The sequence below is a fragment of the Lolium perenne genome, chromosome 7 (assembly GCF_019359855.2).
Source record: "Lolium perenne isolate Kyuss_39 chromosome 7, Kyuss_2.0, whole genome shotgun sequence".
NCBI classification, from domain to species: Eukaryota; Viridiplantae; Streptophyta; class Magnoliopsida; order Poales; family Poaceae; genus Lolium; species Lolium perenne.
In genome coordinates, this window is record NC_067250.2 from 252,121,776 (window position 1) to 252,265,954 (window position 144,179).

At 46.7% G+C, this 144,179-nt stretch overlaps 5 protein-coding genes, 4 long non-coding RNA genes and 2 pseudogenes across 9 annotated transcripts; 5 read left to right on the forward strand and 6 right to left on the reverse strand.

The window, feature by feature from the left end:
• Positions 1–6,988: 6,988 nt before the first annotated feature.
• LOC127313327 (uncharacterized) lies at positions 6,989–11,503 on the reverse strand. Its single transcript, XR_007858893.2, has 6 exons — positions 11,024–11,503; positions 10,865–10,926; positions 9,804–9,902; positions 9,212–9,260; positions 7,484–8,614; positions 6,989–7,379 (listed from the first exon to the last, which is right to left on the reverse strand). It is a non-coding gene; the product is annotated as an uncharacterized lncRNA (long non-coding RNA).
• Positions 11,504–13,237: 1,734 nt separating this feature from the next.
• LOC127317999 (uncharacterized) lies at positions 13,238–22,104 on the reverse strand (annotated as a pseudogene).
• Positions 22,105–38,262: 16,158 nt separating this feature from the next.
• On the forward strand, positions 38,263–56,546 carry LOC139833903 (uncharacterized; annotated as a pseudogene).
• A 2,081-nt stretch (positions 56,547–58,627) lies between these two features.
• On the forward strand, positions 58,628–61,128 carry LOC127313328 (uncharacterized). Its single transcript, XR_007858894.2, has 3 exons — positions 58,628–59,662; positions 60,182–60,241; positions 60,722–61,128. It is a non-coding gene; the product is annotated as an uncharacterized lncRNA (long non-coding RNA).
• A 7,985-nt stretch (positions 61,129–69,113) lies between these two features.
• On the reverse strand, positions 69,114–71,355 carry LOC139833904 (uncharacterized). Its single transcript, XM_071824273.1, has 3 exons — positions 69,829–71,355; positions 69,611–69,706; positions 69,114–69,271 (listed from the first exon to the last, which is right to left on the reverse strand). Exons 1-3 carry the CDS (start codon positions 71,306–71,308, stop codon positions 69,114–69,116), a joined length of 1,734 nt encoding a protein of 577 aa, XP_071680374.1. The 5' UTR covers positions 71,309–71,355.
• A 2,319-nt stretch (positions 71,356–73,674) lies between these two features.
• Positions 73,675–75,257, forward strand: LOC139833905 (uncharacterized). Its single transcript, XM_071824275.1, has 2 exons — positions 73,675–73,840; positions 74,164–75,257. The coding sequence occupies exons 1-2, from the start codon at positions 73,675–73,677 to the stop codon at positions 75,255–75,257; spliced, it is 1,260 nt and encodes a 419-aa protein (XP_071680376.1).
• A 1,947-nt stretch (positions 75,258–77,204) lies between these two features.
• Positions 77,205–83,381, reverse strand: LOC127313324 (protein RMD5 homolog). The gene is made up of 2 exons (XM_051343863.2): positions 83,243–83,381; positions 77,205–78,588 (listed from the first exon to the last, which is right to left on the reverse strand). Exon 2 carries the CDS (start codon positions 78,551–78,553, stop codon positions 77,393–77,395), a length of 1,161 nt encoding a protein of 386 aa, XP_051199823.1. The 5' UTR covers positions 78,554–78,588; positions 83,243–83,381; the 3' UTR covers positions 77,205–77,392.
• Positions 83,382–87,593: 4,212 nt separating this feature from the next.
• On the reverse strand, positions 87,594–95,536 carry LOC127313329 (ABC transporter A family member 8). The gene is made up of 18 exons (XM_051343867.2): positions 95,290–95,536; positions 94,475–94,856; positions 94,202–94,278; positions 93,952–94,096; positions 93,613–93,732; positions 93,390–93,517; positions 93,113–93,277; positions 92,813–92,975; positions 92,607–92,732; positions 92,428–92,511; positions 91,827–92,197; positions 90,291–90,491; positions 89,863–89,972; positions 89,677–89,761; positions 89,347–89,475; positions 89,164–89,269; positions 88,977–89,065; positions 87,594–88,885 (listed from the first exon to the last, which is right to left on the reverse strand). The coding sequence occupies exons 1-18, from the start codon at positions 95,392–95,394 to the stop codon at positions 88,511–88,513; spliced, it is 2,961 nt and encodes a 986-aa protein (XP_051199827.1). The 5' UTR covers positions 95,395–95,536; the 3' UTR covers positions 87,594–88,510.
• A 25,024-nt stretch (positions 95,537–120,560) lies between these two features.
• Positions 120,561–123,369, forward strand: LOC127313331 (uncharacterized). Its single transcript, XM_051343868.2, has 6 exons — positions 120,561–120,736; positions 120,823–120,940; positions 121,799–122,156; positions 122,373–122,829; positions 122,919–122,962; positions 123,071–123,369. Exons 1-6 carry the CDS (start codon positions 120,712–120,714, stop codon positions 123,122–123,124), a joined length of 1,056 nt encoding a protein of 351 aa, XP_051199828.1. The 5' UTR covers positions 120,561–120,711; the 3' UTR covers positions 123,125–123,369.
• Positions 123,370–125,077: 1,708 nt separating this feature from the next.
• LOC127311907 (uncharacterized) lies at positions 125,078–126,783 on the reverse strand. The gene is made up of 2 exons (XR_007858000.2): positions 126,233–126,783; positions 125,078–125,350 (listed from the first exon to the last, which is right to left on the reverse strand). It is a non-coding gene; the product is annotated as an uncharacterized lncRNA (long non-coding RNA).
• Positions 126,784–129,841: 3,058 nt separating this feature from the next.
• Positions 129,842–134,072, forward strand: LOC127313332 (uncharacterized). The gene is made up of 4 exons (XR_007858895.2): positions 129,842–130,306; positions 131,660–132,541; positions 132,625–132,735; positions 133,454–134,072. It is a non-coding gene; the product is annotated as an uncharacterized lncRNA (long non-coding RNA).
• The last annotated feature ends 10,107 nt before the right edge of the window (positions 134,073–144,179 follow it).

Below are 144,179 nucleotides of genomic sequence, written 5' to 3' on the forward strand. Positions count from 1 at the left end.
TATGAAGACGCATTTCTCCGCTTTGGGTTCTAGCTTGTCCGGTTGTAACTTTTTTACATAGGCTTCGCAACCCCAAACTTTTAGGAACGACAGCTTAGGTTTCTTATTAAACCATAATTCATACGGTGTCGTTTCAACGGATTTTGATGGTGCTCTATTTAAAGTGAATGCGGCTGTCTCTAATGCATAACTCCAAAATGATAACGGCAAATCAGTAAGAGACATCATAGAACGAACCATATCTAAGAGAGTTCGATTACGACGTTCGGACACACCGTTTCGTTGTGGTGTTCCCGGCGGTGTTAATTGTGAAAGTATTCCGCATTTCTTTAAATGCATGCCAAACTCATAACTCAGATATTCACCTCCGCGATCAGATCGTAGAAATTTAATCTTCTTGTTACGTTGATTTTCTACTTCACTTTGGAATTCCTTAAACTTCTCGAAAGTTTCGGATTTATGTTTCATGAAATAGATATACCCATATCTACTCAGATCATCTGTGAAGGTTAGAACATAACGATAACCACCGCGCGATGCTACACTCATTGGTCCGCACACATCGGTATGTATGATTTCCAATAAGTCAGTAGCTCGCTCCATAATACCAGAGAATGGAGTCTTAGTCATTTTTCCCATTAGACATGCTTCGCATCTATCAAGTGACTCAAAGTCAAGTGATTCAAGTAATCCATCAGTATGGAGTTTCTTCATGCGTTTCACTCCAATATGACCAAGACGACAGTGCCACATATAAGTAGAATTATCATTTAAATTAATTCGCTTAGCATCAATGTTATGTATATGTGTATCACTACTATCGAGATCTAACAGAAATAAGCCATTCTTTTCAGGTGCTCGACCATAAAAGATATTATTCATAAAAATAGAACAACCATTATTCTCAGACTTGAATGAATAACCGTCTTGCATTAAACAAGATCCAGATATAATGTTCATGCTCAACGCGGGTACAAAATAACAATTATTGAGGCTTAAAACTAATCCCGAAGGTAGATGTAGAGGAAGTGTGCCGACAGCGATCACATCGACTTTGGATCCATTTCCAACGCACATCGTCACTTCATCCTTTAGTAGTCTTCGTTTATTCTTTAGTTCCTGTTTCGAGTTACAAATATGAGCAACCGAACCAGTATCAAATACCCAGGTACTAGTACGAGAACCAGTAAGATAAACATCTATAACATGTATATCAGATATACCTTCTTTCTTCTTCTTGACAAGGCAGCTCTTCAGATCCGCCAAATACTTGGAGCAATTACGCTTCCAGTGTCCCTTCTCCTTGCAGTAATAACACTCAGCATCAGGCTTAGGGCCAGTCTTAGGTTTCACAGGAGGCGTGGCAGCTTTCTTGCCACCCTTCTTGAATTTTCCCTTAGACTTGCCCTGTTTCTTGAAACTGGTGGTCTTGTTGACCATCAACACTTGGTGCTCTTTCTTGATCTCAATCTCAGTAGATTTCAGCATGGAGAAGAGTTCAGGTAACTCTTTGTTCATGTTCTGCATATTGTAGTTCATCACAAAGTTCTTGTAACTAGGTGGCAGTGATTGAAGGACACGATTAATCCCCAGACGGTTAGGAATCACTATTCCCAAATCACTGAGTTTCTTCGCATGCCCGGTCATGGCGAGCATGTGCTCACTAACGGAGCTGCCTTCTTCCATCATGCAACTGAAGAAGTGTTTCGATGCTTCATAGCATTCCACGGCCGCATCAGTTTCAAAGATAGTTTTCAACTCATTGATTAACTCATGTGGATCATGGTGCTCAAAACGTTTTTGAAGATCGGCTTCCAGACTGCACAGGATGGCACACTGAACTTGAGAGTACCGAGTTTTCCGAGTCGCGTAAACATTCTTTACTTCATCGGTTTCAGTTTCTGCAGGAGGGTCACCTAGCGGTGCATCAAGCACATATTGCAGATTTCCGCCATTGAGGAAGATCCTCACATGACGGAACCAGTCGGTGAAGTTGCTACCGTTGCTCTTAAGCTTTTCTTTCTCTAGGAACTGGTTAAAATTGATTGGGGACGCCATATCTACAACATATATTTGCAATAGTTTAGACTAATGTTTATGACAAATTAAGTTCAAATTTTAATTCAACATAATTAAAAACTAGGTGAACTCCCACTCAAAACAATATCCCTCGCATTGTCTTAGTGATCACACGAACCAAATCCACCACACCAAGTCCGATCATCACGAGACAAGATGTAATTTCAATGGCGAACACTCAAATTGTTCATCATATCAATCATATGATTCATGCTCTACATTTCGGTATCACGTGTTCCGAGACCATGTATGTACATGCTAGGCTCGTCAAGGCCACCTTACTATCCGCATGTGCAAAACTGGCTTGCACCCGTTGTATGCACTTGTTGAGTCTATCACACCCGATCATCACGAGATGCTTCGAAACGACAAGTCTTGGCAATGGTGCTACTAAGGATGAACACTTTATTATCTTGATATTTTAGTGAGAGGGATCATCTTATAATGCTACCGTCGCGATCTAAGCAAAATAAGATGCATAAAGGATTAACATCACATGCAGTTCATATGTGATATGATATGGCCCTTTTGTCTTTGCGCCTTTGATCTTCATCTCCAAAGCACGGACATGATCTTCATCATCAACGGGCATGATCTCCATCATCGTCGGCGAAGCACCAAGGTCAATGGCGCCGTCTTCATGATTGTCCTCCATGTAGCAACTATTACAACTACTTTGAAATACTACTCAACATGAAATTTAAAGACAACCATAAGGCTCCTGCTGGTTGCCACAATACAATAATGATCATCTCATACATAGTCATCATCACATTATGGCCATATCACATCACCAAACCCTGCAAAAACAAGTTAGACGTTCTCTAATTTGGTTTGCATATTTTACGTGGTTTAGGGTTTTCGAGTGAGATCCAATCTACCTACGAACATGAACCACAACGGTGATACTAGTGTTGTCAATAGAAGAGTAAATTGAATCTTCACTATAGTAGGAGAGACAGACACCCGCAAAGCCACTTATGCAATACAAGTTGCATGTCGAGCGTGGAGCAAATCTCATGAACGCGGTCATGTAAAGTTAGCCCGAGCCGCTTCATCCCACTATGCCACAAAGATGCAAAGTACTCAAACTAAAGACAACATAAGCATCAACGCCCACAAAACCATTGTGTTCTACTCGTGCAACCATCTATGCATAGACACGGCTCTGATACCACTGTAGGATAACGTTGCATAGAAAACAAAAAAATTCCTACCGCGAGAACGCAATCCAAGCCAAGATGCAATCTAGAAGACGGGAGCAACGAGGAGATCATCGAGACTCACCCTTGAAGATTTCCAAAGCCTACAAGATAAGGCTCTTGTTGCTGCGGTAGACGATCACTTGCCGCTTGCAAAAGCGCGTAGAAGATCTTGATCACGGCGCCACGATCGGGCAGCACCTCCGTACTCGGTCACACGTTCGGTGTTGATGAAGACGACGTCCTTCTCCCCGTTCCAGCGGGCAGCGGAAGTAGTAGCTCCTCCTTGAATCCGGCAGCACGACGGCGTGGTGGCGGTGGCGATGGAGAACTCCGGCGGAGCTTCACTAAGCGTTGCGGGAGAGGTGGAGGAGATGGGGCGGCTAGGGTTTGGGAGAGGGGGGCGCCGGCCACTATAGGGTGCGGCCACCTTGTGGTGTTGGGGTGGCCAGCCCCCTCCCCTTGTCCCTCATTATATAGGTGGAACACCCAAGAGTTGGTCTACAAGTCTTCGAATAAGACCCCAAACCAAAACCTTTCATATGACATGAAACCTACCAAAGGTGGGATTCCCACTTGAGGTGGGATTCCCACCTTTCCTTGGGAGGGGGTGGCCGGCCACCTTTGGTGGAGTCCACCTGGGACTCCACCCTCTAGGGTTGTCCGGCCATGGTGGTGGAGTCCCTCCGGGACTCCGCCTTCCAAAGTGATTTCTTCCGGACTTTTCTAGAACCTTCTAGAACCTTCCATAAATGCACCGGATCATTCAAACTTATAAAATGACTTCCTATATATGAATCTTATTCTCCGGACCATTCCGGAACTCCTCATGATGTCCGGGATCCCATCCGAGACTTCGAACAATACTTCGAACTCCATTCCATATTCAAGTTCTACTATTACAACATCAAACCTTAAGTGTGTCACCCTACGGATCGCGAACTATGTAGACATGGTTGAGATCTCTCTCCGACCAATAACCAATAGCGGGATCTGGAGATCCATAATGGCTCCCACATATTCAACGATGACTTAGTGATCGAATGAACCATTCACATACGATACCAATTCCCTTTGTCACGCGATATTTTACTTGTCCGAGATTTGATCATCGGTATCAATCTATACCTTGTTCAACCTCGTCTCCTGACAAGTACTCTTTACTCGTACCGTGGTATGTGGTCTCTTATGAACTTATTCATATGCTTGCAAGACATTAGACGACATTCCACCGAGAGGGCCCAGAGTATATCTATCCGTCATCGGGATGGACAAATCCCACTGTTGATCTATATGCCTCAACTCATACTTTCCGGATACTTAATCCCACCTTTATAACCACCCATTTACGCAGTGGCGTTTGATGTAATCAAAGTACCTTTCCGGTATAAGTGATTTACATGATCTCATGGTTATAAGGACTAGGTAACTATGTATCGAAAGCTTATAGCAAATAACTTAATGACGTGATCTTATGCTACGCTTAATTGGGTGTGTCCATTACATCATTCGTATAATGATATAACCTTGTTATTAATAACATCCAATGTTCATGATTATGAAACTAATCATCTATTAATCAACAAGCTAGTTAAGAGGCTTACTAGGGACTCATTGTTGTTTACATAACACACATGTATCAATGTTTCCTTTAATACAATTATAGCATGGTATATAAACATTTATCATAAACATAAAGATATATAATAACCACTTTTATTATTGCCTCTTGGGCATATCTCCAACACGTACTCGGTCACACGTACGGTGTTGATGAAGACGACGTCCTCCTCCCCGTTCTAGCGGGCAGCGGAAGTTGTAGATCCTCCTCGGAATCCCAGCAACACGACGGCGTGGTGGCGGTGGTGGTGGAGAACTCCGGCAGGGCTTCGCCGTAAGCTATGCGGGAGAGGTGAGAGGAGGGTGGCGGCTAGGGTTTGGGAGAGGGCAGCCGGCCTTGGTGCCTTAGGTGGTGCGGCCAAGCTAGGGTTGAAGTGGCCGGCCCCCTCTCTCTCTCCCTCATTATATAGGTGGAACCCCAAGGGGTAGCCCTAGAATCTGAATAAGAGTCCAACTCTCAAACCTTCCAAAGGGCCAAACCTAGGGGGAGTGGGACTCCCCCTTTCCTTCTTACTTGGCCGGCCAAGGGTGGTGGAGTCCACCATGGACTCCACCCTCCCACTTGGTTGGCAAGTTAGGGTTTGGTTGAGTCCAACTGGGACTCCACCTTCCATAGTGATTTATCCGGATAATTCTAGAAACCACCTTCCATAAATACACCGGATCATTTCCAAACTTGGAAAGTGACTTCCTATATATATGAATCTTATTATCCGGACCATTCCGGACCTCCTCGTGATGTCTTGGATCCCATCCGAGACTCCGAACAAAACTTCGAACTCCATTCCATATTCCATATCTACTCAAACGACATCAAACCTTAAGTGTGTCACCCTACGGTTCGTGAACTATGCAGACATGGTTGAGACCTCTCTCCGACCAATAACCAATAGCGGGATCTAGAGATCCATAATGGCTCCCACATATTCAACGATGACTTAGTGATCGATTGAACCATTCACATACGATACCGATTCCCTTTGTCACGTGATATTTTACTTGTCCGAGGTTTGATCATCGGTATCTCTATACCTCGTTCAACCTCGTCTCCTGACAAGTACTCTTTACTCGTACCGTGGTATGTGGTCTCTTATGAACCATTCATATGCTTGCAAGCTAATTAGACGACATTCCACCGAGAGGGCCCAGAGTATATCTATCCGTCATCGGGATGGACAAATCCCACTGTTGATCCATATGCCTCAACTCATACTTTCCGAATACCTAATCCCATCTTTATAACCACCCATTTACGCAGTGGCGTTTGATGTAATCAAAGTACCCTTCCGGCAAAAGTGATTTACATGATCTCATGGTCGAAAGGACTAGGTAACTATGTATCGAAAGCTTATAGCAAATGAACTTAATGACGTGATCTTTATGCTACGCTTAATTGGGTATGTCCATTACATCATTCACATAATGACATAACCTTGTTATTAATAACATCCAATGTTCATGATCACGAAACCATGATCATCTATTAATCAACAAGCTAGTTATACAAGAGGCTTAGTAGGGACTCCTTGTTGTTTACATAACACACATGCATCAATGTTTCGGTTAATACAATTATAGCATGGTATGCAAACATTATCATAAACACAAAGATATATTATAATAACCATTTTATTATTGCCTCTTGGGCATATCTCCAACAATTCGTAATAGCTCTTATATGCTTGAACAGAGGAGTACAAAACAATGTCCGTCAATAGGTTGAAGACGGAGAGGATCATGCAAATAAGTGCAAATACTGAAGAATTTTATTTACACCAACCGTACCCACTGTTTCCACAACTTTCGTGAGACTTCTTTGTAGAAACAAGCCCGTATATCTAGAATTATTAGGATGTATTTTTATTACTAAAAGCATCAAACATACTTTTTGCTAAGATGAGCAATCACGAAATAATGTTCAATATCATATATTGCTGCACCTTTTTACTAAACCAGTGTGTTAATGTCATGTTGCTAATACATATGCGGCAGCCTGAGATCAAATAAAACTAAAAAATATTATCATGAGAAAGAAATGGAGGCACAAATAAACATGAGGAAGATTAGCATATAGCAAGTCCAATACTAATTTATAAAAGGATGCCCATAATTATTGTAGATAGACAATTTTCAGTATGATTTTAGGACTATAATACTGTGTCAGTTTCTATAATTCATCGATTCACACAAACAAAAAAAATATTCCGATTCTCATGCTCCAACCATAGGTAGGAGACGTGATAAGACATCCATACATGATGACTAAAAACAATTGCTGATTCTGAGCACTGAGCTTACAACAGATAGATGATCAGCTCGCAAGACATAGATTATCATTTCGACCAAACACTTCTCACTGCCACTATAACTTCTCTAGCGTGTATTGTCACACCATTGAGCGCTCATTCTCCTCGGTTGGGATCATGCGAAGTGGTGGTTAACTGTTCCATCATCTTCTTCTCTTTTGGCGGATAGTAGCTGCAGAAAAAAAACCCGGCTTTTTTAGGAAAGACACCTAAACATTTACCATCTGGTGAGGGCTAAGAAGCGAGATCATGGCTTGGTTTTAGGGCATCACTTACCAGCGCAGCAAGCATACTCCAGCCGCATACGCGATATTTCCCCCATGAAGTCGGTCATCATCAAAGCATGAAATGTTTGTTTCATGGACAGGGAATCCGGCTCGTAGGGATGCCCAAGAGTCGCCATGTAGGCCACGGTTCCAGCATATCTTTCAGCCCTCGACCTACACGTGTCTGCCGACGCTAAGAAGGATATCATTCCGATGCACTCACTTCAAACCGTTGGCTGCATGACAAATGGAAACATGTAACAAAAATGTCAATATGGGAACATGTAACAAATCTAGAGCTTTTTTCTTGGACAACTAATGCACGCCCAAAACAATGGAGAAATCTTCAACAATAACTGAATCGTCTTGAGAAATCTTAGAACATAGACAGTAGTGTTCAGTGACTACCATAGAATGTCAGGATCATTAGAAGAGAGGATTTTAGAAATGGAAATCTTAGGCTGTTAGCATGAAAGCGAATACCCAGTCAAATAGCAAGGAAATTCAGAATCAGTTCAAGCTTACAAGATTATTGAAGATAATTATCTGTGGGAGAGAAACTGATCTAGACCTAGAGTAATGAGGACTGCAAGGAGGCGAATGACTATGACGACACAACTAACTGCAGAATATACAAAAATAGTGGAATCCATGAAAACCCAAGTTACATGTCTATGAGAGGATAAGAGCTCTTGGTACAAAAGATCTAGTGAGCTGAGAATTATGAGCTTTTCCTTGTACTGTTGTTGTCCATTACTCTACATTCATCTCCAACTGAACAAAAATATCAGTATGGAAACATGTGCCTAATCTAGAGCTATTTTCCAACTAATGCGACCCAGTTTGGACAAAACAAAATTTTAGTTGAGGTTGCAGAAACAAAAAATTTTTATAGCTATTGGTATGCGCTTTGAACATTTGACAACACTGTAACTGGAGCAAACATATCAAAAGTGCTATGCGCAAAACAAAGCTGGAATTATTACAAATACCAAAGGGAAGTAGAAACAACAGATTCAATGGTTCTCAAAGCAGCTATTAAGATGGGTGAAGGTATATGATATTGTTACTATTAACTGTATCGCATGTCCAAAGAAATGTGGATTCTGAAGCTCATCAATGGTGTTGAAAACTTGATATGCTACAAAAGAAGTATGTAACTTGTAAGAATTGGAAACTCAAACACTACCTTTGAACCATATATTTGTGTACTTCTGTAACAAGAAACAGAAATAATGTGCATAATTATAAGATATGGTCATAGTAGAAACACTACCTATAGCATGTTATCACGGGATCTGATGCTAAAATAAGCAGAGGTTAGCACATGTTTGCCATATTGTATTCTTACAATTTATTAGTGAGGTACTACAGAAGTGCGCTATTAGTTGCTCATTCAGGATCATTTCGGTACTACAGGAAAGGGGCATGTTAGGGATGAGGATATCTTTTAGGAGTGGTTTTCTTCTCCTCTCGTTCGTGGTGGCGAAAGCATAGGTGTTTTTGAAATAATGGTTGAAGAAAATGGTATCGTAAAGGACATGTATATATTATCAAGAAGTTTCAGTTCGGAGTCTTAAAGGAAAAAATGGAAAACACTAATTCATAAGCTTGTCTGCAACATGTCTATTTGGTAGAACAAAAATGTCAAATATCAAAGACTTTTGTTGGAAGAATACACATCGGAAGTGAACAGTTCCTAATGATAGAAAAATGTGGTCTGTTTTTGGAGAGTAACCTGTATATTGGCTCAGATAGGGTGATCAAAGGCAGCTTTAGATAGTAACCTACCAACAGAGAAATAATAATTAGTGAAAAGGAACTCAAACCGAGTTGAAAAGCAAAAAAAAAAATTGAAAAAGGTATGTGAAGGAAAGATGGTTCTCAAGAGAACCTACTCTACAGAGAGTACTTTCAGAAACTATTCTTAAGTCGGGAGTCTTAAGTCGGGAGTTGCTTTCTTTTATCTCCTAATGGCAGCACGTCAATAAAAAATAGAGCAAGCATGATGTTTCAGTTTTCACAGCACTAAAGTTAATGTTTACTTAAACTGAACCATGTTGGCTGAGTTACCAATGCAAATTGATTGATTGAAACTGTTAAGCAACCACATAATTTACGGATGAACAGCAGTTTTCAGAGGAAGCAATTACAAATCATCAGGAATTTCAAACATAAAAAATGGGGTATGTTTGGAGTGTAACCTGTATTGGCTCAAAGTGTGTAATAATAAACAACAACTTTGGATTACAATCTAGCAACAGAGAAAAATAGTGAAAAAGCACTCAAACAGAAAATAAAAACCAAGAAACATTTGAACAAAAAACTACCTGTAGTGTTGGTTATTAACAGAGCACCTCCTAGTCTCCTAACCCAACGTATCCTATAGGAACTCGGTATGAAATGCTGGATTGACTTGAGATATAAACCTGCACATATTACAGGGGAAAATCATGAGTTACATCATAATTTGTACATATCAACTTAGGGGGCATTCCCCCATATTATTTCAGATAGCAAGCAAACATTACTGTCATTCCCAATAACATTCAGTGGCAAACATTATGTCAGTCTGTTTCTGAATATAAGCAACAAGTTCGTTCAGAGATCCACAGCACACAGTCACACAGATAATAAACAACATACAGTGAGTAGATCCATTTATGAAGATAAGCGATACATGGATCCATTTACGTAAGAAGGATTGAGTTGGTCGCTACCATGATAAAGATCCAACTTGTGGACCATATGAAGTTATTGCATTACTGAATTCGTGTGGACCTGAACCTAATTCGCTTCACCAGAATGAAAAATGGGGAAGCTCAGAATAAGTGAAGCCGGAAACTTTGAATATAAATGGTGACGAAGTAGCTTAGGACATGACAGTCTGGGGTATCAATAAGTTTGTTCAGATTCAGAGAGTAGCAACGCCTATAATCAAGTTGCTTATTACACGTAGCTAGATCAGCAAGCTTGTTTTGAGCATCTTGACACATCACTCAAAGTGTGCTCAGCCTGGATGCAGAATACGATGGGAAAAAAGATCATGGAATCTCTATATGTTACAGGGAATTACTAAGATATGAAGGCACCTGCTTGCGCATAATCAGCGCAGGAAGAGTACACAAAACAGACTCCTGGGCAAAATAGATATGAAGAATTTTCACATGACGTTGAACTTGGTACTGAGAACTACCGACACAGCAAGCAAAGGAATCCATATGTGAACCAGTATGCAAATACAGAGAGAGTGAGACCATATAATAAGCTACTATAAAATCAATGAATTGCAGTGAGACTACAATCAACAGATGGGGAATGTGCAAGTAAATAGATGACAACATGAACAACCCGGTCGATCCTATCAGCACACAAAGCCAAAAGTTCGAACCTTTTGGACGCAGGTGGTGTTGGTGCTCGTTTCTTGCTTTCCAGGCCCGATAGCTCCGATTTCTATAGGGAAAAAATGTGAATGATTAGACGAAGACTGATAAATAGCAGCAAAATTAAAGACTCGATGGGCTACAGGCAGAACACTCTTGCGGCCTACAGCGTGCAGAAGTTGGACTTGTAGGCGGCGTGCGTGCTGCAGGAACACGTACACGCCGCCACCGTGAAGCCCGGGCGCGGCAAGGAGGTAGTATTCAATCGTCCGGTCCGATGGCTCCTGGTGCCGGACTTGAGGCAGGAGAAAGATGAGAAAAGTTGAGGTAATCGAAGTGCGGCAGTAGTATAAATTGGAGGGCCTGCATGTTTGTATTGGTGGAGGAGGTAACCAGCACGAGCACGAGCGCAGATGGGAGGCGCCGCGTATAGGGATGGGCCAGGAGACAAGGGGAAACGGGGAAGACGGCATCGGCGGCGCAACGCGCGTGATGTTGAGGGAGCGGGATGGGGGACGGGAGCCGGGCGGCGCGTCGACGGCGAGGCAAGGAATCAATCTGGGCGGATTTTCTTTTCCTTTTGGCTGTGCGGGAGGAGGAGGTGAACTGGAAGACAACGCGTGGGGTGACGTGCGCATTCGTTCAGTCATGGTTTGCTCGTTTTTTTACCGAGGGTTGTGGGATGGTTTGCTCGTTTTTTTTAGCGAGGGCTGCGGGATGCGGTGGTGGTATTGGACGTACCTACCAACCATCCCACCACCTCTGGCCATTTAATATAGTAGAGACTAGACCAGTGCTAAGAGTTGATGTCCGACCAACATCGTCAGAAGCCAGTTATTGTCCTCACGGAAGGAGTTATCAGGAGATCGAGGAGAAAATTTCTTTGTTACTAGGGGCAATGGCAGTAGTACCAGACACATGAGTAGTTCTTGGGAATTTTGTAGTAGCTACAAGTATCTTAATTCTCGCGTATTTGATGTTAGAGTTTTGCAGATTACATGATTTCTTTGTATTGCATCCGTGAAATTCCACGGGTTTTTTTTTCTAACATTAGCATGATGAATTGTTATGGAATTCTCTCAAAGAGGATATAAGCTCCCTGGACGCAAAATTCATGCTCATTGATCATTGAATCTCAACCCCTTTCTTATATCCTCCTTGAAATCCAAACATTCTCGCAACGACTGACTGATTTAGGGAATAATCCATGAAAAATCTCAACCCCTTTCTTATATCCTCCTTGATAGCCTTCACAGGCTTTTCAGGTTTGCAGACAAAAAACAGAGTAAACCATACTGTAGATAACTTGCCGTTGATCGTAAAATAGCCCCATAAAATGTGCCCCGTAGGGTTAGGTGTTTCTTTGGCTGGTGTCTCATAACAAACTACTAACACGGGATAATCTGGAGAAAAGGCAAACTATTCAAGATAAAACTTGCTTTGCAATGAAAATGAAAGTGTTGAACATTTGTTTTTTTCCTGTGATATTTTAAGAACCGTGTGGGCAGAGATGTCTGTCATTCTTCAAAAAGAGATTGGTATAAGCTTTGAAAGTGTGGCTAGGTTATGGTGAGCAATAAAAAGAATGTGATAGCTAATATGGTTGTTGCTGCTATTATGATGTCATCATGGAAACACGGAAATGACATGTTTGTTAGGCCGATGTGTGTGGTCTGGGATGCAGGTTTTGTGGATGGGAGTGGTGAAGCTGCTGAAGCGATGGCATCGTCTCTGTATCGGAGTTTCATGAAAGAGTGCGTGAAGAAACTAGAGCTGAAGATGGTGGAAGTTCCAGCAATTTCAAGAACCTGAAGAGGCGCAAAACAACGCTGATGGTTGGGCCTAGGACGCCAGAGGTGTTGGCTCCTCGCTCGATGATGGGTGTGCAAATGTCTGCCAAGTGATCGAGAGGGAAAAGGGAGAAAAGCCTGGAGTTAAATGTATGTGGATCAAAAACCTATCCTGCTTTAAATATTTGTTTAAGTTCTGTTGCCTGTAGGGGTGGTTCAAAACTAGTGTCTCTGGTTCCTGTTTATTTGAACAAGCTTTAGCTGAGGTCTATAATAAGTACTGAGAATTCTGTAATAGCCTTTTCGTTTTCTAAATGGAAATGGAAAGGGGCGGGGGCCTGTTGATCTAAAATAGCCCCTGAAAAACTCCATAAAGTAAAAACACATATATATATATAAGCTAAAGCCAACACATATATTAGCTGAAGCTAACTCTACTGTGCCATGGGCTCAAATTTGTGTGATTTCAATTGGTAAAATCCCCTTGACAGCAGCACACCATGAACATGCAGTATTTAAAACGGCATGCTAAGCCATGAAACTTATTTCTGTGTTCAGTAGACATTTTAGCAACAGACTAGGATTTGCTACTGTACAGATTAACATCCAGAATTCAATAAAGATACAACACTATATTACAGGAAAGTTATTGGATGGGTTGAACAGAAAACATGAAGAAACCACTTGTATAACCGATTTTGAACTGGAAAAGATGAAACAATCTAGAAACGAAGCTGCTTGCACTGCGAAGCTAGCGCCTCAGAGGAGCAGTAAGGGCACTTGAAAGTTCTGGAGCTGCTCTTTGATAGCTTCATGATCGATTGCTTTGATACAGCGTGTCCACAGGGCATCAGCATCGGAGGGTTCTCGTCACTTGACTGCTCTCTCAGCACTGGGCATACAAACACAGAGTGGTACTGGAATTCTGGTCCAATGTCTATGGGGACTGGAAGCTGTTTCATGGCTTGCCACTCCTGCTTTTTGGCAGCCATTACCATGGTTAGCTTCAACAAGGTCGGCAATCCTTGAAAACCAGCTGATATAGCTACATTAAGTGGGCTGTCGCTGGACTGTCCCAAGATGCTGCAGAACTGATGGATTAGCTCCTCAGATAGCTTCTCCCATTGCGTCGATGCATGAACTCAGCATATCGGGACTGATCAAGCCGGTCCCAGATAAGGCAAGCCATCAGCCTCGGGATCTCCGCCTCGTTCATGAAGGCAAAGGGCCCCAGGTGAGTCCTTGCATATTGTAAAGCCTCGTCTTTACTTCCTTTATTAGTAAGTATCTCAACAAACTGAAGCGAATGGAGCTTCAGCTCAAGCATTGAGCTATTCTGCAACAGCTGATAATGGTTCTTGGCAGCCCAACTGAGTGCAGGCTCAAGGTTTCTTGCTTGCATCGCTTCAAGCATTCCATACATCTCTTGAAACGATGATTTCAGGTAAGACCCATCTGACTCACCACACTCATGGACAAAGGAGTCTCCGGGATCAAAGAGGCCCTGGCGGTAGAAATGATTTGCTATTATGTTGTTTATTGTGGAAGCCTCAAAATCCACATTTCTATATGCCTTCGATATATCTGGATTAAAAGACTTCTCAAGGAGCTTGAGATATTTGCTCAAAGCAACATTCAATTCCTTTTGACAGCCTTCGAGCAGGTTCAATGGCACCACTTCTCATGCAGGTGGTGGTTGCATATAAACCTCCTCAAGCAATTCACCATTAAGAAATGCATTCTTAACATCAAGATGGTACACAGACCAATGGCGAGCAGAGGCCACATCAAGAAGAGTCCGAACATTGGTCATGTGGGCGACAAGAGCAAAAGTCTCATCATAGTCATGACCATGCTCCTGCTGAAAACCTCTAGCAACGAGTCGAGCTTTCTATCGTTCAAGAGTACCACCAGAGCGGGTCTTAACCTTATAGACCCACTTATAAGTGATAGGACGAACACGGGGACGAAGAGGAACGAGCTCCCATGTGCCAGTGCACTCAAGCGCAACAATCTCCTCAGCTATAGCGAGCTACCATTCAGGATGAACAACAGCCTCACGATAAGTAGCCGGCTCTAGGATAGCCGATACACTATAGCTAGTAGGATTATAGAAATCAGGAGAAGGACGAGGCCGAGTACAAGTACGAAGAGAATAAGTCGGCTGAGACGGTGCACTAGAAGTAGAGGGTGCATCAGATGACTCGGTCACAACACGTGGACGACGAGTATAATGAAAAGGAAAAGTAGGATGATAAGGAGCAACAGGAGGAGATTCCGGTGAAGTGGGTGAAGACGAACGGCGTCGGAGGAGATGAAGGAGACGGAGGTGTCGGAGGAAACGGGGGAGAAGAAGGCATAGGAGACGCCGGAGGTGACGACACAAGGGGAGGAGAAGGAGAAGAGACATGCGGGACCGGGGGAATAGAGTCGGGAAAAATAAGAAAAGAGAGATCCTCCACAATAGAGGTCGATGAGGTCGAACATGGATAGAAAGGACGATACTCATCAAAAGTCATGTCCCGAGAAATGCCCATCCGACGAGCCACCGGATCCCAACAGCGATAACCCTTATGTTCATCACTATATCCCAGGAAAACACACTCAACAGACTGAGCGGATAGTTTGGTGCATTCACGAGGAGCAAGAAGAACATAACAAATGCAAGCAAACAGAAGAAGCACGGAGTAGTTAGGAGAGCGATCATAGAGTCGCTCTAGAGAAATGCCCCCTTGAAGGGCGGCAGACGGCTGGATGTTAATGAAATAGGCTAAGGTGGAGACAGCCTCAGCCCAAAAATGAGGCGGAAGAGAGGAAGTGATCATCATCCCACGAGCAATCTCAAGAAGATGTGCTTACGCTCAGCAACGCCATTCTGGGCATGCGCACCAGGACAAGAGAACTGAACGAGAGTGCCCTGCTCAACAAGAACATCACACAAATTCTTGGAGATATACTCACCAGCAGAATCAACACGAAACACGCGAATCGGTGTAGAGAACTGAGTGAGAACCATGGCTGCAAAACGCTTATAAAAGGAAAGCACTTCACTACGAGAAGACATGAAATACAGCTAAGTGTAACGAGGAAAATCATCTATAAAAAATGATATAATATCGATGGCCCCCTTTCGAAGCGAAAGGAGCCGGTCCCCAAACATCCGAGTGGACTAAATCGAAAGGTCGTTGAGATACAAACACACTAGTAGGGTAGGGTAACTGAATCTGTTTACCTAGCGTACAACCCTGACAATCCACAGGGGCGTTGCCGGAGACAGACCCCAAAACACCACGATGAACTAGAGATGAGAGACGAGAACCACATAAATGGCCAAGACGATGATGCCACTGCTGAAAAGAGCTGGTGGATGCGACAACATGGGCCGAAGAGCTGGCGGTGGCGGCAGCAGAAGGAGGACGCAACCAATCAAGCTCCCAGAGGCCATCATGGCGTAGGGGGCCAGCACCAAGTAGAGTGCCTGTGCAACGATCCTGAACAGAACAGGAATCAAAGTCGAGAGTAACCCTACAACGAGAGTCGACAATCTGACTACCAGAGAAGAGCTCCATGGTGAGTCGAGGAATATGAGCAACACAAGGAACATGAAAAGCGGAACTACTAAGTGTGCCTCGTCTAGCAACTGGGAGGGCTGAACCATCAGCAGTAATAACAGAAACAGAAGACTCGATGGGGCGAACAGAGCTCAAGGCGGAAGAATCGTAAGTCATATGAAAAGATGCTCTAGTATAAGAATCCAAGAGATTGTACGTGAATGAGAAGAAGGTAGTCTCTCTGTGCCAGAAAAACCAGTAGCAGAACCAGCACAACCTGTCGGCGAAGAGTCCCAAGTAGCAAGCAGGCATCGGAGTTTCTCAATCTCACGTGTGGTGAAAGGCGTAACTGAAGAGGTCGACGTAGAGCGGTCACAAGTGCATGCACAAGCCACGGGAGGAGTCAACGAGAGGCGGCCAGAACCGTGTGCAGAAGCCGCTAGAGTCGACGTAGAGCAGCGAGTCGACATAGACGGAGTCGACATAAAGCGGCCACAACCGCGAGTAGAAGCCGCAAGAGTCGACGTAGAGCGGCGAGTCGACATAGACAGAGTCGACATAAAACGGCCACAACCGCGAGTAGAAGCCACGAGAGTCGGCGTAGAGCGGCGAGGCGACGTAGGCAAAGTCGACGGAGAACTGCTAGAACCACGTGTAGAGCCACGAGAGGTGTCGATGTCGAGTGGCGAGGCACCATAGCCAAAGGCGGCAAGGAATGGCTGCAACAATGCTCAGAGGCCGCAAGAGTCGAGGTAGAGCGGCACACGGAGGCCGTCGAAGACGAAGCACCAAGTACCGATGGAGGGCACATGTGCGAGATAGGTCGAGTCGGCGTAGACGGAGTCGACGGAAGTTAGCCACAACCGTGTGAAGAAGTCGCGAAACTCGACGAAGAGCGGCTAGCCGACGAAAACGGAGTCAACGAACGAGCACCAATTACCGAGGGAAGGCACGTGTGGTGTTCCTACTCTTGATTAACTGAATAAGGGTGGTTGGATACAAGGTTTTCCTCAGCGTCACGCTGGGATGTTCAGAATCAGCGAATGCGTCGCGAGGAGGAGGAAGGGAAAAGTTCCAACAGGAACGATAATAATTAGATTACAACTCAATGAATGGTTCTTCTTGTTGGCTCCAGCTATTACTACTGTCCCTCATCTCATGTCTGGGGTTTCACTGGGCTTGGGCCTTCGCTGCACGATGGGCTTCGCGTATCCGTTGGCGTTCGTCCGTGCGTCGCTTGCTCTTGATGGCGTCGACCAGTAGTTGGGTCGTGACAATACCCCCTCCTGGAGTACCAGCTTGCCCCCAAGCTGGTGCATGCGGGAATGCCTGAACGACGGCGTAGAGCGACTCCCAGGTGCGACAGTTGTTTGGGTATCCTCCCCACTGGATCAATACTTGTGGAGTATTCTTCCCTCCCTTCCTGATGAATCTTTCTGCTACCACTGCCTGAGGTTGCACTGCCACATGATCAACAAGTTGTGCAACTGGAAGTGTTTCACTTACCTCATCTGTGGGCTTCACCGCTTTTTTCAATTGAGACACATGCACCACGGGGTGGATTTTGGATGATTCAGGCAAATCCAACTTGTATGACACTTTGCCCACTGTTTGCAGTATCTTGAAAGGACCAAAGAACTTAAATCCAAGTTTCTGACACGGACGTTGAGCAATTGATGTTTGCACATACGGTTGTAGGCGCAAATACACCCAGTCCCCGATCTGAAATTGGCGTTCCACTCGCTTTTTATCTGCCTGAGATTTCATTCGTTGTTGAGCACGAGCTAGGTGTTGTTTGATGACTGGAATCATGGTCGCTCTTTCCTTCAACCATTCATCAAGTTCCTTGTTGCATGTGGCCTCAGCTTGTTGGAACCCAAAGGGCCTTGGCTTGCGCCCATACAGCACCTCAAATGGTGTGCGCCCTAGAGCCGAATGCAGTGAGGTGTTGTACCAATATTCTGCTTGTGATAGCCACCGAGACCATTGTTTTGGGTTGGCATGCACAAAACAACGTAGATAATTCTCCAAGCACTGGTTCAGACGTTCCGTCTGTCCGTCAGTTTGAGGGTGGTAAGAGGAGCTCATGTTGAGTGTTGTGTCTGCCAGCCGAAACAGAGTTTGCCAAAACTGGCTGGTGAACACCTTGTCACGGTCAGATATCAACACCTTGGGTAAGCTGTGCAAGCGGTACACATTGTCCATGTACAGTTGCGCTACAGAAGCAGCCGTGAAGGGGTGTTTCAATGGAATGAAGTGGCCAAATTTTGTAAATTTATCTACCACCACCAAGATTGTGTCAAACCTATTGGTCATTGGCAACCCTTCAATAAAATCGAGGCCCACTGTGTGCCAAGCTTCAGGAGGAATAGGCAATGGTTGCAGTTTCCCAGGGTACCCAGTGTGCTCACCTTTGGCCTGTTGACATATGGCACACTGTCTCACATACTGCAATATTGCTTGTTTCATTCCAGGCCAAGCGAACATCTGCTTCACTCTATGGTAAGTCACACGAAATCCAGAGTGTCCTCCCAGCCCACTGCTATGCAAGGCCTTGAGTATGGCTTGATGAGCTTCTTTGTTACCTCCCAGCCAAATTTTCCCATTCTTGCGTATCACCCCGTCGGTCAGCGAGAACCCTTGATCATTGGGATTGTGGAGGCTCAGCTCACTCAGTAACTGTTTTGTTTTGTCATCCTGCAAATAACCTTCCACAATGATCTCCATCCATCTAGGTTTGACACTAGACACTGCATATATGTGTTGAGGACGCCTTGACAGAGAATCTGCAGCTGTGTTAGTGCTTCCCTTTTTGTATATAATTTTGTACTGCAAGCCAAGCAACTTGAAGAAGGCCTTCTGCTGGATGGTTGTGTTGAACTTGTGATCCCCTAGGTGGATTAGACTCCTCTGATCTGTGTATATGATGAATGGTCGATGCACCAGATATGTTTTCCATTTATCAATGGCCAGCAGAATCGCTAGGCACTCCTTATCATAGATCGATAGGGCCTGGTTCTTTGGTCCTAGTGCTTTGCTGAAAAAGGCCAGCGGGTGCCCTCGTTGCATCAACACGGCACCCACTCCAGTGGCGCAAGCATCCGTTTCCAAGATGAACTCCTCTGTAAAATCTGGTAACGCCAATACCGGGGCTTGCACTAGCGATCGCTTCAATGATTGGAAGGCATCTTGCACTTGTGGTGACCAAACAAATGGCACATTCTTGCGCAACAAATTAGTTAGAGGTCTGCTGATTACGCCAAACTGTCGTATGAACTTGCGATAGTATCCCGCTAATCCCAGAAATCCACGCAGCTGCTTCAGGTTGGCAGGTTGCGGCCAATGTTCAACTGCTGCAATTTTTGCTGGATCCGTGGACACGCCAGCACCGCTGATGATGTGACCCAGGTACTCGAGGGAACGTTGAGCGAATGTACACTTACTGCGCTTCAGGTATAGCTGGTTCTGTTGGAGCAACTGGAAAACATGAGCTAAATGCTTGACGTGCTCGTGCAGAGTCTTGCTGTATATCAACACATCATCAACGAACACCAGTACGAACTTGCGAATTACATGTGCAAAGATTGTATTCATAGCAGATTGAAATGTCGCTGGTGCCGATGTCAAGCCAAACGGCATGACCCTGAACTCGTAGTGGCCGCTATGAGTTTTGAAAGCCGTTTTCTTCTCATCGTGCTCTACCATACGAATCTGATGATACCCCGATCGCAGGTCCAACTTCGTGAAGAAAACTGAGCCAGCTAATTCATCCAAGAGTTCATCAACAACTGGCATAGGATATCTATCCTTAACCGTGACAGCATTCAATTGTCTATAATCAACACAGAAACGCCATGTCCCATCCTTCTTCTTGACTAGCAGCACCGGGGATGCAAATGGACTCTGGCTAGGTTTGATTATGCCTTGCTTGATCATCTCTTTAATTTGGCGCTCGATCTCGTCTTTTTGCTGAGGCGAGTATCTGTATGGCTTCACGTTGATTGGTTGGGCCCCTGCCATGAGTGTGATTTGATGATCAAAGGGTCTATGTGGTGGCAGCCCTTGAGGAGTGGTGAAACACGTTTCATGTTCATGCAGAACTGCTTCAATTTCGTATGGAATCTCTGACATAGTCGTGTGTTCAGTTACCGGGCAGAGACGGACAATTTGGGCTAGAGCACGCTGGTCTATGAGCTGATGCAATTCTGGTGCAGAAATTTGCTCACAACTAGTTACCCTGTCCTTCCATCCTTTCAAAGTGATTCGTTTTCCATCGTGTCGGAATCGCAATGATTTCTTTGGCCAATCAATCCACATTTTGCCGCAGGCGTGTAACCAATCCATGCCCAATATCATGTCGTAGCAAGGAATTGGAAACACGCGGAATGTACCAACAAATTTGTTGCTCTGACACTCCCACTTGAGATCGGACACAGCAGTAGTGATCCGCGATGTGGCACCATTTGCTACCTGCACCGTTACTGGAGATACCTGGACAGTAGGCAAACCCAATTGCTCCACTGTGTCACTGCTAATGAAGCTCCCGCAGCTGCCCGAGTCGATGAGTAGAAGGACTTGTTTGCCATTGACAAATCCTTGCAAACGAATGCTTTTCTTTGATGCTATACCCGCCAAGGCACATTGTGAAATCTGCATCAGAGACTCGTCGCTACTGCCCTCCTTGTGACTGCCATTATCACTGTCTGAGCTGCTACCATTCAATATCTCCATGAGCTCTTCTACTACATGGAGAGGCACGCTTTTGCTGCACCGATGCCCTGGTTGGAATTTGTCGCCACACTTGAAACATTCCCCACGGGCTCGCCTCTGAGATTTGAGTGTTTGTAGTTTCTCATCCCATGGATTTTTAGTTGATTTTTCTTCGGTTCTCTTGTTTTCTTCAGGTGTTTGTCCTAGCATACCTTTCCCTGGGAACCCTGTTCTGTTATAACGGTTCCTGTGCTCACTGTGTGATCTATTGTACTGATGTGGCTTGTCCTCGTCCAACAATTCTTCTTGTGTCTCTGCTAGTGACAAGGCGGCATCAACTGTCCTTGGTTTGTGCAACCGAATAGCCCTTCTGATATCAGTCCTGAGCCCATTGACAAACTTTGTAACAAAGTATGCTTCATCATAGTGTTTGTTATGCACTAAGATCTGATGCCTGATGGCTTCAAATTTTTGATAGTATTTTTCTACAGTATGTGTCTGCTTGCAACGCTCCAAAGCTTCCAGATACTTGTGATGCTTATCTCTGCCGAATTTGGTATGTATCGCCACACATAGCTCTTCCCATCCATCAACATCGTGTTCAGCTTCATATGTCTGCAGCCACAGGGCTGCATTACCCACAAAGTGCATTGTAGCGAAGCTTGCCCAGGTATCATGATCCACTGAGTAAAGTGCAAAATACTTCTCACACACCTTCTTCCACCACTTGGGATTGTCTCCATCAAATTTGGGGAATTCTGTTTTTGGTGGCCTCGCTCTATAATTGCCTCCACGTGAACTTGGATATCCACTGTCATCAAAAGCACTGGCTTGATTTCCCAAATTAAAGTTGACTGGTGTATGAGGATACTCACGTCTGTTGTTGTGCCCTGGCAGTACAATCTTCAGGTTACTGTTGACTCTGCCTTGTTCTTGCTCATCAGTCTCTGCCGCAGGTGTGCGTACGTCCTCTCCTGGAGCATGATCTGCTTCTAGAATCGCCAAACGATGCCCAACCGAGTCGAGTGTTGACTGGATCCCTTTGATGGATTCATCAACTTGGGGCACCCATGATCCCAATTGCTTCAGAGTGTCGTTGATGGCCTTGAGAGTCGTCGCTGATTCAGCGCACTGCTTCTGCAGCTCCTCTCCTTGCTTCTTCAGCGTTGCCAAATCAGCTTGCGCCGACTGCATCATCGCTGCTTCTCCCCACACCCCCGCACCGGGAACGAGTGTTAGCCGCCGCCGCCGCAGGATCTTGCCGCCTATGATACACGGATCCACCGCCAGGCCGGGATTCTACCACTCACGGAGTGTTCGTGAGCAACTGCCCGCCACCGTGAGATCTGTATCCGAATGGTCTACCGCCACCAACGCCGCCGCAGGACCCGAAATTTTCGGATCTCGCCTTTGGACCTCTCTCTCTCTCTTTTTTTTTTTTTTTTTTTTTTTTTGGCCACAGATCCGAGAATTTTGTGGCTCTGATACCAAATGTGGTGTTCCTACTCTTGATTAACTGAATAAGGGTGGTTGGATACAAGGTTTTCCTCAGCGTCACGCTGGGATGTTCAGAATCAGCGACTGCGTCGCGAGAAGGAGGAAGGGAAAAGTTCCAACAGGAACGATAATAATTAGATTACAACTCAATGAATGGTTCTTCTTGTTGGCTCCAGCTATTACTACTGTCCCTCATCTCATGTCTGGGGTTTCACTGGGCTTGGGCCTTCGCTGCACGATGGGCTTCGCGTATCCGTTGGCGTTCGTCCGTGCGTCGCTTGCTCTTGATGGCGTCGACCAGTAGTTGGGTCGTGACAGCACGCTGGCAAGACAGGAGCAGCGGAAGAAACACCATCAAAATACATGCCGGAAGATGTAGACTTTCTTTTTTTTGGTTTTTTTTTTGCTGGATCGGGTCAACTCCCGATCAGATCGAACACAGGCACGAAGCGCTCTGGGACGAAGTGCTCGACACGGGCTGGAACTGCCGGGAACGGGAGGGTTGAGAGGACGCAGCAGCCGGTGAGGAGGCGACGGCCGGCGGAGGCGGCAGCCGGGACTGGCAGGGGAGGCAGCCGGAAAGAGGACGAGGTGGAGCGGCTGGGAGGTGGGGCGGTGGCCGGCGAGGAGGCGGCGGCTGGCAACGAGGCTGACAGCTGGGACGAGCCGAGGCGGCGGCCGGCGGCTGTCAGCTGGGATGAGCCGAGGCGACGGCCGTGAGGAGAGAGATGGCCGGGACGAGCCACGGGAGGACGAGTTGCAGCGTTCCAAAAAAATTAGCCTAACCCTAATTTCGCCATAATACCATGTTAGAGAATATGCAACTTGTATTTCGCGGGCCAAGGGTCACAATATATAGTACATGTACAGGTGACAAATATACAAGAAAACCCGCTAACTACTGAGGAAAATACAAAATATAAATATCTCTCTAACACATACCATTTGAAACGGGTAGCATCGTTATGGAAATTTTCCAGAGCTTATTCTTCAATCAAGTTGCTCTACCACTGGTCAAGTCATGTGCATTCTTCTGCAGGCAACTTGCTCTGCCGTCAGGTTAATGGAGTGGGTACGAAGGCTTACAGTCCAGTGACCTTTCACTCTGTTAAGTCCCAAAAAATATGTAACCACTTAGCTTCAAAATGGTTTAGAATAATAAAATAACAGTCCAATAGTTTTATGGGTCCCAGTTTTGTCTTTAGGGAAACTTGCTATATGAAAGATTTAGCAACCTATCAAATCTCAACAAGCTAGCTTCTCCCGCCCCTCGAGAGCAATGTGTTTATTATTCTCCAAGATGGAGCTTAGAGCATTTCCACCGGCGGCCTCCAAATAGGCGCCGGCAGGGGCGCCGGCACTGCCGTATGGAGGGCGTCGGCAGAGCATCCTCTATTTGGGGATGCTGCTCCCACACCGGCGCCTTAGACCGGCGGCCCCGATAGATTTAGAAAGTTAAATTCAAATTTTGAAAACGATATTCATACGAAGTTTGAACGAAATTTGTACAAATTTAACGCGAATTCAAACTAAAAAAACTTAAAAAAAACATCTAGCGGCGCTGGGAGTCGAAGGTGCTGAAGTCCAGGTCATCGCCGTCGTTGCTGGATGGCCCGAAGGACCAGCTGTCGTCCTCGTCGGCCTTCTCCTCCTTTGGCGCCGACAGCTCCGATGGTCCAGCGAGGTCGACGTAGTTGGCGCCGTGGTCCCTGGCGGACCACACCGCCGCCTGCCGCGGGTCCAGCGTAATTGAAAGTGCATGGAGCCCCCATGTGTGGTTTTGGTAATTAATGACAATCCCTATGGACTAATGTTTGCATTGAGTTATATTTGTAGGAGTTGTCCATATGCATTTCTTGAACCATTTGTTGGCTTCAAGGTTGCAATAAGAAGAAATTGATGAAGGATATCAAGTGTCAAGTATGTCTTGAAGATGAAGATGAAGTGAGCCCTCAAGTTACTTCAAGACATCAATATGATGAAGAATGAAGAATGAAGTGCAAGTTCAAGATGAGCCAACTCGAAGAGTTCATAAGCTTGAAGCTGGCCATGGAGAAATGAAGTGCAAGTTCAAGATGAGCCATCTCGAAGAGATCCTTTGCTTGAGTCTTGCCATCCATATGGTGATCATGGATATGTGAAGATGCGCCGAAGAAGAAGCTCTCCCATGGTGGATTATGCGGGAGCAATCCACATGGTGGTCATGGTTATGTGAAGATGTGCCGAAGAAGAAGCTCTCCCATGGTGGATTATGGGGGAGCAATCCACAAGACTTCGTCAAGCAAGCACAAGCAAGAAAGGCGTTCCATCTTGTTGAGGTCAAGATCATCGTCATCGAGCTCAAGTGGAATGCGCAAGTATAAGGTTTGCTCTTGATAGGGTTTCTTTCTCACCGGTCTCATAGTGTAGTTGGAGACCGGTTTATAGTTTAGTTGCCGTACTATCAAGAGGGCTCTCGAGTGAGTAACTCGATCGTATCGTTCGGAGAGAGCTCAAACCGTTGCATCCTTGCATCATCTTTCTTGGTTGTTATTTGGATCTTACCCATGTGATGTTTTAGAGCTTGTGCTTATTCTCATGACAAGCTCATAGATCACTTGTTGCGTTTTCGAGTTTGGTGTTTTTCTCGGTTTCTCATGTTGAGGTATTGCACCTCTAAAAATAATAGAAAATCACCCCCACTGTTTTCCATATTTCCTCAAAATTGTTGGGTAGCTCTTGTCGTCCTCTTTCCAACAAAATTGGTTTCGCTTAAATCTGAGTTTCCTAACTCAACTTATTGCATTTTCGAGGTTGGAGGTTTTACCGGTTTGTCTTTTGCTCCTGGCGGAAGTTCCGGCCTCTTCTGGCGGAAGTTCCGCGCAGATGCTTCTCTCAGCAGATCTCAGCGCCCCTCACGTTGAAGCTCGTCGTTCGCTGGCCGGAAGTTCCGGTGCTATTGGCCGGAAGTTCCGGTCAGCGGAACTTCCGCCCAACTTCCGGGCAAGTTCCGGAAACATCGTTTTTACTCGCAGTTAGTTCCAGTATGGTTTTCGCGCTTTTCCGAAAGAAGGCCGGAACTTGGCCGGAACTTCCGGTCACCGGAAGTTCCGCCCACACTCAGTCCATCAGCTGCTCAGGTGCGAAGGGATCCAGCCGGAACTTTCGGCCCCTGTGGCCGGAACTTCCGGTGTTACTCTGAATCGTGCATAACGGTCAGATCTGGAGCCCCTTCTCATATAAATACCTTTCTTCCCCATTGGAACAGGGTGCCTCTCTGACTCTCTCTCTCCTCCATTGTTGAACTGGAGAAGCTTGCTCTATCTCTCAATCCCTCCATGATTCTTGCCCCCATTTGAGGGAAAAGAGGGAGGAGATCTAGATCTACATCTTGACCAATCAAATCCCTCTGTTTGTGAGTGGAATTCACTAGATCTAGATCTTGGAGAAATTTGGTGTTCCTCCTCCTATTTGTTCTTCCTCTCTTATTCCCCCGATAGCTTTTGTAGCTTTGTTGGAATTTGAGAGAGAAGGACTTGAGCATCTTTGTGGTGTTCTTGCCATTGCATTTGGTGCATCGGTTTGAGTTCTCCACGGTGATTCGTGGTGGTGAAAGCAAGAAGGTTGTTACTCTTGGGTTCTTGGAACCCTAGACGGATTCTAGGCCTTTGTGGCGATTTGTTGGGAGCCTCCAATTAAGTTGTGGATGTGTGCCCCAATCTTTGTGTAAGGCCCGGTTTCCGCCTCGAAGGAAATCCCTTAGTGGAACCGTGACCTAGGGCTTTGTGGCGAGGGTCACCGGAGATTTAGGTGAGGCGCCTTCGTGGCGTTCGGTGTGTGGTGTGAGTACCGCATCTTGGGGTGAGGCCTTTGTGGCGTTGGTGTGCATCGAGCAACCACACCTCAAGGTGAGCCTCTTGTGGCGTTCGGGAGCACTAAGCAACCGCACCTCTCCACCGGAGATTAGCACTCGCAAGAGTGTGAACTCCGGGATAAATCATCGTCTCCCGCGTGCCTCGGTTATCTCTATACCCGAGCTCTTTACTTATGCACTTTACCTTGTGATAGCCTTCGTGCTTGAAGTTATATATATCTTGCTATCACATACTTGCTTGTATTGCTTAGCATAAGTTGTTGGTGCACATAGATGAACTCTTGCTTAGAATAAGTTGTTGGTGCACATAGGTGAACCATAGTATATAGGCTTTGGGCTTGACAAAGTAAACGCTAGTTTTATTCCGCATTTGTTAAGCCCATCTCGTAAAAGTTTTTAAATCGCCTATTCACCCCCCCCCCCCTCTAGGCGACATCCGTGTCCTTTCAGTAATGTGCCGGTAGTCTTCGTCGACGGAGCGGCCGACCATGAACTGTAGGGCGGGGAACTCCCCGTCATCGCCGTCGCCACGGAGGGCCGCCTGCGCCTCGGCCTCCTTCTCCCACCATTTCTTCTTCGCCGGTGGAAGTGATGGCGAGGCCGCGGCATCCTCCTCCTTGACGCGGGGGCGGCGGCCCAACCCCGTGGTCCGACGGGCCGGAGCAGAGGACGCGTGCCTCGCCTCGTCACGGATGACGATGCTTCCGGAAGGAGGCGCGGGCGCGGCCGAGCACGTGCGCGCGAAGGCAGACAACGATCCGGTGCGCGAGCTTTCGAACGCCGTGGTCCTTTCCGGCGCCCTTTGCAGTGTCGGAGCCGGCGCCATACACACCGCCTGCGGGAAGTACACCGGGTCCCGTTGCATGTCGCCGCGGACGCGCTGGCGGAAGCCGTACTGGCGGAGCGTATTGTCGACATCGTGGCCGTACCACCAGGCACGGCGGCCGACGGTGTTGAAGCGGCCGCTCGAGCGGTTGGCCGTCCGCGCGAGCTCAACGGGGCGCAGTGCCCAGGACGGTTGGCCTGGTCAGGTCAATGGAGTGGGTACGGAGGCTTAGAGCATCTCCAGCCGCGTCCCCCAAAGCGTCCCCCAAAGCAATTTGGGGCGCGCCGGACCAAAAAAGCGTTCCAGCCGCGTCCCCCAAAGACCATTTTTGTCCGGCGTGCCCCGATACGGTGTCCGGCGCCCCGAGCCCGTCCCACAGGGGATGCTCCGGGCACGCCGGACACAACGAAAAGCGAGGCGGGGAGTGGCGGGGCCGACCCGTCAGCGGCACAGTTAATTTTAACCTAACCGTCGCCTACCTCGCGACGGAAGTTATACGCGCGCAGTGACACACGGCGGCATCTTTGCCTTAATGGCGACGGAGGGGCAGGCGAGACGTCTCGTCGGTGCTGCGCAGCCTCCACGCGTCGCCGGCGTTTGCACGCCACCTCCCGTTCCCGCACGATCTTCCCGCCTCTTCTCGCCTGTTCCCGCGCTTTCTTCCCGACGCCGACGTCTATAAAAGGTCTCCCGCCTCAATGGTAGCCACCACATAGTAGGGATACGTAGCATAGAAAACAAAAAATTTCCTACCGCGAGAACACAATCCAAGCCAAGATGCAATCTAGAAGATGGGAGCAACGAGGGGATGAACGAGACTAACCCTTGAAGATTTCCAAAGCCTACAAGAGAAGGCTCTCGTTGCTGCGGTAGACGATCACTTGCCGCTTTCAAAAGCGCGTAGAAGATCTTGACGGTGCCACAATCGGGCAGCACCTCCGTACTCGGTCACACGTTTGGTGTTGATGAAGACGACGTCCTTCTCCCCATTCCAGCGGGCAGCGGAAGTAGTAGATCCTCATCGGAATCCCGACACCATGACGGCGTGGTGGCGGTGGTGGTGGAGAACTCCAGCAAGGCTTCGCCTAAGCGTATGCGGGAGAAGTGGTGGAGGAGGAGAGGCTAGGGTTTGGGAGAGGGGGTGGCTAGGGCGCCGGCCATGGGCAGCCCTAGGTGGTGCGGCCAAGAGTGGGCAGCCCCCTCCCTCTCCTCCTCATTATATAGGTGGAAATCCCCAAGTGTTGGTATCCAAGTCTTCGAATAAGACCCGAAACCAAAACCTTCCATAGGGACAAAACCTACCCAAGGGGGGAATCCCACTCAAGGTGGGACTCCCACCCCTTCCTTGGGGGGTTGGCCGGCCACCCTTGGGGAGTCCACCTTGGACTCCTCCCCTTTAGGGTTGGCTGGCCATACAAGGTGGAGTCCCTCCGGGACTCCACTTTCCATGGTGATTTCTTCCGGACTTTTCTAGAACCTTCTAGAACCTGCCATAAATGCACCGGATCATTTCCAAACTTGGAATATGACTTCCTATATATGAATCTTATTCTCCGGACCATTCCGGACCTCCTCGTGATGTCCTGGATCCCATCCGAGACTCCGAACAAAACTTCGAACTCCATTCCTTATTCCATATCTACTTAAACGACATCAAACCTTAAGTGTGTCACCCTATGGTTCGTGAACTATGTAGACATGGTTGAGACCTCTCTCCGACCAATAACCAATAGCGGGATCTGGAGATCCATAATGGCTCCCACATATTCAACGATGACTTAGTGATCGAATGAACCATTCACATACGATACCGATTCCCTTTGTCACGCGATATTTTACTTGTCCGAGGTTTGATCATCGGTATCTCTATACCTTGTTCAACCTCATCTCCTGACAAGTACTCTTTACTCGTACCGTGGTATGTGGTCTCTTATGAACCATTCATATGCTTGCAAGCTATTTAGACGACATTCCACCGAGAGGGCCCAGAGTATATCTATCCGTCATCGGGATGGACAAATCCCACTGTTGATCCATATGCCTCAACTCATACTTTCCGGATACTTAATCCCACCTTTATAACCACCCATTTACGCAGTGGCGTTTGATGTAATCAAAGTACCTTTCCGGTATAAGTGATTTACATGATCTCATGGTCAAAAGGACTAGGTAACTATGTATCGAAAGCTTATAGCAAATAACTTAATGACGTGATCTTATGCTACGCTTAATTGGGTGTGTCCATTACATCATTCACATAATGACATAACCTTGTTATTAATAACATCCAATGTTCATGATCATGAAACTATGATCATCTATTAATGAACAAGCTAGTTATACAAGAGGCTTACTAGGGACTCCTTGTTGTTCACATAACACACATGTATCAATGTTTCGGTTAATACAATTATAGCATGGTATGTAAACATTATCATAAACACAAAGATATATTATAATAACCATTTTATTATTGCCTCTTGGGCATATCTCCAACAGTCTCCCACTTGCACTAGAGTCAATAATCTAGTTTACATATGTAAAGATATTACACCTTGGCCTTCCGGTGTTTTATCATGTTTTGCTCACGGGAGAAGTTTTAGTCAACGGATCTGACATGCTCAGAAACGTATGTATTTTGCAATTCATTTGCGTCTCAACGCATCACTCATTTTCTAAATGAGTCCGCATTAAATATGTTTGGTCTTCTGGTGGAACCTTAATTCTGCGGTCTGAAATATGTCACTAATATTGTCATACACAATATAGTTTCAAAGTTCTGACACTATCGGAACTACACCAAGCTCAAAGAACCTCTTGACTTAACATCCTCAGTCATTGTCAAAACAATGACATATTCTGCCTTCGTTTGTAGAATCCGTCACAACATTTAGAACTCATCTAAATCTAGCATAGACAAATTCTAGCTCATTGTGCTACCTTTTAAACAACACTTAGCCTAATTTGAGATTGAAATTTTATTTTTATATGTGACCAAACTAATATCGGTGCAACACCTTACAGCGATTTGTTTGTCATTACTCATACAAAACTATATATCCTTGGTTCTTCTAAAGTACTCAGGGATATTCTTACTGTTTATCCAATGATCATCACATGAATCATTCTGGTATATGCTCCTAACCATTTAGAGCATAGGACATCTGATATTGTACATATTATTCGTGATCTAAAATCACTCATGTGTTTTTACTCATTGAGTGTCAAATACACTCAAGTCTTGTAAAACCTTCACATGAAAAGAACACCTTCTTTATATTGAACTACTTCAATATTCATTCTATGTATTTTTTAACTAAAACTTTTATGTGTTTCAATCCATCTTCATAGATCTTGACACTAAATATGTTTCAGTTCATATCCTTTCATTGAAGTTTAATTCTCAATGAAACCTTTTTAATCAATTATATAATTACATTATTTATAATCAACGATATGTCACCTACATAAAGTATTACAAATATGTCTCAGCGCTCCCACTTAATTTCTTGCAAATGCAAGCCTCTTCATCATCTCTGATGAAATCATAACTCTTTGATCATTTCATCCGGTGAAGATTCCAACTCCGCAATACTCACTTCATCCAATTGAAGTTTGTATTCCTATCTAGTATTCTACGGACTAGCAAAACTCTTGGTTGTATCTTGTATACACCTTTAATACACACTTCTGTTAAGTAATATATTTTGCCATCCTACTAACAGATCTCATAAAAGAAATATGTAGTGATTACTAGAATAATCCATATAGACTATTGCTACGGAAGATCTAATCTTATCGTAGTCAACTCTTTGAACTTTGTCGTAAACAACTTTTCGACAAGCCTAGCTTCTTTAAGGACATTTCATCCAAGTCTATCAATTTCATAGATTTATTTACTTCCAAAAAGTATTCATCTATCTTGGATTTCATGGCGTATAGCTATTTTAACGGAGTCAGGGCCCATCATAACTTCTTTGTTTGTAGTTGATTTATCATTGTTCAAAATCAATCCTTTGTTCACAAATCATTTATTTGATCACAAAGTAAACCATACCTACAAGGTTCAATATGTACTTCGATCTCCATGACTAAAACACTTTGTAGTCATGAGAGCTATGATCATCGTGACCGCTTCCGGAACCAATTCCAATGCTGCGCTACTCTGATCATTATGCTCAGGTTCATAAACCTTATCAAGTTCTATTGTCCTCCCACTCAAATACTTCGCTAGAAAACAATTTCTTGGAAATAAGCAAGTAACATTAACAAACACTTTTGTCTTTTACTTTATAGTAAAAAGAATTCCCAATCAATTCTTTGGGATAACCAACAAAGACATTCATCCGATTTTGGTTGTAAACTTATTTATCTTATGCTATGCATACCCAAATTTAAGAAAGGACTATTAGGGTTCATACCCATGCCATAACTCGTATGGTGTCATTTCAACGGATCATGATGATGCTCTATTCAGTGTAAAAACGGTAGTCTCTAAAGCATAATCCACAAAAATATAATGGCTTCATTTTGTTTTATCTCATCATTAATCCAACAAGGTTTGGATACGTCTCTCGGATACTTCATCATCACTATGATACTCCAAGAAATGTGAGTTGTAGAACAACTTCATAACTCTCTTAGATGTTCGCTAAAACTCGTAATTCAAATATTTCCACTATGATCTAATCATAGATATTTGACTTTTCTATTACGATGATTTCCACTTCATGCTGAAATTTATTTGAATCTATTCAAATGTTTCAAACTTCTTCCTTATCGAATATATCCACATATATATACTCAATTCATTGTTGGAAGTTTTCATGAAGTAGAAGAATCTCCCGCACACAACTATGCCCAGTGAACCACATATATCATCATGTATGTTTCCACTAAGTTAGTTTCCCGTTCAACTCTTGGCCTATGAACGGTATTTCAGTCATTCTCTTTAGAAAAGATTTGCAAGTGCCAAAAGATTCAAAAATCGAATGACTCTAAAATTCCATTTGCATGGAGTTCCTTCATGCGTTCCTTTCTAACATGACCTAAATGGCGGTTCCACAAATAAGTGGAATTCAAATCATTTGCCTTATGGCATTTTAGCGTCAGTGTTATGTATGTGTGTTTCACCATTAAGATTTATAATAACTTATCTATCGTACATGGAGTAATGTCATAATTTGAACAACTCATTGTTTTTATTTGACCAGAGCATAATAACAATTATTAAGTTCTTTATTATAAATTCTAAGGGCTAGATAGAATGCCAACGACGAACATAATAACACTTTATTTTTGTTCCAGACGTGCATTCCTATCATATTCCTTGTCAGTCACTTAGGCCATTGTATTCTTGTATTGCGTTGTTTTGTATGACACTTCATACCAACCAATATGGTACAAATACCCAAGAATTTCATTGTGTGACCAAACAAGGAATACATCCATAACATGTATATCATTTATATACACCTGAGCTAGACTTTCTAGTCTTTTCTTTTCTTTCTGCCAAAATATCTTTTGTAGTTTCTCTTTTAGCTTTCCTCATTATTCAGAAAAACACTTTAACATCATTAACTTCTAGGTTTGTTGGTCAAATACCAATAACCTTGAGGTTCTTACTTTGAAGTTGATCATCATATGACAAATGTTTCAGATTTCACTATTAGTAACTTTGTAATATGATGAACAATTTCACTCATAATTTTATCCATCATATCATGACGACTTTTCCGAGACCATGTCTGTACATGCTAGGCCCGTAAAGTTTAACCTCAGTATTCGCATGTGCAAATCTGGCTTGCACCCGTTGTATGCACACGTAGAATCTATACCTTAGTATCCGGAACGACGAGTCTTTAGCAACGGTGCATACTAAGGACGATCACTTCATGGATATGCGAATATCGTTAGTGCCCCAATAGTTGGAGGATTGGGACGCCTTGCGTCTTCAACCTTCGTACATTCCTATAAAACTTATGAGTTTATGTAGTCTCACTATATTATATTCTATCATCTTGCAATAGGGTCTTAGATATCACATATATCTCATACCTTGCTTATTTCTGAAAACTAAATTTTCAGCTCCTTACTTTTTCAAACAGATTTGAACTTCAAGTTTCATGGAGACAAGATAACTTTAGGTACTAATTGAAATCATAGCTCTTTGAATCAACAATGTGAGGTTTACTAAAAGTTTGCAATAGGACTTAATCATTTCTTGATTCTTTAACAATACGGTACCAGTCCGTAAAGTTTCTTGTCAGATTTTAACAGTATTTCTATCTCAATTACAAGACTAGCGCTTGGTAGAAAAACGGATGCCAATACTACAAATTAATTCAAAATACTACTTAGACTATGTTTATGATAATTAGTTCATGTTTTAATCTAATTACTAATGAACTCCCACTTAATACAACATCCCTCATAGTTGTTAAGTGGTACACGATCCAAATCCACTACACCAAAACCGATCATCACGTGAGATGATGTAGCTTCAATGGTGAACATCAACATGTTGATCATATCATCCATATGACTCGTGTTCAACCTTTCGGTTTCCGTTGTCCCAAGGCCATGTCTGTACATGCTAGGCTCGTCAAGCAAACCCAAGTATTTCGCGTGTGCAGCATGGCTTACACCCGTTGTATGTGAACGTTGAGTCTATCACATCCGATCATCACGAGATGCTTCGAAACGACGAACTATATCAACGGTGTATACGAGGGGAGAACACTTTATTATCTTGATATTAATGTGAGGGATCATCTTATAATGCTACCGTCGCGTTCTAAGCAAAATAAGATGCATAAAGGATTAACATCACATGCAATTCATATGTGATATGATATGGCCCTTTAGTCTTTGCGCCTTTGATCTTCATCTCCAAAGCATGGACATGATCTCCATCATCAACGGGCATGATCTCCATCATCGTCGGCGTAGCGTCAAGGTCCATGGCACCGTCTTCATGGTTGTTTACCGCATGTAGCAACTATTACAACTACTTTGAAATAATACTCAACATGAAATATAAAGACAACCATAAGGCTCCTGCCGGTTGCCACAATACAATAATGATCATCTCATACATATTCATCATCACATCATGGCCATATCACATCACCAAACCCTGCAAAAACAAGTTAGACGCCTCTAATTGGTTTGCATATTTTACGTGGTTTAGGGTTTTCGAGTAAGATCTAATCTACCTACGAACATGAACCACAACGGTGATACTAGTGTTGTCAATAGAAGAGTAAATTGAATCTTCACTATAGTAGGAGAGACAGACACCCGCAAAGCCACTTATGCAATACAAGTTGCATGTCGAGCGTGGAGCAAATCTCATGAACGCGGTCATGTAAAGTTAGCCCGAGCCGCTTCATCCCACTATGCCACAAAGATGCAAAGTACTCAAACTAAAGACAACATAAGCATCAACGCCCACAAAACCATTGTGTTCTACTCGTGCAACCATCTATGCATAGACACGGCTCTGATACCACTGTAGGGATACATAGCATAGAAAACAAAAAAATTCCTACCGCGAGAACGCAATCCAAGCCAAGATGCAATCTAGAAGATGGGAGCAACGAGGGGATGAACGAGACTAACCCTTGAAGATTTCCAAAGCCTACAAGAGAAGGCTCTCGTTGCTGCGGTAGACGATCACTTGCCGCTTTCAAAAGCGCGTAGAAGATCTTGACGGTGCCACAATCGGGCAGCACCTCCGTACTCGGTCACACGTTCGGTGTTGATGAAGACGACGTCCTTCTCCCTGTTCCAGCGGGCAGCGGAAGTAGTAGATCCTCCTCGGAATCCCGACAGCACGACGGCGTGGTGGCGGTGGTGGTGGAGAACTCCAGCAAGGCTTCGCCTAAGCGTATGCGGGAGAAGTGGTGGAGGAGGAGAGGCTAGGGTTTGGGAGATGGGGTGGCTAGGGCGCCGGCCATGGGAAGCCCTAGGTGGTGCGGCCAAGAGTGGGCAGCCCCCTCCCTCTCCTCCTCATTATATAGGTGGAAATCCCCAAGTGTTGGTATCCAAGTCTTCGAATAAGACCCGAAACCAAAACCTTCCATAGGGACAAAACCTACCCAAGGGGGGAATCCCACTCAAGGTGGGACTCCCACCCCTTCCTTGAGGGGTTGGCCGGCCACCCTTGGGGAGTCCACCTTGGACTCCTCCCCTTTAGGGTTGGCTGGCCATACAAGGTGGAGTCCCTCCGGGACTCCACTTTCCATGGTGATTTCTTCTGGACTTTTCTAGAACCTTCTAGAACCTGCCATAAATGCACCGGATCATTTCCAAACTTGGAATATGACTTCCTATATATGAATCTTATTCTCCGGACCATTCCGGACCTCCTCGTGATGTCCTGGATCCCATCCGAGACTCCGAACAAAACTTCGAACTCCATTCCTTATTCCATATCTACTTAAACGACATCAAACCTTAAGTGTGTCACCCTACGGTTCGTGAACTATGTAGACATGGTTGAGACCTCTCTCTGACCAATAACCAATAGCGGGATCTGGAGATCCATAATGGCTCCCACATATTCAACGATGACTTAGTGATCGAATGAACCATTCACATACGATACCGATTCCCTTTGTCACGCGATATTTTACTTGTCCGAGGTTTGATCATCGGTATCTCTATACCTTGTTCAACCTCGTCTCCTGACAAGTACTCTTTACTCGTACCGTGGTATGTGGTCTCTTATGAACCATTCATATGCTTGCAAGCTATTTAGACGACATTCCACCGAGAGGGCCCAGAGTATATCTATCCGTCATCGGGATGGACAAATCCCACTGTTGATCCATATGCCTCAACTCATACTTTCCGGATACTTAATCCCACCTTTATAACCACCCATTTACGCAGTGGCGTTTGATGTAATCAAAGTACCTTTCTGGTATAAGTGATTTACATGATCTCATGGTCAAAAGGACTAGGTAACTATGTATCGAAAGCTTATAGCAAATAACTTAATGACGTGATCTTATGCTACGCTTAATTGGGTGTGTCCATTACATCATTCACATAATGACATAACCTTGTTATTAATAACATCCAATGTTCATGATCATGAAACTATGATCATCTATTAATGAACAAGCTAGTTATACAAGAGGCTTACTAGGGACTCCTTGTTGTTCACATAACACACATGTATCAATGTTTCGGTTAATACAATTATAGCATGGTATGTAAACATTATCATAAACACAAAGATATATTATAATAACCATTTTATTATTGCCTCTTGGGCATATCTCCAACACACACCCCGCTGGCAACAAACACAGCCCTCGTCGCTCCACCGCCATCTCCGCCACCACCAGTGGCAATGGCGAACCGCCCCGGCGCTGGCCACTTCCCTCCACCGCCGTCTCCTCCACTTGCAGTCCCGGAATCGCAGGTCGACACCGACCCCGCGGCCCGGGAAGAGCGGTGGCGTGCACACCGTCAGCAGCGGCGGGAGGCAATGGAGCAGCATGCCCGCCAGCACCGTGAGGCGGCGCAGGCGGCGGATCTAGCGGCATTCTGCGCCCATGGCCCCGCTGCTGACGAGGCCGCGGCGGCAGCAGCGTGGCACGAGCAGCAGTGCGACACCGTTGCGGCGTTCGACGCCTCGACGGTAGAAGAGGCGCGACGGCGCCGGTGCCGGGAGGAGATGGAGCAGCGGTGGGATGACGAGCGCCGGCGCCAGCGCGTTGAGCGGGATGCGCTGTACCGTGAACGGCGGGAGGCAATCGAGCGCCGGCGCCAGGAGTCGATCGAGCGCCGGCGGCAGCTGGCGGCGGAGGAGCGTCAGCAGCGGGAGGCGGCGCTGACGGCGATATGGGGGAGGCGGGCGGACCAGTTGGCGGCAGAGGCCGACGTGTTGGCGGCGGCGATGCTGGAGGCGCCAACAGATGTGGAGGAGGAGGCGCCAATGGAGGAGGAGGAGGCCGAGGCGGAGGAGACCGAGGTGGAGGACGATGACGACGACGAGTTCGAGTGGTCCGACGACGACGGGCCGCACCCGGACGAGACGGCCGATCAGCAACGCGCGCTCGTCGAGTCCTTCGAGTCGGAGAAGAAGCTCCGGGGACGACGCCCGTGCCCGCGAAGAGGCGCAGATTCGTCGCGCCGTCGAGCTCCCCCTCCAGGCGGCGCAGCAGGGGAGGGCGGAGGAGGACGCGCGGCGGGAGCGGAGCCGTCTGGCCACCGCCGAACGCAAGGAGAGGAGGCGCGCGCTGGAGGAGCTGCGGCGTAGGGGAGGCGACGACGGGGCGGGGCCGTCGAACGCACCGCCGGGCGGTCAGTAGTTTAGGTTTAGATGAAATCTAGCCGTTTTCATTCAAACTTTGTAATATATAATCAAAATTGAATGAAAACCTTTATTTTCGTGCACCAATATTCATTTGGGGGAGGCGTTTGGGGGACGCGGCTCGGGAGTGACGTCCCCCAAACGCGGCATGAACAAAACACGTCCCCCAAACGCTCGATCCGGCGCGGTTTGGGGACGCTTTGGGGGACGCGACTGAAGATGCTCTTAGAGTCCAGTGACCTTTCACTCTATTAGTCTGTTAAGTCCCAAAAAATGTGTAACCACTTAGCTTCAAAATGGTTTAGAATAATAAAATAACATTCCAATAGTTTATGGGTCCTGGTTTTGTCCTTAGGGAACCTTGCTATATGAAAGATTTAGCAACCTATCAAATCTCAACAAGCTAGCTTCTCCCACACCTCGAGAGCAATGTGTTTATTATTCTCCAAGATGGAGCTTAGCGTTCGTTCACACTCTACCCCAGGTAACTACTCTCCTACTGCCCCTGCTGTTGGTGGCTGGTCAGGTCAATGCAATGTAGTGTTGACATGCATTTTCACACACTACTTCATATTGCACAAGTGTAGGCTCCAACAGCTACTTCCAAGTTACAACTAAATTATGTCGTCAGCAAATGGTTTTAGTGAATACTAGCAGATCTGGTATCCAGAAGCTCATGATTCTCCCCGTTCCCACCATATTGGTCATTGAACAGCAAGTCTTGGTGCTATTTAGAGTGGTTACCGACCGTGACAATCCACAGTTGAGTACTTAAGCATCCTCTTGCAAACAAGAGTTTTCACCTTCATACTCCCATAGTCCATAGCTGTATAAGACAAGTTGACGACAATGAACACTTTGGATGTCTTGTTTCCAGGCGTTGTTTGGTATCTTTACCTCTTTAACTTCTTTTGCAGCCTACCACTAGCCACCTGCGATGAAACTGAAGATGATAGACAAGCACTTCTTTGCTTTAAGTCCCAGCTCACAGCTCCAGCAGGAATTTTAGCTTCATGGAGCAACACGTCCTTGGACGTCTGCAGCTGGCATGGCATCACCTGCAGCACGCTGTGTTGTGGGTATACTTTATGGGTATATCAACGGCATGGCCTAGATCCGGCAAGGCCGGGTGGCCCATAGTTGGTGGTGAGGCATGTGGCCCATCAGGTGGCCCAGTTGCTGTAGATCATGAAGGATGAAGTCCAGCCCAGGAACGAGGAGCCGGATCCTAACCGACCTACGAAGGAGGCCGGATCCGTGAAGGCCCATGAAGTATCCGGATCCAGCGTGACCTAGAAGGAAGGCGGATCCTTGGCGTACACGGCAAGGCTTTGTACCGTAGTTAGGCAACTTGTATTCCGGCTAGGACTCTCCGTGTAAACCCTAGATCCGTGCGCCTTTATAAGCCGGATCCCGGGAGCCCTAGAGGCACAACCACAACTCATTGTAACAACGCGAAAGCGCCCAGATAATTCCAGACAAGCAGCAGTAGGCCCTGTCATCGTGCAGGTGTTCCGAAGCTGGGTAACTCGCGTACCACCGTCCCGAGAGCACTCCGCCCTATGGCCCCTACTTCTTCTCCCCCTCGTGAGGATCCCTCCTCCGGGGTACCGTCGATTAGGCAACGACAGATGGCGCCCACCGTGGGGCCTGTGGCGTCTGGAGGCCGGAACCGGGAGGGTTCCGCCATGGGAAGCTACGACGACACCATCGCTGTGGGGCGCGTCCTTTACGCCGGGAATCTGCCGATCGTCCCTCCGGATGAGTGCTGGATTCCGGCTAGGACAAACCCCGTCAAGCTCTCCATCGTCCCAATTGGCGGCATACACATCTTCATCGGGGAAACCATCGATTCCGACGGAAACCCACTGGTAAGTAACGCAGACGCGACCGCCGCAGAGCTGGACGCTGTCGCGAAGATCCGATCTGAGATGCAGGAGCTTCCCAAGGAAGATTCCGCCTCGGATCTGGAAATTTCAAAGCCCACCCAATCCGCCCCTGTGCAGGAAACAATGGTGGAAGACCAATGCAGATCCGTCTGGGTCTCCCAGATGTTAGAAAAGCAGAGGTGCCACTTCGTACACTTCTTGGCCCATACCGCCGGAACCGCCCCTCAAGAAGCCGGAGCTGGTCCTGAGCAGGTAGAGGCACCGGAAAACGGCGCAGATCCGGATCAGGCTCAGCCTGTCGGAAAAAGCGAAGCTCCGGTTGAAGAGTCGATTTTGGGCAATCTGAGCCCAATTTCCGGAGATACCTCCTCCATGGAGTCTGATGACTTCGTTCGCAAGATAAGGGAATACGGATACAGTGATCAGCCCGAAGTCGACTCCGCCCAGCCTAAGCAGGTTCTCGCAACGATAGCAGCGCAGGGACAAACTGGATCTGAAGAGCCAACCAGCCAATCTGACCCTCAACCATCCCAACAAGGATCTCCAATGTCTCGGGTGCGACCCCACAGGGATCCTTCCTCGGAGGAAATCCTGTCAGCAGAAGAGATGGTCGCGCGAGCAGTCCTTAACACACCTATAACCCCGGGCGACGCCGCAGATCTGGAGGCCCTAGAGGCTACTAGAAAGGAAATGCTTGCCACAGCCAAGAAGCTCGCCGGTACCGAAGCCGCGTTAAGGGAAGAGAGGGCAGAAGCTGCAGGATTGGCGGAAAACTTCGACAGACAGGACCGCGAGATCGCTGCCACACTCGAGCAAGTCAAGAGCATGAGGGCTGAGTGGGAAGTAAAAATGATCTATGCGCAGGCGGAGGCCGATCGAATTGTTAGAGAAGCAATTCCGCCTCGCAGGATACCCTTCAACACGCCCGCAGAGCACCAGCCGCTGGAAACCCCAAAGGACAACATGCAAAAAGCTGCGGAATTGCTGAAGAAGAAGGACGAAGAGGTTGATATCAACTATCTCCGCACACTTGTCGCTTCAAAGGCAATGCAGCAAAGCAAGGCGGATACTTCGCGCAGTTGGAATCCAATCCGGATAACCGTGTATCTACCGCGCAGAAGGACGCCGCGCTGATCGGCATCCCGACGATCAATCACACACCGGATCCTCGGAGAGCATAAGACGGAAAGCCAGGGAACACCCAAATCCGATCCCCGTACCATCAAAGACGCCACCGTCAGATCCAAGAAAGGGAAAGGATGCTATGTACTCTGGACGAGACAAATACCGCAACCCCTCTCCTCCGCCCAACGGTTACCCGCGACCCCCTCGCCGCCGTAGTCCAGCCAGAAACACCAGGCCCCCAGGGCATGGTGGGATTGTTATCCGCGACAACGTGCTGCCAAGAAACAGAAAATAGGAGCGCTCGCCGGAACCTCGCCGGAACCAGAACAATGTTCATGAGCCCGAGCCCAGAAGGAGTCGGAATGAGGACCGTGGTCCAGAACCTCGCCGGAACCGCGATCCAGAACCGCCTCGGAGCCATGCCCCCCAGCCGCGCCGGAGCCGTGACCCGGAACCGCATCGGAACGACCAGGGCAGCCAACGCCAGGGCGAAGGCAGCCACAGGAGCCGGAGCCAGCACCTGGAAGGCCGAGGAGAGTCAGAAGGCGGAAGCAAGAAATCGCACCGCCCACCTCGCAGGTCTCCCTCACCACCACCTAGCGGTGGAGGCGGAGGTGGAGGCGGAGGCAACGGTCGAAGATCTCGCTCTCGCTCAAAGTCTCCTCGCCACGGCTCACGCGACGCACGGGATCGCCTCAACGAATACAGAACCGACTACATTGGTCCGAAGTGCTTTGGCAGGATGATTCGAGAGGAACCAAAGCCAAGGATGAACCTCAAGCTACCCGGAAACCTGAAGCATTATGATGGCACCGAAAGGCCGGATACCTGGATTGAGGATTACTACAATGCTGTAACCTTCGCCGGAGGAACCCCTAACATCGCCTGCCGCATGCTTCAGTTGTACCTTGTAGGTACAGCCCGGATCTGGCTCAGCGACCTCGAGAAGAATTCCATCTTTTGCTGGTTCGACCTGAAGAACGCTTTCGAGAAACACTTCAGGGGCACCTACAAGAGACCTGCCACAACAAGCGACCTGCAGGCATGTATCCAGAAGAAGGGCGAAACATCGAGGAATTTCCTCACCCGATGGTTGGCATGCAGAAACGAGTGCGAGAACGTCGACAACCGCACAGCAATGCACACCTTCATTGGGGGCTTGCAGCGAGGAGGATTGCTACGGCACAAGCTAACTTGCATGGTCAATGCAAATCAACTGACGTTGGACGACATGATCACCATCGCCAGCGATCACACTGCCGCCGATGACGACGCAGGCGGTGATCTCGCAGCCACAGCAATCCCCTTGCATCAGCAAAAGAAGAACCGTGACAACGGTAGCAACAGCAGCCATAAGCGCAAGAACCCTGATGACCAGAAGAGTGGCGGATCCGAGATGATCGCCATGGCGTTTCAACGCGGAGGTTCAGGAGGCGGCAGAGGACGCGGACGCGGAGGCGGAGCCGGCAGGGGTCAGCAGCATACCTCCGAGGTCACAGCTGGCGGATCCCGCGCCCCGCAAACCTATGAGGAATACAGAGACATGCCCTGCCTGGCCCATCTGGATCCGGCTACGGGGAAGTCCACTCACACCAACCGCAACTGCAAGTGGGTCAATGATCTAAAGAACGACCCGGAGGCAGGATACAAGCGCGCCCGGAAGCACCGCCCACGCGGCAAAGGTGGCAAGGGCAAGAACAAGGACAAAGAAGATGATATTTCCAAGGCGATGGATGAGGATGATAACTCGCCGGATCCCAAGGCAGGATCCGCAGGAAAATCCAACCCATTCGATAAAAAGAGCGTGGGGGCTTACCACACTTTCCTCGGAACCCCAACAGTCCGCGCTACCAAGTCAGCTACCCGGATCCTGAACGCCACAGTTCCGGCTGTGCCGCAGATGTCGTGGTCGGAAGTCCCGTGCACATTTGACAGGGAGGATCACCCTGCCGTTGTGCCAAAAGAATGCTACGCCTTGGTTGTAAGTCCCCGCATAGACGGGTATGACTTCTCCAAGTGCCTCATGGATGGTGGGGCCAGTCTGAACATCATGTACCTGGAGACCCTAGAGCGGATGAACCTCACCAAGGAACAGCTCAAACACAGCAACACTGAGTTTCATGGCGTGGTTCCGGGTAAGAAGGCGAATTCCCTCGGCAGCATAACACTTCCCGTGGCTTTTGGCGATGTTCATAATTTCCGCCAAGAGAAGATCACGTTTGAAGTTGTGCCCTTCAAGAGCTCCTACCACGTCATCTTCGGCAGGCCCACCTACCACAAGTTCCACGCAAGAGCGTGCTACATCTACAACAAGCTCAAGATTCCGGGTCCTAAAGGTATGATTACCGTATCCGGAGACTACAAAAAGGCTCATGAGTGCGAGTTAGGCGAAGCCGCCTTCGCAGAGTCTGTGATATCTGGAGAAGAGCTGAAAGGCTACAGAGCCGCGGTGGATCCGACTGAGAAGCATACCACCAAGAAGCAGATCTCCCAGCACAAAACCACCATCAAGGCCGCGATAGAAACCAAGAAGCACGACCTCATCCCAGGCGACTCTTCCAAGCAGGTTTCGGTCGGAGCCAACATGGACCCCAAATAGGAAGACGCGCTCGTCGAGTTCCTCCGCGCTAACATGGATATCTTCGCATGGCAACCTTCTGACATGTCCGGAGTACCTAGGGAACTCGCCGAGCACTACCTCAACATAAATCCGGGGGCCAAACCGGTGAAGCAAGCTATGCGACGCTTTGGAGACAAGAAGCGCCGCGCCATAGGAATGGAACTAGCAAAGTTACTAGAAGCAGGTTTTGTAATAGAAGTTATCCACACCGATTGGGTCGCGAATCCCGTCCTTGTACCCAAAAAAGACACTGAAATACTAAGAATGTGCATCGATTACTCTGGCTTGAACAAGCATTGCCCGAAGGATCCGTTCCCCTTGCCGCGCATTGACCAAGTCATTGATTCGACGGCGGGGGCGGAACTTCTGTGTTTTCTTGATGCGTATTCCGGGTATCATCAGATCCGGATGAAGGAATCCGACCAAAAGGCGACTTCATTCATTACCCCGTTTGGCACTTACTGCTATGTTACCATGCCTTTCGGTTTGAAAAATGCAGGTGCCACCTACCAACGAACGATGCAGCGGTGCCTGAAGGACCAAATCGGCCGGAACGTGCACGCTTACGTCGACGACATCGCGGTCATGACCCGGAAAGGATCCGACTTGATCAGCGACCTCACAGAAACCTTCGACAACCTCCGCAGGTACAAGATGATGTTGAATCCGCTGAAGTGCGTTTTTGGCGTGCCAGCCGGAAAACTCCTTGGCTTCATAGTCTCTCACAGAGGCATTGAGGTTAACCCGGAAAAGATCAAGGCAATCCTGTGCATCAAACGGCCAACTTGTCTCAAAGATGTGCAACGACTAACTGGTTGCGTCGCAGCAATCAGTAGGTTTGTTAGCCGTCTTGGCGAGAAGGCGCTACCTCTGTACAAGCTACTGAAGAAAACAGACAAATTCGTCTGGGACGACGCAGCTGACGCAGCTCTTCGAGGGTTGAAGGAAATACTCACCTCCCCACCTATCTTGGCGGCTCCAGCAGAGTCAGAGCCAATGCTCCTTTATCTGGCAGCTACCAACAAAGTCATCAGCCTCGTCATCGTGGTGGAGCGAAAGGAAGAAGGTCATGAATATGACGTCCAAAGACCTGTCTACTACATTAGCGAGGTGCTGACGGAGTCAAAACAAAGATACCCTCACTTTCAGAAGCTAGCCTATGGAGTGTTCCTGGGCAGCCGGAAGCTGAGGCATTACTTCCAAGAGCATCCGATGTGATCGTGAGCAAGGCTCCGCTATCAACAATTCTCAACAACGCTGACGCAATAGGACGTACGGCTAAATGGGGCATTGAACTATCCGCCTTCGACATCGCTTACAAGCCTGTGGACTGCGGTTAAATCCCAAGTCTTGGCAGATTTCGTCGCAGATTGGACAGAAGCTCCGGATGCAAGTCTGGAGCCGGAACCAGAAACATGGGTCATGCACTTCGATGGATCCAAGCAGCATCAAGGCTCAGGAGCCGGAGTCACCCTGAAATCCCCTACCGGAGAAGAACTGCAGTACGTGCTGCAGATCCACTTCGAAGCTACAAATAACATGGCGGAATACGAGGCTCTACTACACGGCCTACGCATCGCTAAGGAAATTGGGATCAAGCACATCATATGCTGTGGAGATTCCGACCTGGTGGCACAACAAGTAGCCGGAACCTGGAACGCCAGAAACTCCGTCATGGCGGCCTACAGAGACGAAGTTGATGAGATCGCCAAGTGCTTCCTCGGATACGAAGTCAAGTACGTCAGGAGAGACGATAATACAGCGGCAGACATGCTATCCAAGCTCGGATCCGGCAGGAAGCAAATTCCGCCCGGTATTTTCCTGGAGCATCTCCGGATACCCTCGGTTAAGGGCGCTAACCCGGAAAATCCAGAGGTGGCAGTATCTCCGGCTAGGGAGGTGATGGCTATCATTCCGGCTTGGACACAGCCTTTCCTGGACTACCTCATCGATCAGAAGTTGCCAGAGGACGAGGTCCTCGCACGACAGATCGTCAGACAAGCGAGAACCTACACAATTGTTGATGGACAGCTCTACAAACGAAGTGCAGCGGGGGTGTTTCTCAAATGCGTCTCCAATCAAGATGGCATTGAAATCCTCAGAGAGATCCACGCAGGGGATTGCGGGCATCACGCCGCTCCCAGATCCCTCGTTGCCAAAGCTTTCCGGCTAGGATTCTACTGGCTCACAGCTAAAGAAGATGCTGATAAGCTGGTAAAAACCTGCCGAGGTTGTCAGTACTACGCTACTCAACCAAACGCTCCAGCCCAAGAGCTGAAGACCATACCTATCACCTGGCCATTTGCGGTCTGGGGACTTGATATGGTTGGTAAGTTAAAAAGATCATCTCCTGGCGGTTTTGAGTACCTCCTGGTCGCTGTTGACAAGTTCAGCAAATGGATCGAGGCTAAGCCAGTGAGAAAAGCCGATGGTGCTACAGCACTAAAATTCGTCTGCAGCCTCGTGATGAGATTCGGCATCCCACACTATAATCACGTATAATGGCACAAACTTCGCCCAAGGAGAGTTGAGGGATTATTGTGACACAATGGGAATTCGATCGGACCTTGCATCCGTGGCTCATCCACAATCTAACGGTCAGGTTGAAAGGGCTAACGGTCTAATATTATCAGGAATTAAGCCGCGCCTTGAAGAACCACTGCGACGAGCAGCTGGAGCTTGGGCTGACGAGCTGGAAGCTGTTTTGTGGAGTTTACGAACTACCCCTAACAGATCGACAGGGTTCACCCCATTTTTTCCTGGTATACGGATCCGAAGCCGTGCTTCCCTCCGACATCATCCACGATTCACCGCGAGTTTCCGCCTACAATGAAGAAACAGCTGACGAGGCCAGACAGCTATCTGTGGACCTGATCGAGGAAGCTCGGAACCTAGCTGACCAGCGCTCCACCATCTACCAGCAGAAGCTCCGACGCTATCACAGTCGTCGAGTTCGGAATCGCTCCTTCATGGCAGGAGACCTGGTCCTCCGCCTTCGACAGGTGAAAGACCATAAGCTGCAAACTCCATGGGAAGGACCCTTCGTCGTTAGCAAAGTGCTCCATAACGGGTCGTACTACCTTGTTGATTTCCGCGAGCTGGGGGATAGACCTGCTAACTGGCACCGGAAACGCAAGCGTGAGGATCCGGATGACATCTACGATGAAACAGATCGCCCTTGGAACATCGCACAGCTACGTCCTTTCTACACTTAGCATATATTTTCCGAGTTATAAACTCTGTAATACTTATACATGATCAATGAAATAAAGCTTATGGTTCACTCTTTGAGTCTTTTACCTCCTTTACTTGTTCATTTTAGATCGTGTATGTTTTTCCGACTAAAACCGCAGAGCTGGATATTTCCGCCTAGGCGTGTATGAAAGTTGTGATTTCCAAAACCGTCTTTTAAGACGTAAGCTTAAGTTTTCTGATTAAGTTGTTATCTGTTGCGAACTCGTGGATTCCTAGTAGCGATTTCCGGCACCTATGCTTGGGGGCTTGTTTCCGCGGTTATGGACGGACTGCCATTGGGCTTCGTCGCCGCCGGCGAGCATTTCCGGCTAAGGTTTTCCGGCTCGCGGAAGGTCAAGCGAGTAAGCCGGAAAACAATGAAGTCAGCACTTGCTTTCCGACATAAAACGAAACATGCAAATAATTCAAAAGGATAGCAGGATAAGTTTTCCGCCCATGCATAATTGTTTCGCCCCTAGATACTTAAGAATTTAAAGTTATATTACAAACCCTCGCTGGGGCCAAAATGATGCATTGTTTCTCCCGCAGGAATAAAAGTTTTCACTCCCCCTTGGCCGGAGAAGTCTTGCCCTCTGAGTCTTTCTTCTCGGGGTCTTCGGCCGGAGAAGACACGTCTTCATCACTTTCTTCTTCTTCAGAAGCAGCAGTGCTGGTCTTGGGTTCCTCTTGGGGAGCGTCCTTGGAGCTGGTCCAGGTGTATTGGGTCCCGGATTCCGCAGGTCGTGCCTTCGCGGCGAGCTTTTTCTGAAGTTCCTCTTCCAAGGGCTCGTCGGCGGGAAGAACGACCTTGTCGTAGAATTCATCATGCCGGATCCTGCGCGCGATACGGGTGTCGTAGCCGCTCACTGCATCCAGCAGCGCGCTGACATCCGCATCCGGAGGAACGCCCGTGGTCACTTGATCAAGATCAAGACCCGGATTATGTACTAGGCACATGGTCAAGGCCATTGCAGCTGCGCCTCGGGCTGATGATGCTTGCAGATCCGTCACCAGCTCCGGCAGAACATCCATTTTCCCAACAAGCTTGCGAACGTTGCATGTGCGACTCCTCTTGATGGATAAGTTATAGCATATCTTGCGGGAGGCGGAGATGAGATCTTTGCAATCATCGCCTGCAAGTTGAAGAAGGTCATCCGGGGGAACAAATTCCGGCGCTGCTCCGGATATCCAAGCGGCTCTGCGTAAAGATAATCGGGATATAAGTATGCGGTTTGAGCGCAAAGTAAAAAGTCGGAGAAAACATTTGGGCAAGGTTTCAAGATCGTACCCAAGATGTTCTCGTTGAGCATGTCCCAGTGATGCTCCGCGGTCTCCATATATTTCCGGAGACCATTGAGCTCTTTCGCTGCCTCTTAATGGTTTCTTGTCAAGATTTTTCTTCAACAACAGCTCGCCCTTTTCCCCGATATGTTCGGAGTTTTTCTCCGCTACTGCTTCTCGGCCTGCTCCCTCTTTAGTTCCGCCTCCTTTAATTTCGTTTCCAAATCTTGGTACGAGGAGCGCAGGTTCTCAAGTTCAGATGAGGCTGTAGCAAGGGAAGAGGATGCGCCTATAATAAACATAAGTTAACAACAAAGTTCTAAGTCGGAATATGACTAGTGACGAAGAAGGCGGAAACCAACCTTGGGCGTCCGCCAGTTGCTTGGTCAGTTCTGCATTCTCATCCTTCAGAGTCCGGATATTTTCCGCCTGATTCAGAGTAACGCGGCGCTGAAGCGCAATGTTCTTGTGCAGCTCATAGTGCAGCGCCTGCTGTTCCTGTAAAACATAGACAGAGCAGGAGTAAAAATTCCGCCTGTAAAGTGGTTTTCTCCAAAGCATCATTGCCGGAACGTTTCCGCCATAATGCTTGGGGGCTACTGATCCAATTTAATAATCTCCCGGAAGTAATCTTTCTCTAAGCATCTAAGCGCTAACTACTTTTTGAGTTTCCGCCTACATGCTTGGGGGCTACCGGGAGTACCTTTTGCTTGCAAATGAGCTGGTCGAAGAACCGGCCGACGTTCTTCTTGAAGTCTTGGATTTCCGATGTCCTGAGTCGTTTCCCCCAGGCGTTGTTCAGCATGGCGTTGAGCAGGTCTTGTTCAAGTTCCCACTTCTCCGCCTCGGACAGCTTGTTGAAAAACTTGGTGGCATACGCCTTGGGGGTGGAAGTGGTGTCAGCCGGATCTCCAAAGTTCTTCGGAAAAACGACCATGTCGCCAGCGCCCTCTCCAGCCTTCTCGGAAGAAGTGACTTCAGCCTCTCCTTGGCCTTGTGTTTCCGCGTCTTCTTGGGCAGGGCCCTTGGCCTTAGGATCTTCTCCGCCCGCATGCTCGCTGCTAACCGGAATTATTTCCGGTGGAGTATTTGCGGCAGGAGGGGGAGATGGATCAGCCTGAGGGGGAGATGGTTGAGGAGTTGGGTGGGAGGCACTCGGTGGAACTGGAGTAGAAGGACCAACAGCCGGAGATTTTTTCATATATTTCGTGATGGGCTCCTGGCTGGTGGTCCGTGTGGCAGTGGTATTCGGATTCCTGCAAACAAGTGAAAGGGTTTAGACAAAAGATATTTTTGCCAAGATAAAGTTGCATCATGTTCGGAAACTTACGGGGCGCCGGGGATGATGGGGCGCGTGCGCTGGCCAGCCGTTGAGAGAATCCTTAGGCGCGCACGCTCCGCTTTCCTTGAGTCTAGCGGAGGTGGTTTTGTTGTCTTGGGCTTCTTGGCGGAGGCCTCGCCGCTAGTTCCGGCTTCAGTGCCGGAAGCCTTGGCGCGGGGACGCTTTGTAGGTCGAGGGGCCGCCTTGCGGGGCGCCTGTTCCTCTTCCTCCTCGTCGTCTTCCGGAGCCTCCTCCGCCGCGTCGCCACTGACGGGGACACGAAGAATGGTGCGGAAGTTTTCCTCCGCCAAAGTGTTGAGCTGGAAGGAAATGAACAAGAGTTAGAGATAACATCAAAAAGCTTGCGAAGTTTGAAGCAACGAAAAGAACAAAGCTTACCGGAGGACATTGGTCGTTCGTGTATATATCCTTGATCAGTTCCGGGACCTGTTGGCCCCTCGGAATCTTCACCAGCGTCTTGAACCTTCTCTTCAGAGAGTCAGCCGGAAGATCGTGGCGTGTAACCCGGAGAAGATCGTCCGCCCCGGTATAAGCGCACATCAGGCGCGCGTTGTAGCGTAGAGGCTGGATTCTCCGGGAGAACCAGCTAAGAGTGAGCTGGGCTCCGGTCAGTCCGTCGTGGACTAGCCAGGAGATTCTCCGCGCAGCCTTCTCCAGGATAGGGTGCAGGCGAGCGAAGGGACGAAGCTCCAGCTTGCAAGCTCTTCCGGAGGTTCGTTGACAAACTGGGGCAGACCTTCATGAACATCCGGAACTGAAGCATTCTTCTCATAGAACCATCCGGCGTTCCAGTACCGGACGGATTCGTGCGAATCGTGAGGAGGGTACATGCGGCTAGGGCGGAGCATAAATGTCATGCTTCCGCAGTTCACCATTGCTTTGTCCTTGGTTTCTTTCTTCACCCGGAAAAAGAACTGCCATAACTTGACGTCTGGCCGGATCCCAAGGTGTCCTTCGCAGAGTCACGAAGTTGGACAGGAGAAGGTAAGAGTTTGGGCAGATGTTGTGGGGCTGGAGCCCATATGTGTTGAGGACGGAGAGGAAAAATTCCGAACAGGGAAGTGAAAGTCCGCGTTCCACCCAAGCTTTGGTCATGACAATTTCTCCGGCTTCAGGCTTGGGGGCGTCGGAGTCGCGCGTGAAACTCCAATGTGAGGAGATCATGCCCTCGTTCTGGAGCTCTCTAAGCTCCACATCGGTAGTTGCGCAAGGCCACCACTGACCCCGCTCTCCTTCGCGGATCCGGGCTTTGGACGCCCTCTTGTTTTCCGCCTCCTGCACTTTTGCTGCCATCCGAGCTTGTCCCTCGAGTTCTTCTTGGAGCTCTTGAAGGGAAGGGATCCGGCCTGGAGCGGTGCTGGAAGATGCGGAAAAAGGTTGAGCTAGTCTAATGTCGGAAACATATGGTGGCAGGAATGATATGGGATCCGGGCATATGGGTTCTATTTGGTTGGGATCAGGGCTACTCGGAGAGCTACCAGTACAATGCGAAGAATCGAGTGGCATGCTTCCGGCTGCACCCATACAAAGTGTTTGAGTACCCGGATCACCTAAGTCTATCTTCTACACTAAGTCTAAGTCTATCTTCTACGAGGCCGGCGCACTTACCGCTAATGGCGCGGTGGCTCGACGGAGCTCCGGTGAAGATGGGGTCGCCGGACTTGAAGAAAACCGACCCGCGAGACCACGAATCGGCGGCGGAGGGAAATTCCCGTTCAACCGCAGGAATCTTGGCGCGAGCGGGGTCTTGGTTTGGCGGCGCGTGAAGCTCACCGTGGCGAAGATCACCGGAATCGAGATCCGTCGGGCGGCGCGGCGCGAGGAGGAAGACGAAGTGGTGAGGAGAGGTGAAAGAATGAATTTTTACCGGGTTTATAGGCCGCGCGCGGAGATTCGGGATCCGGATCCGACGGTGGAAACGGAACGGTCGCACCGTTGGATGGATGACACGTGTTTTAGGTCAAGTGCGGTAAAACGACGTGGAGGTAATTTAACCATGCACTCCCGAAATTTCCGGCTAAAGATTCGCATCTGCGAAAATTTAGCGCGGGAAATGAGGAAGTTGTGCGCGGGAAAAGTGGACTTTCCGTTGTTGTGCATGATCTGAAGATGAAGGATTTCCGGAGGAGTGAACCCGGAATCAAGTAAGAAGTTTTGAAGCTCTTCAAGATTCTCTTCGTTTCCGAGCTGTATGGAGTTGGAGGAATGATGAATCTTGGAGAACTTCGGGGGCTACTGTTGTGGGTATACTTTATGGGTATATCAACGGCATGGCCTAGATCCGGCAAGCCTGGGTGGCCCATAGTTGGTGGTGAGGCATGTGGCCCATCAGGCGGCCCAGTTGCTGTAGATCATGAAAGGATGAAGTCCAGCCCAGGAACGAGGAGCCGGATCCTAACCGACCTACGAAGGAGGCCGGATCCGTGAAGGCCCATGAAGTATCCGGATCCAGCGTGACCTAGAAGGAAGGCGGATCCTTGGCGTACACGGCAAGGCCTTGTACCGTAGTTAGGCAACTTGTATTCCGGCTAGGACTCTCCGTGTAAACCCTAGATCCGTGCGCCTTTATAAGCCGGATCCCGGGAGCCCTAGAGGCATAACCACAACTCATTGTAACAACGCGAAAGCGCCCAGATAATTCCAGACAAGCAGCAGTAGGCCCTGTCATCGTGCAGGTGTTCCGAAGCTGGGTAACTCGCGTACCACCGTCCCGAGAGCACTCCGCCCTATGGCCCCTACTTCTTCTCCCCCTCGTGAGGATCCCTCCTCCGGGGTACCGTCGATTAGGCAACGTCACGCTGTCTCCTCGCCGTGTGATTGCACTGGACCTGGATTCAGAAGGCATCTCCGGCTCCATACCGGTTTGCATCGCCAACCTGACCTCTCTCACAAGGCTGCAGCTCTCAAATAATAGCTTCCATGGTGAAATACCTTCTGGGCTTGGCGTCCTGAGCCGGCTCAGCAAATTCAACCTCAGCATGAATGCTTTGGAAGGTAACATCCCATGTGAAGTCTATGCATGTTCCCAGCTTCAAATCCTGGATTTGAGGAGCAATTCCCTCCACGGCCGGATCCCCCCTAACCTAGGTCGATGCAAGCATCTTCAAGAGATTAATCTTAGCAATAACAATATAGAAGGAGCCATCCCTTCTTCTTTTGGAAACCTTCCTGAGCTACGCATGCTCGTTCTCAATAGCAACAGGCTTATCGGCAACATACCGCCGTCTTTGGGCAGTAGCGGTTTTCTCAAACATCTTGATCTTGGGGTGAATGCTCTAACAGGCGTCATCCCAGAATCCCTAGCAAACAGTTCATCCCTCCAAGTACTTTGGCTCATGAGCAATAATCTTACTGGAGAACTACCAAAGGCTCTCTTCAACACAACGTCTCTTCTTGACATTTCCCTCCACCAGAACAACCTTGTTGGTTCCATTCCTTCTGTTACTGCCACCTCTCCCTCTATTCAATACCTCGATTTAAGGAATAACCATATTTCAGGAAAAATACCTTCCTCGATAGGAAACCTTTCCTCCCTCATTGATCTTCGTCTTACGGAGAATAATTTATATGGGAGCATACCAGACAGCTTAGGTCAAATTCCGACACTACAGATACTGGCTATGAGTATGAACAGCTTATCTGGGCCAGTTCCACCATCTCTCTTCAACATGTCATCCCTGACATTTCTTGCCATAGGAAACAACTCTCTTGTTGGAAGCTTACCGTCCAACATTGGTTACACACTCCCAAATATTCAGGCACTAATCCTCTCAACAAACAAGTTTGATGGCCCAATCCCAGATTCTCTTGCTAAAGCATACAACCTTCGTATGCTCTACCTGTATAACAACAGCCTAACTGGGTACATACCCTTCTTTGGGTCATTGCCAAACTTAGAGGAGCTTGATTTGGCATACAACAAGTTAGATGCAGGGAACTGGGGATTTGTCTCTTCACTCACAAATTGTTCTATGTTGACCAAACTGATGCTCGATGGGAATAATCTCCAAGGGAATTTACCAAGTTCTATCGGGAAACTTTCTGGTAGTCTTGAATGGTTATGGCTAAGGGAAAACAACATTTCTGGGCCTATACCACAAGAAATTGGCAATCTTACGAGCCTCAGCAGTGTATACATGGATTACAATCTTATCACTGGTGATATACCACCAACAATTGGGAATTTGCACAACTTGGTCTTTCTATCCTTCGCACAAAACAGACTGTCAGGGAAAATCCCAGAAACTATTGGAAATCTAGTTCAGCTAAGTTCTCTGAAATTGGATGGGAACAGCATTACTGGTAGTATACCTGCAAGCATAGGACGCTGTAATAAACTCTCAAAACTGAACCTTGCTTACAACTCACTAGATGGCAGTATACCAGGTAAAATCTTCCAGATTTCTTCTCTTTCTCAAGAGTTGGACTTGTCATACAATTACTTGTCTGGAGGAGTGTGGAAGTAGGCGGTCTCATTAATCTGAACAAATTTAACATATCTAATAACAGGTTGACTGGCGACATCCCATCCACTCTTGGCCAGTGTGCAGTTCTGGAGTATCTTGAGAGGCAAAGCAACTTCATTGTTGGAAGCATCCCAGAAGCTTTTGTCAACTAGTCAGCATAAAAATTCCAGAGTTCTTCACATCCTTGATTACCCTGCAAGATTTCAATTTTTCTTTCAACAATTTTGATGGAGAAGTTCCGAGAGGTGGTGTTTTTGACAATGGTGGTGCACTATCAATTGAAGGGAATGATGATTTGTGCACTAGTAGCATTACCACAGATGGTATACCTTTTTGTTCCACACCAGTTGGCAGGAAAGAGAAACACAATTCATTGGCTCTGGTCCTAGGGATAGTCATGTCAACCTCTGCTCCTGTTATATTAATTTTTTTATGTGTTGCAATAATTTATTGGAGGAAGAGAATGCAGAAAAAAAACACATTTGCAAGAATCCAATGAGCACATGAAGAAGCTATCATATGAAGACATTGTGAGGGCAACGGACAGGTTCTCTCCAGCAAACCTAATTGGATCAGGATCATTTGGAGTGGTTTATAAGGGCAGTTTGAATCGTCCAGATGATCAAGTTGCCATCAAGATTTTTAACCTTAACATTTATGGAGCAGGTAGGAGCTTTGTTGCAGAGTGTGATGCCCTAAGAAATCCCCGTCATCGAAATCTTGTAAAGATCATCACTTCATGCTCTTCTGTGGATTCTACTGGGAAAGATTCAAGGCCCTAATTTTTCAATACATGCCTAATGGAAACCTAGAAATGTGGCTGCATCCGGAAAAAGCCCTTGAGCATGGTGGAAGACATATTTTGACTTTCAGCCAAAGGATAAATTTGTTTGGATGTAGCATTTGCTTTGGATTATCTCCATAACCAGTGTGCCTCTCCACTAATACACTGCGACTTGAAGCCAAGCAATATTCTTTTGGATCTTGACATGATTGCCTATGTCACCGACTTTGTCCTGGCAAGGCTTATGTTCACTACACGGAGCGCACATCAAGAGCGTTCAGCAAGTTTGGCCTGCCTTAAAGGATCCATCGGGTACATCCAACCAGGTGAGATTAAGCATATGTGCAGTATGTTGGTTATGTTTTCTTTATAAACTTGTAAAAATACCGCAGATTATCTAATAATTTCATGTCTATTTAAATGTGATTGCAGAGTATGGCATGAGCGAGGGGATATCAACCAAAGGCGACGCTTACAGTTTCGGTGTGCTTCTACAGATGATGACAGGGTGCAGTCCAACCGATGAGAAATTCAGCGATGGTGGGACTCTTCGTGAGCTCGTCGATAAAATGTGGTTCATCACTCCCTCGAGGGTCCAGCTGCCCCACCATAGCCGACGTCTGGCCTCGTTGTTGTCCACGGGAGGCGGCCCGTCCCCCTTGTACCTGGCGAGTTCCATATCCCGGCGATTGGCGAAGAAGGAGTCCCAAGTTGTGGCGTTGTCGGGATCCCAACGGGGATCCATGCGCTGCTCGGGGGTGAGCTCGACGTAGTAGTGGTGAGTGATGGCTGCACGCCGAGCTGCACCTTGGGGGCCGGGGGAGACCGGCACGCCTCCGGCGCTCAGACGCCAGCCCGGGGGGCATATGAACCCCGGCGGGCAGGGGTAGTTTGATGCGGTGAGCGCCTCCACCTCCGCGTGCGTGAGGGCAAGATCACCGGACGCCATGGGTGAGATGCGTGGGAGAAATCTGTAAAATTAGGATGAGATGTGGCCCTTTCACCGCTTCCCAGCTTTATATAGCGGCGACAATGGCGGGAAGCGGTGGAAAGGCGGGAAGATATAGGAGGGAACCGGTGGAACTGGCTGGAAGATGTAGGCAGGACACATCTCGCTGCCAAGGCTGGCCCGCGGCGATTTTCCAGCCGTCGGCGCCCCCGCTAGGCTCCCTTTTTACTGGGTTCGACCTGGGGGAAGATATAGGAGGCCTTTTGGGGGGGGGGGGGGAGTGGAGATGCTCTTAGAGTAGGCCTCTCTTGCTCCAAAACATCCCCCCATAGAGCGTCCGGACATGGGACGAGTTTCGACCGAGATCCTCGGAATCATGCATGTGGCCTCGCACATGGGTGTGGTATGAAGCAAGGATTTCGCAGGATGGTACAGGTAGCAACAGAAGCTCATGTATGTATTTTTTCGAAAATGGGCATTTTATTACTTGCGCAATATACCCGGCCTCTGCATAACTAAGATGCACACAGCCGCACAAAGATCCGTTACAAATCCACAAATGGTGTTCAAAGATATAACAGAGTTCATAGAGCAATAAAAAGACTAGCTAGGAGGATCTAGCCGGAAGTCACGCTGCCACCCATGTTGGCAGAAAATATCCCTCCCTGTATCCTCCAATCGTGAAGACACCTCCGTAAAGAGGTCCCGGTGCTCCAGTCGCTGCAGAGGTATCCATGAACGAAGCATAGCAGTGCACCGGTAGATGATCTGTAGAAAAGAAGAAGAGATGTTATTGAAAATCTTGTCATTTCTACACAGCCATAGCGACCAAATTATTGCAATCGCTCCCATCCTAATAAGACGTTTAAACCTAACATCCACGCCATTGAGCCAGTTACCAAATAAATTGGCAACATTACGAGGTGGGTATAAGGTAGACCCTATTTGGACAGCTGACCATATAGACCTAGCAAACTTACATTGGAAGAATAAGTGTTTAATAGTCTCGTCCTGATGACAGAAGACACACTTTTTACTTCCATGCCAGTTGCGTTTGGCAAGATTATCTTTAGTAAGAATAACCCCCGACGAAGATACCAAGCAAAGATTTTTGTTCTCTGTGGTATCTTCATCTTCCAGATTTTTGAATTATTATCGACCGGTAACACAGGTTGAATGAGAGCATTGTACATTGAAGCCACCGAGAATGAACCATTCCCGGTAAGATTCCATCGAAATACATCAGGTCCCTGCGTCAATTGAATTGACTCAAGACGCTGTAACAATTCTTGCCACGAGGTTTGTTTGGGACCGATGAGACTTCTTCTAAAATCCACATTTGGTGGGAAAGTTTCCAACACCATGTATGTATGTATGTATAGAAGAAAAACAAAATGTGCTATCTCATGGCTTTTCCTTCTTGAATTCAGTTGCAGACAGTAGTGTTTCGTCTCAATCGACCCAGATCCTCAGAGCATCTCCACTCGTGCCCCCGTCGAGGCCCCCGGCGAGCGTTTTTTCCATCCGGACGGCGTAATTCGGCCCAGTCGCGCCCCCGGTTCCTCATTTTCGTCCGGATTTGGCCCTTAATCCATCCGGCGAGCCCACGCCACCCCCGGCCCCCCGGGGAGCGCTCGGGGACTCCGGACGAAACGAAAGCGCGCGAAACGTTCCCGCGCGTCTGGTGGCCCCAACTTGTCGGCGAGAGACACCGATCGTCGTCCTCATCGCATCGTCTTCCGCGCGCTGTAAAAGCCTGCCGCCGGTCAGCATTCGCCGGACGCGTAGCTTCCACGCGGCGAGTTAATGCCGTCGCCTCGGTTTCATGCGCGCCTACCGCTATTTATCGCCGAACTACCCCGGCTGCCCCGCATTCACCTCCTCGCTCGTCTTCCCCCAAATCATCCCCGAACTCGAAGGAAGCAGCAATGGCGAACGACGGTGCGGCCAACAACGGCTTCGGCCGCCGCTCTCTCCACCAATGGGAGGGGCGACTCCTGCACGCGGCGGGCTACCCTGCGCCGCCGGACTTCCGCGCGCCGGGAGGCTGGAGGCTGAGCGCAGGCGGCGTGCCGATCCCGCCGCCGCCAACGGGTGGCGGCGCACTCGAAACGGCGATCGAGGAGGTGCTCGCCACTCTCAGTGACGAGCAGCGCGCGGATCCGCGCTTCTTCCCCGACAACCACGAAGCGTGGATCGCGTTCTTCCGGCGAAGGTATGAACGCGAACTCGCCGCTTACGACGGCCCTCCTCCTCCTCCGGCAAGGAACAACGCCGCCGGCCGCCGCCGATGGTGGAGCGCGCCCAACCGCACCCTCGAGAATGTGCTCGCGCACATCGAGGACGGGAACTCCCCTGCCCTGGGGATGCCGCCGCCGGTGGCGGCTACCGTGTCGCGCCGGCACGGTAGTTCCTGGATACCGAGGAGGATGGCGCCGTCCTCCTCGTCGTCGGGATCGAGATCGGCGTCTAGGTCCGGCGGGTCGACGCCGGCCACCGTCAAGAAGGAGTGGCCATCTCCGGCCACCGTGAAGAAGGAGCCGGCGTCTCCACCGCCGACCAGAGGGCGCAGCAGCGGCGCGCTCGTCATCCGCGACCAGCCCTCCTCGCCGCAACGCGGGCGGAAGAGGAAGACGGCGAAGAATCAGGCCGCCGCGGCCGCCGCCAACCAGCTCGCCGAGGAGGAGGCGAGGCGTGCGGAGGACGCCGCGGTGGCGGAGGCGATCGCCAGGTCGCTGAAGGACCTGGTGCCCGCCGACAACACCCTCCCCATCGACGCCGCGCTGGAGTGGTCCAGCGCGGCCCCGGGAGCGCCAGGAGGAGGAGCAGCAGCGGCGGATGTTGGATCTGGCCGCCGCGCGACAACTCGCCGCCCGCGCCGCCGCACCGTCGTCGTCCGCGCGGAACGCCGCGCCCAGGGAGGTGATCAAGCTCGAGGAGAGCAGCGACGACGACATCTACCGGCCGTCGCCTCCACGCGCCGGCGACGATGGCCAGGGCACGAGCCGCTGGTACGAGGCGCCGCCGCCCCAGGACGACGCCGGCTCCAGCGACGACGACGACGACGGCGGCGACTACACGACCTTCTACCGCCATTTCGGCATGTAGGAGTTTTAGTATTAGTTAGCCCATCGCCGAATTCAAATATATGTACGAATTCGGCCTATTTATGTACGAACTCGCCTCTATATGTTAAATATCATTAAATTTCGCTTATGTTTGAACGAATTCGCCTATTTTGTCTGAATTCGTCGTATTGCGTTGCATCCATCCTGGGCTCGCGGCTGGGAAAATGGGCCTCCCCACGCCAAATCTTCCTCCAATCCGGACGAAAATTTCGCCGGATTTAGGCGTGGGGAGCCCAAACGAGTGGGGATGCTCTCAGAACCATGCATGTGGCCTCACACGTGGGTGTGGCATAAAGCAGGGATTTGGCAGGATCGTAGGTAGAAACACAAGTTCATGTATGTAAAGAAGAAGAGCAAAATGTCTATCTCATTGAGTGCGGTTTTTCTAACGGATCCGGTAACTACCGGTGTCCATCTGCCCGTGCGTTGGTTGGTTGCGATGCGTGCTGGCCGAAGCGGTATACTGATTTTTTATTGAGTATTGCCCTGACACAAGCTGCGCTACTGATACAATACGTATCTACTGGTGGCCCTTAGAGCTGCTTCTTCTCCGGCTTGCTCTCTCTCCCATGATTTATCTCCTGTACTGGATCGAGATCCACTAAATAAGCAGCGGCGAGGCGGCGCGGCGAGGCAGTTGGCGAGGCTTCGACGAGGTGGCGATCAGGGACGGCGTCCTCCATACAGACTTTGTCGGCCAGAACGGTGGTGCCGTACAAGAGCACCACCTCCTAGCGCAGCTACTCACCGGCGTGTGTTGACTTTGGTCTCCTCCGCTGATTCCCCTTCGTCGCCGCTGCGTTACGCTCCAGCCCTAGCCGCTGATTGGAACGCCGGCGTGGCTTCGGCTACCCTTATGCATCGATTGCACGGCTCCCCGGTTAGATTTCCCGTCGAACTACACCTAATCCTGGACTCCCAGGTCACCATGGCGCTCCTGATTCGGGTCTCCTTCTGCACAACTTCCCCGTGGACGTCCCCCAGCTCATGGCTGTTGTATCTTTGTGTGTGGTTGCCGGATGTGTGTTTGGAGGAGCTCTGTCTCCTCAGATTTAGGGGAGTTTCTGGCCACTCATATTACAAGAAGTCACTGCATCACCTCCAATTTTATTTTTCTTGGTACATCGTATCCAATTTCTGCTACTAGCCTACTACAATACTGTTGTAGATTTCCCTTTATTTTGTTGTTTGATTTCCTTGCAGTAGATTCAATTGTTTTGTCTTATCCGGTAGCAATCTTTCATCCCACATCCTGTAGTAGTCTGTTTCTGATTTCTTTGATATACACATTCAGTTGATCTGCTCCTAATAGAACAGTGCACTGAATTTCTGGTGTGGATCAGCAGGTTATGAAATATTGATGGCAGGATTAGTACGCTAGACAAGTGATGATATACTGTTGGCATCTTCTCTTCCGTATGCTACTTCCAGGTAAAGTTGTTTGTACATTTTGAAGCCTGCTATTTATGTGGGAAAAGATCAAATAACTATTTATGTGGGAAAGAGGCCGGATGTGAATATTCCCTCCTTACTTTTGATGTCAAATAACTATTTATGTGCGAGATAGTGCATGGATCAGGATATATACAAGTACATTGCATCAAAATGAAAATAAAACTGCAAAGTAACAGGGACCATTCTCTTATTCAATCTACTAGCAAAGAATCTAGGGGGGGGGGGGGGGGTATTACATAATCACTTGGAGTACCTGACTGACATATATCTGTTGAGTGCATTAGTTCAGACAAAGAGAGGTTAAGGGTGTGGGCCAGGTAATCACTAGGTGTCAAAATCAAGAGCAATGAGGTGAACATTATCAGTTTCTCAATCTACTTGTGAAGATATAGGTTGCAGTCATTTGACCAAAATCACTTGAAGGACCTCGCTGAAAAAAAAATTGTTAGCGGAAACAGATGTACTGCCCATCAATACATTCTTTACAATTTGCAGATGACCTTCTAGACGAGAGCCACCGGAGGACGACGAAGCAGCGGCCGCCACCATGCTCAGGTGCAGAATAGGTTTCGGATTCGTTTCTCGATCTGGTGACTATTTTGTTTCAATCGTCTGATGGGGATGTATAACTGGATAGTGATTTTGATTTTGCCTATTTTTGGTGGTTCAATCTGAATTTTACTCTCCAATATGGTGTCAAATTTTCAGTTATATTTCTTTCTGATTTTTTTTGTAATGCCTTGATTCAGAAATCCTTATCAAAATCCAACAGAAAAAATTCCCGGATTGAGAAATTATTTTGGTCGAGGTTAATCCATGATATAATATTGTCATCTGTGATATTTGCCATATTTCTTTGGTACCAAGATATTACTGGATATTGAACCCATACTTCGACCAAATTATAACCATTGCAGGTAGATTTGAGTTGCTTACAAAATTTTGAACATATTTTATGAAGAATCTGACACAAACCAAAACTATATTGTAAAAAGAAATATAACTGAAATATGTGGTGAATCATATTTGTGTCAGATTCGAGTGCTCACCCTGGGCTACGGCCAGGACGGCCGCGCCGTGCATGAGCAAGGGATCGCTCACGAGTTTGGACCTGCAGCGCAGCGCCTCGGCCTCCTCGTCGAGAGCCGCCGGAGGAAGACGAGCCGAGGCGGCCGCCGCCACCTTGTTCATGTGCGGGCTAGGTTTGGGATTCGCTTCCCTGATGTAGGAATTGTTTTCTCTCAATTTGATGAGGATGCAGATCTGAAGATTGATATAGGTGTTTGCTATTTCTTGTCCGATCTGAAAGTCAGTCGTCTATCCCGTGTGATTTCTAAATCATCCAATTCTCTCTAGTTTAATTTTTCTCCTACTTTTTTTTATAATGGCCCAGATTGAGAAATTCTTGTTAAAATCCATCAAAAAAATCCAGATTTGAAGAATATTCTGGTGGTGGTTTGTCCATATGAACGGTGCTTTTGTTGATATTATATTGTAAACAAATGTATCAAATATCAATGGCGTATGCTATACTTTGTTGATATAATCCTGGCTCCTGTTTGGTATCTGCAACTAAAAAAATGTTCCGTGGAACATAATTTGCTTGTTTGGTACGACCCTTGTATGAAATGTCAGATCCCTTTTATACCAAAATGTTATTGAACCCATACTTGAAACATCTCTGTTCCTTTTATGGAATTAGCTCAAAGATATATAAAAAATTGTTTTTATAAATGTACTGAAAAAATTCTGAAAACAAAGCAAAATAATTGAAACACATGTGAATCGTAAATAATTTTTTAATGGAAAGCTTGGAAAATCATGTATAACCCTTATATGCAATATGTCATATCTCTTCTATACCAAAATGTTAGTGAAACCATACTTGAAACATCTCTTGTTCATTTTATGGAATTAGCTCAAAAATAGAAATATTTTAATTGTATTTTGTTATTAATGACATATATGGATAGTAAAGGATTTCTCAAATGGTGTCGTAAGATCACTAGTAGTGGCGCACCCCTCTAGTGGTGCTCCACTGCTATATAGCAGTGGCGCACCAAAAACAGGTGCTCCACTACTATGAAAATACTAGTGGCGCACCACAACAACCATGCGCCATTGCTATATTTATTTTATGATTCAGCTCCACCCCAGACTTAGCAGTGGCGCACCTAATATAAGGATGTGTCAAGGGTGGCGCACCTATAAGTTAGTAGTGGCGCACTAGATAGTGCGCCACTGTTACTTGAGTTAGCAATGGCGCATGAGTGGTGCGCCACTACTAACTGTTAGCAGTGGCGTGATAGTAGTGGCGCACCACTAGTGCGCCACTGATGACAAAAAGTGGTGCGCCACTGATAGCATGTTTTCTAGTAGTGAACTATAATATATGTGAATCATATTTGTGTGAAAAAGAAATAAAACAGGAATATGTGCGAAAAAAGGAGCATATTTTCTTAAAAATTATCATGACCTAAAACTTTTATGAAAACAATGTAAGATGATTGGAGTATATGGTAATAATATATGGAACTTCTATGAACTTACGAAAATAGGAAATTGTGACATGATATTTCGTAGGAAGATTTTGTCATTTATTTTAAAACTGATACAATATTTGAAACATGGTAAATGTGGCATATGTAGTTTGTACCAACTTGATATTAAAAAAAGTCTCACATTTTAATATTATATACCATAATTTGTTCATATCATAATGCTATCCATAATCAAAATAGTTGATGTCCGAAACCTAGTTGGATTGTACTAGGTATGAAAAAAATTATATAAATGTGAGTAATATATGTAAAATTTCTTTGATTCCAAGATGTTACAGAATCTGATTTGAGTAGCTCACAAATTTTGAAGATATTTTGATTTTTTTCTGAAACAAACTTACACTGTTCTGGAAATAAAGAAATATAACTGGAATATGTGTAAATCTTATAGGGAGCTTCTATAAAGTTGTTTTAAAATTTACAAAGCATAACTTCAAATTTGTATTGAAAATAGTTAAAATATATTTCACCCTCAAATGTTGTGGTGGAGGCGGAGATCAATAATTAAAGAGAGAGAGTATGGAAAGCACATATGGGTAATAATGCAGACACATCCACGTTGGTGGGCTCCACAGACATGCAGTAAATCAAGATACAAGGATTTCAGGAAAAATACCCATGTGATACTAGATGATGTGGCGGTAGTTGATTGGTGGGTGAGACTCCGGTAACTACCGGTTCCGTTAGAATTCACTTTCCTGTCAGCGGATTTTCTAACGGAACCGGTAACTACCTGTGTCCAATCGACCGTTCGTTCTTTCGTTGAGATGCGGACAGCTTTCCCCAATTCCGTATTTGTTATGTCGTATTGTCTGGAAGATACCTTTCCCCTGGTCGGATACAGAAACATACCGTACGATTTAAGTGGGCACAGACCGTGGTAATGGAGTCACGGCGGAGCTGTTCTTGTCTTCATAGATCTCAGGGGTGTCGACACAGAATCGGATCTGAATCGTCTTCACCGCAGTGCGACTCTCCCTTCCTCCTGGCGGCGGCGTCGAATCAAGGTGGAGTCCCTTCCCTTTGAATCGCTGTGGCAAAGGTAAGATTCGATCCTAGCAACTAACCTTCTATTCTTCCTATGAACAACCTTTCGATTCGCGGGGGATCCCCTTTGATTCGCGTTGCTGCGACTATATTGGAAGAACTATGTGTTGCGAATGTAATTTCGAGTTTGCCGGTGATTGTAAGGAATCGAGGATGATGATGCTGACCGACCCCTATCAATCTCTTGTTTGCTGTAATTGGTTCATAATTGGTATGACCCAATTTTTGGTATTGTATGAAATATATATCATAAATCTTTGATAAGAAAAAGTTAACGAAACCATAGTTGGAAAATATCTTCTTAATTTTATTCTAATTAGCTCACAAAAATTGGAAACCATTTGATTCTATTTTTAGAAATGAATTGAAACTAATTTGATATCAAGACATTACTGAACCCATACTGAGAAAAATATAATGATAGTTTGATTTGAGTTGCTCGCAAAAATTTGGAGCTATTTTAAGCATACTTTTTTTTTTGAAAGAAAGGGGGCAAAAGCTTTGCCCCATTCATTGAATAAGAAAGAGTTATGGTTTGTTACAAGCCGAGTACAAACTCGGAAAACAAAAGATCACTCTCGCGGCATGATAGAACCCAAGTGTGTAGCACCCGCCGCGCTCCAAATTTTAAGCATACTGAAACTATTTTGAAAAGGAAACTGGAATATGTGTGAATCATATCCGTGTGAAGAAATAAAAAAAACTAGAATATTTGTGAAAAAAAGAGCTGAACATCTACAAATTTTCTTAAAAATTATACAAAACATGATTTCTAATTAGTATATGAAAACACTGGGATGGATTTCACTCAGACCTGGGACTAGCTAGCTGTGGTGGAGTAATAACCGAAGAGAGAGTGCATGAAAAGCATCCGTTGAGTTTGCCGACACAACGATGTGGGTAGGGTCCACAGAATAGCAGTAAGTGAAGATACACCATTTACTGAAGGAATACCGATCCTGGGGTAGAGCAGGTTGCACGAATCACGATATATTCTATGGTTGATTTTGGTCCGGTAGTTACCGGCTCCGTCAGAATTGTCTTTCCGCTATCTCATTGGCTTTTCCTATTTGAGTTCAGTTGCAGACTGGCAGACAGTAGTGGTTTCGTCTTGATTGCCTCTTTCTTTTTACAGGTGCTTAGTAATTTGTACAAGCGCAATCCAAGCTAAGTACGAGTAGCTAACCATCGGTTGCCCAATCAAATTCATAGACCTGCGTAGGATAGGATAATCTGGAGTTGATGAACATGCTATGATAGCCTAAAGATGAACTGCATAACTACAATCTATGAAGGGAATTCTTCGATTCTGGGTCGGTCAATTTTCCTATCCTACCCAGGTCTATGAATTTCTCTATCAATTCCATTACCTTATCCTTACCCATGAGGTTCCTACATTTGATGCTAAATTGAGCTAGGAGTTGTTTCCGGGCATACACAAAAAAGGGTTTATTATACGGGTTAATTATTGGTTTGCCACTACACCCCGCGCAACACTCAGTTTTGCCACTAGAGCAGAATGGTGCTCAGTTTTGCCACTAGTCTGTGTGCAACGACTCGTTCCGTGAGTCTGCCGTTTCATTCAGGTCAACGTCCTTGACTCGGCTGTTTCAGGTGGGACCAGGCGGAGACGCATTTGAAAAGAGGACCGGCTGTTTCAGGTGGGACCAGGCGGAAACGCATTTGAAAAGAGGACCGTTGCTGGCCGTTTCATGTGGGACCCACAAGGCAACCGTTGGAGCTCAACCCCATTTAAAATCCCTGATCGCGCGGCGGAGCTCGCAGCGGTGAGAAGAAATCGACGGGGTTGGAGACGGCCCCTCGCAGAGGTGCGGCGCGGGCGACTGAGAGGGCCTTGTTGACGGGGAGCGCCGCCGACGGCGGGAGCTGCGGAGGGCGCAGCCGTCTGCCAGACGCACCTCACCGTTCAGATCCCGCGCCACCTCTATCCATGTCTTCTTCTAGCTCCCGTGCCACCTCTCGGTTCGAGCTTCCGGTGCGCATGGAGATGCCGATCCTCCTCTGTCCGCGGTGCCGGGCGCCCGTTGATCGGAGGATTTCGCGCACACCGAAGAACACCAATCGTCCGTTCTACGTGTGCAGCAGCGAGAAAGGGGTAAGAATAGTGGAAATTTCAGTATTTTGTGCATAGTTTGTGCTCAATGTGGTTGATCTCTTTCGTGTGCTTGCAGATCAAATGCTTCTTCGTTTGGGTCGATGTTTTGCTCCAGACGCTGATGAATCAGCTGCTAGATGAGCACGAAGAATGGTTGCCCATGTTGCCACAGACGACACGGGTCGCCGCGATAGCTAGTGCAGAAGAGACGCAGCGGATCACGCATTGACAGAGAGGTAGCTTTTGAGCTAAGGTGGATGAACCAGAAGATTAGAGAGCTCGAAGATCAATCAAAAATTTGGAATTACATTTGTGCATTTGTAGGTGGTATTGTCATCGCACTAGGTTTAATGTTGACATTGTATGGAAAGGCATGAATTTGTGATGAATTTGTAAGCTTCAAATTGTATGAACTTGTAAGCTTGAATTTGCAAGCTTGAAATAAATAAATCTGATCAAAATTCGATAGTGGCAAAGATTTGGCTTTGGGCAGATGAGAAGGGTGTTTAAAAAAACGGTGAAAAATGAAATAACAAAAAAGGGTGCGGCTAGGACTCGAACCCAAGACCGTTTTGTTTGGTAGCGTGAAGGATTGCTCTGGTAACCAGTGGGGTGGATGAACAGATATTGAAAAGCAAAAGGAAGAAATCTAGCTATAGTTAGTTCTAGTTCGTGACTTGCTTTTTTTTGACAGAATTCGTGACTTGGTTTATGGTGTAAGGACGCATATGTTTGTTCTTTGTGTTTATGCACGCTGCTTAACCAAAAAAAGGGTGCGTCTTTGTTATTTCAAGCATTACGTGTTTGTGGTTTAGGTTGGAAAAATAATCAAACAAAAAAAGGTGCATCTTTCTTTTTTTGCGAGGGAAAAAAGGGTGCATTTATCTGATTTCAAGCATTGCGTGTTTGTGATTTTTTGTTTCATACTTATATGGGTACCCTACTTATATTACATCAAATTTCATACTTGGATCCATGTTTGTGATTTCATAATTCATACACCCTTGATATATTACATCGAAATCATAGAAAACTAAGATATATGAGATGCAAATATTGGTAGCCAGATCATCACGCAAAATAACTTAGATAAATTCGATACATAAGATGCTTAGTTCCACCATTACACGGAAATAACTTAGATAGATAGATGGGTACCCTAGATAGATAGATAGATAGATAGATAGATAGATAGATAGATAGATAGATGGGTACCCTAGATAGATAAGTTCAGTGACACACGACTTGACACGACTCGACACGGAACCACATAGAAAATGAAAACGTAAAGCTAAAAAAACATGACGAGCTTGACGAGAACACATCTTGGCCGCACCACCTGCCGCAGCACCTGCGCCGCACCACCGTCTTCACCAGCGTCTTCACTTGTAGTACGGGAGGCAGTGCATAGGTTTCCCGGAGAAGAAGATGGCGTCGCAATCGGTGAAGACGTTGTAGGTGGTGAAGAAGATTGACTCGCAGCCGCACCAGAAGACCTCACCGAGGAGGGCGTACGCGTCAAATCGGTTGGCGAAGGTGATCGTGAGCAGCTTGAGGGCGACGCCTTCACGAGACTCATTGACGTAGTACATGACGGGCGAGCCCGGTGGGAGGTGGGAGAAGCCCTCGTCGAGGAACTCTCGAGTGAGCTCGATCTCGCTCCTCCACCTCGACTTTGCCCACACACGGAGCGTGTTGTCGACGAGGACGTCCGCCGGATAGAGTAGCTCCGGCCTGGTGCGCGGACGGCGGAAGGTCGGTCCCGTGTACTGCATCTTCGGAGAGGCAGAGAGGCTCGGTTGAGTGCGTGGTGCTTTGGAGATGGAGAGGAAGAGAGGCTCGCTCGGTTGGTGTGTGGGAGAGGGAAGAGAGGCCCCTTATAAAGAGGTTGGCTCATAATTCGGGTTCCTAATGATGAATTAACGTGTGTCTAGCCGTCTTCCAAAAATAATTATTGGTTTTGACGCGATCGACGATGGGACGGCCTGAGACGATGGCAAAACTGATGCGGCTGCATCGCTGCGAGAGCTGAGACGATGGCAACGCTGAGACGCTGCGTCGATGCATTAAAAGGCGTCGGCGAGTGCGTGGAAAGGGTTGTTGGCGTGGCGCCTGCATGGCGCATGCATGGCGCATGCATCGCAGGCCTAGACACGCGGGACGGCCCAACGGACCAACGGAGATTTCAGTGTTCTTATAGCCCACCGCAGAAAAGAGAAAGGAACCAATCATGTTGAAGAACGATGGTGTCCACGGATCGGCCCCGAAACGTTCTAGAAGGCTAGATCGGACGGCTGGCGTTACCGCAGTGAACGGTCCACAATGCAAAACAGAGCAACCCACGGATCGGTCCGGTTTCCTTCTAGAAGAACACGGTTAGCTGGTCAAAGTTAGGCTTTGACTAAATTTGAAATGAGCATAAAAAATTCAAAAAAAATCAAAAAAATGGAAAACCTTCTCACATAGACTTCTTATGTCATATACTACCCATTATAGTTGATAAACATGGTCTACATGCTGTTCAACAAAAAAACCATGTGTCTAATGTGATATCTCGAACACTGGGGTACAAGTTCGAGGGTGAAGACAAGAGATTTAGGGTTTGGAACATGAAAAGTTTCAAAAACCTCACCAAAGCTTCATTTTGTAGTGAATAACAAGGATCCATGCTTAGTTTTACAATTCCATGTTTCAAACTTGATAAAATGATGGTCAAAGTTAGGTTTGACTAAATTTGAAATGACCATAAAAAATTCAAAAAAATCAAAAAAATGGAAAACCTTCTCACATAGACTTCTTATGTCATATACTACCCATTATAGTTGATAAACATGGTCTACATGCTGTTCAACCAAAAAACCATGTGTCTAATGTGATATCTCAAACACTGGGGTACAAGTTCGAGGGTGAAGACAAGAGGTTTAGGGTTTGGAACATGAAAAGTATCAAAAACCTCACCAAAGCTTCATTTTGTAGTGAATAACAAGGATCCATGCTTAGTTTTACAATTCCATGTTTCAAACTTGATAAAATGATGGTCAAAGTTAGGCTTTGACTAAATTTGAAATGACCATAAAAAATTCAAAAAAAATCAAAAAAATGGAAAACCTTCTCACATAGACTTCTTATGTCATATACTACCCATTCTAGTTGATAAACATGGTCTACATGTTGTTCAACAAAAAAACCATGCGTCTAATGTGATATCTCAAACACTGGGGTACAAGTTCGAGGGTGAAGACAAGAGGTTTAGGGTTTGGAACATGAAAAGTTTCAAAAACCTCACCAAAGCTTCATTTTGGAGTGAATAACAAGGATCCATGCTTAGTTTTACAATTCCATGTTTCAAACTTGATAAAATGATGGTCAAAGTTAGGTTTGACTAAATTTGAAATGACCATAAAAAATTCAAAAAAAATCAAATAAATGGAAAAACCTTCTCACATACTCTTCTTACATGGAATAGATGTGTAGTGAACTTATTTGGCCAATTTAGACAAGATCAAAAAAAACTTGCTTAGAAATGAGGCCATTTACCCTACCTTTGGAGCTCTTTTTTAGCACATTTTGACATGAGTTCCTCAAAACATGTAATCTCATCACTCCAACATCATTCAAACATAGTTCAAACATGTACTCTAATCATTCCAACAGCATTCAAACACAAATACAACATTATTCATGAACTTTAGTTGGTTCCCACTCAATCATCTACAAAGTGTTGCGGCTTCTTCTTGGTCCTTGCGCTTCTTGCCACTACTTTGCTCCTTGTGATCCTTGTGCTCATTGCTTCTTTTCTTCTCCTCTTGGTTGTCGGCACCTTAACTACCTCAGAGCTCACTGCCACAACTTTGTTCGAACCTACAACAGAGCTGTACAAAACAAAGGGCGGTAAGATTGTGTCAAGTGATAAATGTACACTAGTATTGGAAAGATTTACATACCAAGTAGAACTCACAACCACAGAAGGTTGGACACCAACATTTGGAGCCTCAATTTTCTCCTCAATTGGATCATCAATTGGATCATCATTTCCATTATCAATTGGATCATCATTTTGATAATTTTGTGGCTCATCAACCGGATCATCAATTGGATCATCAATTTGATCATTTTGTGGCTCATCAATTGGATCATCAATTTGATCATTTTGTGGCTCATCAATTTGATCATTTTGTGGCTCATCAATTGGATCATCACTTGGATCATCACTTATAGCCTCCACTGCATCCTCATTTTGATCATCATTTTGCTCATCATTTGAAACATCAAAACACTCTCCGAACGCTGGATCTACTGCGTTATCACAAAGATTTTAGCGAAATGACCAGACCCACCACACCTTGTGCACTTACGTCTCCTCGGTCCAAGTCCAGCTCCTTCGCTGCGAGGTCTTATTCTACTTTTCCTCGGTCTACCTGCTCTCTTCAGAACTGGAGGGCAAAGCTTAAAACCAGGGTCCACTGGATCCCATTGTTGTTTTCCCTCCAAAGCAGGTAAGGCATGTGCATATGTGGCTTTGAACTTTGCAACAGAGTAGTAATCATGCACATACTGTTGTATGTTACCTGCTTGACCTGACAGAGTAGTGATGAAAAACAAGGCATGAATGCATGGCAACCCAGTTATCTGCCATTGCCTACAACTGCAAGTTCTAGCTTCTAAATCCACTGGATATCTCCATTCCCTCTTCTCTTTATCCAAAAATGATACCTCTGCCGTCGTAGCTGAGCAACGAGTCATGTCCATTTCCAAGCCTCTTGTTTTCTGCTTCAATTCATTCATCACGGAAGGGATTATAATGTGTCCCATGAATTTTGCCTCGGCTATTCCTGCTCGAACAAGAAATTTCTGCACGTATTCTACCCTTATCTTGTCAAGCAAATCCGCCAAATAAAGACCCTTTAGTTTTCGGATCGTTGAGTTGAAAGACTCTGCAAGATTATTATGCACATAGTCAACTTTGCTCACTTCACTGAATTGGCTTCTGGCCCATAACTTGGAGTGGTGTGTTTCCAAGTATTCCTTCACTTTGTCATTTTTGTATAACTGCCTCATGTGATAGTTGTGCTTCTTCACACTGCAAGTCAAAGATGCTGGCCATAAATTGTCGGCATACACCTTTCCTTTGAATTTCTTCCCAAAATTTGCAGCAAGGTGACGCATGCATTCCCTATGCTCTACTCCAGGGAACACATTGTCCACGGCTACTTCTAAACCCTTGCAAGCATCTGTATGAATTACCAACCCATTGGGATGTGCAATAGCCCGGCGCAGATTCTGCAAAAACCAAGTCCAGCTCTCCTCAGACTCTGCCTCTATCACGCCATAAGCAACTGGAAATACAAAATTGTGTCCATCAACTGCACAAGCTGCTACTAACTGTCCTTTAAACCTCCCTGTGAGAAAAGTAGCATCAATAGCCAAATAGGGCCTGCAGCCTTCCAAAAAAACCCGGCGACAAGCCTCAAAGCAGACAAAAACCCTTCTAAAGCACTCTTTGGTCATTGTCATTCCCCTCAACGTGTACTCCACGGTGTGGTGATCAATATCTACAATACTACCTGGGCTGGTCTTCTCCACTTCACCCTTAAATGAATACAACAGTTTAAAACTTTCCTGCCAATTACCATAAATAGAATCCATAGCATGTTGTTTTCCATTGAAAACCCTCATGTATGGTACCTCTATCTTGAACTTTTCTTTGAGCTTCTTCTGCAACTCCTTTGTACCCACTTGATGGTCTTCTGTCACCCACCGTTTTACTTCTTCAGCCACCCATCTTGACTTGGCTCTACTGATTGTTTCCTTCCTCAGGGTTGATTCCAGGCATGTGTGCCTAAAAGGGTTCACTTTGACTTGAACATTCGTGCTATTTCGCATTTTAGACGCGTGCATCCTCCATGGACAATCTTCAGTCGGACAGTGCACTCTGTAACGTACTCTGTCGCTCTTGTCAGCTTCAAATGTACGCTCTGCCCTGATGCAGTATGTCACAAGTGCATTTCTACACTCACTCATGGATGCAAAGATGGTACCTTCTTCCATCTGAGAGTTTGCAGGGTCCCATTCAATAGCTGGAAGGTCTTCGTCCTCAACCTCCTCATCATCAATCACAAAAGCCTCATTGTCACACTCATCTCGGTTTTCAGCCCGACATGGCCGTCGTAAATTCTGCACAACATCAGAATATAGCCTCTCTTCATCATCGATGTATTCAGGCTCCACTTCTCTTGGGACCCTACTGCCGGTGCCCATGTTTGACGAGCCACCACGTCGCCGTGCACTAACTGAAGCTCCCCTAACTGAACTGTTCTGGCTAGAGCTGCCATTACGACGACATGAATCTGTCCGAGAAGTTCCAACTGCCGGCACAACCACATCATTTTGCAGCCTCACATGAAATTGCTCTTTCTCCTTATGCTTAGCAAACATGGTAGCGAGCTCTTCATCATTACTAACTTTCACCCAATCAATTCCCCCATCGTAGTATTTGAATTCCACTTCATCATGCATACCCAAAGGATATGGGCCGCAAATTACCTCGCCAAATTGTCTAAAACTCCAATTACAATCCATTGGCAACCGATAATCAAACCCTCCTTGGAATTTCTTTTGATCCTTTGCATCCACAATGAATCGCTCCCTTCTAATGTTCACCAAGAAAGCAAACCGCAATTCCATCCTAATCAACCAAAAACAGAGAGGCAATGAGCACACCAAAAGCAAAATCAAACGCGAAACCCTCCTTGGAATTTCTTTTGATCCTTTGCATCCACAATGAATCGCTCCCTTCTAATGTTCACCAAGAAAGCAAACCGCAATTCCATCCTAATCAACCAAAAACAGAGAGGCAATGAGCACACCAAAAGCAAAATCAAACGCAATGAGCACTCCATGTCAAATCGACTATTGCACTACACAAGAAAGCTCAATACGAACAAGGCTTACCCCTCGGGAACCCAATCGTGGACGCGGCGGGTCTCCGGCCCCACGCCTGCCTCGCCAAGGTCGTCGCCGCCACTAGCCATTGCGTCGAGCAGGTGGAGGGCGCAGTGGCGGAACGAGCGACTACGTCGCAAGGGGGTGGGGGCAGAGCAGGTGCTCCTGGAGGCGGTGGAGAAGGTGTCCACGCGGGACGGCCGCGCGGCGGCGCGCAGTGGTGGCGTCGCAGGTCGTGGCGGCGCAGGTGGTGGCGTCGCAGGTGGTGGCGGCGCAGGTGGTGCCGGCAGGGGCGCGGATCGGTGTGTTGCTGTGTGGCGGGAGCAGGGGTAGTTCGGTCTTCACCTATTTGTCATTGCGCGGTCCTACCTGTAAGATCTGGCCCCACTTTTAGTAACGGCAAGAGACGGAAACGTTTGAAGCCTGGCCGTTTGGCCTCGACAGAGCAGCTGCGCCAGAAGCGGTGGCAAAACTGAGCACCATTCTGCTCTAGTAGCAAAACTGAGTCATGCGCGGGGTGTAGTGGCAAACCAATAATTAACCCTTATTATACATCCCAATGGTTTTGCGCACGAAAATCGTGGAGAAGAAGGCCCTAGATCAATCAGATAGACATGGCAGAAGCGTGTACCTGGCCGTCGCGGCACCCTAGCTGCGCCGCCACCTTCATCCCGAACGCCGGCGCCGGCGCCGGCGCCGCCCATTGGGCCCTGCCACCATACGGCCATCTATCCTCGCCAGCCATCGTACGGTGACGCTGCCCTTTTTCCTCTCGGACTGCGCCGCCGCCTTTCCCCCCTACAGGCAGGCGCCGCTAGCTGTTCTTTTTTCCTCTCGGACCCCGCCGCGGCTTCCCTCCGGCGGGCTGAGCAGGCGGCGCGTCTCGGCCGGAGATAGTTCCGGTATCGTATTGAAATCAAAGATCTCGCATTAACTGCTCCTGTCAGAAGTCGGGCTGCAACCGGTTTGCAAAGCTACCACCTTCCTTTTCCGGTTAATCACGGTGACCTCTGTTTGTGTTAATCCGCGCCTGACGTCGAATCAAAAGCTAATTTTTCTGGAGCAGTACTCGCCACCTTGCAGCGGCATCATCATTTGTTTAGAGCTAATGCAAGATTATGGCGCTTAATCGGCCTACTACTGGCCTACTGCCTAGCAGCTATGGGGGCGCCGCCGCGTCCGGCAGAGACGAACACGAGTCCGCGTCCGCCTCCCGGGATTCTATATATGCCCACCCGCCGCCCCGCCGGAGAGCCGCAACAAGCTAACGCGATCTCATCGGAGCAGCAGAGGGAAGAAGCGCGCGCCGTCGATCACCAGCAATGCCGCCCCGCAAGGTCGACGTGAGGTTCATCGAGAACGCGCGGTCGCGCGCCGCCAGGTACGCCAAGAGGTCCAAGGGCCTCCAGAACATAGTTGCCAGAAATTTGGATCGCCTGGGTCGAGAAACGGGATCGAGGGTCGTGGATCGCCACCCCGGCGAACGAGGTTCGGCAAGGGGTATAGATCTCCGGAACGGTGATTCGGAACGTGGATCGTGATCCAAATAAATTGGGGTCGATGGCCCGTACGATATACGCCAGGAGTCCAGGGGTCAGCCCACTTGTTAATCATCTCATCGTCTGCCATACTCTCTACGATGGGCTGTGCGTGCGAAACAAATCCCCATTGTTCTCTTCGGTGATCCCTGCTGAACAGGGCAGGGGCGGAGGCCAGTTGCGGCGTGCGACCTTCCGGCCGGCCGCCGGCGTATCCTTCGGTGGCGACGGGATTCCTGTACTCCGTACATTTTTTCATGCAATTTTGATTAGGTTCAGCACCCATCGATCTGGAACGCGACCACGACCCGGTCACCGACCCACGTCGACCCACGTTCGTTCCCGACCCCCGAACTGGATCGAGCGACCCTGGTTCGCGGAACGCGGCATCGACCCCGATCCTGGCTACTATGCTCCAGAAGAAGGCGTCGGAGCTCTCCACGCTCTGCGGCGTCCCCGTCGCGCTCGTCTGCGCCCCCGCACCCGCCGCCGGCGCCGCCGCCGGGGCTCCGCTCGTGTGGGAGTCGGAGGAGGGCGTCCTCGAGCGGTACCGCGCCGCCGCCGTCCCGCCGGATGCCCGCGCGCGGCACACGCACCGGAGCTACCTCGAGGCCGAGCTGGGCAAGGAGAGGGCCAAGCTCGCCAGGGCGCGGCCCGGCGCGCTGCCCGACTGGGACCAGGCGCTCAACGACATGGCGCCCGACGAGGCGCGGGAGGTGCTCGAGGCCATCGACACTGCGCTGCAGGCCGCGCGCGACAGGATGGCGGCTCTGGGCTTGCCCGCCGACGACCGGCTCGCGCTCGAACTGGTCGCAGCGCCCGATGATGATGATGATGCTTCCGACGACGCCGACTACGCGCCGCAGCACCTCGCGCTGGACATGGGCACGGGCTACGCGGGCTACCAGACGCACACGAGGCCGTGCCACGGCGGGAGCAACGACCACGGCGGCCAACTCGAGCAGTTCCTGATGCAGCCGGAGCACGACCTCGAGTGCGTCGGCGGCGGCAGCTCCTACGTGGGCCCCGTCGACGGCACGGAGGCGCCGGGCGGCTACGGCGACAATGCTGGCTACACCTCGTGGAACGCGCCCATGCCGGTTGGGTACTACCCCTACTTCGCCGACGGCGCTCTGGCCCCTGAGCACTACTCCTCCGCCCAGGACCTCACCGGCGGGGACTACGCCGACACGCTGCCGCTCGAGCACACCATGGGCATGGACGAGAACTTCGCTTACCCCCACATGGACAACACCTACGCGGCGCATTGGCATACCCAGGACTTCCAGCGCTCCCACACCGGCACCGGTACCGGCCAGTATCCCGGGACACGCGGCTCCGGCCAAGCCTTCCATTATCTCTACTAGACCAGCGCTGAGAGTTGATGTCCGACCAACATCGTCAGAAGCCAGTTCTTGTCCTCACGGAAGGAGTTATCAGGAGATCGATGAGGAAATTTCTTTGTTACTAGGGGCAATGGCAGTAGTAGTAGTACCAGATGTTAGAGTTTTGCAGATTACATGATTTCTTTGTATTGCATCCGTGAAATTCCACGGTCTTTTTTCTAACATTAGGGCATCTCCAACCGGGCGACCCAAACGGACGTCCATTTTATCCGTTTGGGTCGTCCGCCGGACGCGCGGATGGCATTCGGACGCCGGTTTCGGGTAGTGCTCCCCAACGCGCAAATGACCCAAATATACTAGTACTAGTACTAGTACTAGTTCCAGTTCCAAGTGTGGCCGGAGCCTTTGCCGTGGCCCGACGGAGTCGTCCACGAAGCGTCCCTCGGCGTCGATGAGCGCCTGCGCGTTGACGGCGCCGGCCCTGAAGCGCGCGTAGTCGAGCAGCGGGCGAGGTGGGCGGCGGCGGGGCAGCCACCGCAGCGAGGCGGCGGCGGCCACGGAGAGCGGGCGGCGTCGGGGCAGCGGGGCCGGGCTCCGCGCCAGGCGAGACGCGCGGCGGCCACGGCGGAGTGGGCAGCGGCCGGGGCCGGGCAGGACGCACTCTGCGCCGTCGCTCCGATGCGTGTCGACCTCCGTCGCGCCGGCGGCGACCAGACGCGCAGCGCGTCCCGCCGCTTCTCCGCCGGTTCTCCGTCTAGCCGTGGCGACCGGGACGCGCAGCCACGCGCCCCGCGCTCTGCGCCGCGTGCGGCCGGCGTTGTTCTGGAACGACGTGTCGGCGGCGGCGGCAGAGAGCGCGGCGCGGCGGTAGCGAGGGCGCGGGCGCAGCGAGCGCGCGCGGCGGCGCAGTGTGGCGCGGCGGCGAGGCAGCGCGGCGGCGGCGCGGCCGGGCAGCGCGGCGGGCAGGGCTCGCGGCGGCGAGCAGAGCGCGCGGTCGAGGCCGTCGCGGGCAAGGGCGGCGAGGTGTCGAGAACGGCGAGGCGAGGCCGTCACGGCGGCCGTGGGCGGCGCGGGCGACTGGCACGGGCGGCGACGGAAATGGAGGAGAGGGGCGGCGCGGAGGGGCTCCTGGCCGGAGGGATCGCCGCAGGAGAGCTCTCGTGGCTGGAGATAGAGGAGAGAGAGAGAAGGCACATGGATGTGTGGCTGCAAGTGGGGTTCATCCGGACACAGACGGACAGAAAGGGACACGCGAGGACACGCGCGGACGTCCGTGGCCACGCAAAAGCTTCCCAATTTTGCGCCAGCTTTGGGTCGAGACGGACAATAATTGCTAGCTTTTTGGGTATGGGTATCCCCGTTGGATGCAGTTTTTACCCAAACGGACGCGCGGGCTGTCCGTTTTGCGTTTTGCGTCCCCGCGTTGGAGATGCCCTTAGACCTTGATGAATTGTTATGGAATTCTCTCAAAGAGGATATAAAGCTCCCTGGACGCAAAATTCATGCTCATTAATCATTGAATCTCAACCCCTTTATCCACCTTGAATCCAAACATTCTCGCAAAGACTGACTGATTTATTTAGGGAATAATCCATGAACAATCTCAACCCCTTTCTTATATCCTCATTGGTTGAAAACTAGTGCTTCTGGTTCCTGTTTATTTGAACATGCTTTAGCTGAGGTCTGTAATAAGTACTGAAAATGCTGTGATTGTCTTTTCGTTTTCTAAATGGAAAGGGTCGGAGGCCTGTTGATCTAAAATAGCCCCAGAAAAACTCCATAAAGTAACACATATATATAAGCTAAAGCCAACACATATTAGCTGAAGCTAACTCTACTGTACCATGGGCTCAAACTTGTGTGATTTCAATTGATAAATTCCCTTGACAGCGGCACTGTGCTGCCAAGTACCAACTGTAACACCAACACACCAATGAACATGCAGGATTTAAAACAACATGCTAAGCCATGAAACTTATTTTTGTGTTCAGTCGATATTTTAGCAACAGACTGGGATTTGCTACTGTACAGATTAACATCCAGAATTCAATAAAGATACAAGACTATATTACAGGAAAGTTATTGGATGGGTTGAACAGAAAACATAAAGAAACCACTTGTATAACAGATTTTGATCTGGAAAAGATGAAACAAATCTAGAAACGAAGCTGCTTGCACTGCGAAGCTACTGCCTCAGAGGGGCAGTAAGGGCACTTGAAAGTTCTGGAGCTGCTCTTTGATAGCTTCATGATCGATTGCTTCGATACAGCGTGTCCACAGGGCATCAGCATCGGAGGGTTCTCGTCACTTGACTGCTCTCTCAGCACTGGGCATACAAACACAGAGTGGTACTGAAACTCTGGTCCAATGTCTATGGGGACTGGAAGCTGCTTCATGGCCTGCCACTCCTGTTTTTTGGCAGCCATTACCATGGTTAGCTTCAACAAGGTCGGCAGTCCTTGAAAACCAGCTGATAAAGCTACATTAAGTGGGCTGTCACTGGACTGTCCCAAGATGCTGCAGAACTGATGGATTAGCTCCTCAGATAGCTTCTCCCATTGCGTCGATGACACGAACTCGGCATATGGGGACTGATCAAGCCGGTCCCAGATAAGGCAAGCCATCAGCCTCGGGATCTCCGCCTCGGTCATGAAGGCAAAGGGCCCCAGGTGAGTCCTTGCATATTGTAAAGCCTCATCTTTACTTCCTTTATTAGTAAGTATCTCAACAAACTGAAGCGAATGGAGCTTCAGCTCAAGCATTGAGCTATTCTGCAACAGCTGATCATGGTTCTTGGCAGCCCAACTGAGTGCAGGCTCAAGGTTTCTTGCTTGCATCGCTTCAAGCATTCTATACATCTCTTCAAACGCTGATTTCAGGTAAGACCCATCTGACTCACCACACTCATGGACAAAGGAGTCTCCAAGATCAAAGAGGCCCTGGCGGTAGAAATGATTTGCTATTATGTTGTTTATTGTGGAAGCCTCAAAATCCACATTTCTATATGCCTTTGATATATCTGGATTAAAAGACTTCTCAAGGAGCTTCAGATATTTGCTCAATGCAACATTCAATTCCTTTTGGCAGCCTTCGAGCTGGTTCAATGGCGCCACTTCGTTCAGCTTGGCCTTCAGTTCTGCAAGGATGTCCGAATGGTCACAACTGTCCATGGAATCTGTATTCATCATCTGCATCTTTGATATTGCCTGAGTAACTTCATTCACTATTTGATCAATAGCTTCCTGAACTTTGGTAGAAGATAAGGTACGCTTTTCGACAACTCGGTCAAAGGCCTCTCTTAGACTGTCAATCTCCATTGTAGTGCACCAAACTAAGCAGCACAATTTTGGCACTGCGTGCAAATGTCAAAAATCATAATTCGTTTAGAAAACTACAATGAAGCAAAAAATAAATGGAAGACATAACAAATGTCTAGCTGCTGACAATTCAGAATGTAGAAACTAAAGCGTATAATTAATATTCCTCGTTCCAAATTAGTTGACCCAGCTTTTTTCCAAAATGAACGAATCTATACTCTGAAATGAATCTAGATACAAGCCTAGTCAACTAATTTGGAATAGAGGGAATACTTCAGTATGGTGAATAAACCTATTGTGATCAAGAATGTATGAGATAAAGTAAACAATCTTTGCCACTAAAACATTAAAGATAGTATTCAACATCGAAATTTCTCCTCACGTTGCCACTAAAACATGAAAGAAAGTATTCAACATTAAAATTTCTCCTCATCGTGTACTACACTAAAACTCAAGACGTTAGCCAAACACTAGCAGTGCTCATAGTATCTTAGGAGCTCATAGGCAAAACAAATAGTGCTATTCTGCAATGACAGTGACACCTATAAAACAAGTTGTCAAAACGATCACACATTCTCCTTAAGCTGCACCAATAAAGCAAATAGAAGGCAACACCATGTTACCATTGTAACCTTTCTCTCTCAGTTCATAACCGCTGACTGTCAGAGCAGCCTGCAAATTTTTTTTACCATAAATCATCGTTTAAAACTTGTTCACACTAAGTCAGTGGGTTTCAAATCATTTAGCTAAGGTGCCCTCTGCATAAGATACGTATGTATTGGCTCTCAAGGACATGATGGCAAACACAATTTTTCATAGATAAAGAAGAATTTTATTGCTCTCTGACTGCCACACAGCCAAAATAGGTTATTAAAGCGAGAGAGGTCCAATTTACCCCCCTAAACTTGTCTCAAAGTTCAGCTTACAACCCTCAACTTTAATTTGGTTCAACTTTCAACCCTGAATTCTAAAAACGGTTCAGAATCACCCCTCGCATTGTATTAAGCTGGTTTTTCGTGTACCGTGTATGTCATGTTGATGAGTTGGCACAGTATATAGGAAGAAAACCCGCTAACTGGCGAGAAAAACCGGTTGAAAACATGTCAAAAAAGGGTAGAAGGTCCAATTCCGAACGGTTTATAGAATTCAGGGTTGAAGATTGAACCAAAGTAAAGTTGAGGGTTGTAATCTGAACTTTGAGACGAGTTTAGGGGGGTAAATTGGACTTCTCTCTATTAGAGCAAGTCCAGCAGTACCCCTATATTTCTCCCCCTATATCTTTCTGTAGGGGACTCCCCTAAAATGACTCCTCCCCTATATTTTAGCTATCTCCAGCAGCACCCGTATATAATCTTTCCTATATCACATTTACCTATATTTTAACAATACTTTGTAACCAACTTTGTAGTGGTTATTTCTTCAAGCGCTATAATTCGAGGGAATAATTCATACAACACAAGAAATAATTCATAATAAATGTACCAAAACAAAAAAAGAAGTACCAAACAGGGAATGTTTTAACAGTGCAAAATTAGCAGAACTGGGGCTGGGACATAAAAAGCAGGGTACAATTTATTCAACATAAGCAGTAGAAAAATTAGCGAAATTGCAGTCAACTTCACTCGATTTCCCCATCCATTGGACAACAATTTGACAACAGTAGAAAAATTGCAATGAGTGGCTTTAGCAGACAGCACCCGGCAGAATTGCTACCGCTCATTGTTCCCCTGCCAAGAAAAAAATGGGTACACCTGTGGACATTTATGTTGTCTGAGTTCACACATTTGCACACAGATCGGAGGTGAGGTCAAAATCGATATGTTCTACGTGCCCCCTCCCCAACTCGCTCTGACCGCGCGCCCTGGCCCGGCCGCATCGCCACCTAACCTAGTGTCACGCCGTCCCCTCTCATGCCGTCGGGTCTAGGTGACTTGGCCCCCTCTACCGGCCATCCCCGCCCCTCCCATGCCCAATCTTCTTCTTTCTCTCCCGGCTCACCATGGCAGTGCCACCCAAACCCCTCCCCTCTCCTGGCAAATCTTCTTCCTCTCCCTGATTCCCGTTAGGTGTGGAATTTCGAGCTCGAATTTGAGCGAAATAGAAGAAAAAACAGAGGCAGAAGAACCTGGACGAGCGCGTGGTGGCGAGAGGACTTTTCTGGGGGCGTCGGTAGGAGAGCTGCTGTAGACTTCTTTTCCCCTCTCTCTCTCCCCTATGTTTTCTATCAGGGGTGCTATCGGGGCCCTGCTCGACCTGCTCTTACAAGTTCTAGGGTGTGTCTGTTTCGGCTGCAGCTCCACAGCTGCAGCTGCCACGGCAGCTGCGAAAATGGCTAGTTGGGGGTGAAAGGTTGGACTCCAACCGTTGGAGTTGTCTGATGTCTATTTGTTTCATCTGCTGGTGCAACTGAAGCTGCAACTAAAACGTGGTGAAATGACCTGAATGTCCATGTAGTTCCGTTGGTCGGGGTTTAAGTGTTGACTATGTTGTTATAAGTGAAAACAACATTATTGGGAGCTGTTTTTGCCGCAACTGAGCATTTTTTCACTAGATTTAACTAGAATTACATTATAATAATATATGTATTTTATCCATGCATTAAAAATCATAGACACGAAATATAGATGGAAGGACGGCTGGACTTTTTGAATAATTAACATCAATTATTCAGCACCAGTAAAATAGAGCAAGCACTACATAACAACAATCGTGCATTCTGCATAGTTCCAGCCATGAAAGCTAACAAGCACAAAATTACCAAATCAGTTGTTAGTAGCACTCGTGAGTCATTATTAATGCAAACCGAACATTGTTTGGGAAAGGGGGCCACACGCATGGAAATCAGCACAGTGGTGGTGGCTTCGTGACCTGATGGTGGCCTTCCGTGAGCCACACGCACTCCTATGCTTGCTACGGGGCGAGATGGCTCCAGCAAGCGGAACAGGCTCGAGGGTGGGGCCCTGTTCCCCCACGGCGGCGGAGGTTGGGCGGGGCGGCCGGTCGGGGTAGCAGTGGGGAACATAGGCTAACCCAAGAAAATTTTAAAGCCCGGGCAAACAAACTTAGTGTGCTAATTATTTTGTCAAATACATATGATATAGGGGTGAAAATAGGCTTGCCGGCCGGCCGGAAGCCTGGGCGGCTGCCCGGGCAAAAGTGATGCTAGATCCACCTATGGCGGGAAACGCTAACGCGTGGAGCTGTTCTGGTGAAGAGGTCTGTTCGGTGGGGTGGAAGGAGAAGAAAAGAACATAACGGTTCGGTGGCATTTGGTATGTATTATGTAAATTGCTGGGAGGGTAATTCGGCAAAAAGTTCGTTTGGAGCCGGGAGCCGCTGGAAGAAGCACCGATTTCTCATCTTCCAGCTCGTAGTGTATATTTCAGCAGCGGTTCACTCAAGCGGCTGCATGGAGCTAGCCCAAAAACTGTTGTTTGTTTGGGCTCCAGCTTCCACAGCCCAGAAGCTGTTGGAGCAGCTGCTGGCAGCCCAAACAAACACACCTTAGAGTGGTAAAACTCACCTAACAACTCGGCCAAGCATTGTGCATCAAATAAAAAAATTCACATGGACCTTAGAACACCAAGATAAATGTGCTCTCATAATGAGACTGACGAACACAACAAACTAAGCCATCTGAATAGAATAACACTGTGGTGACTGCATGTACACCACCTCACACAGCTCATCATCAAGAACAGCATTCTTCACGTCGAGCTGAGAAGTATACCAGGAACAAAACAAGGTCATGGCAGCAAGAGCGCGAACAAAAAAAGACCGGTCTTTGTCACGGCCATGCTCCTGCTGAAGCCCCATGCCACAAGGCAAAGCTTTTTAGCACTCAGGAGAATGATCAGAGCGGGCCATAACCAAGAAGACCAGTTTGCAAGTGATGGGGACAGAAACATGGAGGAAGAGGACGAAGAGCACTAATTAGATTCCTTTTGTGCTTCGCCATTCAAAAGTAATGACACTAGCTTAACACCAATGTGGTCTTGTAATTGTAGCCATTCAAAGCGCGTAGTTCGTTGAACAAAAATAAAGTCTACTTCACCGGTTATCTAGTGCAGAACACGACACGATACTCTCAGCCACCATATCAGATCGGCCACCCAAGCCTAATTTACAAAGAGGACGCGCGGCGCGGGAGAACAGGACCAATACCAAAGAAGACCCAACTCAAGATTCATCTGCCATGATATCCACAACGAGGGCACACATGTAAGATTTAACAGCCGGTGGCCGGTTTCGCCCTTACTACAGGTTAGTGATCCGTGGGGAGTCGAGTTGTGACACGCAATCAGCAAGTGCCCAGGAGTTCGATCCGAAACAAGGACTCTGTACTAAACCTCGGTATCAAAGAAACGATTTTGCAGTGCCGAGCCTGACATCGAGCATGGGCTTCTTGTTGAATCCCCCAGTTTTTTTTTTACAAAATACTCCCACCAGGCAACGGAGAATTCCGCAACAACAGACTGGATGGAATTGGTAGGGAGAAGGGTATGGACGAGAGCAAACGACAGGCCGGAGCAATCCAAGCAGAAGAGTAATCCAAGCATGTTAGGGTTCGCCGCCAGCAGAAGAGTAGATCAGGGGTGGATCTAGATATGATTTACCGCGCACGCACAAAATCTGCGGGCCACCGTGGGTTCTACGGTCAATGGATGGTGAAAACTGAAAAGCTCGTACCTTAGAAACCAATCTCCGAGTTTGCAGACAGGGGTGGAGACAGAGCGGGCGTGATGTCGTCGCGATGGGAGGCAGCGCGGGAACGGCGGTGGCGTCGGCGTCGGCGCGCACGACAGGCGGAGGAGGGGCTGAGGCGTCGCGAGTGGGGATGGCTGGGTGAGGCGTCGACGGTGACATCTAAACTACGGCACGGCGGCACAACGGTGGTAGTAGTGTATAAAGGAGAGATTTTTTTAGAGCCGCATTGGGTCAGCTTTGGTTGGGTAGGTCTCAGGGACTTGCGAGAGAGGAAGAGGAAGGAAAGCTACGGCACGGTTGGCGTCTATAAGGGTGTCAAGTGGGATCCCACTTTTGTCCCACTTATAGTATAATTTGACTTTTTTAGTATAAATTTTGACATCAAAATTTGAACTACATAGTACAAAATGACATCCCACTGGGATCCCGGTATGGGATTTTGAGCGTGGATGAAGATTAGATATTTTGACTCTAAAGAAAAAAAACATATTATTAGTGATTTAATAAAAAAACCTACTAATACAGCAGTATTATGATTCTTTTTATTTTTTAGAATAATTTTGTGTACTCTATTTTTCATTTTTAAGAAACTTTTTAAATCCATTTTAAGTGAAACTATATGCAGACATATAAAAGGGTACTAAGGTAATATCGAATTGAACGACACGATCATCTCCTCTTTTATTGGCTTTGGACCTAGCATAAAGGGCGTAAAACATCAAACCAATAATTTTTGTCACATTCGATGTGTGTCCTGTAAGGCTACATTCACTAGTAACCAAGCAATCGTCCCCGAGATGTAGATGTTCAGGGCATCTCCAGCGGCGCGACGCAAACGGTCGATGAGCGACCGTTTTCGTCCGCCGTGACCGGAAATGCGTCTGGGGTATGTTCCAGCGGGGCGACGCAAAGTGACCGGGCCGTCCGCGGAGACGCAAACCTGGCCCAAATATGCGCCAGGTTTGCGTCGCGGCGGACGCTCGGAGCGACCGCCGAGCGTCCTCCATTTCTTACCCGGTCCCGCATGTCAGGGATAGCGAAATCGACCGCTTCGATTTGCTTCTTGTTCCCCTTCTTTCCTGCCCTAGTGCGACGGCACCACCCCCACCTCCAGCGCCGCCGTACGGCCGTAGCGCCGCAGTAGTTGGCGTCGGCTCCGTTCTTGCCGCGCGGGAGAGCAGGAGCGTGCTCCGCCGCGTACCTGCCAGCTGTTTTCGGGCGAAACGCTCCCGGTTGCGCCGCCCTTCCGCGCCGCCCACGACCTGTTCGGTCAATTGCGCCGGTAGGTTTCTACTCGTGTTTTCGGCGCTATTGTGCGCGGCCATTGATCCGCAGTTTGTACCCACGCATATGGACATGTGGCAGATGTTGGACAAGTTCCGCGCGGAGGTCATCGACTCCTCTTCCGATGAGGAGTCCGATGAGTCGACGCAGACATTGGCAACTACTGCGGCCTCCATGATCCACGAGTTCACCTCTAACCCGGGGCCGCAGCACCGGGGCTCTGTGAAGGGGCGCTCCAAAAACCTGCCGCGCAACAGAGTGGAAGGGCAGGCCTGCCTCCACAAGGACTACTTCCACCTCACCAATCCGATCTTCCCGGAAAAATATTTTCGGCGCCGATACAGGATGTCAAGGGACCTGTTCTTGGTCATTCTACGGGGCGTCAGAAACTACGACCCCTACTTTCAATGTAGGCGCGATGCAACGGGTGCGCTAGGCTTCACCTCCTACCAAAAATGCTCCGCGGCTATTCGCATGCTCTCATATGGAATGCCTGCGGATATATTCGATGAGTATCTTCGAATGGGTGAGAGCACCTGTCTTGAGGCCATGTACAGTTTTTGCCGAGCCGTGATTGCCGTGTTCGGAGAGTATTACTGTAGGGAGCCAACTATTGAGGATACAAGGCGCCTCCTGTCTATCAAAGAGTCTAGAGGCTTCCCAGGAATGATTGGCAGCATAGATTGCATGCACTGGCAGTGGAAAAACTGTCCATTTGGATGGCAGGGTGCGTACAGCGGGCATGAGGAAGGAAGAACTATCATTCTTCAAGCTGTCATATCTCAAGATTTATGGATTTGGCATTCATTCTTTGGCATGGCCGGTTCCAACAATGACATCAATGTGTTGCACCGATCACCGGTTTTCAACCGGCTCATGCAAGGCAAAGCTCCCTGGGTGAGCTATGAGATCAATGGAAATGCATATGACAAGCCATATTATCTTGCTGATGGCATCTACCCTGACTGGGCCACATTGGTGAAGACTGTCCGTAATCCAAACTCCGAGAAGACGAGAAGGTTTGTGAAGATGCAAGAGGCTTGCATGAAAGATGTGGAGCGCGGGTTTGGTGTGCTCCAAGCTCGGTGGGCAATTGTTCGTCACCCGGCAAGAACATGGTCGCTGAAGACCATGCATGAGGTGATGACATGCTGCGTGATCATGCACAACATGATCGTTGAGAACGAGCGTCCTGATGGCCGCAATGAGAACCAATGGGATTTCCAAGGTGAGCTGGTTGCGCCACTTCCTGGAGCTTCATCTTGGCAGGACTATCTACATAGGAATGTAGAAGTCACTGACGAAAACGTCTCCAAACAGCTGCAAACGGATCTCATTGAGCATCAATGGACATTGGCTGGCTATGCAGATCATGCCTAAAGGAGTACTATCTTATTTGCATGCAAACTTTTTAAAATTTAAATGTAATAACTATGACTTCGTTGAATATTATTTTGTTGTTTCGAAACTTCATATTTCATGCAAACGCGGAAATGCGTCGCGCCGCTGGAGCCACCCCAAGGTGCAAACGGACGCGCGGACAAAAACGGTCAGTCTCGCGTCCGCCGCGCGACGCAAACGGACATTTCGGACGTCCGAAATGCGTCGCGCCGCTGGAGATGCCCTCATGCAAGTAATGTAGTCAAAGAGTCGCTCATGTTATAGTAAATAAAAATTGCCACCAATCTCAAGTCTACTTTAGGCATGTAATTTTGTATGCGCCGTGGTCCCTAAAAAAACTTAGGTTAGTGGAACCAACTTATCGCAATATTAGCGTACATGACACCATTGTTACCTCTCTCAAAACCTCCCGGGTCAAGTGCCCTTGCGGAAACTTCGCCCTGTATAAGAAGGTATATATACTCTCTATAGTGGTTGTTTTGTCAATTTTCATCAACCTCGGCTTCACCATAGGTGTCATTAATGCCACCATTTCTGTTGCTTTGAGCTCATCACATTCGACTATTGTTACTAGAACTCTGCGAGTCTCCGTTACCTCTGTCCCGGTTTACAGGGCCTATGCGTATCCCAAGATCGTTAATTTAACTAATATAATATAATATTTATGCTATAAAAATTATACCATTAAATATTATAACATCTAAGCTTTCTAATGATATATATTTTGTAGTATATATTTTGTGTTACATTAGTTAAATTCGCGATCTAGGGATACGCGTAGGACCTGTAAACCGGGACGGAGGTAGTAGTTTTCCCGATAAAACATCAATGTCGCATTTCAACACGGAAAAGGGTACATCAAAATACTTTCCCTATCTACCTCTGGCTTTCCAGTTTCGATGTTAATCATGTTACTTGAGGGATATCCATATAAAATTCACCATGGAACTCTACCCGGTAAGTTAAGTTTTCGGTAGAAGTCATCTAAATGCCAAACACAGGACTAACAGAATTGCAAGTGCTCCAATGGATTGTATTGCTGTAAGAAGCATTTCCTTTTAGAGGAATAGTCTCATGTCTATTTTCACACTATTTTGTTTGTCTTATGTGTTTTTCTAATAGAGCTGGGGGTTTAATGCAAGTTCATTAACTTTGTTTTGCGGCTACGAGCAATGGAATCAATGATCGATACGTTACTCATGTATTCAAACATACTACCTCCGTCCCAAGGAATAAGGCGCACGCGTATTCCAAGACGAACTTTGACCATAAAAATTGAGCAACAAAATCTTGGTTATATTATATGTAGTTAGTATCGTTGGATTCGTATTGAAAAGCACTTTCTAATGATGTTAATTTTATATAAATAATCTTTATATGTTTAAAGTAATACTTAGTCGAACGAAAAGCACGTAAAACGAGAACACCTTATTCCTTGAATCGGAGGTAGTATGTAACTAGTTTGAATCTAATGATAGAGTGAAAAAATCCCGCATAAGTCAAACTGAAGTGCAGACACAAATAATTTAACTTCTGAAGCTATGGTACATGGGAGCGAATGATGCCAATACGTTTGTTATCTAGTGATGGACCAAGAAGTACACATGAAAGCAACAACACAACAACAGACAAAATAATGCCAACAGAAGGAAAAGAAAATATGTACTAGTATTAAATAAAGAATAAAAGCTGGTGTTAGGTCCATTTTCTGATTGTACAGATAAGCATATACATGTTGAACATAATAATAATCATACACATACAACTACCTAAAAGGGGGGCAAGTAAATACAAGCCGAGCAAATCATTGGCTTCACAAAAAGAATTTCTACCTAGTGGACAGGGAAACATCACAAGTAGGATCTTGCGCCAGGCTAAGAGAGTTGGTCACTCCTAGCTCTAATGTTCCTTTCATCGCCAAGGTTGGAAAAAAGCAAATATGTTTTCTTAGGTACCGCTTCGCACCAGCCGCCAGGAAAGCGATCTAAAAGGCGATCGGGATCTCCGCCTCCTGCCGGCGGCGCCTCCGGGCCGCCCGCCTCCGTGGCCTCAGAGCCATGGTCGCGTGGTGGTTCCCGGTCCCTGCCGGCGGGAGGGCTCCATCCTCACGGTTTTTTTTGTGTTTTGCTAGGTTTTGCGTCTTCTTTGGAGAGATCAGGCGGCGGCTGCTCTTTGAAGATGGAATAAGGTTCCCCCCACCCAGCCTCCGCTCCAACGACGTCCCTAGCGTTGTTGGAGGGGGTGTGGAGGTTTGTCTCTGGTGGATCTCGTCAGATCTGGCCAGTGTGTGTCTGCGGTGGATCCGGTTGGATCTGATCGTCGTTCGTCTCCGTTTGTGTGTCAGAAAATTAGAGGCTTCCGATCTATGCATCTCTTCATCGGCGGCGGTTCTTGTGTCTTTGGTGCGCTGGTCCTCTGTGGCCGTAGCACGACGACTTCCCGACTGTCTTCTACAACAAGATTCGCCCGGCTCTGATCATGGAGGGGTGATGGCAGCGGCGCGCCTTCGGCTCGCTCTAGTGTCTGTAGTCGTCGCTAGGTGGTCTTCGGACCTAGATGTAATTCTTATTGCCTCTGGTGTTCTTTGTATCGCCTTGATTGTTGATGAATAGATTGGATGTTTTCTTCGCAAAAAAAAAAAAAAGAGAGTTGGTCACTCGACTGCGCCCCTGTGGCGACTTTGACAAACACATCTTCCATGGTGGTGTCTGCGAGGCCCCATGCTTGCACTTCAACTCTCTTCTTGAAATTCTCCACAGCCATGAAGACATCTGCAATCCTAACTTCTTGCTTTGACAGCTCATATTTCTGTGTTCCTGACAAATGATATACCTTTCTTGCATTCAGTGAGAGCTTCAGTACCAAATTCTCAACCTCGTGTTCGTACTCTGAGGATGTCGTCATCGTCAAGACATAATAGCCTCCATATCTAGCTCTGAGCTGCAATATGGATTTCCGATTACTTGATGTAAACAGCAATGTCACGATGGATCTTAAATTATGGAGGGGAGGTTGCAACATGATCATGTACCTCTTGAGGCCTTCCTATGCATTGGAGCCTTCCATCTACCATAATACACAGCCGATCGCAGAGAGCTTCGGCTTCTTCCATGGAATGGGCTGTAGACATGCCAAAGAGAATCAGTGCTCTAATGCTACCATGGAAGATGAAACTATGGGCAAACACAAGTGAACAATGGTTATAGGTTGAAGGTTACTCGTAAGTATGATTGCTCTATCTTGCTTTGCTTGCTTCACTGCACTCCAGAGACTCTTCCTCGAGGCTGGATCCAGTCCAGTACTGGGCTCATCCATGTACACTACCTGAGGTGCATTTATGAAAGTACAAGCATGAATTTATAGGTGGCTGAAGAAATAAAAGATGATGTTGAAAGCTATACTTTAGCGTGTCCAATCAGTGAGATTGCGACACTAAGACGCCTTTTCATGCCACCGCTGTACTTCCTAACTTGCTTATCAGCAGCACCACCAAGAAGTAAATTTACACTTCTTAAAGATTCTTCAACAGCCTATAAATCAGTGTCATTCCAGTAAGTTTTCTGTTCAGGTTTTTATGGAACTCCATAGAACAAATAGGTTTATCTTACATAACTTACTAGGTGAATACAAACATAGTAGAGAAAGTTAAGAATTATATGCAGATCATTTCTTGGATTCACCTTAGATATTATGCTAGTGAGCTATGAAATTAGTGAACCGGTACAACTTACAAGGTCCAAAGTAGAGCCATTGAGACTCTTCAGGCGACCATAAAACTGGAGATGTTCTCTGCCAGTCAGCATCTCCCAAAGCATACTGCATCCCAAAACAGAGACAACATAATGTCAAAATGAGAAGGCATTTTCATGAAATTGACCACTTAGAAATTATTTATAACAAAGAGGTACATATCCTACTCATTCTGTGGGCAAACCCCCATGCTGTTGTAGATGTTATCCATGTCAGTATGTATGCTGAAATCCTGTACAAATGCATTCCCTGATGTTGGCTTTGTGAATCCAATCATCTGTCAAGCATCAGCAAGAAAAATGAAAGTTACAATTGGATTAAGTCATCCCAATTAACCAACGATACTACTTAATTCGGAACATTGAGGAGTTCATTTAGTGATTTAGTAATTTGATCCTGAAGAAAGCTGGTTAAATTAACCCACAATAAACATGAGTATATAGAAGATCACCAAAAAAAAAATCAGTATGGATAGGATTATAAATTATATGTGTAAAGGAAAATGAATATTTTTTAACAGAAAGGAGTGTTTCACATTGTAACAGAGCTTGGAACTTTAGATATAGCATATCAAATAAGAGATCTGGTGACAAACCATGCTAATAAAAGAGCTCTTTCCAGCTCCATTAGGACCAAGAATACCCAAACACTCTCCGTATGGTAAAGCAAGTGATAGACCTCGAACAGCATGCTTATCAGGGTTGCCATCCTTTCCATGATATACTTTCTTGAGATCGTCACATATAACAGCATAGCCACTGTACTGTTGCTGTAGTACTTGATCAACAGTCTTCCTCTGTGATTCCACCATGCCAAAGTAATATGTCAGAAACATATAAAGTAGCAGGTGACATCTTATATGCATGTTTATTCATACTTAAAAGGTAATACTTTGCCATACAAACAAATTTCACTAATTGTAAAAATACTTCAGAATGATATATGTATGAATTTGTGAAGGATTTGGATACAGCCAGATTTGATCTTAGGTTAACATGTTAGTGCAGAGCCGCTCCATGTTATCTCTCTTTTTTAAATGGTTGATTCATGTATCGACCCTATGCGACCCATGATGTAAACTTTTGTAAGACATACTTTTCAATAATGCAATAAACGCCGCATGCATCAATTGATGCAGAGGCTGGGGCTGCGGTTTCCATTTCGGAAAAAAAAATGTATGAATTTGGAGGGAACCTGCAGTTTTGTGGCACGGGTTCAAAGAGAGATGTGAAAATGTGTATCTCTTTGAAAATTGGGATAGGTGTACTCCCTCCGTCCTTAAATAAGTGGACATCTAGCTCTAAACTTTGTCCACAAAAGAGTGTACTCCTATCTTCCCAATGCATTTTAATTGCTTCTCTCTCATCGCACGGAAATCAAACCCAATAATATTGAGCATATGTTCTCCTTGTTTTCTACATGCACTTAGCTCATTGGGGGTGAAAGTATTAAAGATGAGAGATGCATCTTCCCAATGCATTTTACACTCCACTTCATAATTTGTCTTGAAAACCCCGCATGTACACATATTTGTGGACAGAGGGAGTAAGTGGCTTTTGAACAGCTCTGGGGTTTTCTCTAAGCTAATCAAATGAGAAGCCCCTTCAAGAAGTTATGGTCTATAAAAGTACTTTTTTTAATCAAGGTTTTTGTGTGGTTGCTGTTTAGGAATAGCAATTTGACTAGTGATAACGTACTTAAAAGAGGGTGGTAGGTACTGAGAAATGTTTATTATGTAATGAGAAAGAGTCAGTTGATCATTTGCTTCTATCTTAATAGTGCGGACGTAAGTTGTTTATTGGTGTGGTTTTGAGCTGTCTTTTTTCTGGTAAAACACAAAAGAGCTTTGCTTTTCATTTTATTTGAGCTGTTGTTGGTGATGTTAGAGCAAAGTTTCACTATGAATCTCTGATATGTTTCCAGAACCTGAATGTACTGTTTTATCAGTTTCATGCAAATGAAATTGGGGAAAGTGCCCCTACATTAGAAAAAGAAGGTAATTGTTATAGTTCAGTAGAAAAATAATGGAACCTTACAGGTAATTCCAAAATTTGAAACTACACATAGACCAAGTGAAAGGTGGAAAATTGAACTATGTGCAGGAGCGATGAACTGTAACATAATAACTTACTTCTTCGATAATGTCTAGCTTCTCCATTTCTACATGAACATCATTAGCAGGCCTATCGGCTACTTCGTTAACAGCTATCTTTCTCCAAGTGGGATTCTTCCTTAGAAGACGTTTGACTATAGAAATGGGACTTGGTCTGTGTCCAACTGCAGCAGCATGGTCAAAATAATATGCAACAGGAAGCAAAACCAACCACTCGACAATAATAATGATCAGCACATTCCTCATTCCATTTGAATCATCACTTAGATCACTCCATCGCATGCCAGGATTTCCTGTTTCCGAAGCCCTGATGGCATATTGGCTAAGCTCATATAATCCTCGGTATAAAGAAAATGCAGGTATTATCTCCAGAACTGTAATCCAATGTGCTGCAGTAACACAAGAAAATATTACACAATAATTTCATCCTGGTTTACCACAAGATCATGAAACTGGAATAGACAAGACTGGGTCCAAAAATGGATGGTATATATTTCATCAAAAAAATGGTATTTACTTGCTAAGGCATGGATAAAACTATAAAAAATCTATTAACAAGTTAATTTCAACTTTCAATAAGTAGAAACCTAAAAAATATTTCAATAATCACTGAACTTACATGGAAATTTTCCACCTTCAATAAAATTGCGAATAAGAGATCCTGCCATTAACCCTGATCCAAATATGTACAAGTATGCAATTGCTGGTATAAATAAGATAAGAATCAGAAACATCACACATTTTTCAGCACTGAACAATAGGATGCACACGGAAATAAAATGGCACAGTTTTTTATACCTTGAGCAGTATTAACTTTTGAAAAGAATGCTGCAGCTAGGAAGGATAATACAATCTGCAGGTTAATGAAACTGAAGAGGAAAACAAACTGGATACTGTAGTCGTTCTCCTTGAAAAAACTTAGACCTTCAAAGTAACAACTCATTAGATAAATGACTTGATAACTACTATTTTGTTCAAACAGCCATAGTCGGATAACTTGTTACCTATGACGGATCCAAAAATGACAAATAACAAAAGATACACTGTAGACAAAGTAAGGAAGTAGGCGTAGTAGATAATCCAGTAAGGGCCGTTCCCAAGCCCGTGCATTTTCATCATTGTTCGGAGCTTTTGTTGCTTCTCATATACAAGGTATGTCAGCATAACCTGCATTACAACTCAAGAGGTTCAAACATTGCAGCCCATTTACTCTGTGTAACTTTCTATGGTATGCTAGATATCCTGTTATATTCAATCCAATTTCTAGTAATAAAAAAATTATTGTCAACTCTGATACCACTTACCGGGAAAAGCAATGCGACAACCCATTCAAAAAAGAGAGGACCAGCAAGAGAAGAAAAATCAATCGTCAGACGAGTTGCTTGCTTAGGCATTTCTTTTGAGAACTCGAGCAACATTTTTATGCCTGAACCTTGACCTTGTAGAAATTGGAGATAGGCATTTGAGACCTACAAATATGTCAAGCAATATGTCATTGGGAGATTGATTTTTGTATCTCAGCGGGCTGATAATTAATAGTGATGACTCAGTGTTGTTCTCGATGAAGAACATAGAACTCACCGCATTCAGTGATCGTGAAACACGCAGAAGTCCGAATGGCATTGGAATATAAGAGATATTCTGGTAAGTCGAGTTATAAATTGCAAGCACATTGAAACGCTTCTCGTTTGAGTCCTGGAAATCATAGGCTATAAAACAGAAGTAGTTAGTGTTACAGGTGCATTAATGCCCACATGTAATGAAACAACAGTAATGTAGGCATGGAGAAGGAAAGGTGACATACCCATTGCAACTTCACTTATCCCTTCCCCAGTTTTCCCTTTCCGGTAACCCTTAAATGTCTCCTCATTGATTGTTATTGAACTATTCCGCCACAAGGGTAGACCTTGAACACATTTTATCTCTGCTAAACGAAATTTGGAAATTCAGATATGAACCTTTTAAACCAAACACTCAGAAGAGGCACATAAATTATAATACACAGAGCATCATTGAGGGAATGTATAGAATTCAGCTAAAAAAAAGGGAATGTATAGAAGTTGATGGTTCTCGCGAAATACACAAATATAGGAATAATTATGCTAGACCATTACAGTGAGAAAGAGAAGTAGCAATACTTTACCTTTCTGAACATTAACAGCATTAATGGTAGTGTGGACCGTAACTGAATCCATGGGCTTGCATTGAGATTGAAGTACATAAATGGGTGCACCCGAGATAAAAGCAGGATCAATGAAGCCCGTAGAAGTACCTGGTACATCTGTCCCCTGAAATTGCATGATAAGAAAGCAAGTTTCGAACTTTCGACCAGCGGTTTTCCATACAGAAACATACATAGAACTAGAAGTGGTAATCTGGTTATTTTAACTTACAAGGAGAAGAGTAGATATGCTTGTAAAATCAGAAAGATTTGTAAGTGGCGAGTCTATGAACATGTTCTGAATGACACCTGTCAAACAAACAAGCAAAACTGATGGTTAGACAAATATGGTATATTAAAAGAGTGTACTATCACCCTTATTTCCGTTGTTACTGCGAACAAAGAAATTAGTGTACAAAACGCAAAAAATTCTTCTAATTCCAATAGGCTAAATGACTCTGGGGGATTAAAAATATGTAAATTATACATATTACAGATTACTTACTGGTAGATAGACTTTCATTTGTTCCCGTGAAGGGTATACTGGCCGGGCAGGATTGTGATTTTCTGCATGATGCATCCGGAAGGCCTGTGAACAATTTAGAGGAATCCTGGATGGCACGATACTCGGGGCGGGGCACTTGTAGGAGAACAGGCCATTCTGGAGGATTTGGTATAGGGCAACTGCCAGCCTGATCCAGTGTAGAGTACTGAATTCCGCACACATTTTGGCATGGAACTGAACCATTCACATTAACACACTTGCAGCCACACTTGTATTTTGGTTTATCCAACAAATTGTTGATGACTCGTTGAAGGATACTGAGCAATAGACAGAGGTATATCGGAACTATTATTAGCCGAATGGTTGCCTTCCTGTTACGTTTCTGCAAGATGACGAATGAAACATGGTTTGACACCTCTTAGCACAAGCCCAGAAATCAGCATATAATTAAAGAAACTAATGTTGATTACCCGCAAATGGACCAAATTTGGCCGCTTTAACAGCAGATTTTGGCAACTTCACCATAAAATAAATGTCATTCACAACTCCTTAGTACTACCTCCGTTTTGAAATATAGCTTCCTACAAATGGCTTATATTTCGGAACCGAGGTAAAAGCAAAAAACCTAACCTTCCATTTCGTATATATAAGCCTACGACGTCAAATCACCAGATACCCAGCAAATCTATTTGTAGTTACTATTGCGAACAGGAAAACCTATCCGAGTATTTCGTAATTCGTACCACTGCGAACCCCAAAAGCACGAGAAAAAAAAAACTGAAGAAAATGGAACAACGGGCGGGCATGGATCAGACCTGGAAGATGAGATTTTTGCGCAGGAGGGCATTGGTCTGCGAGGCGAAGCTCGGTGGCCTCGATGCGCCGCCAGCAGCCCCGCTGCCCGCCGCCGAGGGCTCCATTACGCGGCAGCAGTTCTTGGGTTTCTTTCTCTTCCCTTTGACCGAATTATTGGCGTGGAAGAGCAAAAGGCAGGAGTCCTTATTAGCTAAACCGTTAAGTGAATAGTGGGCAATTTATACGGGGAACTGCTGAGGAGATGCTTCCCGCCACGAAAGACTATTTTATCTTGTTTTCAACCAGCTCTTCTTCTTCGCAAGTGCATCGTTGAACATCCAAAGAGGTTGGAGGGAGTAGGCCTCTTCCTAGTGTGGATTATAAAATTAGACACTAAAATGCATCATATCAATTTTCCCTCTATTCTTTTTTTTTGCGAATTCCGCCCATTTATTAATAATCATCAATAATAGTACAAATAGACATAAAAGTAATAAAAATTACAAACAGGTCTATTCATTCCAACGTGTATGAGTGCGATACAATTTAGAAACCTATAATTTCTTTTTTTAGGGATATAATTTAAACTTAGGGGTATGTACAGTACAGTTTTTGACTTGACCAAACGAAACTTCAATATCAGAGCCTCTTTTGTTAATATGAGTTTCCAAAAATAAAAGTTGTGAGTGAGCACCATGACAGTGCACATCCACACTTTTTGGACTTTTGCTTTTTCATATCTCTTAGGCTATATAATATATGGATTTGAAACTTTGCAAATCACTGGAAAATAACAACTAAAATGCGGGGAAAATAGCTCAGATTTTTGTACGATTTTAAATTTTAAAATATCTAAAATTTAAAACAATTCTTTAAACGTATATATATATATATAAAGTCATAAAAATCTGAACTATTCTTCGCATATTCTAATCATTATGTTTTAGTGATTTGCAAAATTTAAGTTCAAAAAAAGTATGATATGAGGGATAAGAAAAAGAGAAATTATTTGAAAGGGGAAAAAGGAGTTAATGCAGATCTTGATGCACCTACGAACAACAGATAAAAGTCTCAAAATAAAACAACAGATAAAAGTCTGTACGGAGCACGTGCTTAGTAAGTCCCCTCTCTTCCAAAAGAATGTGCTTTTCCTGTTTTGTGCTTCTTGTGGTGTAATCAAAACTGAAGTTAATACATCTCAAAATACATTATTTTAACATTTATTTTTAATGCTACTACATTTTTATGATCCTATGAATCAACCTTTGGTGGGTTCACGTTTACTTGGAATCATGGAAAAATCTATGCAAATCTTAAGGATCTTTGATTGTCAAATTAATGGAAAAATTAGGGTGTGTTTGGTAGGTCGGCTCACCTCAGAAACTCTCACCTCATCCCACTATTTCTTGTTTGTTAGGTCGGTTCGGCTGCGTTGAGCTATGCCCACCTCGTACGAAAACGGACCCTCAACCATGCCCACCTGAGAAGCTCGATTCGCTTCGCAACTCAGCTCCGTCCGGAAAACTTCCACGCGCACGCACTTCAGCCCACAGGGGTCACCGACCCGCATGCCTCATCTCTCTCATTTGCCCCCAGCCCACATCCCGTCGTCTCTCTCTCTCCCCCGTCAACTGCACGGCAACCGCCCCGCCCAACCAACTCCCGAGCTCTGTGCCGGCAACCGAGCAGCAGGCAGGCCACGCCGCCTCTCCTGGCCTCGTCCGACAGGAGGAGCTTGGCCTCACCGGCAAACTGAACGGCAGGAGGAGTCCTTGACCGACCTCGTCCGGCAGGAGGAGCTTGGCCTCACTGTGCGCGCTGCAGGAGGAGCTTGGCCAGTCGGCCTTCTTCTGGCGACTACTCTCGTTGGCGGTGGTTTCTCTCACCGGCGGCGGCTCCTCTCGCCGGTAGCGGCGCCGGAGCTCGAGCCCAACGCTTCTAGGGACTCGATTGCTTTTTAGGTTTCTCTGTAGGGATCCGATTGCTTTTCTGTTTTGTATTTAGGGACCTGATTGTTTTTTATTTTTATATGGCATGGCTCAAGTCATACAGGACAACAAACAGTATCTCAACTGAGCTCAGCTTAAGTCATACAACCTACCAAACACAACACAATAAAACACACTTGTATGCGGTGAACATAGCTGGACTCAGCTTGTATGAGCTCAGATAGCCCCACACAGTCTACCAAACACACCCTTAATTTCCTCGACCAGAGCCTGCCGAATACATTCTTTCGTCAGCATGGAATGACAGTCAAGCTGTAAATCTACCAATCATACCACTAAAGGTGGAAGCACCAGGCTATGGAAGTCAATGAGTCGAGCAGCACCACAGCCCCTGGGATCTAGATCCATCACGTTAGCTAGCTCTGACACCCAACTCAAGGTGAACGCTTAGTTAACGCGTGATTTGCCTTGAAAAGTAAATTTTGCTTGAAAATGAATTGGTGGCTTGATTGATTGAATTTGACTTCGGCCTTTTCATAATTCTCTCGTGATTTTTGGGTTGAAACTCTTTGTATTGGAGGCTTCCGCTGAAACTTCCAACGTCTTGATATACGCGGTTAGTTGATTTTTCAGCTAAGCTGACATGGACACGGCTAATTACCAAGAAACACCTGCAGAGTAAACTCTGCGCAATCTTGAAGAACCCGAATGAAGATAGGATTGCGAGCTCGATTGACCGGAAACCGCACCAACCGTCCAAATCAACAAGAGAATGCACTTGGCAACCTGCGAGAGCGTTGAGCAGTTGAAATTTGAAAAGGTGAGATTTGTTTAATTTCCACCTAGACTTCGATATGATACAGAAATACACTAATCAGTCTCTTTGACTTCACACCAGTCATTGCGTTGCCCCAGGCACAAAATCCCCAGATCATCCGGACCAGATGAGATCTGCACGGTCTCCTTCTCTCTGCATTTGATTGGGAATGGATTATGCGTCAAGTCTAAGCATGATGTCGTGATCGGGGTGGATGAAGCAAAAGTATATCAGCAAGAAGCCAGATGGCTGGCGATTGGCAAGGTTCACACATCCCGCACCTTCAGTACGGATGCTCTGGTGGAGAAGATGAAAGTCGTTTGGAATCTGTCCCGCGATCCGATCTGCAGAGAGGTTGGTGAAAACTTATTCATCTTCCAGATGTTCTGCTTGGGTGACTGGAAAAAAGTGGTTCATCAGGGCCCCTGGACCTTTCGGGGCTGGGGAGTTCTTATCGAAGATTACGATGGCTTAAGTGATCCTGAGAAATTTGTTTTTGATGGCGTCTATGTGTGGGCACAAATTCATGGCATACCCGAATTATATCGTAAAAAAGAAGTAGTGGATGATCTTGCTCGACGTGTTGGCAGAATTAAGGAGGTACAGATGACCCCAAAATTGTTCTACGATGGAAACTATGTGAGAATTCGGGTGAGAATCGATATTTCCAGGCCCCTTATGAGATTTGTGTCATTAACAATGCCTGAAGGTAAGAGAAGGTTAGCGGTGAAGTATGAGAAAATTCCTTTCTTCTGCAAGCGATGTGGTCTCCTGGGGCATGATCACGAGGAATGTGGTGACGGTGTTTGGACTGAACAGCAACTGCAGTATGGGTCGTGGATGCTAGCTGTCCGAAGAGCAAGCCAGCCTACACCGGCACCTCGCCGACTGGCTCCTCGGGCTCCTTTACGCGGAGGCTTTACTGGCAGAACTGAGGCACACAGCGTTGGCCCAAAAAAGCGGTCTTCAGATGAGGCTGATTTAGATACAACGGAAGATCTGCAAGACTCTGCCACAAGTCCAATCAAAGCTGATGCTCATAACGCCAATGTGGTACAAGGAAGTGAGAGTGATCCTGGAGCTAGAAGGCATTTGGATATGAATCTGTCTGAGGAGAGTGGTGACAACAGTATGGAGGCCGATCCTACAGATGGCGAGGCCCCTACGCCCCCTCCCCTCCCTCCACCGTATGTGAAAACGAAAGATTTGAAGAAGGCAAAGAAAATGCACAAACAGAATACTGAATTGGAAAATTGCATCATCGGCGGCATCCCTCGAGGATGACCGCCGGGCCTAATGTGTCTCCTAGGCTGGGAACCTGTCGTGGGTTGGGGCATCTGCGACAGCTCGAGAGTTGGACTGTCTTGTACAGTCCTATAAACCCTGCTTGGTGTTCCTGTGTGAAACTAGACAAAGTGAAGATCGAGTTAAAAATCTTCGCTTCCGTATTGGGATGAATGGCTGCTTTCAAGTATCTGGGGACGGCAAAGGAGGTGGTATAGCGCTATATTGGCAGGAAGGAATCATTGTTGATCTGCTTTCTTTTAGTAAGCGACATATTGATGTGCACATTAGTGGTGGCCCTTATGATCGTATGTGGCGGTGCACCTTTGTCTATGGCGAACCAAAAGCAAGTGATCGGCATCAGTTCTGGACTACAATTCGATCAGTCAAAAATAATTCCTCTGAACCCTGGTTAATGTTGGGGGACTTTAATGAGGCTATGTGGCAAGAAGAGCACTTTTCACGGACTAGACGTTCTGAAAGTTTGATGAGGGATTTCAGAGAGACCTTATCTTTCTGTGATCTCTACGATATTGGTTTTGTGGGGACTCCTTGGACTTGGGACAATAAACAGAAAGGAGAACGCAATGTAAAGGTCCGGTTGGATAGAGCTGTGGCCTCCCCGTCTTGGTCTGCATATTTTCCAGATTTTAGACTAAGGCACATTTCTTCGTCCAGGTCGGATCATACTCCTCTCCTTTTATCAGTGGAGCAGGCTCAAAATTGTCGGTTGGATAGGCCTATACGTCGCTATGAAGTGGCTTGGGAACGAGAGCCTTCCCTATCGGCGGCAGTAGAGGAAGCATGGTCGCGTAGAGTGCCCTGTCAGGATCTAGGCGACATAAATAATTCTCTGAAGGAGGTGATGTCCGGTTTGTATAGGTGGAAGGCTGTCCATTTTAAATCCTTGTCAAAGGAAATTGAAAAGAAGAGGGCCAAACTTGAAGAGTTACATGGTCGCAACGATGACAGTAGCAATTTGGAGCGAATAAACCTCACAAAGGAGATGGACGAACTTCTATACAGGGAGGAGATAGCATGGCTGCACAGCTGGGCCCGTGCAGTTACATGGCTGCGAGAAGGGGATCAAAACACAAAATTCTTTCATCGACAAGCATCAAAGAGGCGAAGGAAAAACAAAATTCGAAAGCTGAAAAGATCTGATGGCTCTTGGACAATGGATACAAATGAGATGGAAAATATGGCCTCTGCATTTTTCCAAAACCTGTACACAAAAGATGAGTCTGTTGCTCCAGATGGGGTTACGAATTTGGTTAATGAAGTTGTGACTGATGCCATGAATGAGGCTCTATGTGCAACCTATACAGAGAAGGAAATCAGTGATGCGCTTTTTCGCATTGGGCCCCTAAAGGCCCCGGGACTGACGGTTTTCTGCGAGATTTTTACAACAGAATCGGGGTTTACTCAAAGATGAGGTTGTTGCAGCGGTGCAGCTGTTTTTTGAATACGGAATTATGCCTTCTGAAGTTAATGACACTGCTATTGTCATGATACCCAAAAAGAATGAACCACAAGAACTGAAGGACTTCAGGCCTATTAGTTTATGCAACGTGACCTACAAAGTTGTGTCGAAGTGTATTGCAAATCGACTGCGCCTTATCTTGGATGAGATCATTGCGCCGACTCAAAGTGCTTTCATCCCCGGGCGTCTTATTACTGACAATGCCTTGATGGCTTTTGAGTGCATCCACTCAATACAGACAGGGGGTGCGGCTAGATCAAAATTTTGTGCATATAAGTTGGATATGGCCAAAGCTTATGACCGTGTAGATTGGAGTTTTTTGGAAGGAGTTTTAGCGAAGTTGGGCTTTCAAAGCAAATGGATACGGTGGGTGATGGCATGTGTGACCTCCGTACGGTACTCAATTCGCTTTAACGGACATATGTTGGACTCTTTCTCTCCGTCTCGCGGGCTTCGCCAAGGTGATCCACTTTCGCCTTATTTATTTTTGTTTGTGGCTGATGGCTTGTCTTGTTTGATCAGAAAAGAGATCGAAAGTGGGGCACTACGTGAGTTCCAAATCTGTAGACGGGCCCCTGGCATCTCTCACCTTTTCTTCGCGGATGACAGTCTTTTATTTTTTGAAGCCTCTGTCCAACAAGCAACGGTGGTAAAATCAATTCTGGACAAGTATGAAAAAAGCACGGGACAACTTGTTAGTCTGGGCAAGTGTTCAATAATGTACGGCAACCAATGCACCCTTGAGGCGCAACATGAGATCAAAGGGCTCCTCAACTATGAAACCTCAAGTTTTGAGGAGAAGTATCTCGGGCTTCCAGTTCCTGAAGGTAAAATGAAGAAAGGCAAATTCAAAACTTTGAAGGAAAGCTTTAATAGAGCACAGTGGATCGGACAGAGAAATATTTGTCGAGTGCTGCGAAAGAAACACTTGTAAAGGCTGTTTTGCAATCTTTGGCGACATATGCTATGGGGGTTTTCAAATTTCCAGAGGGCCTAACAGATGATCTATCACACATAATTCGTGACTTAAGGTGCGGAGATGAAGAAAATAGGAAACGCATGCACTGGATGTCTTGGGAAAAACTGACTCGACCAAAATCACAGGGTGGTATCGGCTTCAGAGATCTCAGAATTTTTAACCAAGCTCTCTTGGCTCGTCAAGCTTGGCGTTTAATCCAACGTCCTAATAGCTTATGTGCACGGTTATTAAAGGCACGATACTATCCATCGGCGCACCTTCTTGACACAGCGTTTATTCAGAATGTATCACCGGCATGGGAAGGGGTAATGCACGGTTTGGAGTTGCTAAAGAAAGGCGCTATTTGGAGGATCGGTTCTGGATCGAGTGTACGAATATTTCGAGACAATTGGATTCCCCGATCAGATGCTTTAAAGGTGATTGCTAGGAGAGGGAATTCGAGACGCCGATGGGTTTCAGAACTCATAAACCCCGACACTAGAACATGGGATGAAGAGAGGGTCCGAGAGTGTTGTATACCGATGGGTGTACATGCGATCTTGGCAATCAAGATTCCGAGAAGACAATGTGATGATTTCGTGGCCTGGTTCCCGGAAAGTAATGGTCTTTTTTCAGTTCGGTCGGCTTACCGCCTCGGTCTCCAACCTCGTCTGTCAAGTCTGAGCGGTGGGCAGTCTAGTTCGGAACCAAATGGAGACAGGAAATTGTGGGAGTTAATCTGGAAGGCAAAGGTCCCTCGGAAACTTCGTGTTTTCGCGTGGAAGGTGGCCTCATCGACCCTGGCTGTTCGGTCGGCCCTCCATCGGCGCATAAACTCGTTTGCACCGACTTGTGCCATTTGCGGGGTCGAAAGTGAGGACTCGCATCACGCTCTTATCAGATGCACTTTGGCAAAGGCCCTTCGTCATGAACTCCGAAATCATTGGGATCTGCCTACTGAAGAGGCTTTTCGATTTAATGGGGATGATTGGTTTTTTCTTTTATTGTGCAACGTTTCAGAACAGATGAGAACGAAAATCATTTTCATGCTGTGGAGAGTATGGCACCATCGAAACAACATCGTCCATGGGGATCGAAAGGCGAGGGTTTCTGCCTCGGTACCCTACCTTTGTAGCTATCTGTCCTCCTATGTGGCTGCTACCGGCTCTGGGTGGGAGCCGAAAGGCAAACAGCCAGTGGAAACGGAGCGTCTAGCAAATACTGATGGCTCACCTGCTGACTCGAGATGGATTGCCCCGACAGAAGGTGAGCTAAAGGCGAATGTTGATGCAGCCTGGGATTCAATGACAAAAAGAGGCGGAATTGGCGTGGTGGTACGTGATCACCAAGGTAATCCAGTCCTCACGGATTGGAGGTTTATGCCTGGGTGTGCAGGGGCAGAGGATCTTGAAGCACTAGCATGTTTGGAGGGTTTAAAACACTTGATTGCCCTTAAGGGTAGATCATCTGTTCTTGAATCGGATTGCTTACGGGCTGTTCAAGTTCTGACATGCAATAATATGGACAAATCAAATAGTTGGTGCATCTACAGTGAGATTAGGGAGTTGCTGAAAGTGTTCTTTACCATTAGAATTGGAAAAGTGGATAGGGAGAGTAATTCAGTAGCTCATAGTTTAGCACAATTAGGTAAGAGTGGGTCTTCGGGTTGCCTCCTTGGTTCTGCTCCGACGTGTGTGTTGGAGAGTATCAAGAAGGATTGTAATTTGACTCTACCTGTCTGAAGCAGCAAGTTTCTGACGCACTCTTTTCCTTACCATGGTACCTGAGGGGACTGGAAGGTTTTTAATGAGGCGGCTTGCTTGCTTAATATATTGTGCTTTTACTTCAAAAAAAAATGATGATCATGGTTCGAATTTTTGACAAAAGAGACCACCTGAGCAAGTGAATTGTCAAAAAGGACCACCTCCAAAAATTATTGTCAAAAAGGACCACCCACGTCGTGGCGGCCCGCGTGCCAGGCGCCACGTGTCGCCTGTCGCCACAGCTGGAGGCGGCAGGGCCTGCCGTCACGATCATCGGCGGCATGTCCACAGTGTCCGTTTTGAATTTTTTTTAACATCTCAAAAAATTCGAAAAAAATACCTGGCATGTAGCTAACTCTATGCACTACAATCGTGCAAAAATTCACTGCAAATTACGTTGTATTTTAGGCTCAGCAAAAAAGACAAATTCAACAAATTTTGTAGCTAACGTGCACTGTTCATCGATCAATGTGGACATGCCGCGACGGGCAACGGCGGCAGGCCTGCCGCCTCCGGCTGTGGCGGTAGGCGACACGTGTCGCCTGGCACGCGTGCCGTCACGACGTAGGTGGTCATTTTTGACAATAATTTTCAGAGATGGTCTTTTTTGACATTTCACTCGGCCAGGTGGTCTCTTTTGTCAAAAATTCCCATGGTTCCGTGTTCGAATAGGCAACATTATTTGTTTGACATTGGGGTGCAGTTCACTGCAATGACATCCAAGTAACCCGCGATTTTCTTTAAATAATACTGTTTTCGTTAATTCTATAAATAATACTCAATTCTGAACTTTTGCAAAAATAATACGCCGTCGGGGCAGTGTTTCACGATTAGTACCTATCGGGCAAACCTAGCCCGACTAGTCAAAATTTGATGGGCCAGTATATAGAACATAACAGACCAAAAACGTATCGGGAAAGGTAACCCGACAAGCATCCATTGGACAAGCCCAACCAGGTACCATATCGGGAAAGCCAATCCTGACTGCCCCAAAGTGAATCGCTCCATTAATTTTTTTTCCGTGCGTCCTTGCTGCTTGTGCTTGCATGCTCCTGCGAGTTTGTGCTTCCCTTGCATGCATGAGCAATACACTCATGTGACCTGGATTTGGAATCTTGCCCTGCGCGCGTGAAAATGCTGAAAATCAATCACATACAGCTTTTTTTTTTTAGCATAACAATCAATCACATACAGCTACTCGGGTTAGGCCAGCCCAACTTGAATTAGTCGGGTTCGGTTAGGCCGATTTGTTCCGTCGCTAGGTGGATCCAAAGGATTTTCGCCAGTTGGGTTAGACTATAGCCCGATAGGTATTAATCGGGAAATACTGCCACGACGGTATATTATTTTTGTAAAAGTTCAGAATCGAGTATTATTTATGAAATTAACAGAAAATATATATTAGTTAAAAAAATCGCTAGCAACCTGGCCGGAAATATACTTTTTCCATAAAAAATCTAAGGGTGTGTTTGCTTTGTGTGCAAGATTGCCCCACCAAAATTTTGGATAGCCAATATTTTGGTTGAGCTATTTTCTTGCCTACAAGTTGGCCAACATTGGCTAAAAAAATAAACTATAGTTGGTAGTGGAGCATTGACAAGCTAAAAAGTTGGCAACTATCCCAACAAGAACCAATCATTTAGCTATGATCAAAAAATTGGTAGGGTATGCTTTGGTAGTAATTCAAACAGACCCTAAGTCTTTTATTCGTAGTCTTTTAGGGTGTAATATTGACCATCAGCTTCTGTACATATGTGTTATATTTTTTTGCATGAATACATATGTGTTACCTACTTACTTCACATTCAAATGTTCACGGTTTTCGCCAACCCCTTTGCTTGGGACACCAGGGGATAGGGTTTTCGTGCCACCCGTTGGTGCCTCTGCTACTGATCTACCTCGCATCCTGTGGACTTATGGTCATGGAGGAGCAGTGGATTTCGGTCTGTGCCGGCATGAGGGCTCAATTGCTTGATTTTTTTTTTGCAATTTCGTTAGGGTTTGTGTCATGCTCTAGAAGGCGTAGTGGCGGCTCCTTGAAGATGGAATAATGTTCTCCCTGTCTTTCCCACATCTCGGCGATGCATCTAACATCGTCAGAGGCCCTGTGGAGGTGTGTCTCTAGCGGATATCACTGGGGATTTGGGCCATGTTCCTTCTAATCTATGTTTATCTTTATCACAACGGTTACTACTTTCCTGCATGGGTTCTTTAGGGCCTTAGCGCGGCTACTTTTCGTTTATCTACTAAAAAAAGCTCTACCGCGACAAGTTTTGCTTGGCTCCAGTGAGGTAGGGGTCATGCTGGCAGCGCACCTTCAGCTCGCTTGAGTGCTTGTAGTCGTTAGGTAGTCCAAGGACATGTTTGTAATTTTTATTACCCTTAGAATTCTTCGTAGTGCAGTTGTGGATTATGAATAAATGATAGATCGGTGGACTTTTCGTATAAATCTAAATTTCCTTTCTAAATAGGCTAAGAGGCTTACATTTCAGAAATGGAGGTAATATATTATAATAAATCTTGCATTATTACTTTGATATTTTAGTTGTTAAATTTTTTGGGCTAATCGATGGTTAAATTTAGAACCGTTTGACAAGTCAATATGCTAAAATGACTCACATTTCCAGGTTGGAGGCAATATTCGTATTTTTTTTATAAGCATGGCATTGGGTTAAAATTTTCTTTTCCCTTCTTTTATTTCCTCTTAATTTGCATTTGTCTGAAATTTTTTCCCGGTTTTTGTTAGTTTTCTTTAGTTTTCAGTAAAAATCTCCAGCTAATATATTTTTATCCATGCATAGATATGTTCCAAAGTGACTTTTCATGAATATTACGTATGCGATATGTTTTGATATAGAAAAATATTTCCATGTATGATTAAACGTATTGGAATCTTCTCTTACATCTGAATCATTTTTATATCAAATTATCAGTTTAATAATACTCACGAGTAATTATTAAATCTAATGAACAATAGTTTTTTAGTATTGTGGTCTAAGATTATGGAAACGTTTTCTTGTACCATAGCCTGCTACAATTTCTTCAACGTCTGTTTGGTTCACTAGTACTACAACCACTATTCAAAAAATCGGCTCAGATACCGATTTATTGTGAATCAGGTGGTAACAGATAAGATATTGACATATCAATTGATTTATCATTGACACCAATATTTTGGCCGATTTGGCGTTTGATAGCCGATATTTCGCCGATTTCCAGTCTGATGGCTGATATTTTAATTGATTTTCAGTGAAATTTCACTAAAATTCGGCGTTGTAGTTGATATTTTCGACCTATAGTGTTGTGGGTATACTTCATGGGTGTACCATCGACAGTGCCTAGATCCGGCAAGCCCGGGTGGCCCACAGATGGTGATGAGGCATGTGGCCCATCGGGCGGCCCAGTTGCTGTTGATCTTGACGGAAGATGTCCGGCCCAGGAGCAGGGAGCCGGATCCGACCGACCTTTGAAGGAACCCGGATCCATGAAGGCCCAGTAGGGACCCGGATCCGGTACGACATAGATGGAAGGGTGGATCCTTGACGTACACGGCAAGACATTGTACCGTAGTTAGGCAAACCTGTAATCCGGCTAGGACTCTCCATGTAAACCCTAGATCCGTGCGTCTTTATAAGCCGGATCCTGGGAGCCCTAGAGGCACAACCACAACTCATTGTAACAACGCGAAAGCGCCCAGATAATTCCAGACAAGCAGCAGTAGGCCCTGTCATCGTGCAGGTGTTCCGAAGCTGGGTAACTCGCGTACCACCGTCCCGTGTGCACTCCGCCCTATGGCCCCTACTTCTTCTCCCCCTCGTGAGGATCCCTCCTCCGAGGTATCGTCGAATAGGCAACGACAGTTGGCGCCCACCGTGGGGCCTGCGGCGTCTGGAGGCCGGAACCGGGAGGGTTCCGCCATGGGAAGCTACGACGACACGATCGCGGTGGGGCGTGTTCTTTACGCCGGGAATCTTCCGATCGTCCCTCCGGATGAGTGCTGGATCCCGGCTAAGACTAACCCTGTCAAGCTCTCCATCGTCCCAATCGGCGGCATACACATCTTCATCGGGGAAACCGTCGATTTCGATGGAAACCTACTGGTAAGTAACGCTGACGCGACCGCCGCTGAGCAGGACGCAGTCGCGAAGATCCGATCTGAGTCGCAGGAACTTCCTAAGGAGGATTCCGCCTTAGATCTGAAAAAATCAAAACCCACCCAATCCGCCCCTGAGCAGGAAATAACGGTGGAAGACCAATGCAGATCCGCCTGGGCCTCCCAGGTGTTAGAGAAGCAAAGGTGTCACTTCGTACACTTCATAGCACATACCGCAGGAGCCGCCCCTCAAGAAGTCGGAGCTGGTCCCGTGCAGGTTGAGGTACCGGAGAACGACGGCGCTCCGGATCAGCAAGAGGCTGTCGGAGAAAGCGACGCCCCGGGTGAAGAGTCGATTCTATGCAACCTGAGCCCAACTTCCGACGATTCCTCCTCTATGGACACGGAAGAGTTCAATCGCAAGATAGAAGAGCTCGGAGGCGGTGAGCAACCTGAGGTCGATTCCGCCCAGCCTATGCAGGTTCTCGCAACCGTGGCACCGCTGGAACAGCAGGAACGCGAAGATGAAAACACCACCTCCGACCCAGGACCACCTAATGCCGGATCTCCGTTAGATCGGGAACGTCCGTTTGAGGATGTCCTGTCTCCGGAGGAAATAGTTGCACAAGCACGCATGGATCTTGTCGCAAAGTCAGACGTCCTCAACAAGCCAATAACCCCCGGCGACGCTGCAGATCCGGAGGCTTTAGAGGCCACCAGAAAGGAAATGCTGGCTACAGCCAAGAAGTTCGCCAATACCACAGCTGCTATATTGGATGAGAGGGAAGAAGCTGCGCATATCATGGATCGCTTCGAAAGACAGGATCGCGAAATCACCGCAACACTCGAGCAAGTCAAGAGTATGAGAAAGGAGTGGGAGGTGAAAATGACCTACGCACAGGCGGAGGCTGATAGAATCGTCAGAGAAGCAATCCCTCCCCGTAGGATCAACTTCGCAACCCCTGTCGAACAGCAGCCGCTCGCAACTCCAAAGGATAACATGCAGAAAGCGGCGGAAATCCTGAATAACAAGGACGAGGAAATTGATATTGATTACGTCCGCAAACTCGTTGCTTCTGCAATGCAGCAGCAGAGTAAGGCCGATACTTCGCGCAGGTTGGAACCCAATCCGGATCACTGTGTATCCACCGCGCAGAAGGACGCCCGTATCAATCGCCACCCTGATGATGAATCGCGCACCGGATCCACAGAGCGCAGAAGAAAAGCAAGGGAACACCCGAACCCAATCCCCGTGCCGTCGAAGACGCCTCCGTCAGACCCAAAGAAGGGAAAGGATGCAATGTACACTGGTAGGAACAAGTACCGGGATCCATCACCTCCGCCTAACGGGTACCCGCGTCCCCCGCCACCTCGCCGCCGCAGTCCAGCCGGAAACACCAGGCCCCATGGGGCTAGTGGAATTAACATCCGCGACAACATGCCGCCGCCAAGGACCAAGGCGCGCACGCCGGAACCACGTCGGAACCAGAACAATGATCATGAGCCCGAACCCAGAAGGAGCCAGAACAATGATCGCGAGCCGGAGCCCAGGAGGAGCCGGAACGCGGAACGTGAGCCAGAGCCTCGCAGGAGCTAGAACGATGGAGGAGACTATCACCAAGGTGAAGGTAGCCACCGAAGCCGGAGCGAGCCTCGGGAAGACCGCCGAGATTCAGAAGGCGGAAGCAAAAAATCTTACAGGCCCCCTCGCAGGTCCCCTTCACCGCCACCCAGCGGCGGAGGCGGAGGCGGTGGCCGAAGATCCCGCTCCCGCTCAAAAACCCCAGGCGGCGGCCCACGCGACGCCCGAGAACGCCTCAATGAGTACAGATCTGACTACATTGGCCCAAAATGCTTTGGCAGGATGATTCGAGAGGAACCAAAGCCAAGGATGAATCTCAAGCTACCCGGAAATCTGAAGAATTATGATGGCACGGAAAGGCCGGATACCTGGATTGAGGATTACTATAATGTTGTAACCTTCGCCGGAGGAACCCCTAACATCGCCTACCGCATGCTTTAGTTGTACCTTGTCGGTCCAGCCCGGATCTGGCTCAGCGACCTCGAGAAGAATTCCATCTTTTGCTGGTTTGACCTGAAGAATGCTTTCGAGAAACACTTCAGGGGCACCTACAAGAGACCTGCCACAACAAGCGACCTGCAGGCATGTATCCAGAAGAAGGGTGAAACATCGAGGAATTTCCTCACCCGATGGTTGGCATGCAGAAACGAGTGCGAGAACGTTGATAACCGCACGGCAATGCACGCCTTCATTGGTGGCTTGCAACGAGGAGGACTGCTGCGACACAAGCTCACTTGCTTGGTCAATGCAAACAAACTGACGTTGGATGACATGATCACCATCGCCAGCGATCACACTGCCGCCGATGACGACGCAGGCGGAGATCTAGCAGCGACGGCAATTCCCCTGCACCAGCAAAAGAAGAACCGTGACAACGGTAACACCAGCGGTCATAAACGCAAAAACCCACCTGATGACCAGAAAAGTGGCGGATCCGAGATGGTCGCCATGGCGTTCCAACGCGGAGGTTCAGGAGGTGGAAGAGGACGCGGCCGTGGAGGCGGAGCTGGCAGGGGTCAGCAGTACGGCACTGAGGTCACAGCTGGCGGATCCCGCGCCCCGCAAACCTACGAGGAGTACAGAGACATGCCCTGCCTGGCCCACCTGGATCCGGTTACAGGGAAGTCCACTCACACTAACCGCAACTGCAAGTGGGTCAACGATCTGAAAAACGACCCGGAAGCAGGATACAAGCGAGCCCGGAAGTACCGCCCTCGCGGCAAAGGAGGCAAGGGCAAGAACAAAGACAAGGAGGAGGACAGTTCCGAGGCAATGGATGAGGATGATAACTCGCCGGATCCCAAGGCAGGGTCCGCAGGTAAATCCAACCCATTCGAGAAAAAGAGCGTGGGGGCTTACCACACTTTCCTCGGAACCCCAACAGTCTGCGCTACCAAGTCAGCTACCCGAATCCTGAACGCCACGATTCGTGTCGCAAAGATGTCAGGTGGTCGGAAGTCCCATGCACATTTGACAGGGAGGATCACCCTGTCATTGTGCCAAAAGAATGCTACGCCTTGGTTGTAAGTCCCCGCATAGACGGGTATGACTTCTCCAAGTGCCTCATGGATGGTGGAGCCAGCTTGAACATCATGTACCTGGAGACTCTAGAGCGGATGAACCTCACCAAGGAACAGCTCAAACACAGCACAACTGAGTTTCATGGCGTGGTTCCGGGTAAGAAGGTGAATTCTCTCGGCAGCATCACACTTCACGTGGCCTTCGGCGATGTTCACAATTTTCGCGAAGAGAAGATCACGTTTGAAGTTGTGCCCTTCAAGAGCTCCTACCACGTCATCTTCGGCAGGCCCACCTACCACAAGTTCCACGCTAGAGCGTGCTACATCTACAACAAGCTCAAGATTCCGGGTCCTAAAGGTATGATTACCGTATCCGGAGACTACAAGAAGGCTCATGAATGCGAGTTAGGCGAAGCCGTCTTCGCAGAGTCTGTAATATCTGGAGAAGAGCTGAAAGGCTACAGAGCCGCGGTGGATCCGACTGAAATGCAGACCACCAAGAAGCAGATCTCAGAACAGAAAAACTCCTTCAGGGCCGCGATAGAGACCAAGAAAGTCAACTTCAAGGAGGGCGACGATTCCAAGCAGGTCTCAATCGGAGCCAACATGGACCCCAAATAGGAAGGCGCGCTCGTCGAGTTCCTCCGCGCTAACATGGATATCTTCGCATGGCAGCCTTCTGACATGTCCGGAGTACCAAGGGAACTCGCCGAGCACTACCTCAACATAAATCCGGGGGCTAAACCGGTGAAGCAAGCTATGCGACGCTTTGGAGATAAGAAGCGTCGCGCCATAGGAATGGAACTAGCTAAGTTACTAGAGGCAGGTTTTGTAATAGAAGTTATCCACACTGATTGGGTCGCAAATCCCGTCCTTGTACCCAAAAAGAACACTGAAATACTAAGAATGTGTATCGACTACTCCGGCTTGAACAAGCATTGCCCGAAGGATCCGTTCCCCTTGCCGCGCATTGACCAAGTCATTGATTCGACGGCGGGGGCGGAACTTCTGTGTTTTCTTGATGTGTATTCCGGGTATCATCAGATCCGGATGAAGGAGTCTGACCAAAAGGCGACCTCGTTCATCACCCCCTTCGGCACTTACTGCTATGTCACCATGCCCTTTGGTTTGAAAAATGCAGGTGCCACCTACCAACGGACGATGCAGCGGTGCCTGAAGGACCAAATCGGCCGGAACGTGCACGCTTATGTCGACGACATCGCGGTCATGACCCGGAAAGGATCCGACTTGATCAGCGACCTCACAGAAACCTTCGACAATCTCCGCAGGTACAAGATGATGTTAAATCCGCTGAAGTGCGTCTTTGGCGTGCCAGCCGGAAAACTCCTTGGCTTCATAGTCTCTCACAGAGGCATTGAGGTTAACCCGGAAAAAATCAAGGCAATCATGTGTATCAAACGGCCAACTTGTCTCAAAGATGTGCAACGACTAACTGGTTGCGTCGCAGCAATCAGTAGGTTTGTTAGTCGTCTTGGCGAGAAGGCGCTACCTTTATACAAGCTGCTAAAGAAAACAGACAAGTTCGTCTGGGACGACGCAGCTGACGCAGCTCTTCGGGGGCTGAAGGAAATACTCACCTCCCCACCTATCTTGGCAGCCCCAGCAGAGTCAGAGCCAATGCTCCTTTATCTGGCAGCTACCAACAAAGTCATCAGTCTCATCATCGTGGTGGAGCGAAAGGAAGAAGGTCATGAATATGACGTCCAAAGACCAGTCTATTACATTAGCGAGGTACTGACGGAGTCAAAGCAAAGATACCCTCACTTTCAGAAGCTAGCTTATGGAGTGTTCCTAGGCAGCCGGAAGCTGAGACATTACTTCCAAGAGCACCCAGTAACAGTTGTGAGCAAGGCTCCGCTGTCGAAGATTCTCAACAACGCTGACGCAACAGGGCGTACGGCTAAATGGGGCATCGAATTATCCGCCTTCGACATCGCTTACAAGCCTAGGACTGCGGTTAAATCCCAAGTCTTGGCAGATTTCGTCGCAGATTGGACAGAAGCTCCGGATGCAAGTCTGGAGCCGGAACCAGAAACATGGGTCATGCACTTCGATGGATCCAAGCAGCATCAAGGCTCAGGAGCCGGAGTCACCCTGAAGTCCCCTACCGGAGAAGAACTGCAGTATGTTCTGCAGATCCACTTCGAAGCTACAAACAATATGGCGGAATACGAGGCTCTACTACACGGTCTGCGCATCGCTAAGGAAATCGGGATCAAGCACATTATATGCTGTGGAGATTCTGACTTGGTGGCACAACAAGTAGCCGGAACCTGGAACGCCAGAAACTCCATCATGGCGGCCTACAGAGACGAAGTTGACGAGATCGCCAAGTGTTTCCTCGGATACGAAGTCAAGTACGTCAGGAGAGACGATAACGCAGCGGCAGACATGCTATCCAAGCTCGGATCCGGCAGGAAGCAAATTCCACCTGGCATTTTCCTGGAGCACCTACGGATACCCTCAGTAAAGGGCGCTAACCCGGAAAATCCAGAAGTGGCAGTATCTCCGGCAAAGGAAGTGATGGTTATCATTCCGGCTTGGACCCAGCCTTTCCTGGATTATCTCATTGATCAGAAGTTGCCGGAGGACGAGGTCCTAGCACGACAGATCATCAGACGAGCAAGATCCTACACAATCGTTGATGGACAGCTCTACAAATGAAGCGCAACGGGAGTTTTCCTCAAATGCGTCTCCAGCTAAGATGGCATTGAAATACTCAGAGAGATCCACGCAGGGGATTGCGGGCATCACGCCGCTCCCAGGTCCCTCGTTGCCAAAGCTTTCCGGCTAGGATTTTACTGGCTCACAGCTAAAGAAGATGCTGACAAGTTGGTAAAAACCTGCCGAGGTTGTTAGTACTATGCTACTCAGCCAAATGCTCCAGCCCAAGAGCTGAAGACCATACCTATCACCTGGCCGTTTGCGGTCTAGGGGCTCGATATGGTTGGTAAGTTAAAAAGATCATCTCCTGGCGATTTTGAATACCTCTTGGTCGCTGTTGATAAGTTCAGCAAATGGATCGAGGCTAAGCCAGTGAGAAAAGCCGATGGTGCTACGGCACTAAAATTCGTCTGCAGCCTCGTGATGAGATTCGGCATCCCACACAGCATAATCACAGATAATGGCACAAACTTCGCACAGGGAGAATTGAAGGATTATTGTGAGACAGTAGGGATTCGGCTGGACCTTGCATCTGTGGCTCACCCACAATCCAATGGTCAAGTTGAAAGGGCTAACGGCCTAATATTATCAGGAATTAAGCCACGCCTTGAAGAACCGCTGCGACGAGCAGCTGGAGCTTGGGCTGACGAGTTGGAAGCTATCTTGTGGAGTTTGCGAACTACCCCTAACAGGTCAACTGGGTTTACCCCATTTTTCCTGGTATACGGATCCGAAGCCGTGCTTCCCTCCGACATCATCCACGATTCGCCGCGAGTTTCCGCCTTCAATGAAGAAACAGCTGACGAGGCCAGACAGCTATCTGTGGACCTGATCGAGGAAGCTCGGAATTTAGCTGACCAGCGCTCCGCCATCTACCAGCAGAAGCTCCAACGTTATCACAGTCGTCGAGTTCGGAATCGCTCTTTCATGACAGGAGACCTGGTCCTCCACCTTCGGCAGGTGAAAGACCATAAGCTGCAGTCTCCATGGGAAGGACCCTTCGTCGTTAGCAAAGTGCTTCATAACGGATCGTACTACCTTGTTGATTTCCGAGAGCTGAAGGACATACCTGCCAATTGGCACCGGAAACGCAAGCGTGAGGATCCGGATGACATCTACGATGAGACAGATCGCCCCTGGAACATCGCACAGCTACGTCCTTTCTACACTTAGCGTATTTTTTCCGAGTTACAAACTCTGTAATAGTTATACATGATCAATGAAATAAAGCTTATGGTTCACTCTTTGAGTCTTTTACCTCCTTTACTTGTTCATTTTAGATTATGTATGCTTTTTCCGACTAAAACCACAGAGCTGGATGTTTCCGCCTAGGCGTGTATGAAAGTTGTGATTTCTCAAAATCGTCCTTTAGGACGTAAGCTTAAGTTTTCTGATTAAATTGTTATCTGTTGCGAACTCGTGGATTCCTAGTAGCGATTTCTGGCACCTATGCTTGGGGGCTTGTTTCCGCGGTTATTGACGGATTGCCATTGGGCTTCGTCGCCGCTGGCGAGTGTTTCCGGCTACGGTCTTCCGGCTCGCGGAAGGTCAAGCGGGCGAGCCGGAAAACAACGAAGTCAGCACTTGCTTTTCAACACAAAAACGAAACATGCATATAATATTAAACGGATAGCAGGATAAGTGTTCTCCGCCCGAGCATAACATGTTTTCGTCCCTAGCTACTTAAAAATTTAAGTTATTCATTACAAACCCACTCCGGGGTCAAAAGTGATGCATCAGATCTCATTGTTTCACAGGTTTTCGGAGGACTGCTCTTCGTCAGAAGCTATGTAGGTGGAGCCATCATCCGAGCCACCGCCTGAGCCGCCGTCGTCAAAGTCGGAGCTTTCCTCGTCTTGGTTAGCACTTGACCCGGAGCCTTCCTCGTCGCCCTCCTCGGCAGCTTCTTCTTCCTCCTCCGGGTCGGAAAAGCCTTTGGGAAGATCATATTTGTTGTACCAGAACGAGTGGTTAACTCGTCCAGCAAAAAGGCGATCAAATCCCATGGCCTCCGAGAGGAGATGTCTCATGACGGTATCCTTGGGGACTCCGCGTGCGACATCTGCAAATCTCATGGTGGGGAAGTGCGCCTTGCAGGTGGCTAGCACGAGGGCAGCGACTCCGCGAGATGAAGATTCCTGCCAATCCTTGATAAGTTCCGGCACATTCTGCATGAGTTTCGTCATGCGGTCAATCACCGTTGTCTTGGCTTTCTTCAGGTTAAGGGACTTGGCGATTCCGCGGCATGCTTCGACGAGGTCATCGATGGAGCTCCGTGCTTCTTCATATGCCCCAGTTCTTTTGAGGGTTGAATCTTTGGTCCATTCAAAGCCTAGGCTTGCTGCAAAGTAAAAAGGATCAGTTTCTTCCGCGGACAGAGAAAATTTTGAGGAAGCCGGAGTCAAGACAATAACAAAACGGGTCCTTACGGAAGATCAACTTGTCAATTGCTTCCGCCTCTGCCTCCTGGCTCTTGTTCTTGGCCGCCAGGGTGGTCACCCTTTGCTGGCTCTTCTTGAGTTTGTCAGCAAGTTCCGCCATCTCGCGGGAATGTTTCTCGGAGAGCTCCTTCTTTTCTTTAGTTTCCTTCTCGGAGGACTCTTTCAAGAAGTTCTTCAGAGTTTCATTCTCCGCCTCCAATACTTGGACCTTGGCGGATAAGGCATCGATGGTGGGGCGCTTGTCAGTTTCTTCTGAAAACAGAACATCACACAAGTTATACACTATGGTGGCTCACACAGTACAAATTTAAGCATCCCGGATTTCTCACCCTTCAATCGGGTCTCCAGGCGGAGCACAGCTTGACGACTACTCTCGGCCTCAAGGCAGCCCTTCTATTTCCGTCATCTGCTCCAGCACATGGACGCGCAGATCTTCGTGCAGCTTCCGCGTGCTCTGAAACGCAGAGAGGATTTAGCCTGAAATTCAAAATTCTGGGGGCTGGCGAGGAGTTTAAAGTTTTGGATTGAGAAAATTTCAAATTTCCGTCTAAGACTAATGTTGAGAGAAGCATCGGCTAACACATATTACACGGAAAAATGTCTGAACCAATGCTTGGGGGCTAGTGTTACCTGGCGCACCTCCTTATGCTTAGCAAAAAAGACCTTGAGTTCGCTCTCAAGGTCGGAGAGCTCCTTCATTTCCGTATCCGCAGGCCCCCATACTTTCTCCATCATGGCTGAAATTTCCGCGTGACGTTGAGAAAGGGGGAGCTTCTGCAGCGTCGAAGTTTGGGACGCGCCAGTGGCATTGATCAGCTGCACTTTCTGCTCGTATTGTTCGGCCGTTGGCTCGGCGGAAGTAGCGGTGGGTTGCTCAGGCGGAGGAGCAGATGAGGAGGCACCCTTGCCGGAGTCGCCTTGCGCAGTCTCGGCGGCCGGATCTTCAGGGATGTCATCAACGTTGATGACGTCCTTAGGATCCGGCTTGGCGGCTGAAGCAGCCTTGGGTGGAACTCCGACTTCTGGTGTGACTGGTATGGAAGCCGGAGACGGCTTAGTCTTCTTCTTGGGGGCTTTAGGGGCCTTGGGGGGCTGGTTTTCGGAACTTCTGTTGCGAAAAGAAAAGAGCATTACGATTAAGTATGTGCTGATTCACGATAGCGGAAGAATTTTCCTTCGAAGACTTTGTACTTACCCGGAAGGTCTGAAGAACTGCTGGATGTCCGTTTGGGATCGGTTGCTGGTATCGATGAGCTTGAGGCGCTTTTTCTCCGCCTCCGCCTTGCGAGTTGCCGCGATGCTGAGCACGTCGCGGGCACGTTTGGCCGAAGGGCTGGAGGGAGCAGCCCTTTTCCTCTTAGAAGGGCGCGGAGCCTCGTGAGCTTCCGCCTCTGATGCAGCTTCCGAATCCGTGTTGCCGGTGGAAGGAATCCGGAGGAGAGTTCCGAGTTCACTTTCTTCAAGCGCATCGAGCTAATGCATAGAGTTAAACACTTAGACAAAAAATTTGAATGCGAAGAAAAACAATGGGCTAAAGTCAAGGCGACGTACCGCAGTTCCGGAACCATTCATGTGAATGTCTTTGTTGCACACGTGAACGTGAAGTTCACGCGGAATCTTGATGAGGACCCGGATCCTCTTGTCGATGGCGTCGGCGGAAAGATTGTCTTTTGTGGCGCGCATTGGGTCGTCGCGCCCTGTGTACTGGAACATCAGCTGGTCCCTGTGTTGGAGCGGCTGGATCCACTTGGTGAACCAGGAAAGGGTCAAGTCCTTCCCTGTCAGCCCCTCCTCCGTTAGCTTGCAGATCCGCCTGACGGCGCGTGTGAGCTGGGGCGACTCGGAGAGGTGGGGGCAGTGTGACCATGCCGGAAGCTCGGTGGCGGGGCAGTTCTTGAACGGCGGCAACTTCCTTGTGCTCGCTGGGTCGGAGACGTCCTTCAAGTAGAAGAAGCCCCCGGACCAGTACCGCGCGGATTCGTGGCGGTCGGTGTGGGGGTAGATGCGGCCTGGGCGGATCATGAAGGTGATGGATCCGCATGTTGCTAGTTCGGTGGACTGCCGGATCCTCTCCTTCTTGACAGTGAAGTAATATTGGAACAGTGAGAGCTCGGGAGTTACCCGGAGATGGCCCTCACAGAGGGTGACGTGATTGCTGATCGCAAGCACGCTGTTCGGAGAAATGTTATGGGGCTGGAGCCCATAGACCTTCAGGATTTCCGGGAAGAAGTCCGAAGGCGGAAATGAAAAGCCCCGCTCCACCAGTGCTTTCGTCAGCACCATCTCGTTGTCCTCCGGAGCTGGAGCTAAAGCGTTTGGAACTGACCTCCAGCTTCCGGGTTGCAGGAAGCCCTCCGCCTCGAGGTTCTTCAGCTCCATCTCAGTGGTGGTACAGGGCCACCATTTTCCCTTGGCTTCAGAGTCTCGTTGGCGAGCCTTCAATTTTTTGACGATTTCTTCCGCCTTATGCTCCGCCTGATCCGCCCCGGAGGCTTTCTCCGGGTTAGCAGAAGTCCCTTCAGCCTCCTTGCCGGAATCCTTTGAAGGGTCCAGCCTGACTGGGACGAAGGGTGGAGGGTCGGAGGAGATTGGGGTTGCCAGGATTGGTTCAGAGGTTGGAGGCGGAGTCGTTGAAGACATCTGAAGAAAAGACATTGGCGGAAACATTCTTTGGTCGGATCCAGCATCGTCAACCTAACGTTCATCCCTACCAACTACGGCGCGAGAGCGAAGCTTGAGAACTCACCGTGATGGAGTCCACGGTGGCCGGAGTCGCCGGCGACGAGGTTTCGGCGCGGTGGCTCGCTGGAGTTAAGAACAGGACGAACTCTGTGCGGCGGTGAAGCAGCTCCGGCGAAACTCCGGCGAGATTCCGGCACGGCGGAGAGAAAGCTCGAGGCGGCGCTTCGCAGAGAGGTAGAAAGGGGGGGTGAATGAGGATTAGGAGGTCGACGGCGGATATTTATAGGCTGGTGGGACGAGATTCGTGTTCCGCATCCTATGGTCGGAACGCAAGCGTCGCACCGTTGGATGCGTGACACGTGTCCCAAACCCGAAACAGTAAGAATGGCTAGAGATAAGTTACCGCACAAACCGCGCGAAAATGGCGCCAGAATTGGCGGAACCGTTTGAGCCTTTTAAGGTTCCGGGTGATTGCGTGGAAATAAGTTGGCTCTCGTTCACAAGCAGGGAAGTAACCCGGAAACGTATTTCGAATCGTCGATGGATGAAGTCCCGCAGAATGGGAGCATTTTCGGACTGAAAGTTGGGAAAAGAAGAAAATGTGAAGTTGGAGTTCTTCAAGCTTCTCCGCGTTACCCATATTGTCGGAGACTATGGTGGACTAGCGAGGCGGAAACAGCAGGCGAAACTCGGAGAACTCTGGGGGCTACTGTTGTGGGTATACTTCATGGGTGTACCATCGACAGTGCCTAGATCCGGCAAGCCCGGGTGGCCCACAGATGGTGATGAGGCATGTGGCCCATCGGGCGGCCCAGTTGCTGTTGATCTTGACGGAAGATGTCCGGCCCAGGAGCAGGGAGCCGGATCCGACCGACCTTTGAAGGAACCCGGATCCATGAAGGCCCAGTAGGGACCCGGATCCGGTACGACATAGATGGAAGGGTGGATCCTTGACGTACACGGCAAGACATTGTACCGTAGTTAGGTAAACCTGTAATCCGGCTAGGACTCTCCATGTAAACCCTAGATCCGTGCGTCTTTATAAGCCGGATCCTGGGAGCCCTAGAGGCACAACCACAACTCATTGTAACAACGCGAAAGCGCCCAGATAATTCCAGACAAGCAGCAGTATGCCCTGTCATCGTGCAGGTGTTCCGAAGCTGGGTAACTCGCGTACCACCGTCCCGTGTGCACTCCGCCCTATGGCCCCTACTTCTTCTCCCCCTCGTGAGGATCCCTCCTCCGAGGTACCGTCGAATAGGCAACGACATATAGTCTTCGAGATCTATGCATTAGCTCAAAATTTCCATTTTTATTGATTCAAATGCAAGAAGTCAAGGTAATACTTTTCAATGCTTCAATATTATTTTTTACATAGCATATTATAAGAAAATTACTACAATTGTGCCTTACCACACTTTTGTTAACTCCATCATCCATGATTCACTGTTTTGGGAGGCGGCGGTGGGAGCCTGTTTTGGGACTGGCATCGCATCTATAAGAAATGCTATTAGGGCCGTCGGTGAAGATGCCCTTGCTGTACAAAATAGTAACAAATTTAGCAAAAAAAAATGCCATAATACCGCAAGGGCCGAACACAGCGCCTTGAGCCAGACAAAAAGAGAAATCATGGGCTACACCAGGGCTTGTTCTGCCGTATGGGTCGAGCAGGCACGGCCCATATCACACACAAACCACAGAAAAGGACCCCACCCCCTTAACCCAGGGTCAACAACCTCTCTGCGACCCGCATTAATCGCCATCTACGCGTTCCAGTTCGAAAATTTGCCCGACTCCGCCGACCATTCGCCAACGGCCGCCTTTTCCCGCCCGCTCCGCCCCACGATTCAAAACAGCCCCCGCTCCCTCTCCACCTCAAAGTCGCGCCGCACGCAACGGCTCTCCAGCCCCACCCACTGACAGGTCGACCCACGACACCAACGGAACCCGGCGGGACCACCCTGCCGCGTGGGTACGCGGCCCAGCTGTGCACGCCAGCTAGGGTCGGGCAGTTTATTTAGAGCCGCGTCCACTTTCCAAAACCCAACCCAAACCCCTGTTTCCTCTCTCTCGAGATCGATTCTTCCGAAGGCTTCCATTTCGCGTCCGCCGGTTTCGGTTCCTCTTGGCGGCTGGGGTTGCGGGAGATCGATTTTCCTCCATCCAGCCGCGGCGGATCGAGTCCATGGCCACTCCGGGCGACCAGTCTGGTAGGGGAGATTTTGCTTTTCTTGGGGTGATTTTTGGGTGGAGGGCGTATGGCGGCTGCTGATCTGTGTTGGTTTCTTTTTTTCAGGGTCTGCGGCGGCGAAGGGGTCCAAGCTGCGGTACCCGCTGCGGTCGGCGAGCCGGGGGAAGGTAGAGCCGGCGGCGGCGGTGGCGGATGCTCCTCCTAGCGGCTCCGCCCCGAGGAGGTACCTTTTCGACAATCTTCAGACTTTACCAATTTTTTACTCTTCTGTGGATTTCACAAGGCTCTTACTGGAATCACCGTTCTGTGTCATGTCATACTGAGTAAACGAAATATATTATGTTGCACATAGATGTTCGTCCTGTCAATTACCCGTTAGATCTACAGATTATTTACCAACCAGACATGCTTTTGAATAGAAATATGTAATACATCTAAAATAAAACAATCTGATATCAAATCGAGGTCATAAGAATCACTATATGTTTCTCCTAGTACAGTAGGGCAGTTGGTCCCCATCAGTTTTCTACCAAGGGATCGGTTCTGGTTCTGGAAAATTAGGAACAGCAATCAGCAAACCCCAGTCAAAGATAGTACCCAGTCATTTGGAAGGAAAAAATGTTCTGGTTTAAAACTGCCAAATTAGCTCACAACAATCACTGTTTGCTTGTCCTAGTACCATAGTTAAGACTAGGTAGTTGGCTCCATTCAGTTTTCCTCAAATAAACCAGCTTTTCTTTTCTGAAAGTAGGAACGTCAAAGCCCAGTCAGGGTACTAAAAGTCATCTACATGCAGATGTGCAGGTTTACAAACACCAAATTAGCTTGTTCTAGATGTTTAGCCTCAACTGGGCCGAGTTATCAATAATTCAGGAACTTTCTGTGGGATAACAATAGGCCAGCTTTCAAATGTATATATATGTCCAGAATATTGCTTCAGAACTAAGCATGCCCGTTTGGTGCTCTGTCAGTGAAAAATTGACAAGCAACTTACCTTGAGACCTCCTGTATTCCAACTTTGAAATCGCTGCCAGCCAACTTTCCGTTTTCAATATCGCCTCTAATTGTGTTCCATATATAGGGTCAAGCCATCTTCGGATGTCACCAGGAGCGTGTGCGCTCTCGATCTCTCGTCGGTGAAGGATAAATCGGCCAAACCTCCGCGCAGGCACTCGATCCCTACGAAGCCAGGCGCTAGCCCAAGGCCTGCTGCTACTGGGACTATAACTCCAGTGTCTGTGGTTCGGTCGAGGAGGTCGGACATCGTGGGAAAGTTTGATACCCCGGCATCAGAGGCATCCATGTCCACAGGAAGGCGCAAGTTCAGCACGCTGTCCTCGATCTCATACTGGATGACGCAGATTAGGCTTGCAGAGGCTGCTTCTAAGCACTCTATCTCACTGGGCTTCTTCAAGCTTGCTCTTCAATCAGAGTGTGAGGTGAGCATCAATTGGTTGGTTATTTGTGATCAGTTCAGTTCCTTTCATTGAATCATAGGTCATATTACTGTTATGTGTGTTTATCATTTGTGATTAGTTCAGTTTCTTTCATTGAATCATTGGTCATATTACTGTTATGTGTTCATTATTTGTGATTAGCTCTGTTTTTTTTCATTGAATCATTGGTCATGTTATTGTTATGTGTATTTTCTGCAGCCTCTGGATAGAATGAGAGAAGAACTCAAGGCTTATGTCGCCCGGCATGGCCTTACCACAGAACTGGAGGAACCTGTAAAGGATGTTCTTCAGGTTTATGATATTGCTGAAGATTTTGAGAAGCTGAAGATCTCTGCAGAGACCTCACAAGAAGCAAAGAAGGCTGACAAGGCTGCTCTTAGTGCTACCAATGTGACTCCCAAAGGCAGTCTGAAGCCTAGGTCACTGAACTCTGTTGCAACTCAAAACAAAGATGGCAAGAAAGAGAACATTCAGAAGGAGAAGCCTGATGCCAAGGTCAGAGGTTCCTACAACCGGAATCCAACCAAAAATGCTGCTGGAAAGGAAACAGCTGCCAAAAATACTGTTAAGAAAACCAAGAAACAGGCCAAGGAGCAGCAGGAAGATGTCAATGGAGGTAGCGATGCTTTGTCAGTTGGTTCAGAGCAAGCATCTGGTAAGTGCCATTTTGTTTTCCTTAGTTACTACATTATATTTCACCCCTTTCTGCAATGTATGGACCTTGATAATGGATTTTTTTTTCAGTTGATGTGGTGAAGGAGATCACATATGAAGATAAGGAGAACATGGTAAGATTGTCAACTGCTTGTCACTCTGTCAGCAGTACAGAACATTATTACATATGTACCAGATTACTATTTTGTACTAATTGCTGACTGATACATTTATGCTTGCAGCGGGACACCGAGATGGCAATAGATGCTGGCAATGGCATGCCCCAGGAAGTTTAGAACAGACGGACTGATTTCAGATTCAAACCTTCCGTTTGCTGAATATGCAGTATGAGTGTGCGGTGCTTGTTTTCTTTCCTCCATTGTTGATATGTCACTAGCGTTTGTCTTTCTGGATCTCAAACCGTGAAGGGATCTTTAGGAGTCTATTATGGTTTGGTGGGTGAGTCTGCTTGCTTGTATTGGCTTTGTTAAGTCAGGTTTGCCTGTGTGTGTCCTGCTTCTGAATATAGTTGAATTTTTTATTCGTGTGATCCTCTTGGGCAGAAAATTGTCCCTTATCATAGTGTTCTCATGTATCATATTGCAAGTGCATGATTATTCTGGTGTGCGCTTAGTATAATGTGATCAGGACTTCAACTCTACGCACGTGTGTGCACGCTCTATGTTTCATGAGCGTAGAAAGTTGTACTCTCTGATCATGTGGATTTCCTTGCAGATCAGTGAGCACACACGGATGTTTGTTTTGATTGACTGCAACTTGTAAGCACATGATTTTGCTTGCTTGAGATCTAGATTTCCAATGCTAATCTGCACCACCTCTTCACTTGTACGTTGTATTCACCTAGATTGTTTTGAGATATGGCTAAAAGACTGATTTGAGTAACGTGTTTCAACAGCACAATGTGCTAGAAAAGATTCCCATCGGTGCTAATGCAAGGTCAAGTGCGCATTGTAATTAGTTGGAGCGTCTTGCCTGGAGAGGTCCACAGGCCTGGTAGAGAATAGACTTTTGAAAGGTGTACATGATAGGAACACATAAGTACATTATAAAACAACCAACTACATAAAAATGTTATATATATAGAAAACCAGAAATGCTGTGCAATTGGGTGTGATACACCCAGTTCTGCAATAATCGATGTGTGCATATATGAGATTTTGAAATCATTTTAAGTTGGATACATATTATTGGATGTAAGGTGCACATACAAAATTTTGAGCCTATATTATATAGATTTTCGTTCTAGAAGAAAATGAATAAGGGCATGTACAATGGTAGAGAAGACACGTCGTCCTTTATACTGCCACATCATCTAGAGATAACAATAGATATAAGTCATACAATGTGTTATCTCTTATAGTCTTCTCTAGCAATTAATGATAATCAATTAAAATTGGTAGAAAATTATGTTGATAAGGGAAGACATGTCGTACAATGGAGAAAATGCCTTCCTTTATTTTCTAAGAGACTAGTAATCTTGCACGTGCAATGCACGTGTTTTGCAATATTTCCCAGATTGAATATAGATTTGTGTTCTCTATGAAAAATTATATAGTCGTACTACGATATAGAAGAAGTAAATCCCAATCACAATAGGGAGCAATTAGCTGTAAGATTGAATTGATTCTTTGACCATTTTATTGCCAGGTGGCTATCATTAAAAGTGAAAATGTTATGCTGGTTATGTCATTGCACCAAGGTGAAAATTTTCTAATTGTGAAGATAACTGAAAAAGTCATGACGTTATTCAAACTTTTATGTAGTTTGCCAAAATTTGCCTACTCTTGGTTCTCTATTAGAAAAATTATGTTTATGACATTGTAATTTTACTATAATAATTTGCTTGCCGTAACTTAGCACCACAAGTGCTCCCCTTATATCTCCGTCTGATCAAACCAACACACATATGGCGGAAATACTTTGTTAGCTTATGGGCGTCATCATCCGGAACTTTGGAGTTCCTCCGTCCACATTCACCTTCTAAGTGACTTCAAACCAAACAATAAAGTCAACACTATGTGTTTTGAGAGAATAGTTCAGAATGAAACTGCTCTGCAAACAAAAACAAACAAAATTGTCTAGACATTAGTTAAGACCTAAACAAAAAATCAGAAGAAATACATAGGAATATTTAGCCAGTAACTACATCGTGTTTCCTTCTGTAGATTTTTTTTTTAAAAAAATGTGTTTCCTTCTGTAGATGATTTAACAGGCCAAACAAGATCACATGAACCATTGGATATTTGGATTCAATTCAACTTTAGCAGTTGGTCTACACGGTGACTTAGTGTGGAGTAGTGCAAACATATACAGTGATGAAACTGTAGACAAAACATAGCACAACCACGATCACCTTAGTATGCGCAAACCAATATACATGTGAGGTCAGAAAATTAGAAAAATCTTAGGATAAGACTACTCCCAGTACATTGATCTTTGGGATTGTGAAATAACTCCTTCACATGACCTCCAGAGGCAGACTTTTGGTTTCCTTGCCTCAACTGTAGAGAACATTTGTTAAGTCAACATAATCTTTTGAAATGATTGAAATATGTATATTCCAATATTGATGACCTCACAATATAGCTAAGAGGTTTTTTCTATGGATAGATACATCAACCAATATTAAAGAGTGCACAATAAGAAAGAGGAATGGTGTGGAGTACCACTATATTCCAATTCCAAAGACACAGTAACATACAGAAATTTGATCTGCAATGGGAAAACAAAACAAGATACTTTTTGAAGAAGGTAGAAATCTGAATCTCTTCAACTTTGGCAACATGTATTAAAGCAATTTGTAACTCAAGCATTGAGATTATGGATGATTACACTAAAAATCCAGTCTGACTCCCCACGTCCAGAGAAATAACTCATGTCGTACATCTAATGCATTTTGTACTCGACATCCAGCAATTATGAGTTTCACTCTGGTGCATGCTTGTTTCCATCTTGTGCAGGTGATTAGGAATCATAACCAAAAGAATGTAAAAAGGATAAATCTGGTGTGTGCGTGTCTGTACTTTGCATGTGGCAAATATATAGCCAGGATTTGAAACTGAACTTAATGAAATATTGTCTGTTGGTACCAAAATCCCAAAGTTGTTTCAGGGGAAAAAAAATATCGCTAACAGAGCATAATATGTAAGAAGCGTTGTTTGATCTGAAGGCTAGAGACAAGAGAAACTCTATTTTGTACGATGTTTTTATTTTTATACATGCAGCAAGCATTTTAAGTAAAATATCAAAACAAAAGAATTCATCATATGGTTCGTCGGCTATTTTCTCGCTGGAATTTGTGAGAGCAGAGGATGTCAGTGCAATACACTGGAAATTCACATCACCTAAATATGTGCACTTTACATCAGGGAGTAGAAATTCACCTAGAGAGTGAACGCCGCATGCACCAACTGCCCTTCGTGCTGTCAGGGCCGTCACCGCGACGAAAGGCAGTGCTTCCCGCTGCCATGACGGGCATCCTACAGGGCGGCTTTCCCGAAGATCCGGCCTGCTGCCGAGCTCCAACTCTACATGTTATCCGATGCGCTCGTCACGCTCGCGCGTGCGTCCGGCGCTGTGGGAACGCGCCCACTTCTCTGTGCTTGTGGCGGGCAGTCCGGCAGCAGTGGACACTGTCGCGTGGTGCCCTGCAAGACGTCGGCAGCGTGCGGCGTGGTAGCGGCTGAGGGCGAGGCGGCGGCAGCGAGCAGCGCAACGGCGGCGGAGGGCAGTGCTCTGTGCTCGCGAGATTGGTTGGTCGAAAAAATGAGGGGAATTGATTAGCTCGGTGCGGTTCAGACTTGATGAGGCGCAATTTGTGCGAGGGCCCGTGACGGAACGGGACGGACACTGTTTTGCCACGAAACTCGGGAGTGTCAGTCACCGTTGGATTTTCGTTGAACGGTCAGGATTTGTTGGATCTGCCCCCTCTGTGTCTTTTTATATTGGTATAGATAATCTCTTAGCTAAGGGAAGATAACCTTCTATCCCTTTATTCTCTCTCCTCCAACTTAGCAAAAATTCGATGTGGCATCTCTAAGGAAAGACTGATATCATCCCATCCCATTGTACGTGCCCTAAGAGAATAATATCATCTAAAATAGACTGTAAATTTACTCAAAGTGTGATCTTCTTTTCGAGGCGTACCATATCTTTATATACGACAGAGAACCAAGTATAAGACCGTTACAACTCGCTGTGAACAACGAGCTTAGCAAGAACTCCACACCAAACAACAACACTGGATCTTCATAAGGCATGTAAGAGCATCTCCAGTCGCGTCCCCAAAACGTCGTTTGGGGGACCGCGGACAAGAAATAGAGAAAAATGCTTTCAGTCGCGTACTCCAAAGCTAAATAGCGTCTCATTTTGTGTCCAGCGTCCCCGATAGAGACTGTGTATAAAGTCTTTACCGGGGACGCCTGACACAAAAATAGCGTCCGCATGCATGCAGCCCTAGTCCCGCATGTCATTCTCTTTTCCCAGACTTTCTCTCACATACTTTTTCCACAAGGGATGGTCCCCTCTATTAAAATGCATGTGTCCGGACGCTGTTTAAGGGATACGGCTAGAAAGAGCCTCATTTTGTACATATTTTTGGTCTCTTTTTGTCCGGTGATGTCCCCAAATGCGTCCCAAATCATCGTGCCGGACGTTTTTTGAGGGACCCGACTAGAGATGCTCTAACTGGCATTGAACGGACTTTGTTTGCTGGATAACACATCAGCTTATTAGAGCATCTCCACCGGCGCGCCCCATAGCGGTCCCGGTAGCGATTTGGGGGCGGGAGTGAAAATGGGCTCACACTGACGCGCCCCAAATAGCGTCGGCGCTTTTTCGAGCCCAATAGAAGCGCCGGCAACCCCGTGCTAGTCCCTTGGCCAAGGGCGCGAATCGGGCGCGCCGGCGCCTCGCGAGACGGAGAATTTTGGGCGTTGGAGCCGCCTGTCAGCCACACATCCCAAAAGTCGACGCCAGCGCTGAGTGGCGGGGCCGACGCATCAGCGGCACATTAAGTTTTAACCTAATCGTCGCCTACCTCGCGACGGCAGTTATTGGCGCGCAACAGCGGTGTAGTTTCCGCAGACGCGCAGCGAACCATCCCGTCGCGCCTAGCTCTCCGTGCCGGCATTAATGAGCGTCACCGCTCTCCCGCCTCCCTCCGGCCTATAAAAAGGGCGCTCTCGTATCGTCCCTCCCACACAAACCCTAGCGCCTCTCTCCCCAACCCTAGCCGCCTTCATCTGAAGAGATGACGCCATGTCTGGTCGAGGCCGAGGTCGCGACCGTGGTCATGGTCGTGGCCGCGACAGAGCTACACGCTCGCCGTCTCCTGCGATGCCGTCGTCTTCATTGTCGGACCTGCAGGAGGTGGAGCGGCAAGTGATGTTCGAGATCGTCATCGTCCTCAAGGGCGACCCACTCGGCATCCAGAGGCTGCCAGACAACTTCGCCGACTTCATCGCCGGCAACGAGCAGGCCTCTCTGCATTTGCGGGAGGCTGACTGCGGCTTCTGCCGGTGGATTGTGGACGTGATCCGCGATGCGCGCGGCAAGATGTACCTCCATATCGACTGGGAGAAGTTCACGCGCTACCACCACCTCGAAGTCAGCTTCGTGCTCGCGTTCTCCTACTTTGGCGAGGGGTGTATGAGCGTCAAGGTGTTCGACGAGGCACGCTGCCGCCGATACTGCCAGGCGACATCGATGAGGAGAACAACTGAGTGTTGTTTCTTCGCAGCGAAAATAGGCACACATGTTTTTGGATGTTCTTCCTCGAAAGAACCAACATGGGTACCGTCACCAGCTGGATTTTCCAGTTTGGGTGACTGAGAGTTCCTGAGAGTGTTTTTTCTTGGCAGCGAACACACGAAACCTGCGATGCCAACACTAGTTAGGTTTCGTTATTTTCCAATGTTTTATATTTGTGTCAACCATGGTTCAAACTATGTATTAGTTTGTGGAAAACCATGTTCTAAATTGTATCTTCGTGTAAACCATGTTCCCAATTATGTATTAGTTCGTGGAATGTTTCTTCTCTTTATTCGAATTTCTATGCTTTTACTTGAGATTTTAATTTAAATTATCTATCGGGACCGCCGATTTGAGGCCACCGGTGTGGGAATAGCACCCCAAATAGAGGATGCAGTGCCAACGCCCCCCATACGAAAGTGCCGGCGCCTCTGCTGGTGGAGATGCGCTTGCAGCCACCAATTTTTTCGGCGGTTTTTCAGAACTCATTGATGGGGTCATCCATGAGCACAAGGCACGCCCTATACAAGTACTCGTCCAGGAGTAGAGTATCTATGATAACGTTCTGATACCGCACAAGATCAGGAAATCAAAATAGAGTAAGAGCCTTACTCCAAAAAGCGACACATTTGGTATGAGTGGTTCGCAAAGAATCGAAGCAGGTGCATCAGCGCAATGCTACGGAAGAAGAGAACAAATTTAACGTTAGGTGGAGTCTGAATACTTGCAGTTAGGCGATTACAATTGACAATGAAAGGAACCGGTGAGGTTCCTGCATCATATATCCATACACTGTACGACTCCTATCCAGGCGATTTTTCTTATTCTTTTGATACCCATTGCATTATGTCCATTATTCATGGATGGTTGTTTGAAGTTTGTTCTGCAGTGTTGAGACTTGGAGCCCACCGTATTGGCACAGGGAAATGCTAGCTGCGGCGCGATGCATCATGAATGATAGGAGAGCCACACTGATGGCATGTTGAAAGCTTTTGCCAATGGGTCCAGACCGACATGTGTATGCTCTTAATTCCTCTTCGTAATGGTAGTGCGCTTTTCTGGTCAGGTAGCCTCAAGTATATCTGGTACATGAATGCCATCAAGGCATCAATTCAAACTTCACATAGCATACGCACAGCCAAGAGGGAAGCGCACAGCACTGAATGTAGGATTCAGACGAATCTCTACTACTTAAAAAGACTAAAGTGGTTCCTTATTCTGCCATCCTCTCAATACGTTAATTTTCGTCGTCGTCGTCTCCCGTTCCGCCCGCGCCAACATGGGCCGCACCAACTTGGGCTGAGAAAGGATCACCTGGGAAAATCCGCCTCCGCTCCACAAACAAGGACCGCACCCCTAATCACTTCCCTCGACCTGCCCTCAGCCGTCGCCGTCGCCGCCGCTGCCCTGCCCTCCGCTGCCACAAGAGTGTGCCTGGGACGACGCGCTTCAGATCACCACACGGACCAACAACACTGCCGCCGCCGCACTACTCTCCTCCTGGTTTTTTTCTGCAGGAGGCACTGCATCGTAGACAGGATATGCGCGGGTTGTGGGTGTGGCTGCCGGCGGCTCTGCGGGCGTCATGTGCATCATGTCGGGCAGTTCGGCAGGTGGTCGCTGCGGGCGGCTGACAACCTGCTCCTACCGCACGTCCCACGACTAGGAGCAAGGGAAGACTCTCCTATGGGAGGCCACTGGCTCGCGTATGTACTACTGTGCTCCCAAATCCCAATTGTATGCATATTTCATTAGTTGATTGCTTGCTGCTTTAGTTTTTTTCTTACGCCTGATGATCGATTGGATCCCTATAAAATTCCGATCTGTACGAGCTGTGTTGGCAAAAAGATAATAGTTGCAGTGATCCGTATGCGTGTATTCTGCTTGTCAGTGCCTTCTTTCTTGGAATTAGCCATTTTCTATACCAGAGCATAGCAGCGGCAAAATCTTGTCTTGCTCTGGTTTTACAGAAGAAGATAGAGACGAAAAAGTAGTCCACCAACAAACTGAGGACAACATAATTTGATCACAGAGTGGAATTGTTGTGTTTTCGTGTGTGTTTCATGAGGAGAGTTGGGAGATTAATTTTATGGGGAGGTTGGTTCGTGGGAACAGAATGTGTAGATACATCACCTATCAAGGATGATAAGTGCATATATGACTTGAAGCATGTTAACAAAATTAAATGGATTTTTTTTATGGAAGTTCAATGGAAATTTTACTAAATTGGTTGTCTAGCCACTGCTCCAAAGTATTATGTTACCAAGTTGTTATGGAACACTAGATCCATCTAGGAACTACTTTTCTATGAACAGTAGTAGGATATTCTAGATAGGAACTACTTAAAAAGTAGGAACATGTTCCTTATTATGCCCAGCTCTCAATCCGTCAAACTTTTGGTCGTCCCGCATGGGCCCAACTGGGCGAAAGCCCAACTACCTCGAGTGGAACGTGAACCGCACCCGAAACCCTCGCTCCTCACCCCTGCACGAATCGCCTCCTCCTCCTGCCGCCGACCACCCGACGCCTCCTCCCGCTCCTGCTGAGTTCGGAGGATCTCCAGTCCGCTGGCCACCTAATTCAGATCGAGACAATCGTCGGCCGATCGCCGGCCGCCTAGCTGAGCAGAGGAGAAACTCTAATGAAGAAATTGTAGTGAAGCAATTTGATGAAGAAACCGTGATGAAGCAATTTGGATCGCTGCGCCGCTGGCTGCAGGCCTCTGCCCGCCTGTCGCGCTGTCCCACGAAAGCGCCGGCACCGCCGAGTTGTAGATCAAGGAGACCGGAGATGGGAACACTTTCCTTATCCATGTCCTCCCCTTCTGGATGCGGCCGCAGGATCTCGATGATGCCGTTCGCATGTTCCAGTCACCCATCCATCACCTGGCTCATGTCCGCTCTGTCTCCCCCGTCCCCCATGCTTGCACTCCCTAGCCCCCGCACTCACCATAGAAACCGTGATGAAGCCTTTGCAGAATTCATATTCTGATCTAAACCTCAACCCCCTCTGGATTTCACAAAATCTGACCATGTATATGTGGTTGATTTGTCCAACAGTGCAGATCCACAGCAGTTTGCAAGATTATAGGGAGTGGAGAAGACTTAGCTGGGTTGTATGCATCTCCAGTAGCACCACACAAACTTTACAGTATGGCTGCATTAGCTACACCAACAATTCAAACTGCCGCTAGCCAGTTCACTCCCATGTTAGCAGCTCAATCTACCGATGGTTTTCCATCTCACCCCATGTTAGCCAAAGGATTAATATTTACTAATTAATGTTCACAACGTACGTGATTTAGGTGTTGTATGCTGTTTTTTTAGGACAAGCCAAATCTCCAGTTAAGCTGCACGATATTATATCAGCATTATTTCTTTTTGCGCTGGGATAAGGTGTATGATGCTTACACATTGAATATTTCCATATGCATTTGATATTTAACATATTTCAACATTCCAGACTTCATAAAACCATGTCTAATAGAGTGTATATATCATTTGCATTGTTTATCTTGTGGTCACACGGTGAGAATTTCTAAGCTGATTGAGGCAACGCAGTGAGAACACGAACTGGCGATTTGGGGATTTTTAGGGGCTGTTTGTTTGCCGGACAGAGATTGCCAAGCCAAAGTTTGGCATGCCACAGCGGATTTGGCGGGCGTTTGGTTCATTAACAAGTATTGGCGCGCCACAGCCTCACCATCCACCCGCCACATGTTTTTGCCAGAAAACTTTGGCGGTCTTTTTCCCCGCCACACCCGCCTGTGGCTGCCAACACCGACAAAATTATCGGAGCTGCCGCGAAAAAAATCGCCCAGTGCCTTCTTTCTCAGCTGTTTTCGAAAAAAAATTCCCCTCTCCGCACTTTCACTCCACAGCGGCTCCCCTTCCCCCGACGTAGCGGAGCTCGCCATCGCCACGCCTCCCATCCCAGAACAGGTCGTCGTCGCCAGCGCCCCTTCTCCCATCTCATCCACTCACTGCCACCAGTTCGTTGACCTCTCGATCCCACTCATGTGCAGATCTGAAGCAGAGAAAAGTGGGAGGAGAGTATAGCAGCGCAAAGGGAGGCAGGGCAGCGGAAGTGGCAACAGATTCATGACCAGTCCGTGTGGCAGGAAAAGGGGGAAAAGGTATTCCTTTTTTCATGCCTTGCAATCGATTCTTTTAGGTCTTGTTCGATCCAGGAGATGCATGTCCTGCCTTCTGGTTTTTTAATCTGCTATCATTGCTTGTATGTACATGGATATATGCTTACACGTGTATTAGTTGCTGTGAAAATCTGTATTAGATGATCTATCAATTTTGTGCACGTCTGTTCTTTGTCTATCTTTTCATCGGAGAAAGTTCAGTTCTGCTGTCCTACAATTATTTTTCTGTTGGCATAATCAAATTCCGTGATTCGTGTAAACTCAAAAAAAAAATTCAGTATGTAATTCCAAACTGAGTCATTGTAAGTAGTGTATCATATTATCCCCCTGGAATGTTTCACAGAACATTGGTGTTTGAATCATATTTAGACAGTAGTAGTCAGTATTAGTGCGCTATAGATAAAGAAATTTTTTTAGTTGACAAGTTTTCATTGTACTGATTGAATCTTATTTCTAAAAATATGTTTTAGATGTTTTTAAAGTATTATCTAGAGTACTGCCATTACATGTGAAGAAGTACTTTCTTTTGTATGAAAGACATGAGTGTGATGCTTTAATTATTATGATCATCTACTCAAAGTTTATAAATTCTTTTTTATGAAATACATTAGTTTTATCCCCTCGAACAAATCAAAATAATTGAAGTTTATGGTCATGTGTGACGATTCACTTTATGATCATCTACTTTCATGAGAAGCAGCAATGACCAAGAAAAGGTTGAAGGTTGATGCTGATGTATCCTTTCGTGAGAGAACCGTGACTTGGGCTGATGATCAGAAGAAATGCATTCTTGATTGGTACATCGACTACTTGAAAGATCAACATGTAGGATTTAAGTTCAATAAGCAACATCATTTATTGTGTGCTGATGCATTAAATAAGAATTCCCCATGGGGATGACCGTGGATCAAGTGGACCGTCAGGCACTGAGTAAAAGTGGAAATTCATTTGATCACACCAGATGCATTGTGACTATTTCAGAATCTGAAAAGACAACCCTATGAGTATGTTGTCTCAACCACATTCAATTTCTTATGCGAGAAGGAAGGCTTAAATCTGTGAACACTACAAGTTGGTTGCAACCTCATTTTGTATATGTGTGTGCTACTCACATAACGACTAGAACATGTTTAGTGGCAATATTACTTTTGTTGCTTATCAATGCTAGCTGAATAGAGCTTGATAAGATGTTGTTAGTAATCTGGTCCAACTTAGCTTTTGTCATGAATGTTATGTACTACTTAATTGAATGGTCTAAGTTCTGTAATGAAATTTGAACTACTGATAATCTATTTGACATATTTTTGCTTCAACTATTATCTGTAATGGCCATGTACCTCTTTTATTTGCCAAACTTTTGGCGGCAATCCAAACAATTGCCATGAGTTTTTGCCAAACATTTGTGGCAGCAAACCAAACAACTGCCATTGTTTTATTGCCAAACTTTGGTCACCAACCAAATGGAGTACCTTTGGCGCAAAATATGGCTTTGCCATAAGTGTGGCTACTGCCAAACTTTGGCTTGGCAAACTATAGCCGAGAACCAAACATGCCCTAGATTAATTTGAGGTAGAATTAGTACAATGACTTTTACATACATATATGAGACTACTTACTAAAGTTCACTACTACTCATTGAATTTTGCTACCTTTTGCTTGCTAAACGTTACTACAGTTTTCTAAATTGCACTACTGATGTCTCTTTGAATTTTACATGGAGAAGGTCTACTTTTCTTTTGGTTGTCGCAACAAAAGCTCATAAAGCTCACAGTTTAACAAAGAATCTTGTTTTGCGCATAAAACTGAGTTGTTGTACATGTTGTAAATAGCAGATGCAAAATTAGGTATAGAATAATTTTAAAATATAGATATAGGATTAAGTTTAGATGACCTGCTGAAAATGATAAGATAGATCGAGCGAAGAAATATTTTTATAGGGGTCTATATAGAGATATGCATGATTAAATTTAGGCTTTCAGTTGGAAATGCCATTAAGCTATAACACCGATCTTCAGTTTCCACTTTTAATTGACTACTACCTCAGTTCAGGTTTAATCAACGTGGGACACCTTGTATGTGGTATATTAGCTAGGCACCACACCGCTTCGATTATGTCCGAACGGAGCGACTACAACTTAGAGGTTGCTACTATAGTTTTACATTTTATCATGTTAATCCAGTGCTATCTAGATACATTCTTGTTTGCAAGTGTCCAAATTTCTTATCTTCTTGCATATTCGGCGTGCCTTAGAATGCAAATTATTTCGCTCCCGTTGCAACGCACGGGCAAATGTCCTAGTTGAGGATAAATGGGCGGTGTGTCTGCACATAGTAGAGAGATTAATGGGGTTATTTCGACGGATGATTCAGGTAGATTCTCGTGGATCTTGACATCACTGGCCACTGGAAAAGTTCTCGGTTAAATCTACTTACGCAGATTTTATAAATAGCCATATTATGGTATTTACGTCAATACCTGTGGGAACTAAAAGTTCCACTAATAAAAATATAAAGGTTGATGTGGTTATCAAATAGAAAGGGGTGTCGCTTACTAAAGATGATTTAATTAAAAGAAGATGGTTCCATTGTACAAAGCATGTTTTTTATGATTCACATGAATCAATTGATCGTCTTTTTATTTGTTATCCCTTTGTGAGATCAGTTTGGAGAGTTGTTCATTTTACTTCAATATAACTCCACCATTTAATGTTATTATTATGTTTGGAAGTTAGCTAAATGGTACTAATAAGAAAGTTAAAGCTCAAATTCGTGTGAGAACTTGTGCACTGGTTGGGGCAATTTGGAATTACCGAGACAATGTTGATTTTAACAAGATCACTATTCCAAATATTTTTCAAGTTGTACGGGCCTACCTGCTCGATTCACATGTGATCGTATCTCCTTTCCGCGGATCAACCAAAATGTTTGGACAGTGGATGGATTGATTGATGACGATTGTACGTGCTGTCTTCAACCAGACTGATGGAAGCTATTTAGAATTTTCGATGCATAGAGGCCTTATGTATGTTTTTTTTCTCTGACTAAAGCTAAATGCGAAATTAAATGAATGTGTGCGAGTGATGCGGATGCTGGGAAGTGGCATCGAGTACGTAGCTGAAACAAAGCGCATTGAGACGGAAGGAAGAATCCATCCACGTCACAACGGACGCTCGCGGTCGCGCTCGTGGCCCCCGCGACATGAGTACCCAACGGAAGACGCAGATGGCATTGCGTCGGTCCGATCCACACTCGCACGCCCCTGCCGCCGACACAAAGCTCACTCTGGAGACGGACCACGGCTCCACTCCATACCACAGGCAAAGCTCCTCGTAGCATCACGATCGTGCTCCTCAATAGTGCTAACAGCCCGCAGTCTCCCCCCTTTGGGACCGTTTGTGGGATGTATTTTGTTAGTGTCGTGTTTGGGGAAGTCGCCCCAGCCGTGTTCCCCAAACATCGTCTCCAAACTTTTTTTAATATTAAAATATTTTTTTATTTTTATTTCAATAGAGAGAAAGAATATTCAACAAACTAATACATTGGGAACATGGTTTACACAAACTAAGATATAGTTTGGAACATGGTTTTCACAAATTAATACATAGTTAAAACATTGAAAAATGAGAAAAAATTGCTCGTTGCCGGCGACGAACTCGGCGAACTTGTTCGGCAGCCCCTGGATGCCGAGTGGGTCATCCTTGAGGACGACGACGAACTCGAACATCACTTGGTGCTCTTCCTGCAGATCCGACGGTGAAGACGATGACGTAGCAGTCGACGGCGACCGTGCAGCTCTGCCGTGGCCACGACCACGACCGCGACCTCGGGCTCTATCAGCCATGGGGTCTACTCTTGAGATGGTGGCAGGTAAGGTTAGAGAGAGAGGCGCTAGTGTTTGTGTGTGAGGGACGATGCGAGAGCGCTCCTTTTTATAGGCCGGAGGGAGGCAGGGGAGCGATGACGCTCATTAATTAACGCCGGCACAGAGAGCTAGGCGCGACGAGACGCTTCGCTGCGTCTCTGCGGAAACTGAACAGTCGCTGCGCGCCAATAACTTCTGTCGCGAGGTAGGTGACGGTTAGGTTAAACTTGAATATGCCGCTGACGCATTGGGCCCGCGTCTCCTCGCCTCATATTTCGTTGTGTCTGACGTGCCCGGAGCGTCCCCTGTGAAGTTGGGATGGACTCAGGGCGCCAAACACCGTATTAGACCGCGCCGGACGGAAGAAGGTCTTGGAACGCGCGGCTGGAAACGAAATTTTGTCCGGCCCACCTCAAATCCATCTGAAGACCACTTTGGAGAAGCCGCAGGAAATGCACGGGCAGACCAGAGTAATGCTTGCAGCGCATTGTTGATTGAGCCAACAATGGTGCTTTGGGGCGATGAAGGCATGAGTGGTTTCAGCTGCAGGTTTAGGAGCATTTAATTAAGAGTTCAGGATAGCGGTGTGTTGACGGATGATGTCTCGTCTGCGCTCTTGGACGTGCAACGAGGGGGAGGAAGTCGTTTGTCACGTCTCCGGATGAAACGTAGGCCTATGAAAGGCGCCACCAGGGAACGACGATGGGAAGTAATAGTATTTCTTCTTCTGCTCCTTTCTCCGTTCTTTTTTTTCTTACGTCAGGCAAATCCACGTACATCAACTTTTCTCTAGATTACATCATTATTATAAAGCTGTATCATATTTCGTAGAAGAATGCCAAAACGGCTGGTATAACGATAAATAAGGCTATACATGATACAAACACAGCACCACATGCAAATCCATATCAAGCAGTCAAACAGAGATGTGCAAGAATGTGCCTTGCATCGTCTCTCACCACGGACGGCAAGGAGGCGAGACACAGACTTGCCGAACAGTGTCATTGTCAATGCCATAACCTCGGAATTAAAGTTTCGAAACGTGCTCTTTGATCTTGCACTTTCTCAAGCCCTGAAATCGCCTAGGAGCCAATAACACTAACATGAAATACGAAAATAATAAGATTTTGTGGAAAATCCCGTAAATCATTCAAAACAGTGGTAATAACTATAAATAAGACATGAATATATTGAAATATGACCTAATAAACTACAAACTTCATGGATGAATTGTACACCTCGTATCAGTGTGGCATATCCTTGGGCATAGATTGTTGCTCCTTATGGTGCTGAGCATGACAGAGGAGCGGGGGAACTCAAGGCCAGTCTTCCGTTGTTCTAGATGGATCATTTGACAAGGAAGAACTAGAAGACTAATATGCCGTCGTGAGGTTCTCATGATACAATCTTGTGATCAATCGTGGTTCCCTAGTGCTGTCCATTGTTGTAGTGTTCCTGTGAGTGAAGCTAGATATAGGACAGATCCTGAGTCCATATGGCTTATTTATGGTCCTCGGTGTTGTTGTGCTCTTTGCTTGTAGGCGCAAATAATACTACCCAATGCTGGTCCAACAAAAATCTGGACTCGAGACAAACTAAAATAATTACATTTTATACTAAACTTTATACTTTTTTTTGCATTCAATAACATTAATGACTACAATTAATGATTTCCATTTGCATAGTTAACAACAAACATTGCAGCTAAATGTTAGGTGTAATAATATTGAATATACAATTGTAATGACAGTTCTAAAAAAACATGTATTGTGCAAAATTTAAATTGTAGTATATTATAACAAATGTTTCTTCTTGAGTTATTTTTAAACAACTGTATAAACTATATAGTTTCTATGTATTCATGGTAAATATCTGTAAAGCGTAAGGCTAACAATCTTAATAGTGTTTTCCTTTTTTTGAACAGGGAAAATACATGGAAGGGCCTAGAGCTTCATTACTCCATATGTGGGTTATAACTTGATTACAGGATGAAAGAAAAGCTGAAATTACATAACAATCGTGAAAATGAGCACTAATGACCCTAACAAGTGGTAAGAAAAAGCGATGAAGTCCTACGCACTTCTTCTCCTTCGGAATAGCTGGGACTCCATCGCTGGCCACCCTCTCCATCGCCGGGGATGTAACCACTTGGGATAGAGAGAGACTGTGTGTTGCATGCCATCTGGAATCACTTCGAGGGCCTCCATCTTGGAGATTGAATTGATGCCATCGATGGCATCAGGATGGCTTCCTCATCAGCCCGGGGTCATGGAAGCGAGCCTAGGCCACCATGTGATGAAATCCTAGTTCCAGAAAGGGCACCTCCCCCCATCCTTCATCTTCACAGGCCACTGCGTCACATTGCATCTTCCCTTCGCTACCATGGCCGACCAATAGATAGAGTACCGCAAGAATCCCTAAAAGAAACGATGAAAGAGCTTTGTTGAAACTGCTTCTATCGATATCCTCTTTCATCTTCCTCCTCGGAAGCTCGTCGGAAGGCCAGAGATGACCATCCAACGATGCACTAGTACACTTGGACGAGAGAGCTTGGACCCGCAACCTTATTGTTGGAGATCCCTGAGCACAACATCCTCCACTGCCACCACTACTTCCACCAGAGTCGCACAACGAGGAAGAAGAAACTCAGGCTACACCATGGTGACCTACTCCCAAACGCTGCCAATGGCAAACAACAACTAATCCTAGTCCTAAACCCAAGATTACTAAGACTAGCATCGCTCCTTAGCCCTCTCTGAACGACATCGCCTTCGAGGAAAACATTGGTTTGGTCGAGGATAGAGAAGGAGACTCTCAAAATTATTGTAGACAACATAGAGAAAGAAGAGGGGAAACTATTAGCGGTTTAATAGCATTTGTCTGAACAAAAAGAGGAGTAGTTTCACACGCATTATAGAAGAAAGTGAAAAAAAAAGAACATGCATTAAGGGACAGAGGTCAATAAATAAGAGAAGCCTTATAATGCAGTCCCTCCATACCGGTTTATAGGGAAATTACTCTTTTTGAGAAAGAAGTTTGACTACTATTTTGCTCAACAAAATATAAGATATATATCACACAAAAAATACTATTGAAAACTTATTTTGAATATGAATCCAATGGTATAATTTTTGTGGCATACATTTTGTATTTTGTTGACTAAATTTGTAGTCAAACTTTTTCTCCAAATGCGTAATTGCCATGTAAACCGGTATGGAGGAGTACACAATTTTGCATTGAGATTCTACAAGTCAATAAATATGAGAAAACTATGATACTAGCACATGATACCATGCATTCTTATGCATGTATAGTGTATGATACTGTGTATTGATAGACTAGTCTTATAGTCCCTCCGTACTGCTTCACTAGAGTAATACACATTTTAGGAAAAATTTAACGATTAATTTGGTTAACAAAATATCTAATGGTATAGTTTTTGTGGCATATATCTTAAATTTTCTTACTAAATTAATAAACTTTTTCTCAAAGTGTGTATTACCCTAATAAACTGAAGGAAGTAATCCCTAACGAAGAGAGTATAAAATGAACGCATGCTCTGATTCTTTATTGGGTTTTTCTGATCAAATGTGCCATAGTAGCTAAAGTGGGTAGAATAATTAGTTAACAAAGTGTGTATGTTCTGTTTTAGTATTAAATCTAGCATCAATTTTACTAATCAACAATAAATATAAACTGATGTGTATTCTACATTTCTACTCCAATGCAGCGAGATGCTCGCTGCAGCCTGCAGCGCGATGCATCATGCATGATAGGAGAGGCACACTGATGTTATGCTGAAAGCTTTTGCCAATGGGTCCAAACCGACATGTGTATCCTCATAACTCCTCGTATGTTGTGTACTAGTCCTTCTGTTCACGAATGTACATTTTAGCTTTTTAGGAATCAAATCATTGTAAATTTAACTAACTTTTTACATAAAAATAGTAACATATGTAACATCACATTAATATATTATTAAACTACATGTTAAGATGAATCTGATATCTGATATTACTTTAATGTCATAAATGTTGCTATTTTTCTAAAAACAAATTATCAAAGTTACTAAAATTTGACTTAAGATATGTCTAAATGTACACTTATTTAAGCATGGAGGAAGTACACTTCTTTAATTAGGCGAATTTAAATATATCTGATAGTACAAGAAATGCAGAATAGAAACATAAAATTAAAATAATTCATGTGACAATTTAAATAAATTGAATTTCAAAAATGTCAGTTTGATCAGAACTCAGATACATCGTTTCCTTTTTAAGAACCCACAAATGATTTACTAGATCACCTTTGAGTTGGTGATAAATCTATTTGTCGCGGATTTATTGATACATGGCGAGAAAATCCTCAAACACAACCAACACGTGGTGATTAACTTCGATAAAAAAAAACCTGATGATCATACCGATGGCGAGTCTCGCTGAAGATACTCTTAGAAACAATAACTTTGGGAAGTAGTATCCAGTTTATATCTGAAACAAAGCGCATGAAGATAGATGCTCACCGCTAGAAGAAGAAGTCCGTGTAATGTCCCAGGTTTAGAGACGATCGAGGGGTAGAATTTAGAAAGGGATGTGCATTGCATCGTAAAATCTGGGGAAATTTCACGCTTTTAAAGAAAAACTGCATCGAAGGGGGACAAGTTTCTCTCTCGACACCTTACAGGGTTAGGTTTTCGAGAGTGCGATAAACTTGGACCTCAACGAACTCAATTAGGGTTTTCGAGAAGAGAGGGGAACATGGCATCTCAATTTAAGTTGCATGATTGAATTCAAACAAGTTGAGTTTGAATTTTAAATTCAAACATTAATTATATATACCATAAGTCAAATTGAGATAATTCATTAAACAAACAGACAATCAAGTATATAAAATAATACATCACATATATAAAGCTCATTAAGGAAAACTTGAGCTTTATTGATGACCACACAAGATACATTGTCAATTTACAATATCCCAAATTGAATTATGAATATTACAACACTTTACAGAAATTAAATAATGAAAAATAGAAAATGAAAATTACAAGTAATTACAGAATTCTAAACTAAACAAGTTAATTCTTCATGTGATTCTTAATCAACACTGGATCATCCAGATGATTCCTGCAAAATAAAACAACAATACAAAGAAACCCATCATGCCAAGTGGCATTGCCTCTTGGCAGGTTAGCAAAAGAAAACAGAAATGGAGAGATAATCTCAAGTCTGCCGAGGGAACCAGGACAGGATTCAAGTCCCAACTTGTGAGCACACAGGCAGCTCACAAGGAGAGCTGCATGCTCTCCACACACACACAACCAGGGGAGGAGAACCCAGCACATGCCTTGCTGTCGACCAAAGGAGTGAAGAGAGGGGCAGTATAAATACTTTTCACAGCAAACCCTAGCAGCTCCATCGACAAAAGCTTCACCAGGGTAAGAACACAAGAACAGGAAGAACACATAACCAGCAAACCATCCAGAAACAGTTCCACCAAGAACTTCTCACTGTTGATCAAGTCACCATGGTGTAGATCAAGCACAAGCTAGCCAGGAGGAGTAGGGCAAGCAAACAAACCTTCCAGAAGCAAATCCTCTACACCAACACCTTTGTCTAGGAGCTGGAGTGAGGTATAACCAGAGAATCATGAGCAAGCTTTGTTTTGCTCATAAATAAGCATATGCATCAATCACAGAAGCAAAAATGGGTAGAAACCCGGTTTGTATCATCACTTGGCTGCTAGCCATTTGGCGCAAGCAAACATGGGAGAGGCTAGTAGGAAATTATCCAAGGGAACACTGGTTGTGTCAACACAGTGACATAACCAAGGAAATCCAGCAAGGATTTGATCTTATTTAGCCAACCAAAGTCACCTAGCACCTAACAGCTAGCTACACCATCATATATGCAGAAATATATGTTTCTGCAAGTATTTTTCAACATCAAAAGCTACTGGCAGTCAAGTATGATCAACCAGTAAGCATTTATCCATTCACAGCAAGTCACCTGAGGTGGGAGCTACCAAAACAGCAAGGTATTGCTGTTGAGGCCACCTCAACCACACAATCATCCAAACCACTAAGCCATGCACACTTATCATCACCCAAATGGGTTCAAAGAAGAGTTCGGGTCCCCAACAATAGTTGGCATCCCACTAGCTCAAGCAAATTAATCATAAGATTCATCACTGTAAGCAGTTATCTCATTTATCCATTAAATCATGACAAGCTATACAGATAAATGAATTACACAAGCAACTAGTAACTGGAACACTTGCAGATGAGCCAAAGGATCACTGCAAACATCAGTATATGCTTAATTAAGCAATAGCAGTCACCAGGACAGGGTGAGATGCTACACAGATACAGAGAGCATCACCACAAGGCACAGACAGAAACACAACCAACAACCATCAAGCAACTGCTGATCATATGATCATCAGGGCTTGACAGAGCATGCCAGTACATGCTAGAGCCAAGCCTAGCACCAATCCATGAATCATATAAACTAAATAGCCACTGATCATAAACAATTACATCACAGATAATCAAATAAATGATACTCCCTCCGTTCCTTTATATAGTGCCTATAGATTTTCGGCATTTGTTTCAGAATATAAGGTTTTAGCTTAGCTTTTTTTCAATTACCCCTCCCCGTTCAGCTCCCAAAAATTGTTATGGTAAGTTATAAAGATATGGATTTACCAAATTTTACGTTGATCTCAAATCGTTCAGCAAGGGGTCTTGTGTAAAAAATACTTTTGCGCTAATTTCCGTGCCAAAAAACAATAGGCACTATAGAATGAAACAGAGGGAGTATATAATTGTATCCAGAAGTACACCATCAAGGGATGAAGCTATCAAGCCCACAACCAGGCTCAATAGAGCATTTCCCTGAATCATAGCCCAATGAACAATACACCAGGGGCAGTGGCACTTGCTAAATGCAAGAACTACACACAATAGTGAGCCAGGAGAGCCAGAGCAATGACACAACACAGGAATTAAGCAACAACAATGGCTAGGACTGGCCAGGTAAGCATCTAGGGGATCAGTAGCATGCACAACAGCATGGATGCACAGAGACTGCAAGCCAGGGAATATAGCACGCAATAGCAGGACATAGGATAGGGCCAGTAGAGTAGCATCCGTAGCTAGCACACCATAGCAGTAGCAGAGGCAGCCATAGGCACGCAGCAGCAGCACACACAAGGGCAAGCACAGTAACCATGGAACAGCACGACGCAACAACAACACGACATGGCTAGCATCTCCAGGAGGGGGAGCAGCAGCAGGGACTAGAGCAAGAAGAAGATGAGGAGGAGAAAAAAGAGCAGAGAGGGGGCGTACCTGGAGCAGAGCACCACGACGTCACCATGGCGGCACGGCGGCACTGCCTGGCCACGGCAACGCTAGGCGCAGCCAAGCCAAGCGTCGCCTAGTGAAAGCGCTCCAGCACCACCAGGAGAGGCACACGGCGTCACCAACCCGCCAGGGACGCCGGCGAGCGGCGAATCGCCATGAGCACCACAAACCCTAGCTTACAGCAGGGTTGGGGGCGAG

Excerpts from the sequence above, each read along its gene's own strand:
- LOC127313331 (XM_051343868.2), top strand. The coding sequence starts at position 120,712 with ATGGCCACTCCGGGCGACCAGTCTG. Across the intron at positions 120,941-121,798 it reads AGCGGCTCCGCCCCGAGGAG|GGTCAAGCCATCTTCGGATG; the intron begins GTACCTTTTCGA and ends TTCCATATATAG. Across the intron at positions 122,963-123,070 it reads ATGAAGATAAGGAGAACATG|CGGGACACCGAGATGGCAAT; the intron begins GTAAGATTGTCA and ends TTATGCTTGCAG.
- LOC139833905 (XM_071824275.1), top strand. The coding sequence starts at position 73,675 with ATGCCGCCCCGCAAGGTCGACGTGAGGTTCATCGAGAACGCGCGGTCG. Across the intron at positions 73,841-74,163 it reads TCGCCACCCCGGCGAACGAG|GTTCAGCACCCATCGATCTG; the intron begins GTTCGGCAAGGG and ends AATTTTGATTAG.
- LOC127313324 (XM_051343863.2), bottom strand. The coding sequence starts at position 78,553 with ATGGAGATTGACAGTCTAAGAGAGGCCTTTGACCGAGTTGTCGAAAAG.
- LOC127313329 (XM_051343867.2), bottom strand. The coding sequence starts at position 95,394 with ATGGAGCCCTCGGCGGCGGGCAGCGGGGCTGCTGGCGGCGCATCGAGG. Across the intron at positions 94,279-94,474 it reads AAATGAAAGTCTATCTACCA|GTGTCATTCAGAACATGTTC; the intron begins GTAAGTAATCTG and ends TTTGTTTGACAG. Across the intron at positions 93,733-93,951 it reads TGCTGTTAATGTTCAGAAAG|AGATAAAATGTGTTCAAGGT; the intron begins GTAAAGTATTGC and ends TTCGTTTAGCAG.
- LOC139833904 (XM_071824273.1), bottom strand. The coding sequence starts at position 71,308 with ATGCACGCGTCTAAAATGCGAAATAGCACGAATGTTCAAGTCAAAGTG. Across the intron at positions 69,707-69,828 it reads TCCAGTTCTGAAGAGAGCAG|TAGATCCAGCGTTCGGAGAG; the intron begins GTAGACCGAGGA and ends GTGATAACGCAG. Across the intron at positions 69,272-69,610 it reads GGCTATAAGTGATGATCCAA|GTTCGAACAAAGTTGTGGCA; the intron begins GTGATGATCCAA and ends GCTCTGTTGTAG.